The sequence below is a fragment of the Amphiura filiformis genome, chromosome 15 (genome assembly GCF_039555335.1).
Source record: "Amphiura filiformis chromosome 15, Afil_fr2py, whole genome shotgun sequence".
Classification (NCBI taxonomy): Eukaryota; Metazoa; Echinodermata; class Ophiuroidea; order Amphilepidida; family Amphiuridae; genus Amphiura; species Amphiura filiformis.
This window is the reverse complement of record NC_092642.1, coordinates 51,096,957-51,200,063: the sequence shown is the minus strand read 5'-3', so window position 1 is coordinate 51,200,063 and position 103,107 is coordinate 51,096,957. Positions and strand designations below refer to the sequence as shown.

At 38.5% G+C, this 103,107-nt stretch overlaps 2 protein-coding genes and 1 long non-coding RNA gene across 4 annotated transcripts; 2 read left to right on the top strand and 1 right to left on the bottom strand.

Annotated features, from left to right (window-relative positions):
• Window positions 1-11,018: 11,018 nt before the first annotated feature.
• Window positions 11,019-13,579, bottom strand: LOC140171017 (isatin hydrolase-like). The gene is made up of 3 exons (XM_072194200.1): window positions 13,536-13,579; window positions 12,026-12,167; window positions 11,019-11,519 (listed from the first exon to the last, which is right to left on the bottom strand). The coding sequence occupies exons 1-3, from the start codon at window positions 13,577-13,579 to the stop codon at window positions 11,019-11,021; spliced, it is 687 nt and encodes a 228-aa protein (XP_072050301.1).
• A 20,141-nt stretch (window positions 13,580-33,720) lies between these two features.
• Window positions 33,721-37,205, top strand: LOC140170655 (uncharacterized). The gene is made up of 4 exons (XR_011861557.1): window positions 33,721-33,742; window positions 34,209-34,418; window positions 36,150-36,336; window positions 37,049-37,205. It is a non-coding gene; the product is annotated as an uncharacterized lncRNA (long non-coding RNA).
• Window positions 37,206-44,781: 7,576 nt separating this feature from the next.
• LOC140171815 (phosphatidylinositol 3,4,5-trisphosphate 3-phosphatase and dual-specificity protein phosphatase PTEN-like) lies at window positions 44,782-84,674 on the top strand. Of its 2 annotated transcripts, XM_072195145.1 has the most exons (10): window positions 44,782-45,217; window positions 67,091-67,175; window positions 71,666-71,710; window positions 72,618-72,792; window positions 77,222-77,329; window positions 78,611-78,814; window positions 80,552-80,659; window positions 80,979-80,999; window positions 82,934-83,137; window positions 83,490-84,674. In XM_072195145.1, the coding sequence occupies exons 1-10, from the start codon at window positions 45,097-45,099 to the stop codon at window positions 83,661-83,663; spliced, it is 1,245 nt and encodes a 414-aa protein (XP_072051246.1). In that variant the 5' UTR covers window positions 44,782-45,096; the 3' UTR covers window positions 83,664-84,674. The 2 variants fall into 2 exon arrangements, with proteins under 2 accessions (XP_072051246.1, XP_072051247.1); XM_072195146.1 differs by lacking the exon at window positions 80,979-80,999.
• The last annotated feature ends 18,433 nt before the right edge of the window (window positions 84,675-103,107 follow it).

Here is a 103,107-nt window from a genome sequence, read left to right as displayed (position 1 = left end):
TATTGAGGGAATGTTCAAAAATAGTTCCATGACTGTCACTTTGATCCACTCAGGCCAAAGTCGGAAATGTTGACAATTGAGTTATTACCATGACTACCTTGCTTAGTACCTACATCTATGTATGATGTTGAATCCTCAGATCTCTTGAATACTTGGTTGCAAAGTTATAAACCTTTTATGTGTTATACAAATTTATACAAATTGGCTGAAACCTTCAAGGACACTGGATTGACCTTTGACTTCGAGTTAAAGAAGAAATAACTTGCCACTTGCAATTGTAACCACACACCCCGCCACCGACACATACCGGGGTGAACTGGGAGGGAGGGGACACGGGTTTCGATTCCTGTACTATACATTGAATATAATAATATACATGTACTTGAAGAGCGACCACCGCATAGCGGTTTTTCCTTTATTATTATTATTTTTCTGCCTCCGCAGGAGGTAGTTTGCTTTGAAATTTACACCTAAAATACCGCACATTGCGCGGCATGTAGGCCGATTGTACAAATTTATATTCTGACAAGTACTCTAATTTCCGCCCAATATCGAGAGCCCAATATATATCCCCCACCTCTTTGCGCCATACATAAATTCCCCTATCGCCATTTCCGAATGTTCAAAAAGGTAATCACGCTTCCTCAGCATGTGCAATAAATTATCATTAAAATTAATCTTATTCTATAGGGATTCTAGAAACACCTAGCACGTAGCGCCAATGGTGCGGGTCTATCAAGCTCATGAATTATGCATTAGAATTTTTTTTAACTCATATATTGTATAATTGAAGACCGAATTAAAAAGACTAGCTTGCGTATGCCGTCCTGTCAACCAGACCAAAAATGCCATACTGCGCAGGTCAGCAACCAATCACGGCGCGCCTTTGTCTTGACGTCAGACGCAAACTAGTATTTTTTTAATTCGGTATTTAATTATGGATTGCAGCCTCATCACATCAGCAATATCGTAGAAATCAAGTCGGACAAGAAATGTCTTTAAAAAAGACAATGCCTCCAAGATACAAATGGGCACCTTTTGTTATTAGTTAAGGAGACACTTATAATGCTAGCTTTAAGGTAACGCTATTGGATATAGATTTTTGTCTGATTGAAATATGTGAGCCCATTCTCTCCTGATTACAAGACTGAAAATTTTATTTTAATCGGATATTCGGTTACCAAAATATGGCCTGTCAAAATGGCTTTCTTTTATTTTTGTTATGGAATGTTGTCAGGTAGGCCTTATTTTCTAATTATATATGCAAGAGTTATACAAAGTAAAATGTTCAGATCGGCTACAAAATAAGATATAAAACCCATGGATGCCTTTGGCAAATTTCCATTTGCATAATTAATTTGGGCCCTAATCAACTTTTCTAATAAGTGGCCCTGATTAATTATGCAAATTGAAATTTGCCAAAACGCAACCGTAATTTTGTAGTAGGCCTATAGTGTGTGTTCTACCCATGTAGGCCTACCATGCCTCAGTGCCATAGCTCTTTTAATTGTATCTGATTATCTGAAATCTTTACTTTGCATAATTCATGCATGTAATTAGAAAATCATCTGGCAACTGGAAACTGCAAAAATATAGAAAATAAAAAGAAAGTTGTTGCCAATTTTTTGTTTTGGTTTCGCGCCATTTTGACAGGCCATGTCTCAAGAACCGAATGTAATCTACAGGGCATAAGCTTTAACATACTATAGTATTATTTAAATAGAAAGAAAATCTAAATTTGTGCATTAGCCAATAGGGCCACGGTCACCTAAAGCCATCTTGCAGATAATTCTGATGTATGAAATAAGACCTTCAAACTTTCAGATATGAAGAGTTCCAGATGCAGGCAGCCGTTTCTGTTTTTTTAAAAATTAATATAGGCCTAAGTTGTATCAAGAGTCATTTCTTGTGGATTTTTTGACTGAAAATTACAATTGTAACGTTTCAGAGTAACAGATTTTCGTATCAGATTCTTTTATGCTTGTTTATTACATTTTGTATTCAGGACTAAAATAATATTAATATTATTATATTTAGGGGGGGGTCTTTTCATAGGCCATTACTTTTTTGTATGTGTAATTGAATAAAAAATCAAAAACATTATTGTTTTGTTTTCTTTCCTTCATTTGTGCTTTGTTTTGCATCGAAAGGGCCAATATCAACACCTTGTTTGTAAGAAGTATTGTGTGGGGAAAGATGATTCTTGCATTTTATTTTTATTTTTATCTTAACAAACAAAAAGCAAATTTCTCAGTCATAGTCTTGAAACGGTCATGGGTATGCATACAAAAATATTGCAACAGTACTCAGTAGAATGTAAAAAACTGACATACATACCACCAACATGACCAACCACGCATGGGAAGCAAATACTTTAAAACGTGAATTATATCAACGCAATAAAATTGCAATACTTTAGTACATGATTTGAACAGCAATGAAGCCGGCCATAGGCGCGGCTAGGCGCATCATAGTTGAACACGGCACAGCACATACATCTCGTATGCAGAGAAATCAAATAGCTAGCCGGTCTTTTCAATCCCATCATTTCAACCTATTATTATGATGTAGACACGCATGCACGATGATTGCGGCCTAGTCGAGCTTAGCATGCATGCCAGTCGGCCTGCTGACTCACCGCGTATTAAATGACACAAAAATACCTCAAATTTTGCACAAAACAATCCATGATGTCAAATTATCACATCCAAAGTGTCGCCATGAACGTCAGCTTCAACTTCTCCAGCCAAAGTTTTTGCATTGATAATCAGGTTTCATGTAATCATGAAATTAAACCTTGTTTAATGTGTTTTCCCATTGCCACACACAGCATAACGGTTGTCCGACTTGATTTCTACGATATTGCTGATGTGCTCTATCTTTATTCCATGATGAGGTTACAACCCATATTAAATACCGAATTAAAAATACTAGTTTGCGTCTGACGTCATGACAAAGGCGCGCCGTGATTGGTTGCTGACCTGCGCAGTATGGCATTTTTGGTCTGGTTGACAGGACGGCATACGCAAGCTAGTCTTTTTAATTCGGTCTTCAATTATACAACATATGAGTTTGAAAAATTCTAATGCATAATTCATGAGCTTGATAGACTCGCACCATTGGCGCCACGTGCTAGGTGTTTCTAGAATCCCTATAGAATAAGATTAATTTTAATGCTAATTTATTGCACATGCTGAGGAAGCGTGATTACCTTTTTGAACATTCGGAAATGGCGATAGGCGAATTTATGTATGGCGCAAAGTGGTGGGGGATATATATTGGGCTCTCGATATTGGGCGGAAATTAGAGTACTTGTCAGAATATAAATTTGTACAATCGGCCTATATGCCGCGCAATGTGCGGCATTTTAGGTGTAAATTTCAAATCATACTACCTCCTGGCGGAGGCAGAACAACCGTTATGCTGTGTGTGGCAATGGGAATACACATTAAACAAGGTTTAATTTCATGATTACATGAAACCTGATTATCAATGGAAAAACTTTGGCTGGAGAAGTTGAAGCTGACGTTCATGGCGACACTTTGGATGTGATAATTTGACATCATGGATTGTTTTGTGCAAAATTGGAGGTATTTTTGCGGCGAGTCAGCAGACCGACTGACATGCAGGCTAGCATGCTAGGCTCGACTAGGCCGCAATCATCGTGTCTACATCATAATAATAGTTCATACCCGCTGGACAGCAGGAAGAATGTTTATAACTTACATTTCAATACAATCATGTTACTTTTATCTTGAACTTGGAAGAAACTGATTTCAATAACAATTTCAATGTTGTAAACCCATGACCATCAGTGACCATACATTACACTAAACAGTGAGATCCGTGCCGGTTTATGACTAGAAAGTAGAATGGATTATTTATTTCTGTTCATCTTGATATCAACATTTAAATGGTAAGTTCATGAGTTTGACCTCAATTAAAATACAAAACAGAACCCGTGTCAAATCTACATTGTATGTCGCACAATTATGTGTTTTGCATGACTGAGTGCATGATGCTAGCATATGACTAGTCTAGGGCTAGGCCCGGGGCTAGCAAACTGATTTCAATAACAATTTCAATATTGCAAACTCATGACCATATACCATCAGTGACCATACATGACACTAAACAGTGAGATCTTTACCGGTTTATGACTAGAAAGTAGAATGGATTATTTATTTCTGTTCATCTTGATATCAACATTTAAATGGTAAGTTCATGGGTTTGACCTCAATTAAAATACAAAACAGAACCCGTGTCAAATCTACATTGGATGTCGCACAGTTATGTGTAGTGCATGACTGAGTGCATGATGCTAGCATGACTAGTCTAGGGCTAGGCCCGGGGCTAGTCCTTTACTAGCCCTTGGCAGTTGGCAGTATCTGGAAAACACTCCTCCGACACAGCGCTAGTCCAAATCTAAAAAACACTCTGCCAGTCCGAAACTGAAAACCACTGCGCTAGTCCGAATTTGCAAAACATGGCGCTATTCCGAATCTGAATTTAGGAAACACTGCGCTAGTCCGATATTCGGACTAGCGCCGTGTTTTTCAGATTCGGACCACCGCTGTGATTTTCAGATTCGGACTACCGCTTTGGTTTTCTGCAGTTTCGGACTGACGAAGTGTTTTCCAGACTCGGACTAGCGCAGTGTATTTCGGATTCGGACTAGGGGTGTGTCGGACTGTTAAAGTGTTTTCAGATTCGGACTAGCGGTGTGTCGGACTGTTGCAGTGGTGTTCAAATTTGCCAAAGGCATCCATGGGTTGTAGCCTATCTGAAAATTTTACTTTGCATAATTCTTGCATATATAATTAGAAAAATTGCATAACAAAAATAAAAGAAAGTTGTTGCCAACGACTTGGTTTCGCTCCATTTTGACAGGCCATATTTTGGTAACCGAATATCCGATTAAAATAAAATTTTCAGTCTTGTATTAGGAGAAAATGGACTCACATATTTTAATCAGACAAAAATCTATATCCAATAGCGGTACCTTAAAGCTAGCATTATAAGTATCTCCTTAACTAATAACAAAAGGTGTCCACTGGTATCTTGGAGGCATTGTCTTTTTTAAAGACATTTCTTGTTTGTTTTGTTTTGTTTTTGAAAAGTCGGTCCCAATATTAGGGTAGGGCGGGTTACTCCAATACCATGATACAACATCTTGTTTGCCTAATATTAAGCCTAATCGGCATCGGAAGTTTGCAATGCATTGTAGGACAGTTTTTGCAGTTTTAGGACACTTTGTCCTTTGACCTTTCAGAAAATTCAGAAATATTGGGTTTTTGTACGTACAAAATATAATGTTTAATGTTTTACAATAATTAAAACAAATATAAAAAATATTAGTATTTAATAAATTAATTATTTAGTATTTGAAATGATCAATTATTATGACAATGATAAGAAATTAATAATAATTACGTCAATTTTCCCGATATGTCAGAGGTCAAAGTGTCCTAAACCGGGGTCCTAAACTGCTCTCAAAAACCGGAAGTTAGAATGGCGATTGGGCTTATTGTATGACATCAAATTGATGCCACTTCTGATATGAGACTTACGCAGATATTCGCCGTAGAAGTGGTAATATAACAGGATTAACTACCATAGCAATAGGTTAAAACATTTTTTGAATACATCGCCCTGCACTACAAGCACCTGTGTCTGTAATCATTGATTAAAATAATACAATACCGGTTTTCAAATATACTAATCTTACAGGTGCGAATGATCAACATGATATGAATATTCTATCTTTATACCTGTTTTTTGACATCTATGGTTCAATGCAGAGGTACCACGTAAACGTACTAGTGCAGTGCGATATATTCAAAAATTGTTTTAACATATTGCTATGGTAGCTAATCCTGTTACACAATCACTTCTACGGCGAATAGTGAGATTGAAAAAATGTGGCCGTAACATTGATGTGTTACATTTGGCGTTAATGTTTACGTCCACACTAGTTTGATCAGCTCGTAATCGGTGGGAATTGTTACGCTTTTACCACTGCGCCGAAAAGTAGACACAAGTTAATACCCCGTTTACATTGGGCAACAGTCGTAATCGACGTAAGCTGTATTTTGAATTACGACAGCAGATTAATTCGTTTGGTGGGTGTTTACACTACATCGACTGAATTCGATTCCAAATTCGCATTCACGAATATCGAATTCGTTTGTTACCAATGGTTACGGCAGGTAAATAGCACACGAGTGATAGCACTCCTGAAACCAGGAAAGGACCCATCAGAGGCAAAGAGCTTCAGACCAATATCTCTGCTATGCCATAGCTACAAGCTGTTTGAGCGGCTCATCCTGAACCGCCTTGCGTCACATGTAGATGGTCTACTGATCCCTGAACAAGCTGGCTTCCGCCCAGGGAAATCAACAACCAGCCAGCTGCTAAACCTCACCCAACACATTGAGGATGGATTTGAGAGAGGGCAGATCACAGGTGCTGTCTTCGTCGACCTTTCTGCAGCTTATGACACCGTCAACCATCGCCGGCTACTCGCCAAAGTGCTTGAGATGACTAAGGACGTTCACCTCACCAGGCTTCTACAAACCCTGCTCCAGAACAGAAGGTTCTTTGTTGAACTAGGAGGGAAGCGAAGCCGATGGCGCAGACAACGAAACGGACTCCCCCAAGGAAGTGTCCTAGCTCCTCTGCTATACAACATCTATACTAACGACCAGCCAGTTGACAGCCAAACCAAGCGGTTTATATATGCAGATGACTTGTGCGTAACCAGCCAGAGTACCAGCTTTGAGGTGATCGAAGACACTCTGACAGATACACTGACTGGACTAGGAGAGTACTATGACGAGAATCAACTGCGCGCAAACCCAGGGAAGACCCAGGTCTGTGCCTTCCACCTTATCAACAAGGAAGCCAAGCGACAGTTGAACATCACCTGGTCTGGTACCAAGCTCCCTTTCTGCCCTAACCCAGTGTACCTGGGGGTCACACTAGATCGATGCCTATCCTACAAGGCCCACGTGGAGAAGACCAAGGCCAAGGTCAGCACACGCAACAACATCTTGCGCAAACTTGCCAACACCAGATGGGGTGCTAGCCCAGAAACCATCAGATCAACAGCACTGGCTCTGAGTTTCTCCACCGCGGAATACGCATGCCCTGCTTGGGAGAGATCATCACATGCTAGGAAGCTAGACTCTGCACTCAACGCAAGCTGCCGCTCCATCACAGGATGTTTAAGGCCTACCAACATGGACATATGCAAGGTCTACCTCTTGGCAGGTATCGCACCACCTGACATCCGGAGAGCTGTGGCAAGCAAAGAGGAACGCCGTAAACAGACCACGGACGTAAGACACCCCCTCTTCAACCACACACCACCAACCAGACGGTTGAAGTCAAGGAAAAGCTTCATCACAAGCACCCTCCCTCTGCAAACAACATCATCAGAGGCTCGCACCCAGATGTGGAAAGAAAGGCCTTCATCTGAAGCAGCCACCACTGAGATGGGGATTCAACCCACAGAATCACTACCTCCAGGAGCAAATGAAGTCTGGGCAAACTGGAGATGCCTTAACCGCCTCCGAACCGGTGTTGGGCGTTGCAAGGATACCCTTCACAAATGGGGATACATCAGTGGCCCGACCATGTGTAATTGTGGACAAGAGCCACAGACGATGCAGCATCTGCTGGAATGCCCGCTTTTGGAAGATCCTGTGACAACAGACGATCTGGCGCAATTTTCTCAACGGGCACAAAAGTGTGTTTCTCAGTGGATAAGTACAGTTTGATGTAAGGACACGAAAGAAGAAGAAGACGGCAGGTAAATACGAATTCAACAACAGCCGACCTGTCTGGTGTAGTGCGTGTTTGGGTCTGAATGAATAGTTTGTGATACTGACTTCTGGCGAGATGCCACAAGACAATTTTCGAAATAAAATTGATATTAATCCGCGATGTTACAAGGCCCGCCGATTACGAGCTGATCACAGTATTATACTCCTCTTATAGTTATACTGATCATTAATAATATTGGCGAGGGCAAAAAAAGTGCATTAAAAAGTTCTCCAAATATTTTATTGAGGGAATGTTCAAAAATAGTTCCATGACTGTCACTTTGATCCACTCAGGCCAAAGTCGGAAATGTTGACAATTCGTCGGCTGTATTCCATAGTGGCGTATAGTGATTTTTGGTCATTTTTTTGAAAATTGGCACATATGTTTTTAATGATGTTCTCTTTCATTTTTTCTAAGTCTCATCAGTCATAATTAGCTAATTAATTAGTAATTAATTAATTAAATGTGGCGTATAGTTACAAAGTTACATTTTTTGTATTCACATAGTGGCGTATCGACCATACGCCACTTTTATACACATTTTATAATTATGAAATATAGGAAAAAAAAAAAAACATCGTATGTCATAGTGGCGTACGCGTATCGGACCTATACGCCACTATGGAATACGAACGACGAATTGAGTTATTACCATGACTACCTTGCTTAGTACCTACATCTATGTATGATGTTGAATCCTCAGATCTCTTGAATACTTGGTTGCAAAGTTATAAACCTTTTATGTGTTCATTTTCTTATGTTTCAATTGTTTTTCCTCACTTTTTGCCTATATCTCGGTTTCATTATTGGCGACTTTAGCCTGATTGGTTCAAATCAGGTCACATATGTATTATATTTGTACGCTAAAAGTGAGGAGAAAAGATAAGCGAACCACATCGTACTCATATTATTGTAAAGACACAAACTCCCGTCTCTCTTGTCACATTTCTTTATTAGCAAACAAACTTTTTCTTACAAATAATAGCAAATGTAATACACCTACAAGATTAAACAAGATTAATGCTCTGCATGATAGCCATGCGCTTCAACGGAAAAAGTTGTGAAGTTTTGAAATATTTTCTCAAAATATCAAGAACTATCTTTTAAGAACTACTGAACCAATAGTAGGCTTGTTTGTACTAATTTTAATGCATTTTTCATGCTGATTCCAAATATGGTCATAAATATTTACAATTATGAAATTTTTGAACTTTTGAATTTTTTAAAAACTTGTCTGCAGTCGACGCCCGCGTGAAGAGAATTAATGTACATAAAATTGCTGAACTTTAGAAAAATTATAAACTAAGGCAGCTGCTAAGGTACAACGTCTTATTCGGTCCTATAGCGCTCCCGCACAGTGTCGACACCTATATTATAGATATAAACTTAATACTCCGTTGGTGAGCGACGGGCGATTGGTATTTCACCGAACGCAAGAAAAGGAGTCCCATCTGATTGGCTAGAAATCGATCGCTAGATCGCTCAGTGGTGGAGGACAAACTCAAAATGGAGAGATGTATTCAATTCGATTGAAATCAATATTCTATTATTGACACAGTTAAAGAAAGTGGTATAGTGTGTTGATATAGTACATTGTATAGACTTGTGCTTTAATATTCTGTACACGTGTTCCTTTATATAATTGTAATTCTCAAACAGTTTAATATATCACAATTTTGACGAACGATTTCAAAATCGTTACGGATAAAATGTAGTAAAATATATCCACAGCAAACAGCAATCCCCGCTAATTAGTGTATTGCATTTCCAGTTAGTGTATTGGAAACAAAACCTGGGGTTTACAGGACAAAAATCGAATTTTCTTGTAATGGCAATATCATATGGGGTATTTGATCATGCGCAAATCGTAAAAACATACAATAGAAACTCTGTTGCAGGCTATGTGGTATCTCATATCGTGTGCATATGGTATGCTTAGCCCGAGTCGCTCGGCCTAACTCGAACAAAATCCTTTTGAAAAACGAGAGGATTCGCCGTACTATCACGGCAATTTTTGACACGAAGATATAGGGATGATGACGCTGTGTCGATCGATGGCTGTTGCTATCGTACCCTGAACATTTGCACCGTGGTATCGTTCTTTATTTAAATGAAAAATGATAACACTATGCAAATGTTAATTATTATGCTTGATACAATTTATTACACCACCATGACAACAAGAGTCATCGGTACTACCCAACCGGACCGATAGTGCTATAGGACTAAATAAGACGTGTTGCCTAAGAAGGAGACCTCTTAGACTGTAGACCCTTTTATTTAAATATTAACGCCCTTTGGATCAAGTAATAACGAGCATGGTTAATGCATAAGTCAAGAAGATGAACTTAGACCTAATTTAGTTTCTTGTAGGCATTTAACCTGTTTAAAATAAACATCTCAAAAAAAGTAACTAACCCCCTTAAATAATGACCATTTTTCAAAAAACGGGCGATTGTATTACAAATCTGTAAAATGTGTTGGAAGCAGAATTTATTTCGGCACATTTTGACACCTCGTTTGTAGCAATTGACTAAATAGTGTATATTTAAATCAAGATTTGAAAGTTGCAGTAAATTGTATTGATTTTGTATTCAGTATAATGGAAGGAAATCTGTGTAATGATATCTGAGTGTTTTTGTATTGTTGTAAGTGCAACTTTCAAATCTGGACCTCACTACATTAAATTGACCGGTGTTTTATTGTTTTCTGGGCTATCGTATCAAATGAGCTGTCAAATTGCGCAGAAATAAATTCTGCTTCCAACGCATTTTACAGATTTGTAATACAATAGTCCATTTTTGAATAATGGCCATTGATTTAAGAGGGGTTAGTTACTTTTTTTGAGATGTTTAGTATCCTGTTTGCTCGTGAAATAATTGAGTAAGAGACGTTCGTGCAACGGTGCAGGTAATTTTCAGTATAAGAGATTTCTTTCTGGTAATTGGAATTTTATCTAATTGAACTTTATTTTTAGATATAATACTTTTTGAGAAAAAATAGTACATCACATGCCTAATACGCTCAATTTGGTCCTAGCCCTGTCCAAAAGAGATGACTTCCCAACTACTACGAAAATAATGCTAATAAAATAACAATTCGTTTCTAACCCATTTCCGGACGACCCATTGATGAAATATACTTAATCACGCGGCCGGCTCAATCTTTTGAGAAATTTACAAACTATCTTTTTAATTCATGGGTAATTTTGTTTTTTCTCCCTTTCTTGGATTATCAACCGGAACCGTATGTGTCGCGAAAACTCGAGATGGACTGCCACTTCCTTCGTATAACTTAAAAGCAGCAACATATATCATTGTACCACGCTCTGGGATGGAGTCCAAGTTGGCAACATTTTCAATCCCCGGAATATTATTTGCACCGAGCAGTTGATGAACCGGAAACGTTATCGCAGGCCCGGAATCTAACGAAGTCGTATCCACACCGATGACGTGTATATTTCGGTTTTTCAACAACCAATCAACAGTATCCTCGTGCCAACCAGGAAAATGGTACGTAGTGGTGTCCATGAAGTCCTCGCTGCCAAATAATAGTGTCGTGTTAGGATATCTCTGTGACCATCCCGAGTTCATTATAACGACCGCACCGTCCGGAATTTGGTTGTATTTGGTTTCCCAGTCTTGGATATCATCTACGGTGACTCTGTAGTCGATGTTTGCTGCGACCTTCGACTGTAAAGATGATAATAATCAACAACAAAACAGTTTGAATGGGCGACAATCTGAAATTAGCTGACAAAAGTTTACCCAAACCAAAGTACGCCCTCTCCTTTTGTGCCCGCAATATTTCGAAAGAGCTAATTCTGGCTATTTTTTTTAGTTGACTGATCTTTAAAGGGCTTAAAGGATGTCTTCAGCAATCACAACATTATGCCTTATATGTTAGAAAATTAATTTTCAAATTGTCCAGTGCAATGACACAATGAAGGCTGACGACAATTGAGCGCAATTAACCATGACGTCATTGCACTGGACAATTTCGGCGCGGGAATTTTGAATATCGCGTGTTGAGAGCCGGCTGTTTTTATTTGTTTTTATGGTCAATATGAGTTAGTTTGAAATAAAACCATGCGATTTGTGCATGATAATTATTTTTCTAACCTATAATGTTGTGATTGCCGGAGTGATCCTTAAAGAATTCCGTCTTTTGTTACTTAGTTTCTAGACTATCAAGTTACCTTCACATTAATTATGACTCCTGGTCCAATAAGTTTCTCAAGCGGGATTTGGTGTACCCTGAGAGCACCTTCGCCGAAATGAGATGGGGCATCTATATGTGTACCACTATGCTCTGCCGTTTGAAAAGAATTGTACTCCACCCTAGAAAACATCAATGCATTATAAAATAAAATCATTGTAAACGTGGTAAACGTGATATGAGGAGATTCTCTTCCATATATGGCGTTTTTTCCGAGGGGAGTAGAATTTAGGTAACGTATCTGTGACGACATGAACGTAACGTCAGGACTTTTTGCCATTAATAGACCTGATTTTTTTTTACTTTGAAACCATTGTGTTATGTACCACGTATATAATATAACTTAACTATGGAGCCTGCTTGATCCATCACATATGAGAACATTCATCTAGCCAATAATTTTCACAGATTGTTATCCATCAGAAATATGGTAACGTATCTGTGAACAATATTGGCGACATAGTCTCAAAGAACTGTTGGAAAAATTTAATAACCTGTGTTGTGATGTTTTATACTTTATAATTAGGGCATGATACCAGCTAATGAAAAGTACCTATAATCCATTATATATGCGCGCATGTCAAGCGAGCAGGGACACATTATACGGAACGCACCTTGGCTAGCGACATGGAGGAAAACAATGGATACATAATCAGCTTTATTGTTTTATGCTTTCTAGGCATGTTACATCCTCTAGCCCCACACATTTTAGAAAGCAACTCCTAAGTATAAGTTATATTAATAAAAGTTATTTCTTTCTGACGAAACAAGTCTGAATACGACTTGAAACTATGGGCGACACATATTTGGCATTTTGAACACTTTATCGGCGAATTATGTGCCAGAAGATACCTAGACAATTTTTAGCCTAATCGCAAGGTCACACGTCAGCTACGACTCGAACCATTACATCAACTGCGTGAAAATATGCAAAGCTATCATGGCTGGTTATGAATATAGACGAATCCAACGAGCCAAGTCATGGTCAGGATTTGGTCGGCCATTACTGGGTCCCCGCAGCACCAAACTGGTGTTGTGACAGTGACTGCCCAATTGGGTGGGTAAAAGCCGCTTAAAAATCGATGTTAGATTCTATTATGTTGTAAACTGTCATCATTCTTGTGTCTATAACACGGGTGATAGAATGCAGTTTAAAATACCATCCAAAGCCGCATCATTTCACATTTTAGGTGAGATGGAGCCAACGGGGAACCAGCTATGGCTGCCATTGAGGTGCAGGAATGCGTGAAATTGGATTCGTCTATAGTATTTTGCTCACAGCACATTGCGATATCGCACAGGAAATCAGAAACATGTTTATAGATTTAACCAGGGATATGAGACACATCCCTGATTTAACATAGTTGAGCTGTTTTGAATGAGGTTTATCTTGGTGTAATGGGGTTTAAGTCCTGCAAAGGTCGTGGTGAATTCTGCTGTAGACATGACTGCATAATGTTCTACACACCGTCAAAATCCCCCCCCCCCACTCATCCGGCCATCCCCACTCCTCTATTCCACCTCCATCATGCATGACGAGCTCAAGCACCAAGACAGACTAACACCAGCAAAGATAGCCCTACCATCGGGCTTTTAAACAAACCGCAAAAACTCAGTGACATCTCCACCCCGAATTTTTTGTCGAGGGAACAGTTGTCATTATTTAGCCATTCTCTAAGCAAAGATACCAACATAATTATATCCGACGCCACTACCACTCCCAACATTCAACAGGCCCGTACGTTGTGGGAGGGAGTGCTGATATGAAAAAGTGGACCGTTTTTCCAAGGGGGCGATTTTGTGAAAAGTGGACCAAAAAAGCTTTAAAAACCTGATTGTGATATTTTGGGACTTTTTAATACTTTTGCAAATTTGGGCACGGATGCAAAGGTATGCACACACAGATGCACACTCCAAAATGAGGTCTTTTAAATGTTGTTTTGAATGGGACAAGTTCACGGGGAAAGCGGGAAACTATACTAAATATCCACTGAAAGATAATCAAATAACTTGTGTACTTTTTGGTGGTGGTATTCCTGCCTCCGATCAGAGTAATTATATCAACATATCTCTTCCTTACATTCCCCAAGGGTATTAGACTATGCCATAGTCGAATTTTATTAAAAATATGTTATTATTAATCATGATGAACCCATTTCGTCGAACTCAAAATTATACTGATGTTTATTAAAATTGAAGTATTTAATAGTAAAATGGTCATAAAGAGTTAAAAATATCAGATGATTAGTGACAATAGAAGAAATTGAATGCAACATTATCTTGCATAATTATAATGGCTCACTTTAATACTGAACAATTCTGATTTTGGAATTTACCAGTTTATTGATAGCGAACCCCGAAAATCCTTTGGAAGCTAACAAACAGAGGGAGTGCGGTGACTGAAAAGATCAGATACAGATGTGAAAATCTATATCAGTTGCACACAAATCAACATAGGCAAGTGGACTACGGAGAAGTCTACAAGGGTATTTACATAACAAAAAGTTAAACCAAGAGCAAACTTTATTCTAGAATACAATCTTGATTCCAAAGCTCACTTTAACAAGCTCCTTAAAATGCGCTTCTATAGTTACCAACGGTTTCCATGGTTACATTATCCTCTCAATAAACTGGCCAATGTTGTTACCTTTACTTTTGACATAAGGTCAATAAAAGGTTTCAAACAAAACGCCTTTTCTGCTGAAGACGTAAGGAAAATGTGAAGACCTGTGCGCAAGAAGACCGTGTGTCCACCGGGGTGTCCACTTTGCCACTCAACGCTCAAGTTGCGTATACACCAGGCACAAAAAGAAACTCGTCAGTTATATTCATCCTTGCTGTTCAATAACTTGATAATTCGTGAACATTGAGCAAGTATTGACCAAGATATGCGCCTCCAAACTCTCAAACCCCAAAATGAAAAGTTGTAATTTTAACGATTCAATTGTGCCTGTTACACTGTGTGCTTTATTGATTGGCCCGTGGTGCTTGTGTGCAATACAACGATGAGTTCCCATTGAAAATCGTTGAAAATGCAACTTTTGATTTTGGGGTTTGAGGCTTTGGAGGCCATTATCTTGGTCAATTCTTGTTCGTTTTTCACGAACAGGGTGTCAAATGAGAAAGCAAAGTCCAATTAACAAAATGTATATTTCAGAATAATCCAAAATTATCAAGTTATTAAACAGCAAGGATGAATATAACTGACGAGTTTCTTTTTGTGCCTGGTGTAGTTTCGTAGTTTGGTAATGTTTTATACAAGTTCAGGGACCAAAACAAATCTTTCACAACTGTTCATGTTTTCACCCGGGAGCATGTATTAAACATTATAAAACCCTATAAGAAAATATACGTAGCTTTAGTGTATGCGTGTTGAGGGGCCGAGTGGACTTACGATCTTCTTGCGCTCAGGTCTCATTTTGAAGAAACTGTCTCGGGGAGTTTGCACACCAAATTAATACTAGACTTAGCTGTGGTCTAAGACCACGAACACAGCCGTGTTGTGGTGACCCCTTAATGACCTTTGACCCCAGAATATATGAAAACGCCCATAGACATTGGCTAATGTCAATGCATGGGTGCACGTGGCACCACTTTGCTATGTTATTTGTGGCAGAAAGGGCATTTTGAAGGTTTTTCGTCTCAGACCGGAAGTGACCCCTTAATGACCTTTTGACCCCAAATGAAAAATACCACATGTACAATAAGTAAACACAATTCACGTGTGAATATATCATCACTCTCCAATGTTTTTCTTAGCAAATAACAAATTTTGAAGGTTTTTCGTTTTATACCGGAAGTGACCCCTTAATGACCTTTGATTCCAAATTTGTGAGGACCCCATAGACACTGGGTAATAACAATGCATGTGTGCAAGTAGCGTCACTGTCATACGTAATTTGTGGGAGAAGAAGCATTTTAAAGGAATTTCGTTTTATACCGGAAGTAGCCCCTTAATGACCTTTGACCCTAAATAAAAAAATACCACATATGCACAGAGTAACTACAATTTATTTGTAAATATACCGTGACTGTCCTATGTTTTTCTTAGGAAATAAAATTTTTTGAAGGTTTTTCGTTTTATACCGGAAGTGACCCCTTATTGACCTTTGACCCCAAATCTGTGAGGACCCCATAGACACTGGATAATAACAATGCATGTGTGCAAGTGGTGTCACTCTCCTACGTAATCTGTGAGAGAAGAAGCATTTTGAGTTGAAATCACGTTTTTGACCCCTATGACCCCTGCTTGACCTTTGACCCCACGACTTTCGTATGACATATAGGGGCATGGTCAATGATGGTTGTGACCAAGTTAGGTCAAAATCGGTACAAGCATGTAAGTGCTAGAGCAAATGTAGTGGTCGGCAGAAGAAAGAAGAAAGAAGAAAGAACTAGACTAAGCTGTGGTCTAACCCACGAACACAGCCGTGTTGTTACCCCTAATGACCTTTGACCCCAAAATATATGAAAACGGCCATAGACATTGGCTAATGTCAATGCATGGGTGCATGTGGCACCACTTTGCTATGTTACTTGTGACAGAAGGGGCATTTTGAAGCTTTTTCGTCTCAGACCGGAAGTGACCCCTTAATGACATTTGACCCCAAATAAAAAATACCACATATGAATTGGGTACCCACAATTCATGTGTGAACATACCGTTACTGTCCTATGTTTTTCTTAGCAAATACACATTTTGACGGTTTTTCGTTTTATACCGGAAGTGACCCTTAATGACCTTTGACCCCAAATCTGTGAGGACCCCATAGACACTGGATAATAACAATGCATGTATGCAAGTGGTGTTACTGTCCGACGTAATTTGTGGGAGAAGAAGCATTTTAAAGGTATTTCGTTTTGTACCGGAAGTGGCCCCTTAATGACCTTTGACCCTAAAAAAAAATACCACATATACACAGGGTAATTACAATTTGTGTGAACATACCGTTACTGTCCTATGTTTTTCTTAGCAAATAAATTTTTTGAAGGGTTTTCGTTTTATACCGGAAGTGACCCCTTAATGACCTTTGACCCCAAATCTGTGAGGACCCCATAGACACTGGGTAATAGTAATGCATGTGTGCAAGTGGGTTCACCGTCATACGTAATCTGTAGGAGAAGAAGCATTTTAGTTGAAATCACGTTTTTGACCCCTATGACCCCAGCGTGACCTTTGACCCCACGAATTTCATGTGACATGTAGGGGCATGGTCAATGATGATTGTGACCAAGTTAGGTCCAAATCGGTGTAAGCATGTGAGTGCTAGAGCAAATGTAGTGGTCGGCAGAAAGAACCTGAAAGAAAAAAGACACAGCCGTGACTAAACGTCACGGCTGTGTAAAGAAAGAAGAAAGAACCTGTAAGAAAAAAGACACAGCCGTGACTAACGTCACGGCTGTGTAAGAAGAAAGAACCTGTAAGAAAAAAGACACAGCCGTGACTAACGTCACGGCTGTGTAAAGAAAGAAGAACTAGACTTAGCTGTGGTCTAAGACCACGAACACAGCCGTGTTTTGACGCCTTAATGACCTTTGACCTCAAAATATATAAAACGCCCATAGACATTGGCTAATGTCAACGGATGCAAGTGGCACCACTTTGCTATGTTATTTGTGGCAGAAAGGGGCATTTTGAAGGTTTTTCGTCTCAGACCGGAAGTGACCCCTTAATGACCTTTGACCCCAAATGAAAAAATACCACATGTACAATAGGTAAACACAATTCACGTGTGAATATACCATCACCCTCCAATGTTTTTCTTAGCAAATAAAAACTTTTGAAGGTTTTTCGTTTTATACCGGAAGTGACCCCTTAATGACCTTTGATTCCAAATTTGTGAGGACCCCATAGACACTGGGTAATAACAATGCATGTGTGCAAGTGGCGTCACTGTCATACGTAATTTGTGGGAGAAGAAGCATTTTAAAGGAATTTCGTTTTGTACCGGAAGTAGCCCCTTAATGACATTTGACCCTAAATTAAAAAAATACCACATATGCACAGAGTAACTACAATTTATTTGTGAACATATCGTTACTGTCCTATGTTTTTCTTAGCAAATAAAATTTTTGAAAATTTTTCGTTTTATACCGGAAGTGACCCTTTAATGACCTATGACCCCAAATCTGTGAGGACCCCATAGACACTGGATAATAACAATGCATGTGTGCAAGTGGTGTCACTCTCCTACGTAATCTGTGAGAGAAGAAGCATTTTGAGTTGAAATCACGTTTTTGACCCCTATGACCCCTGCTTGACCTTTGACCCCACGAGTTTCATATGACATGTAGGGCCATGGTCAATGATAGTTGTGACCAAGTTAGGTCAAAATCGGTACAAGCATGTAAGTGATAGAGCAAATGTAGTGGTCGGCAGAAAGAAAGAAGAAAGACTAGACTTAGCTGTGGTCTAAGACCACGAACACAGCCGTGTTTTGACGCCTTAATGACCTTTGACCTCAAAATATATAAAACGCCCATAGACATTGGCTAATGTCAATGTATGGGTGCAAGTGGCACCACTTTGCTATGTTATTTGTGGCAGAAGGGGGAATTTTGAAGGTTTTTCGTTTCAGACCGGAAGTGACCCCTTAATGACCGTTGACCCCAAATGAAAAAAATACCACATGTACAATAGGTAAACACAATTTACGTGTGAATATACCATCACCCTCCAATGTTTTTCTTAGCAAATAAAACATTTTGAAGGTTTTTCGTTTTATACCGGAAGTGACCCCTTAATGACCTTTGATTGAAAATTTGTGAGGACCCCATAGACACTGGGTAATAACAATGCATGTGTGCAAGTGGCGTCACTGTCATACGTAATTTGTGGAAGAAGAAGCATTTTAAAGGAATTTCGTTTTATACCGGAAGAAGCCCCTTAATGACCTTTGAAAAAAAAAAAAAAAATACCACAAATGCACAGAGTAACTACAATTTATTTGTGAACATACCGTTACTGTCCTTGTTTTTCTTAGCACATAAAATTTTTTAAAGGTTTTTCGTTTTATACCGGAAGTGACCCCTTAATGACCTTTGACCCCAAATCTGTGAGGACCCCATAGACACTGGCTAATAACAATGCATGTGTGCAAGTGGTGTCACTCTCCTACGTAATCTGTGAGAGAAGAAGCATTTTGAGTTGAAATCACGTTTTTGACCCCTATGACCCCTGTTTGACCTTTGACCCCACGAGTTTCATGTGACATGTAGGGGCATGGTCAATGATCATTGTGACCAAGTTAGGCCAAAATCGGTGCAAGCATGTAAGTGCTAGAGCAAATGTAGTGGTCGGCAGAAGAAAGAACTAGACTTAGCTGTGGTCTAAGACCACGAACACAGCCGTGTTGTAACCCCCAATGACCTTTGAAAAAAAAAATATATGAAAACCCCATAGACATTGGCTAATGTCAATGCATGGGTGCATGTGGCATCACTTTGCTATGTTATTTGTGGCAGAAGGGGCATTTTGAAGGTTTTTCGTCTCAGGCCGGAAGTGACCCCTTAATGACCTTTGACCCGAAATAAAAAATACCACATATGAATTGGGTAACCACAATTCATGTGTGAACATACCGTTACTGTCCTATGTTTTTCTTAGCAAATAAGAAATTTTGAAGGTTTTTCGTTTTATACCGGAAGTGACCCATTAATGACCTTTGACCCCAAATCTGTGAGGACCCCATAGACACTGGGTAATAACAATGCATGTGTGCAAGTGGTGTCACTGTCCTACGTAATTTGTGGGAGAAGAAGCATTTTAAAGGTATTTCGTTTTATACCGGAAGTGGCCCTTAATGACCTTTGACCCTAAATAAAAAAATACCACATATACACAGGGTAACTACAATTTATGTGTGAACATACCGTTACTGTCCTATGTTTTTCTTAGCAAATAAAAATTTTGATGGTTTTTCGTTTTATTCCTGAAGTGACCCCTTGACCACCGAGGTCTACACTCCTGTGAGGACCCCATAGACACTGGATAATAACAATGCATGTGTGCAAGTGGTGTCACTGTCCTACGTAATCTGTGAGAGAAGAAGCATTTTGAGTTGAAATCACGTTTTTGACCCCTATGACCCCTGCGTGACCTGTGACCCCACGAGTTTCATATGACATGTAGGGGCATGGTCAATGATGGTTGTGACCAAGTTAGGTCAAAATCGGTGTAAGCATGTAAGTGCTAGAGCAAATGTAGTGGTCGGCAGAAGAAAGAAGAAAGAAGAAAGAACCTGTAAAAAAAAAGACACAGCCGTGACTAACGTCACGGCTGTGTAAGAAGAAGAAAGAACCTGTAAAAAAAAGACACAGCCGTGACTAACGTCACGGCTGTGTAAAGAAAGAAGAAAGAACCTGTAAGAAAAAAGACACAGCCGTGACTAACGTCACGGCTGTGTAATTATGTCAATAGTTTCTACTTCGCACGATGATTGAATTGCTCTTCAACGTTGTAAAGTTAATTTGTTCGAGTACGTTATTTGGTTAATGAGACCCGTATAATGACTGTTATACAATAAGTACAAGTCAATGAGCAGAGAAAACAATGGTTTGTTTGAGAACTGGGGTTTGTAACTCACTGAGTGCCTCAGGAAAAGAATTTAGATTTTTTTACTGATGCGAGCTAACTTGGGGAAATATTTTCGGAAAAGTAAAATTACTTTTACATGATTTTGATTTTTTTACGTAACGTCAATCGTTTTTAGTGTATTTCTATTCTCAATACTTATTTTTCTATTTTTGCCTATGTAGGCCTATATATTTTGATTTGTTCGTAAATAAAATTGAAACTGAATATCAGATATTTCTGGAAATGCTTAATTTAAGATCTCAATTATATTGTAATAACATTAGTATTCACAATGAGTAATTAAAACATACAAGAAGGATATCGTTGAAATAACTCTTACAGATTTATATTTGCAGGTTATTTCAATCTGGGTTATCATGTCAGGTAAATGTTTTAACATTTACCTGACATGATAACCCAGATTAAAACATTAATCCATTAACATTAATGTTTTAACCCAGGTTAAAACATTATCACCCGATTGTTATCTTGACTTCGGGCTACATGATAACCCAGATTAAAACATTAATCCATTAATCCATTAACATTCATGTTTTAACCCAGGTTAAAACATTATCACCCGATTGTTATCTTGACTTCGGGCTTTGCTTGTTAAACATGTTAAACTCCTTTCCGACCTTTCTGTTCTGTCAAAATACTATTAGTACATCACACATGTATACGTATTATGTGCGAGTTTGAATTGGAAAATGTCAGACAAAGTGTGGATAAAGTTTTCAAGTTGGACTGTAGACTATGCCATAGTCGATTTTTGATAAATAAAACATGTTATTAATCATGATGAAAGCATTCAGTTGAACTCGAAATTATACTGATATTTATTACATCAAAATACTAGTATAAAATTGTTATGAAAAAGTTTATATTATAAGTGACAGTAAAAGTAAGTATACGAATAGGCTTATATTATTGAATGCAACATCATAATGTCATTATAATTCTCGCTATTCGCAATAAGGGCGCCGCCAGCGGATTTACGATGTAATCGTGATGTATCATGGGAAAAGGTCGACATCCAAGTCCGCGCAATACGAATATTACCATGCTATTACATAGGAACACGTGACAATATTTTTTAGTTTGTCAAAATAAAGGTGTTACACGCGAATCGATACTCAATAATACTTAATAATGTGATTTGAAATGTGCACAATTAATTTTTTTCTCTATCGATTTGCGTGTAATACCGTTATATTGACAAACAAAAATATTGTCCCGTGTTCCTATGTAATAGCATGGTAATATTCGTATTGCGCGGACTTGGATGTCGACCTTTTCCCATGATACATCACGATTTTCCCATGATACATCACGATTACATTGCAAACCGCTGGCGGCGCCCTTATTGCGAATAGCGAGAATTATAAGCACTTCAATACTGAACAATTCTGATTTTAGAATCTACCAGTTTATTAATCGCATAAGTCCCAGTTAAAAATAGACCATGGACTTTCAATTTTAAACGGAACTTTGATCCCTAACACAAACACTGTCAATCATACAGTTTGTTTATCATCCAATTTAACCGCACGCACAAAGCCTGGATGGTACAAGACGCGCTCATCTTCACGCGCTCATGTATCTCATATGATAGTCATGGTATGCTTAGCCCGAGTCGCTCGGCCTATCTCGAACAAAATCGCGATGCGTAGCTGTTGAAAAACGCTGTACTATCACGGCAATTTTGACACGAAGATATAGACGAATCCAAATACACGCATTCCTACACCTGACTAGCAGTCTTTAGTTGGGTAGCCGTCGGCTACAATGCACTCAAAATGTGAAATGATTCGGCCTTGGCGAACATTTTAAACTGCACTATCACCCGTTTTACACCTTCCGCGAAAACACAGGCAGACAAAAGAATAACACAATACAGTTCCCTTCGACAAAACACACAGCATGGTCTATTCGTTGTTGAAGTGACATAATAATCGGATTAACTATACGCGGTATCTATGCATTGATGTACTTGCGAACAAAAGGACTATGTATATGAATAGATGCGACGGGATTACCTGCGGAATTATCTCCATTATATATATTATTAGCTATTATTCTATTAACCCTCGTCGTCCTTGCATCTTCTCTAGGTGTTTATAGGCGGCTTTTATTTGCACAATTGGACGCTCAAAACACCAGGTTGGTGCTAGCGGCTACCCAAAGATGTCCGACCAAATCCTGACCATGACTTGGCTACTTGGATTCGTCTATAGGGATGATGACGATGTGCGGGGATGGTATTATTTAGAACAATCATGCAATCAATCATCAAGCAACATGAAAAATAAACTTGAATGAGTTTTAAAAAAAATCTGTGAACAAGCTATGGGCACTGGGAATTCGCCGTAGAAGTGACGTAATTAATCGGATAAGCTACCATGTAGCAATAGATGAATACAATTTTGAATATATCGCCCTGCACTACAATGTTCACGCGGTACATATGCATTGAACCATAGATGTCAAAGAAAGGCTGATCACTCGCACCTGTAAGATTAGTATCTTTGAAAAGAGCGGTATTGTATTCAATCTATATGGCGATATATTACAAAATTGTATTCATCTATTGCTATGGTAGTTAATCCGATTACTACGGCGAATAGCAAGTGATGTCATTGTGCTATGTAATATGTGGTAGAAGAATAATTTCGAAGGTATTTGGTTATATACCAGAAATGCCCCCTTAATGACATTTGACCCCAATTCTGTTTACGCTCTTTGGACACTGGATATAACCGATACATATGTGCAAGTTACATAATTGTAGGTGTAACTTGTGGGAGAAGAAGCATTTTGAAATTTGTTGCCAGAAAGAAAGAAATATACCTGAAATGTCCCCTTAGGCTGCGATCACATAGAAGTATACGGTATACGGTATTCGCTATACGAAATACGCTCATTCGAACATGCTGAGTTCATATAGGAGTATACTATGTGAACTCAGCCTGATCGAATGAGCGTATTTCGTATAGCGAGAGCTAGCGAGTATAGGTCAGTTTACCAATTTTCTTCGTCTAATCAAATGCTTGTAACTTTAACTCTTGAGGTCGCATTGCATTCAATGAGGTGTCATAATGTGCCTTGCTCGATTTAAGCTATACGCGTGCACCTGCAAAACGTGCACCGTATACCCGAATAGTATACTTAGATGTGATCGTAGCCTAAGGGGACATTTCTGGTATATTTCTTTCTTTCAACTGGCAACAAATTTCAAAATGCTTCTTCAAAATGCGTCCGCATAGCTAAATAGTATACTTCTATGTGATAGGCTGCGATCACATAGAAGTATACTATTCGGGTAGGCTGCGATCACATAGAAGTATACTATTCGGGTATACGGTGCACGTTTTGCAGGTGCACGCGTATAGCTTAAATCGAGCAAGGTAATTTCATAGTACCTGGTCATATAAGAGGGCACTATTCGGAAAGGCCGTATACCTGCGTATAGTATAGTGGGAATCGTGCGTGTTCGATTTTAGTGCAGCGTATACCGTCCTAATTGTAAAACTAAACCATATGTGGGTAAATTAATTTTTTTAAATAGATGCACTATCTAATTCTGCACATTATGACACCTCATGATGCAATGTGACCTCAACAATGCTCAAGAAGTAAAGTTACAAGCATTTGATTAGACGAAGAAAATTGGTAACTGACCTATATAGGCCTACTCGCCATTCGCTATACGAAATACGCTCATTCGATCAGGCAGAGTTCACATAGTATACCCATATATGAACTCAGCCTGATCAAATGAGCGTATTTCGTATAGCGAATACCGTATACCGTATACGTGAATGTGATCGCAGCCTTAATGTCCTTCGACCCCAATTCTGTTATATGGGCACTGGATATAGTCGATACATATGTGCAAGTTACGTAATTGCCGTGTAACATGTAGGAGGAGAAGCATTTTGAAGTTTTGTTGTTGCCAGAAGAAAGAACGGATAGCATTACAGGACCTAGCTGGGAGTGTAACACCTCCAGCTAAAGGAAGTTTTCTAATCTGTGTATTTCAAGCCACTGTGTAAGAGCAAAACTTGATCTCCGCCCGAATAAGTTTTCGATTTTCTGGGACGCGACGCCCTTAATGGTCTTACTGACCATACAAATGTAAAAGTTAACCTACCAAATTCCCCTTCTCCTTCCCTCTTCCTCGGTAAAGTATCGTGAAGTTAAACCTAGGCATGGCTGGCCAAGCCTCGGCGTCCGGGCCATGCGTGTGAGTAAGGTCAACAACGCGGAGGTCCGATGCACGAATCGCTTCAGAAAACAGAAGAATGGAGAACATCGTAATAGCTACCACTCTCAACATTTTGTACAGCTTGCTTGCAATATTGCATACACTATCCTGTATTAAAGGAAAACTACAAACATGAATGAAATACAAATAAATCCGGCAAGAACACTCACAACATCAACACCAAGTGCTTTATTCGTTGTCGTAGTGCACGTTAGTAACCATTGCTTACCATTGGTTACTGCTTCAAGCCTGGGCAGAGAGTAAATATTAATATTCTTGAGAGGGCACTCTATTCACGTGGTTTCTTTTCCAACGCTAAAAGATCACGAATTTTGGTGGTTTGCAAATGAAAAGTGTCCGCACTATCGATTGATTACGTAACTGTTATAAATAATTTATTAGGTTTTTCGATGCAATCGCTTCGACCCTATGGTAGTGTTCACTGAAGTCTTGTTCGCACAGTCGGACTTAAGGGTACTTGCCCATCAATTTCATTCAGGGGCGTGTTTAACGGCACAGCGCATTAGTAAAAAGAATAAAAAATACTAACATTTTCACCAGGGTTCGAACCACTGCCAAGGCACTATGAATGCTAAAGATGCCTATTGTGCCACGGTGACTGTGCTTAACATTCGGCGATTTTACATATCAACACGTTTCTAGGTAGGAATACAGTCATAGAAAGACATATGACTCTACTTGTCTGTTTGTTTTTCATTTAATACAAATTAATTTTGATGAATTGAACTGGTACGACTCTTAGGACTCGTGATAAACGACGATTAATTTTGTAATAATAAAATGAAAACGCTGGGTCATTCACGACGTCATTTGTAATTCATGTCAAAACCTGGGGAGGACCACACACATCCGTGTATACGTGCGCAATCGATACTCAATGATCCAGACAATACCGTTCGGATATACCGCCCTTATGTATGCACCTGCTTGACACATCTTGTCACTTGCGGGAAGATATACTATAGGCCTACCCTAATAGCTTACAATAGACACCCCACCGTAAATAGCTCTCTTCATTACCTCGCTGTGCCAGAATATACGCGCAGTGTACGTACTTTTGAACCATATTTTGTTCAAAAATGATAGGAAGGGACTGTTTTCAGCTAAAATGTTGGCTATCAGCAGATGCTCAATGATACCGGGAAGTGTTGCAGAAAGGTAAGCGTACTCTTTATTTATTCAAAATATCACATATCAATTAATTTAAATTGGAAATCCAAAAAGGAAATGTCAGGTCAAAATTCTCACCTTAGAATTATTGTGAAATAAAATCAAACCAAATTTAGGCTCCGCAAACAACGTCCAATTATTCTCATTGGTGTTTGCTACACTTGCATATAATAAATTATGATTTGGGGTTAATTTGAGAAGAGTTAATGCCTCGAGTTTCAAAATACACCGAGTGATGTTTTTTGATCAAAAACATTGACAATTCAAGACTCTGTAAAAACAAATCAAGAATTATCTGGGATAATTGCAACTAAGTATAATGAAAGTTATGATCTAAGCTACCAGATGCATCATTAATTTCCTGACTATATGATATTTAGTTGTGGGAAAAGATTACTTTAATGTTTTGGCGGGATTATTTCCCGCCACAAATTGCAACCAAAAAGAGCATGTAGCCTTTATGATCTCCTATTTCCGGTCTCCAATTACCTACACTTACCCTAGGCCCGGACCCTAGGCTTATTTGCTTAATCTGATGCACCCTGTGGGAATTTATAACAATATGATGCTTTTGCCCAAGTGTTGTGTAAACCATTATTATCATATCAAGTCTTAATATATCGATAATAGTAATAGAAAATATAAGATCTCAACAGGTCAATGAAATGTTTAAGCTTCAAAGTCCACTGTTTACTTTGTGTAGGTCTTTGCAGTGGTTAGCATTATGCTGATCTGGTCTGTATTGTAGATTATAGCGCTCCGCTTGTGAAATTGAGAAGTTGGAATTCACATTGCAAGCACATATGCCTGCAAGATCTATAAGACGAATTTAACCGCTACGTATTCGATTCTTCTTAAATAAGAGACGAATTCGAATTAGTAAATCAACATGGCTGGTACATTAGAAGGACAAGACAAGGGTAAAATGAACGATTTTCAGGTGGTTGATGGAATCAATGTAGCGTGGACGACGCCCCCTTCTACACTGGAAGCAATGAAAACTTTCGAAGTGAGGGAAGATGACGTTTTTATTGTAACTTATCCAAAATCAGGTAGGTGGTCGGTCATTATTGACTGAGCTGCGCAGTGCCAGACAGAAGTGTGTAAGTCATGAAGTGCAATAGCTGCCATGTGTAGATGAGTACGATATATTATACGCAAATTTGATCTTTTGAAAGGGTACTGACAGGTTCCACTCCCCCACAGACCGTGCTAAAGAGATTTCTGCTTTTTGTACAACATTTGCATTGCAAGCCATTTGGTTTGAAAAACGCGCCAGCCACTTTCCAGAGAATGGTAAAACAAATTGTGGCAGACATAGAGGGATGTGAAGCGTATGAAGATGATTTGATTGTTTACAGTCAAACTTGGGAACAACACATGGAACAACTCCATCAATTGTTTAAGGAGCTGTATGTGGTACAAATGACAATAAATCTGGTAAAAAGTGAGTTTTGCCATGCCACGGTCAAAAAAAATGATATGTTGTAGGTCAAGGTCAGGTGAAACCTATCAAAGCCAAAGTTGAAGCAATTCTCGCGTTTTACAATACGATGCGCTGCCAACGGTTGCTCTTGGCAGTCAAATTTTTGACTCCAGAGTCGACATCACCGTTCCAGCTGCTATAGGTGACCCTGGAGTGACGTCACAAGCCGTTGACAACAAATCCGATTCAGAAGTCAAATTTGTAGTTTTCTGTGGTTTGTCCCTTTACAAATCGGCCAAAATACTACCATTTCTATAACTTCTCGACATGGGGCCTCCAGCCAACAAAAAAATAAAGACTCTCCTCTACATGTTCATGTGTTCAGCTTCACATAAAATGCAATTTTCGCCAAGTATTTAACCTTTATTTTACCGAAATCGGCCCAGAAATTATGTAAAATAAGTACCCGGATGGCCGGGGTCACCTATTGAATTGTCACGCGAGTGTGATATTGATATGATGAAAACAGCTCCATGAAGGATTCCCTGTGATCAATAGATTTAAAAAAAGAAGATAAAAATGAGTGTCTGACCAGGAGGGTGAAAGTGCATAGGAACAATGCCGGAAACTACGTCACGCTATTGTTCGACCTAGGCTACATATTTTTAACGCATGCGTGTTCGTCAATACAGCTTTAGACTCCTCCACCTTCGCAACACGGTACGTGGAGTGACTGGAATCACACTGACGGCGGAGGAGAATACTAGCTGGTCAAACAGTTTAATTCTATCAAGCATATAATACCGTAAACAATCATCGTCATTTGATCTATTTACTCACAGAATATATTGTATACTCAAAATATAATTTTAAAATAGTAAACCTGTTAACTTATATATTTGTGTACTAAAATATAAGGACACGTGATGTCGAAGACAAAATGGCCGCTAATCCGCCTATTGTGAGACCTAGGATACATATTTCGAAAGAGGGCAGCAGACTAGGATGCCTATCCCTTTGTCTATTATTCCTGGTCTGACATTGCTATTGGCATAGCTACATTTCGATGTGTATTTTGGGTACCACAGTATACCCTGTGCTTGTATTCACAGATTGCAATCCCCTCACCTTCATCAATAGGATGAAGAACCAAAGACTGGTGAGGCGGAGTTTGACCTTTCAAGAGTACAATCTGGACATCAAACATATTAAGGGAAAAGACAATGTTATGACTGTGTCCTGTTTGTAAACTTTCTACGTGTTGGTAATCGTTGTGCTTCAAAAGAGGTATACATTTGAAACAGTTTAGATAGCCAATATTTTAATACAGTAACGAAGGAGATTTTGAGTGTATGAGTCTGGTTTATAAAGCAACAAGTCTGTCAATAAAGTGGAGCAGTGCAGAAAGAAGCCTGTTTCCTGGAGAAAGAGAGTGATTGGTGAAAGAAACGCCATTTTTATTGGAGATTGTCATCTGCGCAAGTGTTTGGAGAACTGCACTTAGGGATTCAATAATGTTTCACCGTTGTTCATCACCAATTATCAACTCGCGTCTGAAAGCGCGTCTGCGTGAAAGTTTACTTCGCTCGGGCAGCTAAAGCTGCCCTCGCGAAGTAAACCACGCAGACGACGCGGACGCGAGTTTCAACAACGAAAACAAGCTAAAGATCGTATAATTCATATGATTATTCCCCTGATTATTTCATGAGGAATGTCAGTTAATCATTGACAGTCAGCCTTACAAAAGGATCGGTGATTTCTGTTGATATCAGCAATAAAACTGAATAAACCGGCAATCTTTATCCGATATACTTCCAAAAAAATGTAAGCGTGATACCCACACAGATTCCAAACATGACGAATTCTACGTGCTCACGCGTAACGCGGATGTTCACTGGCGTTCGCGTATACGCAATACGCTTACTGCAAAAGTGTGTGTTCATCACGAATTAACAACGGTTGGCTCCTGTACAAAAGTATAAGAAGATAGTTGTTGAAAAGGTGTTATATGTTAGAGAATGGCACAAGGAGTTAAGTGTTTGGAGAACTGCGCAAGGAGTAAAGTATTAAGAGAAAGCAGCACCATTTTGTGCGAGGATTTTATACGCAAAGGATTATAAATGCAAGTGTACAGTGGACTTCGCTGAACAGTGATTTTTGCAGGACAAGTGATTAAGGATATTATACATCAGCCGTCCAGAACATTGCAATAGAACTCTATAATCACCAAGAAGAAGACTGCTGGTTAAGTACTAGTTTTTTTAGTACTGATTAGTTAAAACTATGATTGTGTGATTATATTGTACTAGGCGGTTACCCGTATTTCGCGGTTCTCGGCTGTCATAATTATTGGCTTTTGCAGATCTCAAACCTGGGCTTCCTTGGCCAAAGTTACACCCACCGACCAAGTTTGAGCTCCAATAAAATCTTTGTTTTTTGACCTATGACCTCTCAACCGTAGGTAGCTTCAATGAAATCTTTGTTTTTTGACCTATGACCTCTCAACCGTAGGTCTGAAAAAAAGGTCACAATGGAACTTTTGTAATTGTTAGTCCAATTTCCACATACCCACCAAGTTCGAGCCCGGGCAATTTGAAATTTTGACCTTTCTTGACCTATGACCTCTTAACCGTAGGTCTGACGAAAAGGCCACCGTGGAAACTTTTGTTTGTTAGTCCAAGGTTCACCCACCTACCAAGTTTGAGATCCATAGGGACAATTGAAAATTTTGACATTTCTTGACCTATGACCTCTTAACCGTATGTCTGACGAAAACATCACCGTGGAAACTTTTGTTTGTTAGTCCAAGGTCCAACCACCCACCAAGTTTGAGCTCAATGGGAGCAATTTGAAATTGTTACCTTTCTTGACCTATGACCTCTTAACCGTAGGTATGACGAAAAGGTCACCGTGGAAACTTTTGCTTGTTAGTCACAGGTCCACCCACCCACCAAGTTTGAGCTCCATAGGAGCAATTTGAAATTGTTACCTTTCTTGACCTATGACCTCTTAACCATAGGTATGATGAAAAGGTCACCGTGGAAACTTTTGTTTGTTAGTCCAAGGTCCACCCACCCACGATGTTTCAGCTCCATAGGGGCAATTTTAAATGTTTACCTTTCTTGACCTATGACCTCTTAACCGTAGGTATGATGAAAAGGTCACCGTGGAAACTTTTGTTTGTTAGTCAAAGGTCCACCCACCCACCAAGTTTATTCACCCACCTACCAAGTTTGAGATCCATAGGGACAATTGAAAATTTTGACATTTCTTGACCTATGACCTCTTAACCGTATGTCTGACGAAAACATCACCGTGGAAACTTTTGTTTGTTAGTCCAAGGTCCAACCACCCACCAAGTTTGAGCTCAATGGGAGCAATTTGAAATTGTTACCTTTCTTGACCTATGACCTCTTAACCGTAGGTATGACGAAAAGGTCACCGTGGAAACTTTTGCTTGTTAGTCCCAGGTCCACCCACCCACCAAGTTTGAGCTCCATAGGAGCAATTTGAAATTGTTACCTTTCTTGACCTATGACCTCTTAACCATAGGTATGATGAAAAGGTCACCGTGGAAACTTTTGTTTGTTAGTCCAAGGTCCACCCACCCACGATGTTTCAGCTCCATAGGGGCAATTTTAAATGTTTACCTTTCTTGACCTATGACCTCTTAACCGTAGGTATGATGAAAAGGTCACCGTGGAAACTTTTGTTTGTTAGTCAAAGGTCCACCCACCCACCAAGTTTGAGCTCCGTAGGGGCAATTTGAATTTGTTACCTTTCTTGACCTATGACCTCTTAACCGTAGGTCTGACAAAAGGTCACCGTGGAAACTTTTGTTTGTTAGTCCAAGGTCCACCCACCCACCAAGTTTGAGCTCCATAGGGCAATTTAAAATTAGACTTCAATTGAACTTGACCCTGTCCTTGACCTTTGACCTTAAAAAATATAAACTTGTTCTTTCTCATATCAAGCTGCACCCACCCACCAAGTTTGAGCCCCGCATGACCTACGGCGGCCTCACATTAGCAGTCACAGACAGACAAACAGAGCACAGACAGAGAATAGCGTATTATAATATAGGCCTCACATTAGCAGTCACAGACAGACAAACAGAGCACAGACAGAGAATAGCGTATTATAATATAGATGTGCAATTGTTGCCATGTACCAATCATATTTTACTCTCAATTAAGGGATGGGGTATGAAGGTTTGGATAGTATTTATTGTGGGACATTAGAGCACATCAGACATATCGAATTGCATTCTGAATACGAAGAATATCCTTCTGATATCAAATAATTTTGATTTTTTGAAATTCGTAATGTAATACACATTTTATGGCAAATGATTAAAAATTGATATTTTTGATATTTAACAGTACTCGAAGTAAACTTTATAAATCTGATGATTTATACTCAAAGTGTATGTAGGTGGGATGAAAAGCCGACGATCAATTGGAAATTTTGACCTTTCGTATTGAAGATATGTATTTTTTTCCCAAAACACCAAAAAAAATTATGTCTTTTTTGGGGAAAAAATCCATATCTTCAATATGAAAGGTCAAAATTTTCGATTGATCGTCGGCTTTTCCACCCAGCTACATGCACTTTAAGAATATATCATTTAATGATTAGATTTATAAAACTTACTTCGAGGACTGTTATATATCAAAAATGTGCAAAATATCAAATTTTAATAATTTGTCATAAAATTTGTATTATATCGTGAATTTCAAAAAATGAAAATGATTTGATATCAGAAAGACATTCTTCGTATTCAGAATGCAATTCGATATGTCCGATGTGCTCTCATGTCCCACAAAAAATACTGTCGAAACGCTCAAAACGCTCATTCCAGATCCCTTAAAGACTTAGATTTTATTAACTAAATCAAACAGTGTATTTTTGTTGTGCATTCGTGTGAATTCGGGTAAAATGTGATTTTGGGATTGAGTCATTAAGACTCACTTGTAACACGTTGCTCTTGTACTTATTCAGGGACTCAATGGTTGATGGAAATAGTGTATTTAGTGTTGACAAATGGCGAGATGGATAAGATCAACCGGGTCATGATGGAACAAGGTCTAGAGTTTACTATGTGCGCAGGTCCTTCAGAGGTACCTAAGACAAAACCTGGTTACAAGCACATGGAAGAGTGGGAGTCTCCTCGAGTGATGGTATCACATCTTATGCACAGATTCTTGCCACCTCAGATATGGGAAAAGAAAGCAAAGGTGCGGATACTACGATTGTATATAAGGTCTTTCAACTAAACCGCATAAATTTATAGTTAACAACTATACCCTAAAGCAGTTTGCAGACTTTTTATTAGACGTACAATATTGTACGTAACATATCTATGTTATTTAATCTATTGCCATTCTATTTCCAGTAATGTATAAATTCTAACGAATGTTTGATGACGTAAAATCGATAATATATTTCTACCAGATATTATACGTAATATATTATCGATTTACGTCATCAAACATTCGTTAGAACTTAAACATTACTGGAAATAGAATGGGAATAGATTAAATAACGTAGATATGTTACATACAATATTGTACGTCTAATACTCGGAGTTTGCATACTGCTTAATCCATGGACAGTGCTTGGAATAAGTCAAATATTTCAAGGGTCGTTCGGGCCTTTGAGTTTGAAGCCCACGAGCCCTTATCAATTTTCATGGACCTTTGTAGTCAATTTAGTTGTAGTAAAAAACACCAAAATCGTTAAGCCACCAGACAAACATTTGTTTTGTACTTTTAATTTTATGGATATTAGTTTAAAGCTTCAACGTTTTGTTTTGTCCTATCTTTATCATCATTATAGCTCATTTACGTCATGCGAAATCCCAAGGATGTCTTGTGTAGTATGCACAGCTTCATGTATGCTCTTATGCCAGATGATAAGAGAGACTGGAACAATTTCGTTGACTTCTTCACGGACGAAGGAAGTAGGTTCTTTGATATATTATATTAAACATGTTAGTGAGAAATGATGATGATGATGATGATGATGATGATGATGATGATGATGATGATGATGATGATGATGATGATGATGATGATGATGATGATGATGATGATGATGATGATGATGATGATGCTAATCAATTGATATTCATAAGATTGTACAATCAGCATCCAGATTCCGAAATTGAGTGATTTGTTACTCAACTGGGTAATTTTGTGTTTTTAGCCATAGTCATGATATTGGAGGGAAACTGGAGGTTGTTTGATGGGACCATTTATTAGTTTTTCAAACAAAACATTGTGTATAACCAAATTTTAGGCTTAAACACCTAAAAGTGATATTGTGCTAATGTATACAGATGCTTTTGAGTCGTTCTCAACTTCAATTTACCATATTTTACAAAATTATTCACTTTTATCATATTTTTAAAGCTTTTTCGGATAAAAAATGTATCTATTAATGACAAAATTGGTGGCGCTATTTAGTTACTGGAAATTACCCTTTCAAGCTTTTAATACAAATCATTCCTTTTATTGTTTGATAAAATATGTTTATAAAATTTCCTTGTTGCTTGGTTTACCTATTCCAGCTGTTTTAATGGCGGTATTTATCACCTAACCCATGCAAATAAAGAAATATGATTTAGGAAAAATAGCGCCATCTATAGTTTGCATTTAGTTAATAATGAAGCCAATTCTATATACATCAAACAGCCGTGGGAGGGGGTGGCAAGAGTTCTGACTGGGGGAGGGCATTTCCCTCATGCTAACCCCGTGGCGCCGCCACTACTTCTGGCGGGTACCGCGTAATTGACTAATTTACTTGTTCTGATAGTGGTTGGTGGAGATTGGTTCAGACACGTTCACGAGTATTGGACAAAGTGTCAGGGCAAGGACAACTTCCTATTCGTGAAGTTTGAAGAAGTGAAAAAAGTGAGTTGTAAAATAACACAGTGAGAATGATCTGAATTCACCCAAAGCTCATCTTTCGTCAACATTTTGCAGAGAGTTACCATGAATGAAAGTCAATGTTGGGCATCAGTAGTCATGTAAGCGTATCGGTATAAAAGAGGACATAATTGCAGAGCAGAGCTCTATAGTAGATTAGCAGATTCAACCCATCGTGGGACGTTTTTCCAACAAATCCAGACTGCCGGTCAATCATCTGAACCTCATCTTTAGCGTTATATGCATGATCGCCCTCAGCCGCCCTGTAGTCTGAATTTGTTTGAAAAATGTTCCACGATATGGGTTGAATTTGCTAGTTTCCAAACAGTCATATTGCAAAATTTGTACTTCATTTATTTGAGAATAACCATAACTGTTGCTTGAATTTGGTTTGTTGACCTAAAGCGTACGTCACAGAATTAACAATTAACTCAGGGCTACTTAATGTGGGTGCACTTGGCGTGTCGTTGACGAAATCTTTGGATATATACATGTAGTCGGGCCTATCCCTATACTTGGCACTTTACTGCCGTTGATGGGGTGAACATCAATATCACATCGATCGATATCACGTATTATAAAATAACAATAGCGAGGTCCAGACGGTATCGCGTGATATTGCGGGAAGTTGTTTTTGTTGACCTGATGCATGCACAGTGCATGGTAACGTCACAGACAACTAGACTCAGGCTACAAAAGTTAGCTAAAAGTTGGTGCGCTTGAGGGTACACAGTATGTCTTCGTATTAAAGTTGTCTTGCTTGCTGACGAAATCTTTGGGCAGCAGATAGTAGCTAGCCCTATATGTTCATGATGCAGTCATGTCTACAGTAGAATTCATCTCGACCTTTGCAGGACTTAAACCCCATTAAAAGCTATTAAACCAAGATAACACTCATTGAAACAGCTCAACTGATTAAATCGGATCTTCTCTGGTTGTGCACATGTGTCTGTTTTACATGTGCGATATCGCAATAAAGCTGGTATTATAGCTTCAGTTGGGTAACCGATTATAAAGGAAACGGAAGGAAACAATGGTATGTGGACCTTTGTTCACGAAATGAGACAATGGCTTGCTTTTTGTTAACCAGCATTCTTGAAAATGAGCAACATAATGATTGTTGACTTAACACGGTTTGGAAATAATTTTTTCATATTTTTGGTGTTATTTGTCGTTTACATATCCTTCCTAAAAAACAAAAGTGCGACCCTCTCCAAACACCTAAATTAGCTAAAATGTTAGGACATATTACAAAACTATATTGTCTAGAATTTCATAGAATACTTTAAATGTAGCTTGTACCGTTTTTTTGTGGCATCCTTCAGAACGGAACGGTCCGTTACCAATATAGCTCAATATTTTCGGTCAAATCTCCATTCAATTAACACGGGGAGTTGGCTAGCTATGAGCTAGCTATGCTTTGCTCTCACTCATATTCTACGAAAGTGCGACCCCTTCTGAACATTAAACCTAGCTGTAATTTTAGGTCATGTTAGAGAAATATATTTGCTAGAAGTTTAGAGAATACTTTAAATATTGGCTGGTTATTTTTCACACAGTGATGTTAACTAGTTAAGTGTCCATTCTTCCAACATACATCATTTGTAGAGGTCACGCGTCAATGGTGAGAGCACTGTGTATTGTGTATAGGAAAACGGACAGTAACTGCAGTATGTTAGATATTTTCATAATTTTACGAATTACTATTATTAACAGGACCACCGAGCTCTCGTAAAGCTAGTAGCTGATTTTCTAGGAAAGGATCTAGGAGATGAAATGATCGACAAAATCACATCACTTACAACAATTGACGCCATGCGTGAGACATACGACAAACTAGAAGAAGAACCGGGTGGCAACATGCGTACTAAGGCTTTCGGAATGCTACCATTCCTGAATAAAGGTAAATAATAATAATTTTTATTAACAAACATGCATGACGTCACGCCATTATTTCTTGAAGTTAAATTGAGCGATATGAGTGGCGTAGCGTCATAAGGGCACGGGGGGGCATGCCCCATCGATTGCAAAATTTAGAAAATCCCGTGGGAAAATTGGCAAAAAACGGCTTGGGCCCCCCCACCCCCAATTATGGTCGGGGCCCCCCCCCCCCCATATGATGACCCACGCTACGCCATTCTTAGGAAAACCCCATTCGTAGTGAGAAATGAATTGAACACACCCTACACTATTACGTGATGTCTTGGAGTAAAATAATGGTTGCACCTAGACAAAAATAATTGGAACACCAGTGAGTTTACCTGCTAGTTGCTAGTGACTCTAAACACCCTCCTGAACAACAAAAGGGACAATGGTAATTTGCATATATCCAAAATGGCCGCTAATGTAGGGCTCGAAACCGTCTAATTGTATTGATCTCATTATTTGGATTCAGGAAAACGTATAGTTTGACTTATCTCCAATGTACAGTTCTTGAGTTATAGGCAAAATGTCAAATGTCAAATTTTGGTCTTCATCATTGTCCACAGGGGTAAAGCAAAATCAAAAATGCTCCGATTTTGATCAAAGTAGTCTCAAATTGTTCCGCTGTCACCGCACGGCTAGAGGAAAAAAATCATTGAAATATTCACGATTCAATTTGATTTTTTTTTCAGGACACGTAGGAGGATGGAAAGAAAGACTATCAGAGGAACAGAATAAATTCTTTGATGACAAATTGGCTGAAACCTTCAAGGACACTGGATTGACCTTTGACTTCGAGTTGAAGAAGAAATAACTTGCCACTTGCTATTAAACTGATAAAACACATATTATAACCCGGCACATCATTGAAAATGATGATGTGCCCTTAGTAATTTAATATGATTATTTATCTTTGTTTATAATTTTGAGTTATTTCATGAGTGATGACATTTATGGGAATCCCCTCTTATGTATCAAGTTGATCAAAAACAAATTGAATCATATCTAATTTTGGATTGTTGGGAATCCGCTGTTCTCTAGAATGTTCATAGTATTGCTCAATTAGGAAAATCCCTGAGATTGTAAAGTGGATATGACATCATATAATATTCTATGAATATGACTTCGTAGAATTATAGTGTTGTTGTGGGCTTGCTTACATATTATATACTAGTATCCAGTAATGTCGGAGAAGATCTATAATACCGACGTCAAAGTGCGTACTTCTTCCAATGTATATTATATTCTTCTGTCGACTTGCTGAAGTCTGGTTTATGAAACAACACATCTGTCAATATAAGTGGAAGCAGAGCGGATAAGGAGGCAGGCCTGTTGTCCTGTAGAAATAATTTTTGCGTGAAAGGTAAAAATAGCGACATTTCGGAGATTGTCAACTGTGCGAGGATTTTATGCAAATGATATAAAAATGTACAGTGGACTTCGCATGCAGGTTAAGCGAACAAGGATATATACATCAGCCAGCTAGAACATTGTAACAGAACATTCAACAAGAAGAAGACTGCTGGTTAAGTACTGATTAGATAACATGGTTAAAATTGTGATTATGTGATTATGTTAAATGTGCATCTATTGTTCGTGTATCAATCATGTCAGTTGTACTTTACTTTTCATTAAAGACTTACATTTTGTTGACTTAATCAAACAGTGTATCATTGTGCATTCGTGAAAAGGTGATTTTGGCTTACGGCACGTAACAAAATTAGGGGCTCGTCCGGGAAATTATACTGTAAAAAGAAAAGTTGACATTAATTTACTGAGTCTCAAGGTGAAAGTACAGTATGGCATTCAATGCAGAAGAGTGTCTTAAAACTATAACTTGGGAGAAGTTTGATGAATTGAAGAAGCCTGATTTGTTAGCATTTGCCAAACGGTGTAACTTGAAAGTAAAACAAGCTACAAGAAAGCAAATAATCAAAAATGCCTTCATTGATGTTTTGTTCGGGTACGACATTTTTGATGAATTTGTGTTGGAAGAGAAACTTGAGGTAGAAACTGAAATCGGTGGGGATTCAGTTAAATTGAAACAGTTGGAAATTCAGTTAGAACTGAGGAAAATAGAAGTGGACCAAACTGGAAATGATCAAATTAGATAAAAATTAGCAATGAAAGACAAAGCACGTCAAGAAAAGATGGCGCTTGAACAGCATAAATTAGAAACGGAAGAAAAGTAAAAAGTAGCAAAATTGGAACTTGAAAACTATAATATGGCTAGGGGACAAAAATACTCATCAAGTTTCTCCTCAAAGACAGGGTTTGATGTTACAAAGTTTGTTAAGCTTGTGCCTAAATTCCAAGAACAAGAAGTTAACAAGTATTTTCAACACTTTGAAAAGATAGTTACAAATTTGAAATTGCCTAAAGAGCATTGGACCATACTGTTGTAAAGTATAGTTAGGGAAGGCCAGGAGATTTACTCAGCTCTACCAATATAGAGAAATATAAACGATTATGAAGAAGTCAAACAGGCAGTCCTTAAGGCCTGTGAAGTGGTGCCTGAAGCATACAGACAAAAGTTCAGAGATTCTAGAAAGCAAGCAGATCAAACTCAAGTAGAATTTGCTAGAGTAAAAGAACAAATAGTTGACAGGTGGCTTGGTGCAAACGTGCAATAGAAGTCAAAAATGATTTCGCACAACTTAGGCAATTGGGTCTGTAGAAGAATGCAAAAGATGTGTCAACGCTGACATTTATAGTACTTTCATCAAGTCAGTAAGTATACTTATCGTAAATAATGAATAGTTAAAAATAAATCCTAACCTACCCACCCGAAGATAAGAGTACCTCCGCACGTAGTCCATGGTTTTCTATTTTTCGTCGCCCAGCACAACTCCCTCTCGACCTCGGACGGTCGGACCCTGGCCCTCGCATCTTTATGTCACCAAAAGGCCTTTTTCAAGAATTTTGCACAATTTCCTGATAATCTGTCACAGAATGACCCCGCTTTTTCTCCAAAATTAAAAACAATTTAATTATTCACTGTTTGTAAATTAAAAAAATTTGTCAACTTCAAAGTTTTGTCACCAAAACTTTTATCAACTTATCAAAGACCCCTTTTTTGGTAATATTTTCTCCAGTCTCATAAGACCCCAATTTTTGTGCCGCCACGTGACAAAATGAAGCTGGTGTCAAATCTCTCACCGAAAGACCCCAAGTTCATTTTGAACTGGTACATGGTGTCCGCACATCCCGTCACTCCTGGGCCAAAATCAATGATAAAACAAACTTATCTTTCAAAATTAAGGTTTTTTTTGCCGGGTGAACTTAAGGGCTGGGGTATGAACGTTTGGACAGTATTAATTATGGGACATTAGAGCACATCAGACATATCGAATTGCATTCTGAATACGAAGAATGTCATTCTGATATCAAATAATTTTGATTTTTGAAATTCGCAATTTAATACACATTTTATGGCAAATCATTAAAATTGATATTTTTGATATTTAACAGTACTTGAAGTAAACTTTATAAATCTGATGATTTATACTTAAAGTGTATGTAGGTGGGATGAAAAGCCGACGATCAATTGAAAATTTTGACCTTTCGAATTGAAAATATGGATTTTTTCCCCAAAACACCAAAAAAAAATTAGGTCTTTTTGGGAAAAAAATCCATATATCTTCAATATGAAAGGTCAAAATTTTCAATTGACCGTCGGCTTTTCCTCCCTGCTACATACACTTTAAGAATACTATATCATTAGATTTATATAGGCCTATATCAAAAATATCAAATTTTTATAATTTGTCATAAAATTTGTATTATATTGTGATTTTAAAAAATGAAAATTATTTGATATCAGAAAGACATGCTTCGTATTCAGAATGCAATTCGATAGGTCTGAGGTGCTCTCATGTCCCACAAAAAATACTGTCGAAACGCAATAAACGCTCATTTTGGATCCCTTAACCGTCCAGTATGGTTTTTGATTTTTTTTCGATGTGATAAAGTTAGTTGAACAAGATGTTTTTGTTCGATGAAATTTCTTTGTCTCGGGGAAACACAATGTTTATAATCTAGTCTGATTAAGTTTTAAACTATATAAGTTTTAGTTTTTGCAGCTTGAATAATTTTGGTGGACATCGAATGGCTTACCATAATTCTCATTCCTGCGACTCACAACAGGCGGCATAGGAAGCGCGACCGTGACGTACGAGGCTGGCGAAGATTCAGGGCTGACAGCCCCATTCAAAATACACTGTTAGCAATTACAAATGGAAAATTAACATACTTGCAGTGGGGTACTTTGCAGAACCCCGACGGTTTAAGAGTAAGATAATTTTGCTTTGACACCACATAACAAATTTAGAATTGTTTGTGAAGATTTCATGATTATGTGTTAATCCAATGGCGACCTCAAAATTGGCGATATCGCTTCCTATGCCGCCTGACTCACAAGAAAACGAAAAATACCCCCTCTACCATGTCTACTTGATGCATTTCATTCAAATGAAGTGGTGGCAGTGTCGGAGCTGCAAATGGATATGCTCAGCAAGCCAAGCACCCCCATGTTCCAATTGTTTGAGCCTCAAACTCTGAACTCTTGTCGAAAAAAATAAATGATTTTTTTTTTAGCTCCAAAGCCTATAATTTGGCCAAAACTAAGAAAGCAAATAAGAAAATAACAAAAATATTTGCAAATCTCCAAAAATCGATGAGGGATGGGACGAAAATATCAGTATTTATTTTACTTGGCCACGGTGATTTCCGGGGCACAGTGACATCGCCCCGATATATTCATAGTAGAAATCGCCATGGTAGGTTAAATCCACAGCCACCCATGACCATTTTATTCGGACCTTATGAGATGCATATTATTAGCGAAGTGACCTGACTAAGGCTACTGACATAGACGGGGTAATTGATTTCTCGCTCTGTGAGCAAGCTTGTATACGACATTGCGGTCAATGGTTATACTCTCTCCACTTGAGTGAGTGCCGCTATAGCCTACTGCGCGCTGTAGTCCATAGGCCCTACAAGACCAACGCAATATAAAATTGAGAGTCTTGGTCAAATTTTGAGTTCAAAGCGCACGGCCAATTTTCAAAGCGCACGCTAACGACTATAATATCTGTTCAACACGTAGTTCAAGTGTCATATCAAAACGTTAGGGTACCCTAAGTGCCATTGACCATTTTCTTATTTCATTCCATTACAACCATCCATTGACATCAACAAAAATCAGACATTTTTTCAAAACATTTGTATTACTAAAATCATAACTTTGAAATTATTAGTCCTATATCATGCTTCTTTACACCAAAACAAACATGAGAATATCCTGCAATTTATGATCGTATCGACAATAATGTAGATGATATTGTTTACTCGCAAATAATTTTATTCACCTTCACCTATGCATTAATATTGCTTCATTCTCTGCCTGCAATCCGCGTTTTTCAGCTTTTTCACTGCTTTTCTATGTATTTTGACCATTTGTCTCAAAGCCTTTCAACATCATGACACCATTTGTATACCTGCTTCCTGGTATCCAATTGGAGCTTGGGATGTTTCCAAGCTTATCATCTAAGAAAGAATCTGATTTGCCAAGTATCTCACTCGCAAACAGCGGAAAAACTAAAAAACTAGTATTGAACTTTTAATACAGCAACCCCCAAATCACCTCTGCGTGAACCAGATACCACTGGTCTTTCCGCACTCTGTACACAATACGTGCAGTGAGGCGGTTGGTATAGTGAGGTTTCAAAAGGTTAAGACTGGTAACATGAGCCTGCACAGAACGATATGCACAGATCTCGTTTGACCTTCTGATCCCTATAAAGAGTGTTGGAAATAAGTAATAAGTCGCAGTTTGTAAAGGGTCTATCACAGCCAAAACGTTTTGATATGATGAGACCACATCTGGTTTCTTGAGAAAAATCCATTAACGGGAGATATTCATCATTTTCTAACTCAGTATCCGAAGATTTTCGTCTGACATCAAAATCGTGCATAGCAATTCACGTGTATCGATCCCGTGTATTCATTTTAATGTCACTGCTGCACCAAATAATTATTAGCCAGGCGATGTCGGTGTGCGGGGGTGATTTGCTCATCCGGACAATCATAAAAATCATTGAAATTCAGATTTTGGTACATATGCTAACATAACTTGATAGTGGTTAAGCCGAAAGCCGTGTATTTAACATGTTTAAGACAAAATAAGACATTTGTAATATAGGCCAAGGCCTACTGACAGTATATAAATAGCTACGTGTATTTGAATGGGGCTTCAACTTCGTCAATCGCGCGCTGTTTTCTTTTTTGCCAAATCTTTCATTTCAAAAAACTACCACATGACAATTACTTATCCTTCACTTTTAAGCAATTTATAAACAATTTTAATTTTGTACACTTCGTTGGGATCACTGTAGGGGCTGTTCAATAATTATGTGTAGGACATACCCCGACGGTGGCATGATTCTCAAAATGATCTGCCAAGTGCTCCCTCCCTTTGGCCGTGCCAAAACTCTTTGCCCCCCCCTTTTGACGTGCCAAAAATCCTCTGCCCCCCCTTTTTTTAGACATGCCAAAAAATCTTTGCCCCCCCCCTTACACACTAAGATTTTGAGGAACTTCTCGAATTTAAAATCTTTAATATTGTCTTATATGCGAGCGCAGCAAGAAACTTGATTAGCATATTTTAACGTGTTCCGAATGTTTTCCTAATATAGCTACACCTTTTAAGGCGTAATATAGAACGGTGCCCAAAATATAAACCTGCCAAAAATCGCATGTCCCCATTCCACCTGCCAAAATGCTTGCCCCCCTTTTTTTTTTGCCTGCCAAAAATTCTCCCATGATTCACCACCCCGAGGGCACATATAACTATTGCACCACCCTCAGTGAAAGCCTCCTGAATCAGTGGGTATACACCTATCCGACTTCGCCATTACTGCGGTGTCCCTGATGTAAAACTGCGGTGTCCTGCGGTCGGGGGGTTCCATCCATTATTTATTGTGTGCTATACAGAATTGTACCCGGGAATTGTACACAACAGTGATATTCAATACACAATCATGAGTATTGAATTACGAATTAAATCTCCCGCTCTGGTACATCCGTGTTGCCGTCAATAGAGGGCCAAATACAGTAAATGCTTCTCGGATTGGTGTATAGGCCTGTTTAAATCCCGGGTTTAAATCATTAAATGTAGGCCTACGTCTGGTTGTTGAGGATCTGTGCTTTTTTTTTGGTTGAGGGCCTAGGCCTATAGGCCTACTACTACCGGTACCTACTACTACTACTAGGATCGGGATGTACACACTCATAGAAATAGTTCGTTGGCATTACTCAGTAAGTTGATGTAAGTCGTTGCGTCAACTTTCCGAGTCAATGCCAACGCGTACAATTTTGAGTAACGCTGACTCGATATCATTAATATGTTGGCCGCACTCATTTGCACCTCCTTTATTGAGTTGTTACAACTCAGAAAATAAAACTAGGTTAGCATAATTTTATAGAGGTGTGCTAGGCTATAGTATACAATTTAATACAAAAGTTTGCACTGATTACAAAAATAAATATTTGAATACTGCTAATTGTGCAGAAAATGATCCAATTACGTGAATTAAGTAACAAAGTACCAAATTGGAATAACTCAAAACAAAAAGTACCAGTAACTTAATATGAACGAGTTACATCAACTTACCGTGACTTGAATTCAGAAGTTGGTATTACTTAAAAAGTTGACGCAACGACTCGCGACTTACATCAACTTTTTAAGTAGGCATAATGCCAACAAAGTTGATTAATTGACGGAACTTTTTGTGATTTTTCGGCATTTTTTAAGTTCGGATAACTAAAACGAATTTTGTTTTGGCAACTTTTACACTATTTTTGAGTTGTCCAAACTTATTCCTTTTGAATTGCGCCAACAAGGCGAACAAGTCATTTCTACATGTAGGCCTATGAGTGCAGGGATGTGAGATTTTTTTTTTTTTTTTTTTTTTTTTTTGATTTTGAAAGAAAAAAAAATCATCACTTTCCACAATCCGCATACAATTTTCCCCATAAATTGTCAATCAATCAATCAACCGATCATTCATTCATCATTCAATCAATCTTTCAATCAATCAAAATCAACTCGAAAACTTTAACCTCTCCACAGGTCATTTAACAAGTCACGTGACGTAAATATTGGCGGAACAATAAGTCATACATCAAACTTTAGTGAATCGGTTGCCATAAACTTCCTTTTTTATTGAAATGATATTTTACAACCATGCACAACTAAAAGTGGCCTCCAGAATAACAATTCTGATATGTAGAAAATATTGAGACATGTATGAACATTTATACGCACATTTTTAATGGAGAAATATGTGAAAGGTTACCGGACTATTTTTATTTGCGCTTGGGTATCTGCTAACTAATTCGGTTTCTAAAAGACGCCATTTTCTAGTAAATCACTTCTTGGCAAAGTTTACATGTGGTTGAATGGGAAATTGAATTGTTGGAAAAGTTCCCGAAATTAATTAATGGGTGCTTGAAGTGTCATCATATATATACACCATGCTTGAGATAAAGTGTTTAAACTGGGGGTGAAGCTTTCTACAAGTGCCATCGTTGTTGTAATACGCAGAGAGAGAGCTGGTGAAATACTGTGGCAGCGAATTGGCCGTCAAACTCCAGCGAAGTTGTAGCGATCAATTGACTTCCGCCTATTGATTGAGTACACAGAGCGTCATTGTTTACAAATTTACAAGCGACTTTTTGCATGTCTTCAGGTAAAACGGCTGGTGCCAAACCGAACAAAAATATGGCATCGAGGTTACGAGGCATGGTTAGCAAGAAGAAGAGGCGGTTCACGGATGGAACATTTGACCTAGATCTTAGTTGTATCCTTTTGAATATCATTAATTTTTGTAAATATCATCATGTACATTGTAATTCATTGTAACAGTATTACTACAGTAATGTAATAAGCTTACTCAATCATGTCAATCAAGTTCAACTTTGTAGTAACTACAAATTTCGAACGTTTGAGGACTTGTTCTCAAGTTAAAGCCATGTTATAAACATTTTCCATAAAAATAGATTAGTACCAGTAGTATTTCTTTTCCATAAAATGTTAGCTTTTACTGTCAGATTTTTTATGACCTAATTTTGAGTCGGACAACTGACATGACTGAGCCTGAGGTAAATAAATTAAAAAAACCCTGAAATTTCCTTGCTCGAGAACTCTAGCTTCGAATTTGCACACGATAGTTACGCATTTGATGCTAGAGTGCGTTGCTATTGTTTTTCGGTCGGACAGCGTTGCAATTTTTTACACCGGAGGTTACTTATTCTGCAATTGATGTTGAAATTTGGATGAAAGTTATTTTGATGAGTCAACAGTATTTTTGCAATATTTGCCTAGTTTGGACAGTCTAAAATTTTGCTGAAGTGTAATTTTAGCAACATTTTTGATGCAGTCGCCTGTCGTGATTGGTTGTGTTTACTTCTGAACTTCCATTGCTTTTACACGGTGTTATGCTTCAGCGAATCCGACTAGATTTTGAATACAATCAATGGTGTCTAGCCTAGAATGTGAAGCTATTGGTGAGCAAATTCTTGGCTAGACTTCTCGAGCAAAGATTTCCTACCAGCGCTGCAGCGACCGAGTTGATGTTATGTGTATTACATCCCAAGCCAAGACTTGTGTACTATACGGAAACACATTTTTGTGCACATAATTTTAGGCCTATAACAAAATGTATAGCTATCGTTTCTACCCTATGATGTATAAAAAGTTATCAAACTCAAAGTGTCCGCAAAAAACTGGTCATCGCAAGCATCTTTTGATACAGAAAACTAAGGATATTCATGCCTGAACAGGCCGAAAACCTTGCCTCAATCGTAAAATCCAGCCGATGCATGTCATAAACAATTTGTTAAATGCATTGTGTAAATTTCAGTGATTATGTCCATGTATTGTTATGTAAAATGCGGCTGGGAAAGCAGTTGTCAAGCTGAATTTATACTCGATCGCTGGATCACCACGTGAAATCACCTCTCGAAAACCTCTGCGAGGTTGTTAAGCATCAAGCACGCTGACTGGCTTAGCAATTGTCAAAGTAGTTTTGTAAACCAATCAGGTTAGATGTACTTTGCTGGCGGGGTCCCAAAAGGCCATCGCGTTCATTGATTAGCTTACGATATCGATGAATGGATTTTGAAACCAGTCACAAATCGGGTTATATGGCACCCGACGCCGCCCGTCAGAAATTTTGCACACCTCCACATGTGACGTCACGCCCCGGTGCCATGAGGCTTCGCTTTTCTGCAATTTAAGCGAGCGAGTAGTATAAAGTCAGCTTCTCACCTGTGATTTCTGAAGCGCATCTGACATTTCTTTGTGAAATTTGTAGGGCTGTCGACTCGCCTGCAAGCTTTTGGCTTGGCAACATGCGGGAAAAAGTCAATCCCGATGTCGACACGTTGTCGACAAAGACAGCAAATCATATAAAACCAAATTGACCAATGGTCCCTCCATGTTACCATGTCCCTCCAAATTGACCAATGGTCAGCCTGCCTCCATGTTACCAGTGCATCACATCCTCCATCCGGCATAACCATCCCCTGTGTTATCGCCAGCCCAGTGCAACTATATGTCTACAACTATTCATTCTTTCCAAGAACAATTGGTGTGTGGAACAATCTCCCCGAATCAGCTGTGTGTGCACCCTCCATCTGTGCTTTCAAGCCCATAGCACTGAGTTCAATCAGTGCTATGTCGCCACCGGCCAGCCTGAAGACACTTTAAACCAGCCAGCCCACTTTTTACTTGCACCTTCTGATGTACAGCACCAAATTTATGTTTTTAGCACCGCACCGACTGTGAGGTCCAAACAACCCACTTCCAGTTTAGCTCAACAAGCTGTTAATATAGGAAGCCACCCACTGAAGACAGAAAGTCCCGACTGCCAAAACACTGTGATCATCACAATAGTAAAAACAAAGTATGAAAAATTAAAAACTCTGAAAAAGTAGGAATTACCATTGAATACGAGCTATGCTTGCTTAAAACATTAAATGCGCTCTCGAATAAGGGCAGTTTGGAAAAGATGGTCGGGAAGATGGTGCAGTATTCTATTTTGGTTCTCTTATTAAACTTTTGCAACTTAGCCATCGCAATCATTGTGTGATGCTGCCATGCTCGAGCATACATGTACTGCTACATGCATGGTAAGCATTTTTTTCCTTCTTGCTTGTCGACAATTTGACAGTATTGTCGACTGTCAGGAAAATGTGCCTTGTCGACAAAGGCCTTGTCGACGACAACCCTAGAAATTTGCAATTCTCGGCAAAGGGATTCCATGACATTGACAATATATAAGTTATTCTGCAGGATCGGTAATCTATATAAATAAAAGGAAGGTTGCCCATCTTGTGCGCGAGTGTTCTCCGAATTGCCTCGACTTTCGGCTTTGATTTAGTGGTATATTGATCGGGTACATATTGCCATTTTTCCATCGGACATTCGTTTTTGCAATTCCATCGGACATTCGTTTTGCAAAAATGATGGTAACTAAGAGAATAACATAAAAAACTGTTGTGTTGCTATGCAAAATCGCTCGCTGTGGCATTGTGGGTAATAAGGACAGTGTGAACCGCGTAATAATATTTCCATTAAAAAACCATACGCAGGCTATCTAGATGCACAACAGCGCATAATTTAATAATGATCTTCAAGCTAAGCAGAAGAAACTAAAAAAGAAAATGTACAGAAGAGACAGATTTAGATAAATAAAAATGTACCTTTTCAATGATTCTTCCTGTTCAGTAATTCTTCCTGTTTGAGTGAACGCTCCCATTTACTCATCTAGCGGGGACCCGCGCGTAAATAAATCTATCGGGAAATCACACGCTAAGCGGGAAATATGAAAAATGGGCACAAAATAACTACCGTATCTTACTATAAATAGGCTAATGTTGTATATCTATGTATCTATCTATCTATACATCTAAACGCTATGAGAGGACGTAATAAATACGGGAAAAAGATGTGTGTTGTATAACAACATGAAGCGGTACTATAAAGAAAAATTAAATTAAAATGAGGACAAAAGGGTACACAAGTAATTAGGCCAACGGGTTAAAGTAACTAAATGAAACGGGAACGAAACAAAGAAGGAAAGAAACTAATCAGGAAATGTAAGAAAAAAAGAAGCTAAAATAATGAAAACAGATTTAAGTAAAAAACATGGAAATGGGAAATCACAAGCAGCAAATAAAAAAAGATGCTAAAAGGGAAATGTATAAGAAAGAACAGATTTAGAAAATAATGGGAACGGGTTAAATAAATAAATAACATGGAAACGGAAAATCACAAGCTAAGCAGAAGAAACTAAAAAAGAAAATGTACAGAAGAGACAGATTTAGATAAATAAATATGTACCTTTTCAATGATTCTTCCTGTTCAGTAATTCTTCCTGTTTGAGTGAACGCTCCCATTTACTCATCTAGCGGGGACCCGCGCTTCCAAAAAAGGTATCCCGCTAGTAATTAATATTTGTTTTATTTTGTGAGTAGTGCAAGTTGAAGTTAGTGAGTTTGTGATTTCGTAAGTTATGTACAAGAGTGTTCTCAGGAAGCTGTGAGTGACAGACCGTCCTCGCAGAATATTGACTGTATAAACGAAGTTTGGCGATAGCTGGACACATCACACATGAAATGTGATGTGTCCAGACTGTATAAACGAGTTTTGTGATTAGCTAGACACATCATACATGTACATGAAGTGTGATGTGTCCAGACTGGATGTTGCCAATGCATGTCACTCCTTCGGTTGTGCTACTGCACGGGCCTTTGATCATGTGATGTGTTTGTATCATCATGCACGCCGTGTACATACTGTGATGTGAGCATTGTGTACGCGTTCGACTATTATTTCCATCATGTAATAATTGTGAATTTTGACCAAACTAAAAACAAAAAACAAAAAATTGCGGATTTAGAGAGTCCCTTGACCTAGAGTGAGGTACTGCAATCATTTGTGGTTGATTTTTAAAAAATTGGAAAAAAGATACAAAAAAATTACAAGTTTGTATCCAAATGGGACCGATTTGTAACTTGTGTTCATTGCATAGTCTATTGAAGATATAAAAATGCATTAGTTTTGTACACCAGTCTAGTTATCTATAGACCACTTGACGTCATTGTTTATCAACAACGGCGAGGGATTGGTCTGTCGATATACCCGAACGAACCGCTTCACTGTTCAATGGCTTTCTTGTACTATATGAAATGTGGTGGGAGATTTAAAATACACATGCCCTGAGCAGACTACGATTCGCACGCACACTGCAGGGCAAAGAACAATGGAAAGTACCATAATGCGTGCGCATACTGCCAGGCAATGACGTCACATGTCAAGTGGTCTATATCTTAGATAGATTTTGAAGTGAACACAAGTTACAAATGGGTCCCATTTGGATACAAACTTGTAATTTTTTTGTATCTTTTTTCCCAATTTTTCTTTTTTTTTTTTTAATGCTGGTAGCACTTGATGTTAGGTCCAGGGACTCTCCAAATCCGTAAAAAAAAAAAAAAAAAAAAAAAAAAAAAAAAAAATATATATATATTTTTTTTTAAAGATTTGTTAAAAATGTCAAAAACGCAATTGGAGCCAAAATACGCAAATTGCGGCGCAAATAACGCAATTGCGTATTCTTAGCAGCCCTATATTAAAGTCTTGATTTTTGCAGGGCATGTTAGTTTAATAAAGTACTAGTGGGTACCCGCGCTTCGCGCGGCCCCCGCTAGATGAGTAAACGGGAGCGGTTAGTAAACGGGAGCGGTTAGCATAAACGATGGAAATGGTAATCATGGCAATTAGTATCGATTTAACAGCTCAATTATTACGTGGTCAGTGATGTGGTAACATTTGTTGCCTCCATTTTGCAAAAGATTTCCTTTACATGTAGGCCAATTCCACCGTTACGGACGTTACAGATACATGCAACTTGCAGCTACATGTAGGGCTAGGAATGTTTCAGGCTAGTCGATATTAAGATGTCCTGCAAAATGTCTGTGCCAGCACTGCTAAAGACCACTGTTGGTAACACACGCTTTAGAAAGGGTGGGTTTGAGAGGTCCACAAAATGCTTAAGACAGGGTTCGAGGTTTGAGTACGGTTTCACTGCCAAATGTGTGAAAAAAATATTTAGGTGTGAAGAATACTTCTAAAAATGAGCATATATAGTATTTCTAAGGTAAAAATGTCTGAATTTTCAATTTTTCTAACTTAGAATACTGTATCTTAAGTCGCTTTTTGGGTTAAACACGGATTTATGGCCATTTTTTACTGAAAATGACCAGTTTTAAGAGAAAAAAAAATTCACCATTAATTTTGAATCCCTAATATTTTCTACTATATAGATAAATGTTGTCTTTCTCTGTTATTTTGTATTACCTGATGGTTTATTTGTTCAAATAAAACTGTTTTTAATTGATTTCATTGCTTACTTTGTATACCATACCCGGATAAAGTTGAACTTGAAAGTGAAAAAACAAAGCCCAAAAAAGGCCATTTTCGAGAGATTTGTATCTTAGTTTCGCCATAAAATTTGATCTAAAGGGGTTAGAGACCTCATTAATCCCTCATTTTAATGATATTTCAATTTGCCACACACTGGTAATAATTTTAACTTCCTTCAAAAAAGAAAAATTGAAGAAAATTGCAAAAATGTTACCCCTACCCCTAAGCGTGAAAAAAATATGGCAAATTGTAAAATAAATTATTTCGGAAAAACTTATGGAGGTACAGCTCTGAAAAGTTGATCGATTGTGCACTCTACCAATCCCCACAATCGATTAGATTTGGGGAATGATGCCATGTATACTTTTTTCAAAATAATTTTTTTTACGACTCAGATTTTGCCCCATTTTGATGTTCACGCCATTTTTCTGATGTATCAACCCCTTAAACCCAAAGGTCACACCCATAAAAGTTATTCCAGGAAGAGCAGTCAATGCCTTTCATGTTGTGCCCTCAAATATGTAATTATAAAGGGATGATCTGATGATAATACGCCCACCGATGATGAAGAATCTTTCACACCGGGAGATGCAATGTAGTATGGGCAAAGCATGGTTGCTTCTGGTATCCAGCTAAAGTCATTTCCCCAACTGATGTACCTGAACATCTGAGAAGTTCTATCCTGAGAAAACTGAAACAGAATCAAGTAATAGTCAAGTGGTATGGTGAAGAGACCTTTAGTTCTGTACCAGCTCATCACATCAACCACTTATCAGAAAATAAAGTTGATGCAGCCGGTGCCGCTAGATCACACAATATTCAGTTGCGCTATCAACAAGCCATAATTCTGATGTCAGGGGTGAATAAAGTGCTATGCTTCAGTATAAACATTTTAAGATTGTGTAAAGGTAACCAGTTATACATTAACACTTTAAGAACATCATTTCTTTATGAGTTAAGACATCAATAGATATATTGTCTTGACACCAAACCTGACCGCTATATGTTTACTAAATATATAGGAATACAGGGGCCTCAGTACCAACATCATTTCATTTTCATACATGATAACAGTGTTTAGGCAGTCTTTATAGTTTGTTTAACATATTTATAGATTCAAAACAACTTTAACTGAAGTAATAATGCTCTGTAACTTTTTTTAAATACAGTTGTGTTCCAAGTAGACTCCCAGGATTGGTTAACATTTTCATATTATTCTTCAGTAAAAACAACATGCGCTTAGAATTTGTTACATATCTTTAAAATGGTGATACCCTGTGTATTAAAAAGTTCAGAAATGGACTCAGCACAAAATTCTAGTCCAGAAAACATGTATAATGTTATGATAACATGAACTTCATTTTTCCCCCATTTTGGCAGTAAAACCGTACTCAAACCTCGAACCCTGTCTTAAAAGGGTGGGTTTGAAAAATTTCTGGTTAAAATGTATGTCCAAATATAAAGGGTGGTCACTGATAAAAAGGTGGGTTTAGAAGTCAACAATTGCAAGCTTACTTTAATTTCCGACTGAATGACACTAAATGCAACACAAAAAAATTCTCTTTGGATGCAAATCTGCACCCCCTGGACCACCATAACCACTTTAATATAGATAAGTAACTACGCTTAGAAAGGGTGGGTTTCGGAGTTTTGGTATATAGGGTATAAAATAAAAAGGGTGGGTTTGTATCACCACTGCCAACTATGAAGACTGAAGTCCCTCACATCCATGCTCAATTCAAGATTGACCCTGTCCATGTTTTAAATAATCTTCTTGTAGGAACTCGACAAAAACTGATACCGTAACCACTCGGGTATAAGCCCACCCCCCCTAGATGGGCAATTTCACTTCAAAAATGGGGGTGGGCTTAAAGGAGGGGCTAGTAGTTGAATTTAAAAATAACAGTCAATGCATTTTAAGGCGCGCGAGTGCGATCACCCGCATAGAGCCCACCTTAAATCACTTTACTGAGTGCGATTAATAGCGCACCTTGTCACCTCAAGGAGTTTCCAAAGCAAGTTGCAGCGGTTCCCTGAAAGTGATTTGCATAAAATAAATCGACGTCACAGCCTTTACAAAGGTGACGACCGAAACAATATCTTTTCTACTCGCTGATTGGCCGTTTTCGACAATTTAATATGGCCATGCGTTTTGAGTTGGGCCGGTAATGCGTTACATGTTTTCGCGAGATGAAAATTGCATGTTTTTCGTTTAGATATGAATATCTTTCACATATTATACCCAACATATATAAAAGTGTACATTTTCTGGCTGCAAATGAACCAAGGAATCCAAAAATGCACTTTAAAATGACACAAGGTGTAACACTAAGGAGTTATGAAACTGAAAATACCAAATAAAAAAAAAAAAAAAATGTAAAATTTGACAAATTAAAAAAAAAAGTTAGCTTCACCCCACCTATTTAAAAGTTCCATATTTGAATTCCTCTCAGTCAGAGCTTTAAATACATATATAACATCATAGGGTTCAATCAAATTAAAATGATTTTGCGCCAGCCTCTTTCAAGGCATATTTTCCCATTGACTTCAATGTGTAACCCGAACGGAAAATAAAATATGCAAAATCGCTTCTCAAAGCAAATTAAATTACCTGGAATATGATTGTATGGTGTTATAGTATGCAGTTTAAAGTGAATTGTAAAAATGTGAAAAAAGAAATGGACCTCTTGCATCATATGACCCCTGTGGGTCATTTTTATTAAATTTGCTCCTCCTGATCCTCCTCCTCCTGATCCTCCTCCACCCCGCACATTATGCTAATTAGATGCAAATTATTCAGATGTTACTAACTTTTTACAACTTTTTTAAAGTTTACTGTATTGGTCTCATCACAAGCTTTAATTTGACACCAAATTTAACTACATAGACTGCATATTAACTGAGAAAATTAAAAAGATGAACCCTAAAATGCCGCGCGCATGTAACATCTCCACCTATTTACTGGCCCAACTCAAAACGCATGGCCATATGTAAATTAGCTGACCTTTCTTGTGAGGTCACGCTACCGAAATATGATAACGTGCTGTTCATGTCGCAACAAAGACGTGACATGCCATTGACCACCGTAGTAAATGAGGTAATGTTTATGCATTCAACTGAACTGTATAATTATTTAGAAGCTGAACAAGGCTGATTTAATATTTTGACATGACCTACACACGTGTGATCTGTCAGCGGTGAGTGTAGCGCTATGATAAAATTGTACCGAGATTTGCCGATAGAAATGTCAGTTTATACTAGTTACTCATCATGGCGGACAAAAAGAACAAATGGGTTCAGTATAAGACATGGAAAACCTACAAGCTTAATGATGTAATGGGGTTTGAAAAAACCGAGGCAGACGGGACGATATTCGTGTCGAAAGTTTGGTGTTTGAGTTGTTTGAGTAAGCCCATCCCACGAACAAACTACCCCCATTCACGCTGTACGAAGTTAGAAAAAAAGGAGCCAGTTAGCACGCCAGGCACCACTAAGCATGCAAAGTGCATAGCATCGGACTTTTGGTGATCCCGTTATCTTTTTTACCGTGTCAGACAGGAGCGCTGCTCATTAAATATTCATGAACCCAACACGTCACAAACACATGGTCTTATTCGGCCGATCAGAATTGTTGCAATTAACCCGACATGGTTTTATGAATGAATTTTTGACCTTACTGGGCTCAGACATATGCATATTCATGTATTTTGTAATATTCAAGATGGCTGCTGGGTCCTGGCAAAGATGGAATGAAAATCAATGGTTCCGTTCGGAAAATATTGCTGTTTGAAAATTGACTTTTTTCTGGCGTCAATCGAGCAAAAATTTCGATGACTGAAGATACTCAAATTTCATTTATCTGTAATTTTGGTTATAATTTTTTGTTGGACATGGTATATTTTTTCTCACTTTGCTGGAAGCTTATTTCAAGTGGTCATGGTGGATTTTACTGCGGAGGCTCAGGATCCAGTTTTTTAATGGAGACAGACAATATGCACGAGGTGTTTCTTACCAAATGTTACAAAAATTTCACCGATCCTACGCACACGATTCATCAGTTCTGTGCATGTGATGTCATGCAGTGGGTGCGTGGGGCAGTGCTAGGAAATTTGCATAATTTTAACTTGGTATGATGTTTGATTGCCCACCTATACATTGTAGTCCCACATTCAACACCAATGCTTCTTATCTGAATATCAAGTGCAATAATTCAAATAGCCCACCTAAACTTCTTACCGAGTGCAAATGATAGCACACCTAAAATCCTTACCGAGTGCAATTAACAGCACACCTGTAGCTCGCCTGACTATTTCCAGGAGTGCGATTTGTAGCACACCTGCTTTTTTCAAAATTCATTGACTGAAATAAGAAAAATCTTCCCCATTTATATATATATCAGTAATTTCTATCATCTTTTTCAATTTTTTAAAAATATTTGTTCTTAAATGTGAAAGAAAAGCATTGATGATTTAAAAACTTAGCTAAAATGACTACTGGGCTTATACCCGAGTGCACCCTTGTTTCTCGAATGGTTTGAGAAATAGGGGGTGGGCTTATAGCTGAAGGTGGGCTTATACCCGAGTGGTTACAGTAATAGAAGAAGGTTCCAGCTACCTTCATCCCCGGTCTACGCCAAGCTGGCACAACTTAAAAGTCAAGGCAATTTCTACAAACTTTTTACGTCTCACAGGAAATGCCATTTCATAAGACTTACATCTTGACAATCCTTTTTGGATGGTACAATATTTGCTTGCTTGCTAGAAGATAGCCTTGGGTAATGAGAAAGGACTAACAGTCACTAACTGATGATTCCAGTCTCTGAACTGTTCCATTGAATGATCATGTTGATGATGAATGATGATCAAATGTTTTGCCAAACCCATTGACATTGTAAATGTAGGAAATTAGGTGTCCAGAATGCGAGAACACAAAACATTCCGCAATTTGCATTAGCGAACATGCGTGGAGAGTAGGCCTGGCATTTTCGGGTAATTTTGTGTCCGGTACCCGGCGCATTTTTGGGGCGGGTAACCGGGTACCCGAAATTGCAAAAAAAAAAAATTTGAAATTTGAATTTCAAAATTGAATTTGAATGCATTTTGATATCATTAATAGAGTATGACATGAAAACAAAGTATCAATTTTCATATTAAAAACACAAAACATTGTGCAAATTTTTTTTTTAGATCAACCGTGAATGATCCTAGCATTTAGGTCTAGGTCCAGGGACACTACAAACCCCCCAAAAAAAAAACTTGACATTTTTTTTTTTTTTTTTAAATTTTGGGCACCGGGCAGGGTATTTCCTGCCCGGTAATGTAATCTCGGCGGGTACATGCGAGCCCGCCCAAAATGCCAGCCTTAGTGGAAAGGTAAACCCACTGCTTGGAGTTTGGTCAAACGTGTTCGGCAATAATTCTCAAATAGTACTATGAGGTGTAAAAATGGCAGGAATCTGGATGTTTGCATAATGATAATACAGGTTGTTTGTCTGCTGTCCACTGTCATTATGCCTTGCCGTTTGAGGCGAGCGATCGCTCTCTCTAGCCACCGCTAGGCCAAACTCAATTTCTAGTGCGTGATTTTCCACATTCCATATAGGCACTACATGTAAATATTCCTCGCTGCGAATCACCCAAAATTGAATCCAATTTACATTAAAGTTTCAGCATTTTCAATGTATTCGATTTATCGTAATAAATTAGCATTTTTCAGGCTAGCTAACTGAATCAATGAATCACAAATTCACAATAATACAAGATATCTAATGTAAGATTTCGGTCTTGCTTCATTAACTCTAGGAAACTTTTTTTATTTTTATGCCTCCACCGCGAGGCATACTGTTTTTGCAATGTCCGTCCTTCCGTGCTTCCGTCCGGATGCGATATCTCGGACATGGATGGGCGGATTGACTTCAGATTTTCAGGATAGGTGGGTCATGGTCAAAAACTCTGGCTACTTTTTTTTGGGTGAGTTTCAAGGTCATATACTGAGGTAAAAGGTCATTTGAGGTCAGAGGGCCCATTTTCCTTATTGACCTCTTTTCTCAGAGACTGGGGGTCGCACGTTCCTCAAACTTGGTGGGTGGGTGCATCTTGACCCCAGACAGAACAAGTTTATATTGGTTAGTGGGTCAAGGTCTCCTGAGGTCATGCAGGGGTCATCTGAGGTCAAATTAGCAAAAATAGTCATATGGCCATGAAACTTGGTAGGTAGTCAACATTTAAAGCCAAATTTTTGGAAGGTCATTTTGGGGTCATTTGGGGTCACCCAGGGGTCATCTGAGGTCAAATTAGTAAAAACTGTCCTATGGGCATGAAATTTGGTGGGTACAGTCAATATTCAGAGCCAAATTTTTGGAAGGTCATTTCGGGGTCATCTGAGGTCATCCAGGGGTCATCTGAGGTCAAATTAGTAAAAACTGTCATATGGGCATGAAACTTGGTGGGTGCAGTCAACATTTAGAACCAATTTTGGAAGGTCATTTTGGGGTCACCAGGGGTCATCTGAGGTCAAATTAGTAAAAACTATCATATGGGCATGAAACTTGGTGGGTACAGTTAACATTTAGAGCCAAATTTTTGGAAGGTCATTTTGGGGTCACCAGGGTCATCTGATTCTGAGGTCAAATTAGTATAATTACTATATGGGCATGAAACTTGGTGGGTACAGTCAACATTTAGAGCCAAAGTTTTGGGCGGTCATTTTGGGGTCACCCAGGAGTCATTGAAAGGTTGTTTTGGGGTCATCCAGGCGTCATTTAAGGTCAAATTCAGTCTCCTCTTTTAGGCTTGAAGCTTTGTATCAACTTGTGAATTCCACATCACTCCCTTTGGTGGAGGCATCACGTTCGACGCTGTGCGTCGAAAACCGCGACATCCGAGAACCGCGGTCCATCTAGTTAAAAATTTGAATTCAAAAACAAAAATATGCGTAAGTATTGAGGCTGGTATTTTCGGATAATTTTGTGCCCGGGTACCCGACGAAAATATTTTTTTTGTGCCAATTTTGATGCATAAATCCTGTTTTTTCTCTTATTTTGAAGTTGCCATCTCGCATTTTTGGTCAAAAAATTGGTTTTTTTCTCTAAGCCTGAAAATTGGCTGTTAATCATAGAGGAGTATGGAAAGAAAGAACCAAAGAATTGAAGATAAAGTTTTACCCTCACTGGGTCACAGGCCCGTACGCAGGGGGGGGGGGTGCGACCACACCTCCCCAAATTTGCAAAAGTATACAAAAAGTCCCAAAATTTAGGGTTTTGTACCATTTTTTGGTCAAAAAAGGTCCAAATTTTTGGGGAAAAGTCCACTTTTCACAAAATTGCCCCCCCTTTGGAAAAAAGTCCACTTTTTCAAAATCAGCACCCCCAAAAAAAATCCTGCGTACGGGCCTGCTGGGTCAATAGAAAGAAAAGTCAAACCAATGATCCAAGCTATCAGCCAAGGAACCCAGTTATCTGTAAGAGAGTTCAATGGTTGAACATCCCTCCGGTCACTGATACAGTATGAAAACTGATACATGAATGGCACTGTGCTCTCACCAGAGTGGGTTAAGTAGTTCCCATTCATTGGTATATATACAATGTAGAGCCATTAATCATAATTCAGTTAGAAGTAAGTGCGATTCTGTGAATGCTTGTGGTTGCTGACACCATTGACTTGCCAAATATTTCAATTGAAGCGTAAATGTGATATTAATGCAAGCGTCAATTTGAAGCTTGAACCTACCCACCTCAAGCCTCGGCATACATGTATTATCGACCTTATTTCGATGTCAATGATTGAGGTCAACCAAAGATACTAAAAATAATTGATTTTTTAGGATCTTTGGGTCAATCGAAGTATGACCGCATCAAAGTATTCACCTCCTCATTGGCATCAAATCGAGTCTCGAGGTGGGTATAGGTTCAAGCTTCAAATTGACACTTGCATTAACATTGATGATGAAAGTGGTGGTGTTGGACACAGACACAGAACACTGAGAACAGGTACATGACCAGAATGTGTACAGTGGTCGCTGGCCCGTCTAATGAGCTTACAAAGACCAATTTACCATTCCAACCATTTGGAAAGATTGGCAGAAGAACTTCCTTTTTGCACAAGTGGAACCCTGCAAATTGTGTATTACTTTGTAAACCATTGGCCATTCATATACATACTTCCAAGAGTGTTAAATACCAGAAAACAGTACTACCTGTATGCAGGTAGGGGGGGGGGGCAAATTAACTAATTTTGTGCAAAATTGGAAATTTTTGTAATTTTGTTGAATTTCTTAAGAGTGTTTTTTAGTCGATTCATTGCATACATGTGTATACAGGAAATGTGCACATCACTGATTCTAAACATACCCCCCCCCCTTTTTTTTGCATCCTTGTTCGAGGGTGATTATAGGTACACAACAATACACCACAACCCTCACCCCCTCAAAAAACAAAAACAAACAAACAACACATAAACAAATAACATGTCATTTACAATATTAAATACATGTACTAGTGGACTACATGTATCTATGATCAGAAAAGTTCAACTTTCCTGATACATGTAGATATTCAAAAGAAAAGTATGTCAACTTGAATGTGGTCAATGACCCTTATCCAACTACTGCAATAATGGGGAGGGCAAGACCAAGTTTCAAATTATGTAAATTGATCCATGTTTACCTTGGATTGGTTTTAATATAAGTAGAAATTTTCTTCAATTTTTGTCATAATTGGATGACGGAAACTTCCTGTTGTGATGATCTGTCTGATACCACTTAAACACATTAAAGCATCAAAGTTGGTATTTCAAGCCCTGTAACAGTTACAGTCGTAGGGTAGCAAAGTTGACTAACCTACTGACAGGTGAATAAATAGTTTGTGTCTTGCATTCCTGGTCTGAAGCCTGGCAGGGTGATACCATTTAGGCCTCCCCTCTCATTTAATATAGAATTTTGTATTGGCCAGTGAGACAAGTATAGAGAGAAAGTGATCGTGATTAGGCCAAAAAAAAAAAGGTTTGTCTCAAGCTCACGAAAGCGGTTTGAAAACAAATGCTAAATGCAATTTTTTTTTTTTTTTTTTTTTGAATTCGGACTTGGTATTTTTATGGTATTTTGAGGAAAAAAGTGTGATTTTTGCTGAATTTTTCTGGAATTTCATTTCTTTTTCTTCAAATTGCACGATTTTACAAACGCGCGCGCAAGCTTTGAGACAAACCTTTTTTTTTTTTGGCCTTAGTAAAGATTCGCTGGCATCTTGCTAGAGTTTGGTACTCTGGTAGTAGAATTGGGCTATTCTAGTTGAAACCCATACATTTGTACACCCCCTATGAAAAACATACATGACCTTAATCTCCCACACAGAGGGTGTTTAGATTTCAAATGGAATCTCCTCTTCAGGTAACCCATTTGAAAGTCACTGAAATTCACCGTGACTTCTTGTGTGAAGGATAGTAATGTCTTCCATAGGGGTGATTGGATTTCAACTGGAATAACCAGCTATTATAGACCAGGTATCTGTTAGTGCACTACTTAGATCCACACTTACGTTTTCCCCTTAATTTGTTTAAAACTTTATTAAATCAGTACCCCTAAGTTTCCCTATCTCTTCCATTTGAAATAAATGGAGTTGCTACATGTATGTGATAATGTGACGTCTAAGTTGCGAGCTTGTTAGCACTCGTGTTAGCGCTACTGAAAAGCAATGTGTCAGTGGAGGCTCAGGCTAGTGTACTACTGGCTATTGTATTTGGGATTTTGCAGTAACTCTAACTATATGTAGAAATGTAGAACCACAGACCCTGGAAGAAGACTACTTTTCTAGGGTCTCTGCTACCTACAACTATTTACATCACAATCTTAACATTCCTGCAAGTGTTAATTTAGTACGGTGCTGGAACTTGTGGAAGATACCAAACTGGCTTGAGTAATCCACAGTACACTGTAGAAAAGAGCATTATGTTTTACGGTAACAAATTGTATAATTAGAGATTGTTACATGTAGCTGGAACCAGAAGAATGCTGTCATTGGATACCTGACACATGGACAGAAAAGAATAGCAAGCTTCAGGCAACCAATGGTCAGAGTAACAATATGGGAGGCAGGTTGATGTCTGGTGGGACAATGCCCTGAAGTTCTCATAATGCCAAACTTGAAACAAAATGTTTACATGACAGCATCACGGTGTACATTGTGACATCTTGGCACGAGAGCGAGTGCCGATTTTGATGTTTTCTAAGAATGCGACACCAGTAAAATGCCCTGAGTGAAATGTCTGAAGTTCTCTGGAGTACTGGAGTACCTATATCTAGAGAATTAGTGGAGTAATATGATCTGTGATAGTAGTAGTATAGGTTGACTACCCTGGTACATGGTGTTATGTACGGGGGATGAGGCAAGAATGTAGGTTGCGTTGTGGGTGGGTTGCTACCAGTATCACTAGGATCCACAACATCCTCATCTATCTGGGCTCAGTTCTATAACCCCAATATATTTGCACATTCATTGAATGACCTTTGAAAATTTGGGTACAAAAACTCATACTCTGCAACATGAGGTCAAATTTTGCACTCTGATTGTTTAATTGAGGTTATTGAACTATGCAATTGAGGTGAGGCTATTGTGGTCCATAGTGTATGTAGATTGTGGATATTGTAGTCCGACAGGATAGGAACCCCTTTGTAGTTTATTGCAGCATTTTAAACTTGTTACGCATTCTGCAGGACGTACAAAATGTAGGAAAGGACAGGACGTAGGAAAGGACAGGAACATGGTTCCTAGAAAAGATTGAGATGTGGCAGGAAATGAATTGGGATGACTTATAAAATGTACCGGTAATAAATTGTCTCCAAAAATTTTAGTTCCCAGGAAGGTGAAAGTTATGCATTGGCCTGCTATTCGACGTATCAATCCACAATCATGTTATTTTTTAAAACATTTAAAATTAGGCTCACCTTTTAAATATATTTTAATATGAACAACAGATTTACCATGAATCTCATGTTGATAAGTTCACATTATTTTATATCATCAGCCTGTCGCTATATTTTTATATTGCCTTTAATTTTTTGCAATTTTGAGAACAAAGAACAAAATGTGGTTCAAGCATGCATCAGTTAGTACGTAATCACCAGTGTTCGAAATTTTGGTTGTCCATTCGCCCGGGACAACCAAAACATGCAGCGGACAACCGAAAATAATGCTCTAGTTGTCCGGCGGACAACCGAAGATCGACAGCCAAAGTCACTTTTTCAGCATGTTAGTTTGCTCAAACCTGACACAACTGATGAATTGTTAAATATTTAAGAGTAATTGTTCATAAATTGACTACACTCACTCCACCGTGACTTTATTGGTCATATGTAGTTGTTTCAGATTGTGGCAGCTTATGGACAACCAAAAACTTTGGTGGACAACCAGAAATTACAACCTGGTTGTCCGTGGGACAACCCCTTGTATTTTCTTAATTCGGACACTGGTAATCACCCTAATTATTTCGGATTATTCCCTTTCATTTGTATCATTATCATTTTTTCTTGTGAAAAGATTGGTGAATAAATATGTTTAAATGCATGCTTGAACCATTTTTTGTACTTTGTTCTCAAAATTACAAAAAATGACTTAGGCAAAAAGCATAGCAGGCTGACGATATATTTTTTGAAAGCTGTGAAAAAATGTCATACTCTTAGAGTTAGGACTAGTGGACATTATCAGGTAACTTGACAGTGATTGGTAGTATGTCATAATGCACCATTCCGGCATCAAAATGTTATCTAAAAGTTCATCTACATGTTTGTAAATTACCACACTGGAAGTTACTGAATAGCACAGACTATAGATACAAGTACCACTGAGTACTGGGAATTAAACCAATGAGCAGTATGAAATGTCCGAAATACATCTACAAGTTATTGAGGCTACAGTTTGCAACAAGGTACCTTCGCACATGTCAATATGTGCACCCTGTCTACTGTTCTATGAATGATGTACTGTGATACGTTGCATTGGCAGTGACTTAGCCAAGGGAGTGGGGGAGGGGCAGTTTCCCTCCTGTGAGAAGTCTTGCCCTTCTATTTTTTGTCCACCTTGTGGCATGCTGGCTGCCCTGATATTTAAAATGTTTAGGCCTTTTTAGCCCATTTTGGACCATTTTTGTCTAAGTTATGGGCAGCATCCGGAAATAGGATGTGCCAGCCACTTGTGATGTCGGCCATTCAATTACCATAACCACGCAGGAATAAGCCCACCTTCGGCTATAAGCCCACCCCCTATTTTTGTGGGAAACATTCAAACATTCTGGGAACAAGGGTGCACTCAGGTATAAGCCCAGTTGTAAGTTCTAATTACCGTATTAATTCCAATAAGCGCCCAGGGCGCTTAACAAAGTTATTTTGGGTGGGCGCTTATTTTTTACCTCGTTTACCCAATTTTTTCGTAAGGGGCATTTATTAGAGACAAATTTACCTATGTTTAAAAGGGTCTAGTAGCTTTTCTGATGCAGAAAATGTATCGCAAGTTTACGCAGGACTTGTAGTCCTGCAGCTATTTCACTGTATCGACATATATCTGTCACTTCAACATTAATGGTACCCTTTAGCAAATTGAAAATGCCCTGGGTGGGCGCTTATTGGGGCATGGGCGCTTATTGGAATGAATATGGTAGTTCTTAAATCTAATGAATGCTTTTCTCTCACATTTAAGAACAAATATAAAAGAATATCAGTTGATAATTAACATTCCATACTTACAAAAAAACATTGACATAGATGATAGAAATTACTAAGTTTTGAAGTGAAATCTGCCAGGGGGACTTATACCTGAGTGGTAATACGGTATATTGTTCTGAGAAAAAAAAAAAAAAGGCATTTTGGTTACCTTTGTACTTTTGAATCCCTAAGCAATGTTACTGAAACAAGAAATCAAGTTTCAAGGGGCTAAATTATGCATAATGGTTTTGGTGTTCCAAAAGAAAGCATTTCATTTAAAGATAAACAGTAACAGGTAGATCTTTGTCTTAGTTATGAAGCATGCATTGGTATTTTAGGTAGGTGGACATGATATGGGCATAGTAGACCATAGTTAGTAGACAAAGATGTGGTCACTTAGCCTCATCTTTCCTCACATCCATTACAAGCTAGGGTTGCCACAATATTTCAGACTGGTCATAGGTGTGTCCAGCACCTCATCAAGGTGGCGGCAGGAGGCACTCAAGTAGCCCAACGCTGGACACTTTTACGGTGGGCCTTTTAAAAGTAGCCTAGTTGGGTGGATAAGGTACTGTGTGGAAACACTGCCACCATACAGAGATACACTGATGATTGTCAGTGTGAGTTCAAGTAGCCCAATGCTGGACAATTTTACTGTGGGTCTTTTAAAAGTAGTCCAATTGGGTGGATAAGGTACTGTGTGGCAACACTGCCATCATACAGAGATAACACTGATGGTTGTCAGTGTGAGTTAATTGGTACCAGGCCATTACTCACTAGGATGACCCTCACTGTGACCTTGGCCTTAGCTGCCCTCAGATGGACCCTCTTGTGCTTCCTATCTATGTATAGCAGTACATATTATTGGGATGCATTGTCCCTAAAATGTGTCCCAGGTATGAAATATTTGAAAAATAATGGGTGAGGCACTGGTGAGCTCATCCATTATTTCTACATTTTGCTAAACCTTGTTTCATTATTTTTGAAAATGTTATGTACTATTAGTAAAATTAGTTCTTTCTAAAACCTCTATTTCCATAAACTTTTTGCCGTAGTCTGTTCCACAGGATTCCCATTTGAGCTCATTTGATCCTATTTGGTCTTACAACCAAATCAGTTCCAAATTCACTACAAATCAGTTTGTTCAGATATTTCAGATCCCAATCATGTAGCTACATGTAGGGCCTATATAAGTTCCTCAAGCAGTCCTGGCAAGCAGTTCAATTCCTTCAGACCCCTAGACTATCTACTCAGACTATGATGGCTCAAGGAAGATTATCCACAAATAGGCCTCAAAATAAGCCTCAATTTCTGAGGGCCATTCGGGCCCTTGACCTGAAATTTTTTGTGGATTTCACAACTTTTTGCAGTCCCAAATATTATAATCAACTTCAAGCTACATGTATAGAAGTGTGTACTCCAGGCCTTGAAATAAGCCAGAATTTCTGAGAGCCATTCGGGCCCTTGCTCTTTAAATATTTTGGGGGCCCTCACAAAAAATTTTAGGCCATGGGCCCACAGACTCACTTTATTATGAGCCTGACCAACTTTGAATATCCAAACTGTTCCACCCTTTTTGGGAGGCAGGCTTGTCAATGGCCTTTTGCGATTCCAGATAAACCAAGAAACAAATAGGTCCTACACCTCTGACTACCAGACCTCATTTTGTTGCAATCCCTTGTGAAAAATCAATTGTGTAGAGTGTATACCGGGCGGGGGCACTTAACACAAATGACCATTCGAGTATGTTCTCCTGGAAAGACCCACCTTTTTTGTCCGAAAGACCCCCTAAATTTGATCAAAAGAGAACTCCAAAAGATTTTGATAATTTCGGTTCTAAAAGACTCCTAAATTGCTCATTCCTCACATTTTCAAGCAACTTTCAACCAGTAAGCCAAGACAGACCCTTAATTTTGACTGTGTGCAGCTCCAAAAGACACCCGTTTACTTGTTCACAGCTCCAAAAGACCCCCTTTTACCAGTATGCCGTCAGCTCCCAAAGACTCACCACCTCAAAACTCACCACCTCACCACCTCAGAAATGTATGAAGTGCAGACGACTCTTTTAGAATTGACAGTTGAGGCCACCTGAGCAATCACACTTACGTCAGAAGCTCTGCACATTACCTGAAATCATATGTCAGAGATATATGATTTGATTTGGGAATAGAAAGGATAGAATCCTGGGACAGTGGAAATATTACAAAGGCAAAATATGCTTGTTCTTTGACCTATAGAAAATCTTTTATGACTTTCATATTAAAAAGTGACCACTCTGGAGAATTGGAAATGAAAAATGTAATTAAGCATGACTCTGGGATGATCATATCCCCCAGTGGAATTCTAAGGGAGAGAAGGAAAATGTCACGGATACTGAAAATTTTGATTAAACTCACTAGGATCCACTACATGCTCATCTATCAGGGCACAGTTCTTTTACCCCAGTATATTTGCACGTTGAATGACCTTTGAAAATATGAGTACAAAAATTCATACACTGCAACTTGAGGTCAAACTTTGCACTATGATAGTTTAATTGAGGTTATTGAACTATGCCATTGGGATGAGGCCATTGTGGTCCATAGTGACTGTGCTTCCTGTATTGTGTGAAGGCTTGCAATCAGATCTGTCTAGTTGAAGTCCACAGATATACTGTGATGTATGGTGAAGATTTGATGTGACTGATTAGTGATTGGGTGCTGAGGAAAATGTGAAAGTAATACATTTGTAGGTTCAATATTTGAATATTTGTAATGATGATCATATCATAATGCCCACATAGACAACCATGACTTGTTAAAAGAATATCTTGGTTCCAAAATTCAACAATAACCTGAGAAAAGTTGCATGATCAATGTCTTTATTATCCAGATTTTGTTGACCCTGACCCTGAAGTGGTCATCAATGTTAAGTTCGATTCAGACTCCACATCGCAGCGCGATGCAATGCTGTGATGCTTTTGAAACATCATGTGATACAATTAAAATGTATATTTTGATTTCATCGCTCGATGCTGCAATGTTTTAAATGCATGTTAGGTCTGTATCTCCTTCTATGGTCATTCTGCCTACCTTGATTATCCTGCAGCCAATTACAAGCGTGCACGACCGCGATATCGCAGCACGATGCGAAGAAAGTTGAACAAAGTTCAGCTCTCATCGCAGATGAAATTTCCACCGCGCGATGAGAATCTTCACTGCCGAGCTCGGAAAAACCTGGCTCAGATTTCAGTTTTAAAAGCATCGCAGCATTGTATCGCGCTGTGATGTGGATTCTGAATGGGACTTTACTCTCTTCATTGTTGTTATCTTTTCTTTAATGTCATCATTGTCCTTGTCTTCATCATCATTGCCATCATTTTCCTCATTATCACCATCCTCACACTAGCTACCACAGAAATCATAATGAAATGGAATTATGTAATGTAAATTAAGTAGATCAAGTGAACATTGAAGAGGACTATTTCCAACGCATTTTGTTTGGAGGCATTACATAGATCTCTGTCTTAATTTAAAAGACAAAAAAACAACCAATTTTCCTTAACTCTTGTACCCCTCAGATATTTATCCTAATATTATTGCAATGGGTTTTCCAGCAGAGAAGCTTGAAGGAGTGTACAGAAACAATGTAGAAACAGTTGTAAGGTAAGTTCCTGTTTGGTTTGATTTCAAAACCTGAATGGAAAAGTCTTAAGCTTTACAAGGAAGACATAAGATTCTTGTTACTGTACTGACTCGAGTATAGTCCACCCGCTTTTGGGTGAACATTTTTCAAAATTGGGGGTGGGACTATACTTAAATTTTATTTATTTTTTATTTTTTAATTTCTGAAATTTTTCGAAAATGTAGGACTTTACTCGAAGGTGGGACTATACTCGCGTCAGTACGGTATATACAATATATATTATTATGCCATATTTTGCTACAAGTATCCTGAAAGTAAGGTCTATGCTCTGTGTATTTTTAACTCTAGTGCATCGTAAGACCTGATATTTACTCAAGTGTGATAAATTGATTCAAAATATGTATTTTTAACTTCCTGTTACCTTCCAATATATAACCAAATAGCCACATATAAGTTACCGTTCCCACCGACATTGCTTTGAAGAGTTGCTTCATTGTTTGTTTTTTTAGTTTTAAGTATAACTTTTGATTTTAAATTATGATGATAAATAGGTTTTAAAATTAAGCAATATGAACCATTTTGTGTTGTATTCTGTACCTCAGAACCCTCAAATAAAAAATAGGAAGTACTTCATTTTCCAAGAATGAGACAAAAAAAGATTACACATGCTAGCAATGCCAATTTTGTTTTGCAATGACACACACCCATCCCAACACACACCCCTACTTGTAAATGCCTACAAAGGAGAACCTCATTCTGATTTAATCCTACAATGTATCTAACCGAGGAGACACACACCCATTTTCAATCGACACACTGTGGACGTACCCCACACACACCCGACACAACAACTTCCTATCAAACCATGTCCCATCCTGAACCCCCCAAAGGTAAACCAAAAATATATTATTTTAAAATATCATTTAGGTCCAACAGAAGAAACCAAACAAATTTGCTATCAGCAACCTTTTTGTATCAGTTCCCTTTGGACTGTGCGTGATTATTTTGTAGGAACCACACCCCCCAAATAATGATCTCTTCCTTCCATCATTATTTCTTGTACTAATTATGTGATCCTTGGGACAAGGAAATATTCAGAACAATGTTTTCTTGTGAAATTTCCATGTTTGCTTTACTATCCAGAATAAATAAAAATCAATTAGCACATGAGCCAAATCGGTGCACCCAAACTGAGATGCAAGCTTAAAGGCCCTGCAAGCTTAAAGGCCCATTCAGTGATTTGCTCATCCGGACGTCGGACGATCATAAAAATCATCAAAATTCAGATGTTGGTACCTTTGTCATTGTCATTAATGTGCTAACGAAGCCTACCAGTGCTTCAGCTGAAAGCCGTGTATTTTTCCAGAATAAGGCATTTTACATGAATCTGTATTATATACTAACAGTATAACTGCATGTATTTAAATGGGGCTTCAACTTCATCAATACTGCTGTGTTCTTTGTTTTTTGCCAAATTTTTCATTTCAAAAATACCAAATGACAATTTGAATGACTTATCCTTCACTTTTAAGTAATTTATAAACAATTTGAATTTTTTTATGCTTTTTCTGGGATCACTGAATGGGACTTTAACTGTAACACCCATAAATACCACAAATTACCACGATGAAAGCCACTGCGCATATTAAAAACACTTAACAATTTCTTTTTGTAGTGTCAACCATGAATGATCCTAGCATTTAGCTTTAGGTCCAGGGACACTCCAAACCCCCAAAAAAACCACCAAAACATAACCTTAAAATTTTTTTTTTCACTTTCGGGTCCCAATTACCTGCCCGAAAAATGTGTTGGGTACCCAGGTACAAAATTACCAAAAAAATCCCTCCCTGCCTTAATATTTACTACATCTACTTCACAAATTGTAGTACAAAACCTACAGAATATTGACATGAGTAGATGCATGCACGTATTTTTTTTTTTTGGGGGGGCTTTGGGGGCGCCAGCCCCCCGGGGTCAAAGCAGGGGCGGCGGAAGAAGAAGGCGTCAATAAGAGGGGCGGAAGAAGAAGGGCGGCAAAAAGAATTAGTAAAGAAAAATGGGGCGGAAAATTTGAAAAAAATTGTACTATACATCAAAATGTGTTGCTTTTGGGGTGCTAGCGCCTATAAAACCTTTTTTTTTTTTTTTTGCTCTTCACTTTTTCAAACGACGGTAAAAAAATTTGGGGCAACCTTTTCGGGCTGTTGAGGAAGGGGTGGCAAAATTGAATTTTTTTCAGCCCCCCGGGGTAGGGGCGGCCATGGTACGCCACTGAGATGGTTTTCACCTGGAGCAGGTGACTTTGCCCCTTGCATTAATGTGTGATTTGGATAGACATGAATTGGATATCTGCCAGGTGAATATAAGTGAAAAGGTCAGGTAGGAGAGAGGGGAGGGGAGGTCCCACTATCTGTGATCGCTTGTGTACTTCAGGGTTGTAGCTACACCATTTGGGTGTAACTGGCCACAGACCTGTCTGTGGTTCTAGACTAGAGGTATACAGGTTACGGATGGTTAATTATAAGGGGCATGCTGGGGTTCAGAGGAAGTATGGACAAGAAGGCAAGTGTTTCCATCCCATAGCATTTGGGATGCAGAGAGATGATTAGTGTGTAGTCTTGATTCAAGCTGGTATCCACGCGAAGCCACATGCCATAGTATTACTGCTTTGTGCTGTCCACAAGCTATGACATTGCAGTAATGGCCTTCCATAGGCGTGGGTCCTAGATATGGTCTTGATGAACCTACAAAATGTATAACATTTCTGTGAATCCGGTCAATCTTTGCAGGGGAGCGAAATACCAAGTATAGAAAATATTTAGATGTCGATAGCTAAATGTGACTATTTATGAGTAGACATTCTAATTTTGTACCGCGGTAACAAAGCTCATGTGTTCGTCAGTTTGTTGTATGTGTATGCCCAATCCATGTATTGCCTATTTAAATGAACTACAACTTCAACAAGACGGTCGGATGCGGGGGGACTCGGCGCAGTGTGGTTCAGTGGGGAAAACTGATAGTGCCAATCGGGGAGATCAGTTCATCCTTCACCGCTCGACCCCCTCGCTGCTCATCCCCCTTGCTGTTCATTCCGCATTGATCGCGAGTAGTCTTTGATTATATAGAGTGCGGAGATCCCATAGTATAAGAGACTGTCTTTTGAACAAGACTAGGTGATGTGTGGAAAGGTCAACTGGTGGGCATCACTGGGAAATTAAGATGGGAAAAAATCGGTGACGTCATCTCAAAATATGCAAATTGGTGACGTCATCTAATGAATATGCAAATCGGTGATGTCATCTCTTGAATCTAAAGTGCTTCCTATGGGGATGGTGGACAATGAAAGGACATATGTGTATTAATGAAAGTGCAATCAGTGTTTCATTTGAGGGAATTATGAGATGAATGATCAGAAAGTATATGTTTTGTGTAACACATCTTGAAAGTTTGGAACATGCTCATATCTTTTGCTAGCGACAACAATTATTGTGTGCATGCAAGAAAACGGAATTCATAAACCATGCCTACTAACATTGTCCATATTTGCTTGATTGGAAGAGAAATTGCTGATATGTCAATCAGAAGTCGCTGACATGCCTTAGCGTGGAATTGCCAGTGGCCATGCCAGGAATTTTTATCTGGAAGGCATTGGAGGATGGGAAATGTACATTTCTGGGGGGGAAAATCTACAAATTTGGCAAAAAATTGCCCCCAAAAGTGGAAAATTTCATAATTTTGGGTTTTTACTGGGGGGGGGGGCAAGAGTTCCCATGCTCACCCCTCAGCGGCGCCATTGGAAATCGCAGCTAGTTGACTTCGAAGGCAACTTTCTAGCAACATTGCCAGCCATGGCTGAAAATGATCAATAGCCATTTTTTAACACTAGCTATACCTGATATACGGCTATTAAAATCTAGCATTCTAGAGGTAACAGTGCCAAACTTGGGTCACATTGCTAAAAATAATTATAGAAATTTAGGAAAATGTAAGTAAAATGAGAAATGTGTTCTAAATACATGTATTAAATGATAAATGTTCTCAGATAAAATGTTGGAATATGTGGGTCTGAATTGATCGATTGAAATTTGCTGCAGTGCAAAACGAAATATGAAATCTTTGTGTGATGACTATCTGAAAATACTTTGGTTCTAATGTTTAGTTAGTTTGACAACTGCATGTGTGGTCAATGTGACATGAAAAGACCTATTTGAGCAGGAAGTGCAATACTATCAGGCAAAGTTAGACTGTTTCAAGACTTGCAAGTGTGTTCTGTTTTGATTTCTTTTATTCAAAAGAGTGCTTGAAATAAACGATAAACGGAATTTATATAGCGCCCTAGCATAAGTATGAACAAATATTCTTTTGCATCTGGCTAATCGCATAATCTGTGGGCTAATGATGATGTAGCAAAACATTGATCAAGAGTAAATGGACAGGATTTAAACTTTATCCAGGTATACTTTTCTATTGAGACATAATTTTCTTCTTTTGTTTTCTACATTTTGTACAGATTTTTAACAGAGAGACATGGAGAACATTACAAAGTTTATAATTTGTAAGTATGGTTAGACAATGCCACTTTTATATCTAATTTCCTGAAAATTAATGGATTTTGATCAAAATTGATAAGTCCAGGCTACAGGAAAGGTGCCTGGGAATGCGGGGAAATTTGAGTTTTTGAGGTTATATCCACAGCAACTGAAGGGAGTATCCCATTATGCTTTGCGGTACCATAATAGAACTGAATGTGCTATAGAAAATGTACACAAAATCCCTCACTTGTTTAAATCAGGGAAGCTTAGACTTTTGTTTGCAAAAATATGACCCCTAAAGTATTGTGAAACTATCCATAGCTCTTAATAATAAAGCGGCTCTTGTTTATATTTTGTATACATTTGCTATGGGGCCGTGCAGATATACTGCAATGCATGATGGGATACTCCTTTCATCTGCTGTGGGTTATATCTAGGCTATGTAGACTATGTCCTGTAAAATAAATACTATATTTGACCCTAAAGTGTCCTCTTTTGCACCCTTTTGCACCCACTTGCATAATTTGCATTAATTACCTGTTTAGGGCCATTTACCAGTGTGCAGCCTTCCCCAGCCAAGTTGCAGCTGGGGAAAACTGCACGCTGGTTTTTAGGTATGGGCCCTTTAGCATAATACAGGGGTGTGATTTATCAGGATTTTTCCAGATTTCAGGATTTTTTGTGACCACAATTTCTGCAATTTTATTGATTTTCAGCCCGATTTTGTGTGTTTTAGCCCAATTTTATGCTATTTTTCAGGATTTTTTTATTACTTTCAGGATTTTTCCTGAAAAGCTAATCACACCCCTAATAATAAGAGACAAACAGTAAATACAATCCAGTCATTTGCGTACATTCTTCCCGCTTTTTACGGGTTGGTCAGGAAATTGGAAAGAAATGTTTATTTTGATATATTGTGTGTTTTAACAGGTGTGCAGAAAGGAACTATGACCCTTCTAGGTTTAATAATCGCGTAGCCCAGTATGCTTTTGAGGACCACAATCCTCCCAAAATTGAACTGATACGACCATTTTGTGAGGACTTGGATGAGTGGCTAGGACAGGATGAGAAAAATATAGCTGCTATACATTGCAAAGCTGGAAAGGTAAGGATGGCTATAATTTGGTTCACCTCAAGTTCGGTAGTGACGTACGTGCATATTTCGCCCGCCGCAGTATGGAATCGCGCACGGCCGTGAACTGAGTGTACACGGCCGTGAACTGAGTGTACACGCCCGCATTCAGGTGCGACTTGCCGGCACGTTTGCGGCGCATCCACCCCCGCGTTCAGGTGCGACTTGCTGGCACATTTGCGGCGCATACACGCCCGCGTTCAGGTGCGACTTGTCGGCACGTTTGCGGCGCATCCACGCAAAAGCGTTGACGTCGCTACCAAACTCGAGGTGAACCAAATTATAGATACAGTTGAAACTTAACATAAAGTTTCTAAAGGTAAAGTGCCATAGATTTTGTAAAGTTATCGGACCCTGTCCCTATTATTACTAAATTAAGGGTGCCGAGAACTTTCCAAAATCTATGACACTTTACTTTTAGAAACACCTTCCAAAAGGACAAAAAAGGACAATGTTAAGATGTAAAGGTCATACATGCACATACATCAGTCATTCATTAGTATTGCAATGCTGATGACAGAGTATGGTTACTCTCAAATTAATCTGACAAAAATGTGCGTGTTGATGAATAGTTGTAAACTTTAGTTTGATGCCTATCATAATACTACCGACAGTCCCATATAAATCTCTACATTCTCAGTCTCAGATAAGCGCACTGTTTTGGAAGTAAAAATGGTAATATTTTGCAACTTGAGTGGACCTAACCAAATGCTACTTACACGGGCATCTCGAATACAGACACATTAAACCGACCTGCTGTTTTGTCAGGGATTTAGTTAACGCTTAAATCACCTTCTATTCTACACACATTGTTTTATTGAGAATCACTTGATTCTCAATATATTTGCTATGCAAGTTTTGGGGTAAAAATTAACAGGCAAACCTCTTAGCCAAAGAAGTTATTTAATCTGTTGTTGTATCACCAATATAATTTTCAGAGAGAGGTTATGGAAAAGACCTTGATTTTATTTTAATAGAGAAATTGAGATTGCAAATTTACAAAAAATGAAGGAGGGAAAATTCAAGAATTTTGTTAAGAAAGTCTATGGACTGATGATTGATTATTGAGTGATTGACAATCATTTGATGTAGGCCTAGGCATGACATGTATGTGTGATATATTGCATTTGGTATATTTTGTTCGAACTTTAAAAGCATTACTTTATGACGTCAGTGAGGAAATGTGACAGTATAATATTATTTGATATTTGGACATCACCTTCCATCCAATCTCATCCACTCTCTACTTGTATATCTTGTGCAAATATGACTACCAGTAGACTCTTTTCCCAGTCTGCATTGAATAGCAAAGTAAACTAAATGATAAATGCGTAACATTGTGCATTAATTGGATGAGAGTTGAAACTTGCATCTTGGGTCAAGTCTACTATCTGTTACACTGTGCAATGGACTACCCTAGATTTTGGTACCTTGTAAAAATGTATAGTACAACAGTTGAGATTGGCCAGGGGAGTACAAAGTTCCTGCAGCATCATCAGTTCATGATCAAAGGTGACTTGTTATGGTGCGTATTTGAACTGATTATTTTAGTTTGATTGTTGGGAATGGTTGGGGAAATTGAGAATATTAATACTTTTCCTGACCAATAACTTCCTGTAGAAAATAATCCCCCTCGTACCTTAGGGTTGATTGCCAACCATCACTATGGATCACAATAGCCTCATCCCAATGGCATACTCCGATAACCTCAATTAAACAATCAGTGTGCAAAATTTGACCTCAAGTTGTAGAGTATGAGATTTTGTACCCAAATTTTCAAAGATCATTCAATGAATGTACAAATGTATTGGGGTTAAAGAACTGTGCCCCTGATAGATGAGCATGTTGTGGGTCCTAGTGCATGCTATTTGGTCCCTAGTTCTTATCAGTGACAACTTTGACAATGCCAGTTGATGCCCAGTACACAAACCAGAAGAATATTTTTTCTGTTAATTTATTTGTCTCCTTTTCCAATCATATTTTCAATTCCAATAACCCTTGGTATTTTATTTTGATGAAAAGAGTAATTTGTGCACAGTATTAACTTGGATTGATATACACTTATTTCAATGTTTCCTCAACAACTTCACTATAATTATGTGATGCGATCAAGCAAAATCAGTCGGCACTCAGAAATATTAAATTTTCTGTTTCATATAGCATTTACAAAGCTGGATTTTGTAGCAAACCCCAATGAAATTGAACAACCAGTTCCAAAGATATGAGCAATCAAAGAGTTTTCAAAACAAAATGAAACAAAAGGAAATAGTTCCTTGTTTGGCTATATCTCAAAATCAATATCTCAAAATCAATATTTCCGAGTTCGGACAAATTTTGCTTATCGTACGCATCACATTATATATAAACAAGGGGGCATACACAGATGCATGCACACACACACCTTCATGTGGGGACAATTATTGGCTAACTGGGACCAAAACACAGAAATATCAGGTTTGAACAGTTTTGTATCTTTTGTGTCCCTTGCAAAATGTCACTATTGAATGGAGTATATCGAGGGCTCAGTGCAACAAAGTCTTATCTCCATCCCCTGCGTAATGTTGTATATGAGCCTTTGTTGCACTGAGCCCTCAATGAGGTTTTCCCACCCAGCAAACATACATGTTAGGAACAAGATACATGGCATTTGCATCTATTACTGATAATCAGGGTTGTTGATAAAAAATCGGATTTTTTTTATTTAAATCGATTTTTTTAATTCCAAGAACTGCTATACCCCATAATAAGTTCAAAAGAGACCAGTGGAATGCTAGACATATGCACAATACTATCAGGTATTTACAAAAATTCAAAACGTGTTTTTACATGTGAAAATTTCAAAGAAAAAATGTGGCAAAAATCAGGAGGAAACCTGTTGAATTCGGCACCTTGGAGATGAATTTTTAACAAAAGATAAAGTGACATCATAAAGGTATTTTAATTGTATCCAAAGGTTGTAGAAACATCAGGAATGATGTAAAACAGTGAAATTAAGAAAGAAATTAAGTTATATTTATCAAAAATGGTAAAAAATGAAAAAAGTTGATTTAAATCAGTGATTTTTATAAAAAAATCAAGTGATTTAAATCGTGATTTAAATCACTGATTTAAATCGACGTGATTTAAATCAAACAACCCTGCATAATAGAAACTGAAAGCAGTACGTACATCATATAAATGTGCAAAATCAGGGAAATAATACGACATTTTCAATGGTCAATATTGACTGTATATGCATTGATCATAAGCGGTACAATTTTTGTACGTGCAAGATGGGTGGTGATTGGGCTATTCCAGTTGAAATCCATACACTCTGTATGGCAGACATGACTTTAATCTTCCACACAGGAGGTGTAGATGTTAAATGGAGTCACCCATTCAGGTAACCCCATTTGAAATCACACTCCCTGTGTGGAAGACATGACCTTAATCTTCCACATAGGGAGTGTGAATTTTAAATGGGAGTACCTGAACGAGTGACTCTATTTGAAATCTACACCCCTTGTGTGGGAGATTAAGGTCATATCTTCCGTAGGGGGGTGTATGGATTCCAACTAGAACAACCCATTGTGATTGGTATTTGAAAGGAAACAATGGCTTCAATTGCTTCTGTTGATACGTTGTATTCAGGGTTCCCACCGACTATAGAAACTTGCAGAATCTTATGGCAAAGTCATGAATATTTTATTATGTCATCGAAGTTCAGAGAGAAGTCATGGAAAAGTTGGGGGTTTTTTTTGAGAAAATTAATACTTTATGTATGGATGTATGGTATTTCCACCAAAAATCTGGGAAAGTGATAATCAGGGAATTTGAGTGGTCCAAGAGGGCAAATATTTTGGCATACATGTTTATCATTCAATAGACATGAATAACAGCATTTCATATATTGGTTATAACCAAATAATATAATTTTGTATTGTTCAGTTTTCATAAACATTGTATATATAGCCGTATTATTCAGCTCTTAATCAGCACTGACGATCAGTGTGTCAGCCTATTCGTGTTGCATTGTAAACTGTGCTGATCGAGTATGCGAAAGAGACGGTACTTACGTGTTACAACACAATGTACATCTCCTCGTGCGCTAACTGTGTGGTGCGCATTGGCAGTGGTGTGCCGCATTATATGGTCTTAGTCGCCTGACTTAATTTATTTATTTATCATGTGTACTGAATGATAAATTTGTTACCCCATGTATTTTGGAAGTTTTTTTGCAAATTTCCATTATGCTGTGCACTTTCTTCCTTTTGTACATTGATAAAAAGTACTGTTGGCTACTACCATGGTTATAAAAACAACTTTTAACAAATATGGTAAACAAGAGTCTGTCTCGCAAAATGTGTGGTAAACCTTGGGCATCAGTTACTTAATCTGTTGATTGAATTTGACCTAATTACAGGGTAGAACAGGTGTAATGATATGTGCTTACATGCTACATCAAAGGAGATATGAGACAGCAAGGGCAGCAATGGAATACTATGCGTCGGCAAGGACAACAAATGGCAAGGTAAGTCTCCACGTTTATCTTATTTGTGTGTATCTTCAGCCCCAGGCACTCGCAAGGGTTTCCCCCAAATTAACCAAATTAGCCCACAATGTCTACATCTGGTATTTCAAGTACGCTACAAGATTCTTATTGCAGAGATGTCACTTCCTGATTTATCAGAAACTCCTGATTTTTGCCATTTTCAGCCAAAAATTCAGGATTAGTTTCTTGCAATGAATGAGTGGCTTCTCTTCGCAACTTCCTGATTTTTTTCAACTAGCAAGTGGCATCTGTTATTGGCGCCACCTGTACAGGTACATTGTCGCCAAGGTACCTGACTAGTGCACAGAGAGTACCAACTCGGTACCACTGCTGCTACTGCACAGGACCCACCAGCAGTGGTACTAGTGGTGATATGGCCGCCATTTTTTCCTTCAGATTTTGAAGTCATTTAGTAGACTTGCTTACCAGTCGTTTTCATTATCCTAACTACAGTTTGCACATTGAAAAGTGAACTTCGAACGACGTCGTGATGCGAAAAATTCTTGCCGTACCTTTTTTATTCATTTTTCAGCCGGGACGGTTACGTTTGCGGCCACGCATCGGTATAGGGATGACCGGTTCTTGTGTATATTAGAATTCTGTAGCCAGAAGTCAGTGTTTCTAGTTCATATTTCGTAATTTTAGCGTTTTTTATCGTTCTAAAATTGACCTTGAATAAACGCCCCCCTTGGGAAATTGTAACGCCCGAGGCGTTTATTTGACTAAATACGGTATGTATTCAGTTTTAATGCAGTTTCGGCACAGTGTTGATCAAAGTAGAATGACACCCCACACATTGTGTTTAAATGCACATGTTTTAAAAGGCTTCCAAGGTTCTTCAGCGGTCTGCCAATTTGGCACTGTTTATAGTGTAAACACACAAGTGAGGTTCTGATTGGCTGATTAAATCACGTCATCATCACATCGGCACCTCATTCGCCAATCAAGCTGCATAGCATCACATGACCCAGGAGTGATGTGTTCTTTTTACGCGATAATCAGGAAGAGCAGTCAGACACCGCCGCAGAGGGACCTTGCTAAATATTATAGTTGTTGTGAATATCTCTGGGTGCAGATGCTTTCCACAACTCCGTATTTGTTGCTATCCTTAGGATCTGGTCCACCTTACCAAGTGTTACCTGTTTCCACCCAAATTGTTTCTATTTGGCCTCTTGTTCTCACAGTCTAGTAATAAATAGGTATGATTGTGTATTTTTTGTGTGTAAACACTAATTTGATTCTGTGTCTGTTCCAATCTAGGGTGTCACAATTCCATCACAGAAGAGGTACATAGAATATTACGGGTACCTTGTATACCAAGAATTAGAATATAAACCTACCACATTACTTCTAGAAAAGGTGCTGTTGGAGACGATACCAATGATCAGTAATGGGGTATGCACACCATACTTTATTGTGTTCCAGCAAAAAGTCAAAATCTTCACATCGCCAACAACGTCAGAGGTAGGTGGATGATGTCAAAGGTCATTTGAGTCGGCTAGCTTTAAGAAAGAACAGGTTACCAACCCAAAGTGTTACAATTAAACAAGACAACAAATAAACACAAATCCTGACCAGCACACAACTTGAATAAACAAAAGCAAGTGAATGGGATGGGATTCGAATCCACAGTCATCTGATCACTAGACGGAAAACCTTGACTGCCTACATATTACCCTGCAGTTTTAAACACCGTTTATCAGTGGTTGCTGGTGGCCTTATGATGAGGGCCTCTAGGAAGGTTGTGGATTCCAATCCAACACAACCCACCGGCACATTCGCTGGCTTTTTTCCAAATTGGGTTGTGTGCTGGTCAGGGTTTGTGTTTATTTGTTATCTTGTTTAACTGCAACACTTTGGGGTGGTAAACTGTTCTTTCTTTCTTTCAGTTTCCTCTTGTAGCAAGCAACCATTCCTCATTGTGTTTATATGTTCGCAGGCAGGATGCGTTGCCCTACTTTTACCTACTTTTATCATAGCTAGTTTTGACACTCTAATTTGACACGAGTGATCAGGGCAACATGCCCCAGTTCCAATTGTTACTGTTAGTCTGTCAATCAGTCAGCTTTTATCATAGCAGTTTCAGAGCATTGTAATTTCAAACTGTTTGGAAGCAGTCAAGTTAGCTGATAGATTAGGAGCTGCACTTAAGGTAACTCAATCCCTAGCTCAGTAAATAAGGCATTGAACTATGATGATACAAGTGCAAGCCCATGCAGTCATGTTTTTTGTTTACTCTCATAGAAAAATTGAGCTGAATAGGTTGTATTTGTTTCTGGATATCCAGGAACTTAGTGCTGATGATTGTCCAAAATTTTACTTTGATGAAACTTTATTTTAGCATTTCTTATTTACATTTAGTAGCTTGTAATGGGTTATGCCATTTGAGATCCAACTCCTCCAGTGTGGACGATTAGACTTCTATAAATCCATTTGCACCATATGTGATGCGATCAGGCAAAATCAGTCAGAACTCAGAAATATTATATTTTCAGTTTTAGGATAGTAAAAAGCATTTACAAAACTGGATTTTGCCGAAAACCCCCATTGAAATTGAACAACCGGTTCCAAAGATATGAGCAATTAAATAGTTTCCAAAACAACAGGAAATATTTCCTTTGTTTGGCTTTATCTCAAAATCAATATTTCCAAGTTCCAACTGATTTTGCTTGATCGCATCATATATGATCAATCCAGCTGGAATATTCTGCATGTTTTGTGTTACCTTCCAGCTGAAAATTGGGAAATAATAAAATTTTATGGGTAGATCACAAATGGTTAAATCTCTTTTATTGAATTATAAAATCTTCCTCAAGCGGTGTGTGAATTTTAAATGTAATACATTATACAAGTACTACATGGTTAGAGGGAAATAGGCGAACTATTTTCCGAGGTAGGACCGTAAACAGTTGCCCTATTTCCCTGATATAAACAATGAAGTATTTGTTTTATTACACCGAACTTGGGCTATGGGGGTGAGGTTGTTATGTAGATCGGGAAAACTATCATATGGTAAAATAGATTGTGTCATTTGCGATTGACCAATGAAGTGGCATGATTTGCTCATGAATATTTATGAGTGTAATAATAGTTATTACATATACCTCAAGCATCAAGTGGATGGATAAGCTGCATGTCACAAGGTTTTATATTAAACTTGTTTCATGGATAGTAAGATTTGATTTCATTTTTAATCAACAGGGGGTGAAAAGAGGAGATAAACATATGGAAATCATCCTGAACCAGTCTGTGCCAATATGTGGTGATATCAAACTAGAGTTCTTCCATAGGTCAAATAAAATCAAGAAGGTAAGCAATAAGCATGCAGACTTAAATCATACATTCTGTTATTTGTGATATATTTTGTGTAGCATTATATGCAATATTGCAAAAAAATACAAATAAAAAAGAAACCAGTTCCCATCGGTCGTAAATCAAAACTAAATGGTAAAAAAAACATTCCTCAATAAATTTTCGAACATCAGAGGACCCTTGAGACAAATTTGATAAATTAATGGGGCCTAGTATGATATGAGCAATTTATTTATTCTAGGCAAAACTGAAGCACAAATTTGTGTTTATTCTTCTTACATCATGAAAAATTACTCTCATTACATTTATACTTCAGACCGAATTCTTCAGGTGTCAGGTAATTATGCTCTGGTACATGATTAATTTAATTCAATTCATCATCTTTACTCTTATTTTGTCATATTTTTGTTATATTTAATTGGACTAAAACCTTACTGTCATATTTCCAAAATGATATCTGATACAACATACAATTATATTCCAGGATCATCAGTTTCATCAATAATTTTGCTATCACGATTTTCAATGCCACTTAATTTTTATTTCTTTTAATATAGTTTATACACACACTCATTTAGTAAGTAACAAGATACACTAGCTTTGCGGCATATGTTCATATATTTCTTTTGTACATATTGTTTACAATATCTACATGAAAATACCTTGTGCTCCTTTTTTGCATATTCTTTTGATGGGTAGTACTTTTCTACTGATATAACATTAATACAATGATATGCATAAACAAGATAATATATAATAGGGTGTATCATACGCCTGTGCATCTATTCAAAATCACTCCCATGTGATGGGATTTTGAATAGATGCATGGACGTTTGATACATACGTTTGGTAATAGCAAGCTCTCTTATTAAGGGATCTAAAACGAGCGTTTATTGCGTTTCGACAGTATTGTGGGACACGGGAGCACCTCAGACCTATCGAATTGCATTCTGCATCCCACGCATGTCTTTCTGATATCAAATAATTTTCATTTTTGAAAATCACAATATAATACAAATTTTATGACAAATTATAAAAATTGATATTTTTCAAATTTTGATATATAACAGTCCTCAAGTAAATTATATAGATCTAATGTTATATTCTTAAAGTGTATGTAGCAGGGAGGAAAAGCCGACGGTCAATTGAAAATTTTGACCTTTCATATTGAAGATATGGATTTTTTCCCAAAAGACCTAATTTTTTTTGGTGTTTTGGGAAAAAAATCCATATCTTCAATACTGAAAAGGTCAAAATTTTCAATTGATCGTCGGCTTTTCATTCCACATACATACACTTTAAGTATAAATCATCAGATTTCTAAAGTTTACTTCAAGTACTGTTAAATATCAAAAATATCAATTTTAATGATTTGCCATAAAATGTGTATTAAATTGCTAATTTCAAAAATCAAAATTATTTGATATCAGAATGACATTCTTCGTATTCAGAATGCAATTCGATATGTCTGATGTGCTCTGATGTCCCAAAATAAATACTGTCCAAACGCTCATACCCCAGCCCTTAATGTGAATTCAGTGTTGTGAAATTCTTTGCACAAGCAACTTAATTAAGCCTACTGTTTAGTTTGTAAAATATGAAAATCAGGTTGACGCAATGCATAAACATGGCAGAGTTCAATCATAGCTGACACACTTTCATCCTAGACCAGCGACATATGTTTTGATAGTCCATGCTTTCATGTAATACATTCTTGCAACCAATAAGTTTTTATAACAAACCAAAAGATCAATGAAATCCTATAAATAGAACTAGTTCTGTGTCTGCAAACCGTAGGTAGGTAAAAATATCATCAATGTTTTATACGAGCGTAGGAGAAACATCAAAATTTTAACCCCTCCCTCCCTAAACTAGTTTAGCTTCTAGGATGCATTCGATCTTTTGGTTAGTTCCCTTACTCTCTCCATCCAGCTGTGAGCCCATTACATTGCAATGAATACATAATATTATTGGAATCAAATCGGTAGTTTTGAGCGAATGCTAATGAAATGCGCACTGATGCCACTGACTTGCTGAGAGTCAAAATACTTTCAAGCATGAAATGTGCGTGTGCATTTTCATGAATTTCACAAGTGACATAATAATGCTATTTCACAAGTGACATAATAATGCTATTTGCTTATTGGCCTCAAAGAAAATGTATCAATTATGCGAGAATTACATGCCGCAAAAATGATGGTATTTTTGCAGCAAATATATTTTGCTTTACAGTACTATAAAGATTTTGCCCTTGTGATTTCTACCGTACAGGAAAAGATGTTTCACTTTTGGTTCAACACATTTTTCGTAACGGATTCCACCACCTCTAGTCATCCAATGAGCAATGGCTCACCTAGCAACAACTCAGCGTATCAAGGGAGTAACAAATCATTGTTATCACTTACGTTAAAGAAAGAAGAGATAGACAGGGCCAACAAAGACAAGACCAACAAATTCTACTCGCCAAATTTCAAGGTAAGGCCAGTAAAAGGGATTGCTTGCTTGTCCTTGTCGGACCGACTGTCCCGAACGTGCTGATTAAAGTTGTTGTTTGGTTGAGAGGTTGTGGGTCGGACCCTGTCAGTGGTTAGTACGGTCTCGTATAAAAATTGAGAAGCTTGAAATTCCCCTGATGTGTTCTCAAAATTGCTCAAGTGGATGTAAGGGGTTTTGTAACAAAGCTCTTTATATAATTCATTTTCTTAATGCGAGCTAACGTTACATCAGTAAGAGTTACAGCTATAAGAAATATGCATCAATAATGAAAGACTTCATATTTTCAGATGTTTTTACTAATCTTGCATTTTGTATGTGTATCTGCCAACAGATCACATGTTTCTTCAGTCAGGTAGAAAGCGAGAGAACAAGACGGCCGTCTACGGATGGCAGCCAATCCTCAGGAACCGGAAGCGATGAACGAGGCGACTTGAGCGATCAAGAAGACCTCTCCGATTCCGACTCGGAATCAGAATGGGACCCTGCGGACATCACCAGAGTATGACAGCGAGTGTATACAGCAGTTGTATAATGTAACATAGGATAATATGTCATGTGTGGCAAGTAGGACCTGAATACGGATTGGGATTCCTACCCTTTCTCCACCAGAGTTCACAGTGTTTGTCCGACTTGTTTGGTCGAGCCAGATATTTTTTCATTCTCCATATATGTGGTTCTGTGACATAGGGTTATTCCATTTAAAATCCACACTCCCCCTGTGGAAAATTTTGGAAATATTTTTAGCAGAAGGAATATGATTTCCAAATGGAATAAACACATTAGGCAGCTCCATTTGAAACTCACCCCCCCCCCATGGGTGTATGGAATTTTAAATAGAGCTGCTGAATGTGTTAATTCCATTTGATATTCATACTCCCCCTGTGGAAGATATTTCCAAAATCTTCCTCAGGGGTAGTGTGGATTTTAAATGGAATAGCCCAGTGACGTTTTAAACCAGGACATACATTGAATTGAATTGAAATCGTAGCAGGAACAATAACAAAGCTTTGGGATCTGAGTTGCCAGGATCAAGGCGGTATTCAGTGATGTACAAATGGCTGTTGTAATGGAAGCTGTGTTGATCATGGCAAAATGCAGCAACAACATATTTGGATGGGGAAAGCAAATTGATTGATGATTAGAAATGTATTTTCTCATATATCACAGATCAATGTCATATGAATGGTATGCCTGACCCTGCCAGTGGATGCATGTATGTTTGATTTTAGTTCAAATTTTAGTTCAACGACTAAATGGGTTTTACTATACCATTTTTCACCCCGATGTGACAGTGACGTCAGTGCACATTTCATTGAGCACAGCCTCAAATCGCCAGCGTTTGCTGGCATATACACACACACGCTTTAGATGCCACATAGATGCGCAAACGAAACGGCTGAATCAACGCGTTCACGTCACTGCCACATCAGGGTGAGAATGGTACAACTGGGTCTGTTGCCATGGCAATGGACTAAAATACTTGATATGGCATTACAATAGTCAGTGCTTGAATCAATCTGGTAAGGTGAATTGCAAGGAGAGATCCTAAAGCTGTGAGAAAACAACATGGAACATATCAAATTTTTTTGGGGGGGCATGTGCTGGTTGCTACATAGCTTGGTGGCACTGAGGGTGTCATTTGCTGGTAGCGATTGTGAAAACGCAACGAGCGTTTGATCACTAGCGTTTTTTAAATCGCACTCTGCAACTGCTAGTGCTAGCATGATATGACCTTCACTGACACTGACCCAACCAAAAACTGGGACCAATTACATCATAGTTCACAATATATTGGTTAACCCTATGGGCACTGCCAGCCTGATTATCGGCCTCTAAGAAATATTATGATTGGTCACAAACAGGACTATGTCATGTATTGAGCCAATCAGAGATCTGGTAAGAATAGTCCGTAGGGCTGAAAGGGATTATGCCTAAAATTGGTAAGAGATGTAAAAGATTTCATTTGAGTGAATACTCAAATGATTGTATCATGTAATTAACCAACCAGGGGCAGTGTGTCATAGGCAGTGGAAACAGAGGGGACACATCCCCCTAAATTTCCTAATGTAAAAATAAAGCAATAATTGCCATGTGTATCTTTTGTCTTTGCCTGAGGAACACCATGTTTTGGGCTAAAATAGGGTTATATTGCACAATTTTGCATGCTTCATGCACACTGGTCGATCAAATACCAAAATTCACCTTCATTTTGGCTAAAATATTATGAAAGTGTAGTTTTTGTACGCTTTCCATGCCTATGACTATCTAAAACAGGCACAAGAAGTGCTTGTCCCCACCTAAATTTGAATGCTTCCGCCACCACTGCATGCCTATTGTACAGGTATGGACATCATTTAAATGATTGGAACTTGCAACTCTGCCTGCTCAAATTAACATGCAGTGTTTGCCAATATAACACTAAGCTTTTTATTCAGGAGACAGGTGTTGTTGAATCAGTCTGCCCATGAAGCAACAATGCAGCGTGTACAGGAAATAACATAGCAGATACGGTGTTTTAATCTGGGAGTCAATTATTGTGAATGAGTCTGCTGCTGCCACAACTTAAAAGGTAGCATCTGGTAGCACATAACCCTAACTTCCACCATGCATTTTGGTTATGGGAAAGGAAAGAAGGAAGAAATAAAGAGAGGAGATTAACAAAAAGCTTGTTTGCTCCCCTCAGGATTCAAACCCCAGATCGGCTACCGGTAGCCACAGGTCTTTTGCTGGCCTGGTCAATGAAAGCATGCCTATATATGACTTGGGGTGATGCGGATACTGTCTTTTTTAGTCAGGAGACAGGTGTTGTTGAATCAGTCTGTACATGAAATAACAATGCAGTATGTACAAGTAAATAACATAGCATATACAAAGGCTGTCACCTAACCATTGCTAAACAGGTTATCATGTACTCAGGTGTCCAATTTTTGGGTTGGAATCCTATGTACCCCCCCCAAAAAAAAAAGAAGAAACAAATTTAAAATTTAGAAAAAAAAGTTGAACCCTCAATTACTTGTTTTTCAACTGAAGAGCTTATTTCCAAACCGTGTTAAGTCCACAAACCTATGTATCTGATTTCCCTGTGCGATATTGCAATGAGTTGTGATGCTAATAGGTATTATAATTTCAGTTGGATGCACCATTGCAAAGCAAACAGTGCATGGGTGCACAGTAACAATATTGTGTGAGGCCTTTGTTTCCCAAATGAGAACAATAGTCTGCATTGTTGCTCATGTCAAACTTGTCAAAGTAATTGTGATTGTATCACACAAGTAAATGAGACAAATGGGGTTGTGGACTTACTACGGTTTGGAAATAAGCTCTTCAACTGTAGAAATATGCCTACTGCGGTTTTGAAAAAAAGACTTGCTTTTGTTGAACAGCTAGCAATGCATACTGATTCAAAAGGTACAACTGTAAACAGTTTTGATTAAAAAACCTTTAGTTGTGTTAGTATCAGTAGGCCTGTTCTTTTGGTTGAATAACAAGTAATATAACTTTTTTTTCTTCAATTTTTTTTTTTCAATTTTTGTATGTTTTTTATCTTTTTCGTTTTTGTGGCATCCTGGTTACCAGTGACTGAAATTTTTAGACCAAGGACAGGCAGGAACTCAGGTAACCAGGAATTGGTTGGAGCCAGGAATTGGTTAGAGCCAGGAATTGGTTAAGAGCCTCGGCAGATACTGCATATTTATTGGAAGGCAGGCAGGGGAGCACACAGTTTGGAATCAGTCTGGTCCATAGGCGTAGATCCCAGGGGGATGGGGGGGATTTATATTTTGCCAGGGGGGGTGGTCCATACAATCATCCCCCCAATGTTGACGCCTGATAATGAGTTTCTGACCAAATTAACCCCATATTTGCCCATTTTAATCCCAAAAGTGCAAATTTTTGTGCGCTTCATGCGCATTTCCCAAAAGTGCAAATTTTTGTGCGCTTCATGCGCATTTATTCTACTTTTACACCATATTTCATCAGTTTACCTTCAAAATAGTACAAAATTTTTGCGCGCTTCTCGCGCAATTGTACCATATACTTATTCTGTCGCCAAAAGGTGCTGGATTGACTATACTTGAAGAATTTTTTCCAACTCCATCCCCCCAATGGCAAAAAGAAATGTATGCCACTGGTCTGGTCTAAATTTAAAACTTGCTATCGGCTATATTATTTATGTGCAGATATTGGTATTTTTATTGGGAAGGGCAGAAATCATGCATGTGTGTGTGCTTTTGTCACTTTATTATTGTAAAAAAGTAGTGCTGGTCACAAGTGTACTTATGTTTTACTGTTATTATAAGTTGCATGCAAAAGAGTTGAATGATAATGATAAGGAAAATGCTTTGCTTGACAAGTATTTGTATGGAAATGTACCTAAAAAGATATGATGGATCAATATTGGATTTGCTTGGAAGGGGCAATAACAAGCCTTATGGATAGCGATTATTTCTATAACACTGTATTTCAAAAACTGTGTAAAAATCCAACTGTTTGGCTTCTTGCTCAAACACGACCAGCGAGAGCGACTTTGATTGAGTTGCACTGAGTTCATCTGCTAAGAAATGCAAGTAAATACATTGCACAATCACTTTTCTGATAAAACAAGCCAAAATCATCATAAACAAAATCGCCAGGTGAGTGACAGAAAGGCAACATCTGTCTTATGCCCAAAGATTGTAGCACTGTTAAGGTGTCTCTGAGGTTAGTGGGACTTGAGATGTTTCAAGCAGTCAACTTGAAGCATAATGGTGAACAATCTCAAACCCAATGCCATGCCATTTCAAATCTAACACAAGGCAGCCATTGTACGTATGACTTTCTTGCACTCGCACAAAGAAATGATATCGACTGCTCAGTGCCAGTAGCGGGTATGGTAAGTGCAATAGCTGCCAGTGTAGATGAGTACAATACTGTGTGTAAATTTTTAAATGCTTACAGGGCAGCTATTGCACTTAACCCACTTCTGGCACTGAGCAGTCGATATGCTGATAGCAACTTCATACTAGTATGATATGACCATTACAGTGAAATATTGTGTCCTATTGATAAAAATGTTTAACCTAATACACATTGGTCAATTCACCTCAAGTTTGGTAGTGACATTGTGTGTATTTCACTCGTCACAGTATCAAATCGCTTGTTTGTCTTCACGCTTTACGAGCAACCACAAAAAAGCACTGACATCACTTACTACTGAACTTAAGGTGAAACCAAGTTTACCTGCTGATTGGTTAAAAGAAGACTTATTATGATTTATTGAGCCAATCAGCAGCCTGGTAAGAATGGTGGTAGGTCTGAAGAGGCTTAACTCCATGAGTACCATCTGCTGATTGATTACAAGAAGATTGTTATGATTTATTGGGCCAATCAGCAGCCTGGTTAGAATGGTGGTAGGGCTGAAGAGGATTGAGATTTAATATTTAGAAGCTGTATTTTCATTGGTCACTCACATGAATGTATTATGTAACAATCAGGGTGCTATAATGAAAGACAGATAAAAAGACTAGTTTGCATCTGACGTCATCTGTCAATCAAACTCAAGCACGGTTTGTTTACAAGTGTCGTGAAGATATGAGTGCCTTATTGTTAATTTTGCACCTTCAAACATACAAACCATCTCAAAAGTTAGGTCTTAATAGTAGGAAACTTTCTTTTGCGAAGGCACCATGTCAACAATGCCTAGAAAAGTTGCTTTTTGCCTTGTAAAAGTACGTAATTTTTCGCCATTTACTGCTATTCCTTTTCTCCAATCAGCACCAGATAAATCGACCTTCCTTTTACGCACTAATTAACCAATCAAGGATCGTAGAGAATTTGATTGACAGTGACGTCAGACACAAACTAGTCGTTTTATCTTTGTCTTCAATTATAATGATATCATGCATTGGAGAATTTCTTTTGGAAATCACATTGACATGTTAATGGTTCAGATAGTGATGTTTTCACATTTTTTGGGGTACTTGAGAGCACGCCAGGCATGCCAAATTGCATTTTGAATCTGAGGAATGTCCTTTTGATATCAAATAATTTGATTTTTTGAAATTTGCAATATAATACAATTTTTTTTGCAAATTATTAAAACCTTAACCATCCTCGAGGTAAATTGTATAAATCTAATATGTACCTAAAGTGGATGTAGCTGGGATAAAAAGCTGACCATCATATGAAAGTTTTGAACTTTCATATTGATTTTTTCACCAAATCACCTTAAAATGTTATGTCTTCTTGGGGGAAAATGTATATCTTCAGTAAGAAAAGGTCAAAATTTTCAATTGATGGTTGGCTTTTCATTCCAGCTACATGCACTTTAATTATTTGATATCATCAGGACATTTCTCATATTAGGAATGCAATTTGGTGTGTCTGTGATCTCGGGTCCCACAAAAATATAATAATTAGTGAACTATCCCGTGAGTTTTGTGATACTTGAAGTCCGTAGATATGAATGTCATATGGGCAACAGATGTACTTATTATTTTTATGTAACAGTCAATAATTTGAAACACACACATTTTTAATTGATAACATTTTTTACTACTAGACTGAGCATGTCAGTTGACCAAAAACTAATTATTATTTTTGATTGGTTTTGATTTGGAAATATGTAATTATGTAATATTCAGTTTTGACTTAACTGCCATTTACAGTGTATTATATCGGTGAAAGAAACTAAAATTACCAGCCAGCCTTGTCTGGGTGTGTGAATGGGCTGTTCCGGTTAAAATCCTTACACCCCTTATGGAAGATGTGACCTTAATCTCTCATACAGGGAGTGTAGATTTCAAATGTAGTCGGCCATTTTAGGTAACTCAATTTGAAATTTACACGCCCTGTGCGGGAGATTAAGGTCATATCTTCCATAGGGGGTGTGTGGATTGCAACTGGAATAGCCCAATGGCTTTGCAAAAGGGATGATGCCGTATGCATAGAATTTTGTAAATTAGTAGGTAGAGCTAGCAACCAGTGCTACATTCGGATTAAAAACTTGACAGGAAATTTCTTGAATTCAGGAATTGGAAACCTTGAAAAAGATGCCAAAGTTTTCAGGGTTTCAGTCGGCTTGGCAGTTGCATCTCTGCTTTGCCGGAGTTTTTGGTTCAATGCTGTATTCCAGTTGAACTTCATACACCCCATATGGAAGACATGAGCTCAATCTTCCTCACAGGGAGTGTGAATTTCAAATGGGGTTATCAGATTGGGTGACTCCATTTGAAATCTACACTCCCTGTGTGGGAGATTATGACCATGTTTTCTATAGGGGGTGTATGGATTTCAACTGGAATAGTCCAATAGAATGGCAGAAGGTGCGTTTTGTTCTGTGTAGTTGAAGGCTGTGAAATGTTGTATTTAAACACACATAGAATCCCCTTCATAGTGTATGATTTACATGACCCTTAACAAGTAGGTTGCTCCTGTTTAAAAATCCTTCCTTGACAACTCATCTAAAGTATAGCTCCAGAGTTTTATCAAAAGAATTTGGCTTTTTTTTTAGTATGCCACAACAACTCTTGGATTCAAATGACTCAAACCAGCAAAATGCTGTACAACTCTGTGATGAAAGAAATACTTACAGTCTACAACTAGATATCATCCTCTGTGCTGGCATAGAGATTGATCTATTCTTACCAAGCAGTAGTATATTTGCTTTGACCCCCCCTCTCCGAGTCTGTAATTGACAGTTTATAAATACATTTGGACTTGTTTGGAACTAATATGTTTTCTCAAGTTTGAAACAAAAATGCAAGTATGAAAAGTAAGCACAGAACTGGATGTAGCAATTAGTGAAACAATTTGCTTGCTAACAGCAACCTGGCAAACACAAAAATGTTTTTGAAATGTTAGAAACATGTTATTTTAAGCGTTTTGGTTTTGGTCAAAACCTTTTAATAACATTACAATTGTAAGGTTGTATAAAGGTCATGAAAACATTTTTTTAATGTGTCATGAAATATCACTGCAAGAACATTTTCAAATTGTAATCTTGTATAAGGATTATGCAATTGTCTTTGTCTTCTCAATAATATAACAAAAACATAAAAGCAAACAGAACTAGATGTACCACTAAGTATAACAATTCAGATTTTTTCAGTAGAAGACAACAGCAGAGCATTGCAGCAACTCTTATCTGATGTACTGGGCTATTCCATTTGAAAACTAATCGCCCCCAGGAAAATTTTTGGAATTCCAACCAAATTACAGTTTTCCAACCAGTTTTAGCATAATGTATGGAAGATTTTGGAATGCAAACAAAATAAACTGAAATAGGGCTCAAATTTATTGAAATCTAACTAGATTTTAACATTTTCTACAGTTTTTCAGTTGGATGTTAACATAAACTTAAAATAATCCATTTGGGTTCATACTTGGTAGCAGTGTTATCTTCCATAGGGGTCTGGATTTCAGATGGAATAGCCAGAATTTACTTTAACCAACTCATGAAGAAGATACCGATGCAACTTACTGAACTGCCGCAGTAGCACCACAACTACCACTCACCACTTCAAACCACTGTATATTGATGTTCATAATGCGATGTTCTATTTTGTTTTATATTGATGTTCATAATTAGTCTCCTACGCAGCCAGTTTGGTTAGGCTCCCTCCACACAAACAGTCTGCCAATGACCACATATGTGACCTGCTACCACAAAATCAGCATAAAGTCGCAAGGTGTTAGTCACTCAAAACACCCTGGCTACTGCGTTGGTGTTCACTCACCTGTTAAAGCCACTAAGTATGTCTGTATGTCCTTCGTGAATGGGGGTACAATGGGCCATTCACATAGGATAATACTACTGGCTTGTACAGGTGCGCAGCAAACAAAGAACATCCACTTAGTCAGATCAAATATCTCGAACTACCAACTCAACAAAATGAGCATAAAGTCGCGGCGACTTGACTCTGATTAGCTGAGAGGGTGACAATGCAAAGTCTATGAGAACCTGATCAGAAGCGATGCATCTAGGAACTTGATTGCCGGTGGGTTGAACTCCTGGCTGAATAATCAGATATGTGAGCAGCATGTGCTGGATGACATCATGGGAAAAGTGCTAGCCAATTAAAAAAGAACTGCGTTCGTTATCATTGGCAGACTGTTTGTGTGGAGGGAGCGGAACCAAACTGGCTGCTGTGGAGACTAGTTCATAATGCGATGTTCTATTTTTGTTTTTCTTTGGCTGTGTTGAGTTTATTTTTGTATCGCAATTAATGAGGTGTGACCTGATCGACAGCCTCATCCCCCATTGTTCTTCATCAAAACGCGAGAGATTTTGTATCAGGAGAGGCCTCAATGTAGAGAGAAAACAGAAAATGACAAAATCAAACAAGCAATTCACCTCCAGTTTGGTAGGGACGTAGGTTCGTATTTTGCTTGTCAAAGTATCAAATTGCTTGTGCTAACCTAATTCTATACACACATATACAAAGACGGTTTATATTAAAAGCGATGTCATTGCCAAACTGTAGGTGAAATGAAGTCAGCAATCTTTGGGACTAATTGCGTGATAGCTGATGCATTTTAAAGTAAAGGGGTTTTATTTTTTGGAAAGAATACAACCACCATACTTAAGCACTCGCTGTTGATTTAATATACAAATAACTGTTGAAGATTAGGGGATTTTATTTTCCCCCTCTTCGCAAGTCTATCCCCATAGAAAGTGTACATGCTAGCAAAAGATTTTATGGGTTCCCTCTTTTGTTGACAGAGATCAGGTTTAGTACCACAGTGTTAGTAAATGTGATTATTTTTACTGTTCCAAGCTGTAAGAAAACAAGAAAAAATTTTAAAGTATTTTTGATAGATTTGTGATTTTACTTGATTAAATAATAGTAATGGAAAGTGACCTTAAGTTTTAAGCTCATGGCCACATTGGGGTCACAATCCCACAGGTTGGGAACTGGTACTGTAGGGGTTATCGCAACTTTTTACGTCACGCTTTACTAATTTTGAACCGTTTCATTTGGTTTTAAATTTCACAATTCTAAGCTTCATGACATTGACCTTTACACAAAAGTAATATATCTGTGTGTTGTTATTTTTACAGTTGCCTCTTGCGAAAATAAATGTAGCGTAAACATTTCCTTCTTGACATTAAACCATTTTCCACCCTGATGTGGCAGTGACGTTGCAGGTTGCTTGTGCATCTATGTGGCGCCTTTAAGCGTGTGCGTGTGTACACCAGTGCTTTGAGCGATCACTAGTGATTTGAGGCTGTGCCTAATGAAATGCACACGGACGTCACTGCCATATCAGGGTGAAAATGATAAGTCTAAAGGGTACATAATCTGAATAATCGTAAGATAAAATTCACTTAAATTTGTAAGTGAACTCATACTTCCTCAACTCAGCCAAACGAAAAAATAATTCTTTTTTATATATATAGATATACATAAGAAATATTATATATAAATAAAATAAAAACTATATATATACATTGTATATCTTGTTGTGAATATGTTATTAAGAGTGAAATGATGGGACAAATGTTGTATTTTTCTGACATTTCTTTACTGAATATTATGAAAATAATGTAATGCACCAAGTGTATTGGTCACTACCATGGTAACGAAATAAACATTGCCTTGGAAGAATATAATTTGATGTTGTACATGGGGGTAATTTGTTTGTAATCTTGTGGATTTTTACGAACTTAAGATGGTCATGAAACTCAATGGGTACGGTCAACATTTAGAGTCAAATTTTTGGAAGGCCATTTCAGGGTCACTAGGGGTCATCTGAGGGCAAATTAGTAAAAACTGTCAGATGGGCATGAAACTTGGTGGGTACAGTCACCATCAGCCAGATAATCAAAATCGTGCCCAGCCGAGAACCGCCAAATTCATTTACCTCTACCAAAAGTAATCGCGAAAGCAGGCGTTCGCGAAAGCAGGCGAGACTTGTGGTTCGAGAACCGCCTTGTTACAAAAGACTTATTAGGATGTCAAAAATTTTTGGGAAAAAAACTTTTTGGAATTTCCAAAATTAGGGTCGTTATTCTTTTATACAGTAAAACAAACAAACAAAAAAACATTTTTCCATAGGGCCTATTTTCTAGATTAGCGTTGGTCAGATGAGGACAATCAATTTTTTTGCCCAATGATATACTTTATGCACTGTAATATGTGATGTGATCAAGCAAAATCAGTCGAAGTCTGAAACATTGATTTTAAGATATAACCAAACAAAGGAAATATTTTCTTTTGAATTGGTTGTCCAATTTCAATGGGGGTTTCTGCACAATGTAGGGTTTCTGCCAAATGTAGCTTTGCAAATACCTGTTACAATCCAATGAACTGAATGTGTATGACCGACTTCAGACTGATTTTGCTTGATCACACCACGTATGTTGATCTTACAGGAAAATAGTAAGCAAGTTATTAACAATTTATATTTTTGATATTTAACAGTCCTTGAAGTAAGCTTTATAAATCTAATGATATGTACTCACAATGTAAACTGAGCTCAAAAAGAAACTTATAATTTTTCACAACTTGTAAATCACAAGGTCATATCTTAAAATCCTGTCCATTAAAATAAACCAAAATTACACCCAGGATTACTTCAATACTCTACTAAAAGCACATATCAGTAACCAAGCAGTTGTCCAACTGACAACAGCAAATTGCACTGACACAGAACAGCTTCCTGGACCACTTTCACAACCCAATACTTGGCACCCAGCACAACAAATCTGTGTAAATGCATACAGGATCCTTGCACAGATGACAAAACGGTGCTGCTTTCTGCTCTTCATGCACTTTTTTTTCGAGAAACAGGGCTTTTTCCACACTATTCCACCAACTCTTAGGAAATTATCATGTGTCCAAGGATCTTGTACTCATTCTCACAGATTTCTTGTCCTGGGTGCCAATTATTGCGCTGTTAATGTGGTCTAGGAAGCTGTTCCATGACAGTGCATTTTGCTGTTGTGTCAGTTGGACAACTGCTTGGTTACTGACATTGTGTTTAGAGTAGAGTATTGAAGTAAACCTGTGTGTACTTTTGGTTCATTTTGATGGACAAGATTTTAAGATATGACCATGTGAAAAATTATAAGTTTCTTTTTGAGCTCAGTTTATGTAGCTGGGAGGAAAAGCTGTGCATCATGAAAATTGATTCTTTTGTATTGAAGATATAAATTTTTTCACCAAAACACCTAAAATGTTTTGGTTTTTTTGGAAAAAAAATGTATGTCTTCAATGCGAAAGGTCAAAATGTTCATTATGATGGACGACTTCTCCCAGCTACATACACATTTAGAACATATCATTAGATTTATGACGTTTACTTCGAGGACTGTTAAATATCAAAAATATCAATTTTTAATAATTTGCCATAAAATTTGTATTATATCGCGAATTAAAAAAAATCTAAATTATTTGATATCAGAAGGACATTCCTCTTTTTCAGAATGCAATTTGGTGTGTCTGATGTGCTCTCAGGTCCCACAAAAAATACTGTGCAAACGTTGCTATCCGATCCCATAAGTCACATGCCATACACACATGCAGGTGTGGTCCCCATGAGAGCTTGCCATCGAGTTCGATTAGCAGCAGTCTTTGTTGCATCAGTCATGCTCATGCCAGTGAACTTATTCAACCAGCCAGCTTGCTGTTGGTCTTCCTCTCATCCACCTGCCTTCCACCTGCCTTCCACAATTGATTTCTCAAGGCTTGAGTGTCTTGTAACATGTCCAAAATAGGACAGCTTTTGTTAAAACATTTCAGCATTTCTGCTTTTCCATAACTTGCTCATGTTCTGAACCACATTTCGTGCAATTGCCAGCCTGCGCTTGATCTCTTGGTACAGTCACCTCTGGTGTTGATGATAAATCCAAGATACTCAAAATTCTGCACCTCTTCAATGACACCACCATTTCCTTTCATCTGATATAACCATGATTTTGGTCGTCTCAGTGTTCAGCATTAGCCCCATATCGGTAGCTGTTTGCACTGCTCTCAGAAGGTCCATTAGCTCTTTCCTGCTAACAACCAATCTTCACTTCTCTGAATTTTCCTAGTGCTTCTCTCATTATTCTTTCAGCATAGATGTTGAAAAGCGGAGAGGACAGGATGCAACCTTGTCTGACACCTCTTCCAATTTCAACCACTCTGTATCACTTTTGCTAGTTCTGACAGCTGACGCCTGGTCTTGATAAAGTTTGCTGCTCAGATCCATCATAAGGTTAGGGAAACCCATCTCTCTCATAATGTTCCAAAGGTCTTGATGGGAAACAGTCAAATTTCCTTACTCAATACTGTAGTCATAAAACATAAGTAGAGTGGTACAATTCCCCTGCACTTTACAGTGATGTTCCTGGTATTAAAAATATCTCTAGTGGCCCTTCCAGCGCTATTAAAATCCTAGTGCTTGTTCCTGGACAATCTCACCCTCCAGCTTCTTTGTCATCCTCCGGGTTGATTACTTTCAAAAGCACTTTGCTGGCGTGGCTAATGGTTCGGTGATTTGCCCATTCCTTTATGTCTCCCTTCTTTGGAAGTGGAATAAAAACTGCCTTGCCCCAGTCGCTGGGCCATTCCAGATGCCTCCATATCTTATCACATAATTTCCAAATGATGTTTACTCCTTCCTCTCTAGATGCCTTCCATAGCTCGGCAGGAACTGATTTCCCGTTTCTGACAGGTTGATTGCCTGCATATACTTCACTCTTCAAGGGTTGTGGCCAGCTCAACTTCTGTGAGCGTTTGGCCATTTGAATCATTGATGACATCGGATTTAATTGAATACTTTTGCGTGAGTTCCTTCGCCAATGCAAATACTTTCTTCATGTTCTTTGAGTCTGTTCCGCTCTCTCCATCTCTTCGCACTTTTGTCCACAAAATCTTGCTGATCTGCTCTTACATGTACAGACTTGTCCATTTCTTTGTGACGTTTTTGCCACTCAACGTTATCCCCTCTCTTTCTTACTGTCTCTTATCCAGCATTCAGCGACCTCTGGGATATCCACTATTGTTTCCGTCTCTTTCTCTTTGGGATGGCTTCCTTTGCTGCAGATAACACAGCTTCTTTCATTACTTCCCACAATTCGTTTGGTGTCTGTTCCTCATTTGCTTCTCACTCAGCAGTATCTGGAACTTGTTGCTCACAGAGATGGTGATTCTGGCACATTATCCACAACATACCTGACTGGTGGTGCCCCCTTCTTAAGTACACTACAAGATTCCTGGCGACGGAGTACCTCTGCTGCAGTACTTCGCGGCTACTACCGCTGCTACTACCGAGTACCCAAACCCTTTGTGGCCGAGTTTCAGTCTCATATGTGCAAAAAGCATCTGGTGGTCGCTTCTACAGTTTGCACCTGGGCAATGCATGTCCGAACACTATACAATGATCACCATCTGCGTCTTACTTATGAGGATGAAAATTAATTTCCCAGCTGCACACATGCCCTAATATACATTCCAAGTAAGTTTTCTTCGTTTCTCATAATGAACTGGTGACCAAGTTAGTGCAGTGGGTTTCCTGGTCGCGTCCTGCAATTTCTAGATGACGTTGACTGACTTTCAGTTCTTCCGTCCGTCTGGTAGCATTCCCTCTAAGAGACTCCAGATTCCCCAATCAGGCTCACTGAGTTGCCCTGGTTATTAAACCGCTGCCTGGCTACGCCGCGGCGTTGTTTCGGTGGTCTCACCTGCATGCAGCTTGAACCTGGTGACAGTAGCAACAAGAATTCTGCTCTGACGATGAATTGAAAAAAAGAAAGAAGAAAACTCCTTGGCCAGACATTGAGACCATTGTGAACTATGTCATTAATTTAATGATCTTTTGTACAGTGCACAATGGTAGATTTTGTATCCGCTCTTGTATCTAGAGTCTTTGATATTGCCCAATAAACTTGAACGTTTATAGGCCGCATAAGGCTTATCAACACAATAAATTATACGAAATTGTAGTATAAATACTTCGTTCAATAGCCTCAAATTGAGCAAGTAGTAACACAATGGGCAATGATATTGCACTGATACCCCAAGTTTAAGCATTCTAGGCATGGTCCAATATTTATGGAACAGATGAACAAAAATGGTTTTCAGGGCCTGTACGTTCCAAGCTGTCTTCTTACAAGTTCTTTCACTTTACTTTACATCGGCCGGAGGGGGGGGGGGGTGTCTTCTTAGTGTTCAGCATTAGTCATATCTTATAGGTAGAAGTTTGCACTGCTCTCGGAAGGTCCATTAGCTCTTTCCTGCTGACCACCAATCTTCACTCCTTGGAATTTTCCGAGTGGTTCTCGCATTCTTTCAGCATAGATGTTGAAAAGCTGAGGGGACAGGATGCAACCTTGTCTGACACCTCTTCCAATTTTCAACCACTCTGTATCACTTCTGCCAGTTCTGATGGCTGACGCCTGGTCTTGATAAAGTTCGCTGATCAGATCCAACATTCTAGGCATGGGCCCAATATTTATGGATCTCTCTCTGGGTCAGATGGTGCAGGATTGCGCTACTGTGGTCTTCACAAGAGTACGCCATCTACTTCTATCAAAAGCCAAACGTGTTGCACCATACATTCCGTGTGATGAAACGTTCTTCACATCATTTGTCCAAGATGTTGATGGACGTCCCCTTCCACGATGGCCTTCCACAACTCCCTGAAGAATCTGCTTCTCAACTCCACCATCCTTTCTTACAATGTGGCCAAAGTAGCGCAATTTCCTCTCAATGATGGACTTTCTGATGTTTAAGTCTGTGCCAATCTTATTCAGGACCCAGATATTTGTCTTCTTGTCTTTCCAAGATACTCCCAATAGCCTCCTATAGCACCACATCTCAAATGCATCTATCTTCTTCCTGTCATTCTTTGTCATTGCCCAGGATTCGCACCCGTATGTAGCAATTGAGAAGACTGTTGCACGGAGTAACCGTACCTTGAGGTTGATTGATAAACCACGACTCTTCCAGATCTTTGACATACTCTGAGTTGTTGTCATGTCCTTGCCATAGCTAATCTTCTTTTGATCTCGGATGTGCTATCACCTTTGTTGTCTATCATTGAACCCAGGTATTCAAATTGTTTAACCTCCTCGATCTTTTGACCATCTATCACAAAGTCCTCTCCAGTTCCATTTCTATCAATAACCATTACTTTAGTCTTCTTGGCATTTAGCAGAAGGCCTTTCTCCTCACTGGCTTCCTTGATGCATTTCAAAAGGGCCAGCAGTTCCTCTCTACTGCTGCATATTAGGGTGGTATCATCAGCATAGCGTAGATTTATGATACTGCTACCGCCAAATTTGACTCCACCAGTAAACCCGTCCAAAGCTTCTCTCATGATGTCCTCTGAATAAATGTTAAACAGGTTTGGTGACAATATGCAGCCCTGTCTCAGCCCTCTTCCAATCTTGAACCATTCAGTATCTCCATTACTTGTCCTGACTGCAGATTGCTGGTCCTCATATAGTTGACTAATAAGATCAATAATGTGACCAGGGAATCCCATCCTTCTCATTGTTTTCCACAATTGGGGATGGCGGACACAGTCAAAGGCCTTGCTGTAGTCAATGAAGCACATATAAAGTGGTAGTCTGTGATCTTTACACTTCTCAATTATATTCCTGATGTTTACGATCTGGTCTCTAGTCCCTCTTCCTTCTCGAAAGCCAGCCTGCTCCTCAGAAATCTCCTGGTCTAGTTTTAGCTTCAGCCTTCTGATGATGATCTTTAGCAGAACCTTACTTGCATGACATATCAAGCTGATGGTGCGATGGTTGGAACACTCTTTTAAGTTACCCTTCTTGGGGAGTGGAACAAATACAGCTCTGCACCAGTCTTTGGGCCATTCCTGCTCCTTCCATATGCGACAGCATAAACGCCACATTATGTCAACACCTTCCTTGCCTGTCGCTTTCAATAGCTCTGCTGGTATTTCATCAATGTCAGGTGACTTTGCATTCTTCATTTGATCCATTGCCTGTTCTACTTCTGATCGAAGTGGTGGCGGCTCCTCTTCCATAATTTCACCGCGAGTATACACTTGTTGGTCTTGTGCCTCAAACAGTTTGGTGCTATATTCCACCCACCTTTTCTTGATATTGTCACTTTCAGTTAGTGTAATGCCATTTGCATAATTTATTACATCCATTCTTGGAACCCACTTCTTTGTTAACTCATTTGCTATGCCAAAGGCCGCTTTCGAATCACCTTTACATCTCTCCATTTCCTGACATTTTCTTTCGATGAAGTTCCTCTTATCTTCCTTTACACTCTTAGCAACCTCCTTGTTCAGACGTGACCTTTTATTCTGATCACCAGCTGCTTTTACTTCTTTCCTGCTGTCAGCTAAATCCAGTGTGTGTTGTGATATCCAGGGTTGCTTTCTTCTCCTTTTCTTCGGGATGTATTTTTTGGCTGTATTCTTGACTGTTTCCTTTATGTCCTCCCACAGTTCATTTGGTGTATGTTCCTCCTCGTTCACTTCCGGGGTTCACTTTCATTAACTGCTCAAACTTGTTCTTTACCTCAACAGCATACTGAACCGGGATGTTATCAACATCATACCTGATTGGTGGTCTGCTTCCTTTCTTTGCTTTCAATCTCAATTTTAACTTGGCTACAAGAAGTTGATGGTCGCTACCACAATCTGCACTTGGTCTTGTCCTTACATTTTGGAGTGTTGACCTCCATCTCTTCTGAACCATGATGTAGTCACTCTGGTTTCTTGTTCTGGAGGGCGAGTTAGCGCAGCGGTAATTCCCTCGCTTTGCACCACTGAGGTCCCGGGTTCAAGCCCCGGCGCGGCCCAAGGACTCATGTGCATTTGGTTTATCCCGATCCATGCTCGCTCTCGCAGGTTTTCTCCGGGATCTCCGCTTTCCTCCTGCTTTCAAAATCGGTGATTAGTTGTTTCGTTATCAAAAACTTCCTTCACCCAATGGAATTTGGGGAGCTGCAGAAAATGGGTGGATGTTACAATCTAAGTGCGGATAGGTTTGCGCCGGGTTCGGCTGCAACTAGCCTAGTTGATGCGATCTGATTGTGATGATTCACCACGCAGCGAAATTACAGCGCTTTGAATCCTCTGGAAAAAGCGCTATATAAATTCCGAAATGTATTATTTATTATTATTTATTATTGTTCTGTCACCAGGGCTTGACCAAGTCCACAGCCTCCGTGGATGATGTTCGAAAAGTGTGTTTCCGATGACCAAGTTATTTATCGCACAGAAATTATACATTATTATTTATCGCACAGAAATCATTTATGGATCAGATTGTCAAAAATGGTTTCAAGGCCTGCGCCCCCTGTCTTCTTTTAAGTAACTTCTTTCACTTTACTTTACTTTAGCTGAGCGGGGAGGCAGCATCTGCATCAATTGACCAATTCATGACTTATGAAATCCACTTTTCATCCGTGAACTCAAGTTTGTAAAACAAATCTCCACCATGATTTGGTAGTTTTCTACTATTTTATACCCCCTACTATTTTAGACACTGGGCTGGAGGCAACAGACTTCAGGACAGCAATGGAGGACAGAAAGTTGTGGAAAGCCGTTACAGTCCGCGGACACCACTCGAATTAAGCAAGCAAGTTATTATAACAATGTCAAGTTACACTTGACATTTACATGGCCAAGGGGTATCATCCGTGAACATGTGCATGTCATGCATGTACTTTCAAAAAGCACCCTTAAACACAGCAAGTGTCGTACCCAAAATAAGTATGGACATTTTGCTTGTCGCTCCCAAAGCAAGTAAATTTAAATTTCTCGACACTGACCCGTATGATCACTCATCTGATATAACCATGATTTTGGTCTCCTTTTTAATAGTAGGCCATCGTGTGCTCTCAGAAGGTCCATCAGCTCTTTCAGCTTATTTCCTGCTGCCACACACCAACCAATCTTCACTCCTTGGAATTCTCTTGGTGCTTCTCTCATTATTCTTTCAGCATAGATGTTGAAAAGCCGAGGGGGCAGGATGCAACCTTGGTCTGACACCGCTTTCAATTTCTAACCACTCAGTATCACCTCTGTTAGTTCTGACAACAGACTCCTGGTCTCGGATACCCATCTTTCTAATAATGTTCAAAAGGTCTTGGTGGGAAACAGTTAAATGCTAATACTGTAGTCATAATCACTGAACCATTTGGTACAGAGTGTCCCATGCACTTTTCAACGATGATCTCTAGTGGCCCTTCCAGCTCAAAATCCTGCTTGTTCCTGCAGGGGGGCAATCACTCTTGAAGATATTATGCCTAATGATTTGCAGATGGTTTAGCGCGATCGCGATGCTTTCATTCAATATTATTTTCGTGAATAAAATTAACACAAGCATCACAATTTGCTGAGGGGAGGGGAGGAGAGAGGAGGAAGACAAAAAAGAAAATTAAATATTTCGGATGGAAAAGGGGAGCGAGGGAGAATGGGAGTCTAGGTCGAAGGAGAGCGAGGAAGTGATAAAATGTAGGCCTCAGAAAGAATAAGTTGGGTTTTTTTGAGGGGGGGGGGTGTAAGTGAATTCATAGTTATACTAATTATAAATGCACAAAATTGCCGCAAAAAGTGGATTTTTTGGGTAATTTTTGCCTTAAAAGTGGGGGAGGGGGTACATGCCCTCTTGCCCCCCCCCCTTGTGCCGCCACTGTAGATTCCTCCAGACTAAGACTTGTGTCAGAGGGGACATGGCATGCCATTCTTCTCAGTTTCCTTTTTTCCCTAGGGGGCTAGCATTTTCTTAGGAAGGGGGGGGGGTCCCAAATATACAGGGGGGGGTCATAAATTTCTGGAAAGAAAAATAGGGGGTCATATATATATTTTGATGGCCAAAATGTAGGGAGTCACAAGATGACCACAGATAGTGTGTGTTTATTTTATTCAAAAAGACTGATTTCAATACAATTTTAGCATGTTTAAGGGGTAAGGTGTTTCGGTGATAGGGGGTCATATTTTTTTGTTGACGAAATAGGGGGGGGGCGCAATTTTATTGATGCTGGCTTTTT

Bases quoted from the DNA above. Each gene is read 5' to 3' on its own strand.
- LOC140171815 (XM_072195145.1), top strand. From the start codon at position 45,097: ATGTCTTCAGGTAAAACGGCTGGTGCCAAACCGAACAAAAATATGGCA. The intron at 81,000-82,933 runs GTAATTATGCTC...TCTACCGTACAG, and splicing joins CCGAATTCTTCAGGTGTCAG to GAAAAGATGTTTCACTTTTG. The intron at 83,138-83,489 runs GTAAGGCCAGTA...ATCTGCCAACAG, and splicing joins TCTACTCGCCAAATTTCAAG to ATCACATGTTTCTTCAGTCA.
- LOC140171017 (XM_072194200.1), bottom strand. From the start codon at position 13,579: ATGCATGATGGAGGTGGAATAGAGGAGTGGGGATGGCCGGATGA. The intron at 12,168-13,535 runs GTGGGGGGGGGG...GATGTTTTCTAG, and splicing joins GAGTGGGGATGGCCGGATGA to GGTGGAGTACAATTCTTTTC. The intron at 11,520-12,025 runs GTAACTTGATAG...TCATCTTTACAG, and splicing joins GAGTCATAATTAATGTGAAG to TCGAAGGTCGCAGCAAACAT.